This window comes from Lineus longissimus, chromosome 8 (genome assembly GCF_910592395.1).
Source record: "Lineus longissimus chromosome 8, tnLinLong1.2, whole genome shotgun sequence".
Lineage (NCBI taxonomy): Eukaryota > Metazoa > Nemertea > Pilidiophora > Heteronemertea > Lineidae > Lineus > Lineus longissimus.
In genome coordinates this window covers 14,839,839-14,984,017 of record NC_088315.1, presented here as the reverse complement: position 1 = coordinate 14,984,017, position 144,179 = coordinate 14,839,839, and the positions used below count along the sequence as shown (strand labels likewise).

At 42.2% G+C, this 144,179-nt stretch overlaps 2 protein-coding genes across 3 annotated transcripts in view; one reads left to right on the top strand and one right to left on the bottom strand.

Annotated features, from left to right (window-relative positions):
* Nucleotides 1-5,930, top strand: part of LOC135492956 (blastula protease 10-like) — a 21,260-nt gene extending 15,330 nt beyond the window's left edge. Inside the window, exons 13-17 of the mRNA XM_064779704.1 lie at nt 911-1,032; nt 1,472-1,602; nt 2,787-2,922; nt 4,308-4,417; nt 5,719-5,930. Coding sequence (XP_064635774.1) covers nt 911-1,032; nt 1,472-1,602; nt 2,787-2,922; nt 4,308-4,417; nt 5,719-5,744 — 525 coding nt within the window. The 3' untranslated portion in view covers nt 5,745-5,930. The remainder of the gene's footprint in view (nt 1-910; nt 1,033-1,471; nt 1,603-2,786; nt 2,923-4,307; nt 4,418-5,718) is intronic.
* Nucleotides 5,931-40,493: 34,563 nt separating this feature from the next.
* Nucleotides 40,494-127,766, bottom strand: LOC135492327 (uncharacterized). Of its 2 annotated transcripts, none has more exons than XM_064778726.1 (13): nt 127,346-127,766; nt 56,438-56,511; nt 55,754-55,894; nt 54,690-54,845; nt 53,673-53,975; nt 52,161-52,322; nt 49,599-49,766; nt 48,664-48,899; nt 46,166-46,308; nt 45,761-46,003; nt 45,355-45,526; nt 43,323-43,509; nt 40,494-41,232 (listed from the first exon to the last, which is right to left on the bottom strand). In XM_064778726.1, exons 1-13 carry the CDS (start codon nt 127,477-127,479, stop codon nt 41,054-41,056), a joined length of 2,298 nt encoding a protein of 765 aa, XP_064634796.1. In that variant the 5' UTR covers nt 127,480-127,766; the 3' UTR covers nt 40,494-41,053. The 2 variants fall into 2 exon arrangements, with proteins under 2 accessions (XP_064634796.1, XP_064634797.1); XM_064778727.1 differs by lacking the exon at nt 127,346-127,766 and adding an exon at nt 60,188-60,339.
* Nucleotides 127,767-144,179: the final 16,413 nt, after the last annotated feature.

Genomic DNA, 144,179 nt, shown 5'->3' with positions numbered 1-144,179 from the left:
GTGCATAAATTCAAAACAAATTCCCTAATGAGACCATAGTCGCTCTGCCACAGTTTGATCGTCCACACACTAATCCAATGTGTATAGTGCACTGCTTGTATCATGGAATGAAAAGCCTTCTTGTTGATTACGGCACCATTTCGTCTCTTTTCAAACAGGATTTGTCTATTTATACAGGTTTCTCGCATAAACCTATTATATTAGGCATGTGACCTTCCTCGGTGTCGCTCATGCAATGAAAAACCTCTTTTTGATTTGTTTTTAGTTTTATGACTGGATCGTATTTTGGCAAAATTCGTGGACAGAGAGCCGTTTTACGATGCCTCGTCCTCCATTTTGAAAAAATAGAACGCGCAATGATATTGTATCCAACCTTAGATACGCCCCATTATGACCATTGTTGGCCCTCGATTGTTCTTATTGTTGAAAGGTGGCTGGGAACCAACTGTGGCAGAGACAGTAGGTCGAGTGAGACTTGGCAATGATGATCACCATTGACGACGCTTGGAGAATGAAATTTGCCCAGCCATTTTGATGAGGATTTTTTCTGTACAGCGCCATTTTCTCATCAAATAGACTATACATGTATAGCATACATGCAGCTTCTGTCAATCACATTGCCATCGTCATCCAAAGTCCACCAGACTTGAAAATGTTTTTTAAAAAGAAAAATGTTGGATTAATTAGTCTGTTCTTTAAGGAGGTTTCAGGTATTACGTCGGTTAACCACCACTCCCATTTTATCTATAGTTTGAATTTTCATTACAAGTCCTTTCGGGCATTAGAAATAAACCAGTGCACTACAAAGGAACGTCAAACATGTGTACCACCAGGTCTTGCAGCAACATAAAAATGACTTCGAAAACAAATGTACGTAAAGTAGTTAGAGCTAATAATCATTTTGTTCCAGGGCCCCCAAAACTCCTTCCTCCAGCTTGACTTGTCAGAGTTTAACCTCCTGCCGGAAAGTAATGGTGAATGCAAAGATGCACTGGAGGTCAGGAAGCATCTGTTTGGTCAGCGTGGGGTCAGGTAGGCAGACGACATGAGATTTGATGGGGTCACGTTCAATTCGTCTATACATGTTGATCAACCAATGTATGATGAGCGGTTGATTTTTGCAATGGATAGTTGAAGATGAAGCTTGCCACATTTGAAGAAGTGCATGATTAGAAAAAAAAATCTTTGTGCAGAAAAATTTTCCTCGAGGAATTAACATTGTCAAAACGTGTAGTCATGTAGATGTAAATGTACATGAATGACAATGATAAAATATCAGGTCCATGAATAGATATATCAGCTGCCTTATTTCGAATTAAATCTGACTCACACATTAAGGAGGTATGTTGATATGGATCATCCGGCCCCTCAAGGGTACCACGAAAGTCATCCGGTAATCCTGATATATCGGATATATCGGATATATCTGATGAAAAGGCAGAACTCCCGTTCTTCATTGATTGTTTCGCAGGTATTGCGGCAACTCCTTGGCAGGCCGCGTCATCGTCACGCAGCACAACCATCTGATCCTAACCATGACGACGAATCTTCCTAACGACATGAAGAGTCAAGGTTTCAAAGCCAAGGTCCAGGTCATCAGAGGTAGGTTGCTGCGATGGCAGCCTAATACAATTAGACCCCGCGTGTGGTACCGATTGAATTTCTTATTTGCACGAGATTTTCCACACGTACTCTTGGCTTCAACCAATCAGCTTCTTGTTCTTAGTCGATTCTAATCGATGTTCATGTCATCAACTGTGAACATTGTCACAAATCATTGGAAAATAGAGTCAACCTCGGTGATAATAGTTGATAATAACAAAGTGAAGCATACCAATTCAATATCACAGACACAGTGAATATTACATCAGAGTTAAAAACACATGTTTTATGTACTATTCCGATTTTTATTTTACAAACTGAGATAAGTACCTCAAGCGAGTTTCGCTTTCACATGTTTAAAGACATTCAACACAACACGCAAGTCCGTCTTGGCTTATCGTATGTACGAAAAGAAAAAATATTTTATTTGACAAAGACCTGACTATTGATCGTTTTATCAGATGTCTGTTTCATTCACATATTACACAATTTGATCATTAGTGTGCTGGCAGGTTTCTTAGCCAAATAATTTTATAAAAATCAACGCCCATCTCTGGTATATTCGTTTGATTCTAAAAGTCCCGATAGGTGACCAGTGCCTAGCTACTACTTGTATTTCCCAGTTTCTCGGCCGTCTTAGTAATGTTATGCATGAGTCGGCACGTGGCGGACGACCATGGCTATGGCTACTGAGGAACCACAAGGGTTAATGTTAGAAATTTGTCTTTGATTTCTACATAAGTAGTTCATCATGTTTCGTAAACCCATCCACGGCTAAATGTGGTCATGTTAGTTAGTAAAACACAACCGTGACAACAGTCGTCGTGACTGTGAAAACAAGCATAATGCTGTATGCTCACAATTTGATGTCTATTTTTTGAAACGGTTGCTAAGAGCTGAAAAGGCGTTTAAAAGATGAAATGATAATGACACATAGTATTAGATTATTCATATTTTGCTAAATAGCAAAAACAAATGAACGAGAGAAATGATTTTTGGGTATCCTCGATCTTGTAGGGTAATTTGAGAAATATGAATTGTGGTAATTTCGATCGTTACACTTTTTGCTACACCCACATTTCAAGGCAAAACAGTTGGAAGCACATTCAAGCACACCATTCATCTTGAAAATCGTGGTCTATTTTACTTATCATTCATAACAAAATGGTTCCTAATTCTTTCAGCTGCCGACATGTGTTATAACGTCACTAACAATGGTGCAACTTATGCCGGCGACGTGAATTATACTCAGAAGAATGATCCCTGTATCCCGTGGGAAGAAGTCCCAACATCTTGCTTCGATGAGGAGACGAATCTCCAGTAAGTTGTTACTAGTGGCCAACGGGGTGGTCGACCGGTGAATTAGGCGAAACAGACGACCAAACCAGGGTTCGAATAAACGACCCTTGGATTGAGAGTCCGACACTTTAAAACATTTGTGACTGGTGTTCCAGTGAAAAATGTCATCAGCTGAAAGTAATCCAGGCTACTCATTCCTGGAGGTCAAAGAATGAGGTTCTCCTCGTACTAGGAATGCAAGTCCGGCAGACACCCAGTCCCTGGTCAATGGACAATAACAGGCAGAAACGTGTCCAACGTTGACACTGGTCCCATGCAACTGATAGTCCAATTAAAAAGTTTGCGATGTAGAAACAAAATTAATTCCAGTAGAACCTTTCCTTGCGGACACCGCTGCCAGGCGGACATCTTCTCTTTAGAGGCATATCCGTTCATGCAGTCCAGATTTTTAAAAATCATCCAATCACCTACACCGCCAAAATGTTTCAAACTTTTCCTTCGCAGTAAACCAACGCACTCAAGAAGGTTGCCAGGCTCTAAAACAAACTGAATACGAAAATGTTTCTGTCCGAACGCATAATTATTTTGAGCCCACTACCTCGTTTTGAAGCCTCAATCAGCGTTTGTTCCATTATCTTAAGGCCGCTTTAAACACATTTTTTTTCTTCAATGAAACATAAATCAAGAGTGCAAACATGGACCAGACAGAAGCAGGTTGTGTGGTTGCTACCCTGCAGATACTATCACTGAATAAAAAACAAAAAGGAGGGATATGATGCAGAGAGAGTTGGTGAGACAGTGGATTGCCAGGAGGCAGAAATTAGGTGCATATCATACTCTCCTAAGGGTACTGGCTCTTGAAGATAATTCAAAGTACAGGAGCTCCCTCTGTCTGAATGCTACAACTTTTGAAGAACTTATGCAAAAGGTTGCCCCACTCGTACTCATGACATGTACACCTCGTATTTTTTATATACAGACAGACATGTTTTTCAAGATTGTTCATAAGGATATTTTCTCCCAGAAAGTCCACTTAAACTCTGACTTGTCACTTTCAGCCATTTTGGATATGGAGTAAAAACCACATTACTTTTTATCACATTATGATTGGCCACAGAGTCCAAATGAAATCGATACTTGTAAAAACTTGCAGTAACTTGGCTGGAATTTACGAGCATGTTCGTTTTTCATGTTTCTCCTAGTTGCATAAAGTTTTCAAGAAGGATGTTTCTTCATGTTTCTTGACCAGTTCACACATGCTAATTCAAGAAACTTTTAGGTTGCAATTTCAAATTACATAGCCTGTCACTCAAGTTTCATATACAGTGTAGTGTTTAGGGGTTTCTCCTAAAAAGTTTCATGTGTAAACTGGCCGTTATACTTTCCTCAATTGCCCTTTTCTTCAGGGAGAATATGAAAGGCAACAACTACTGCCGTAATCCTAATGGTCTCACCAAACCCTGGTGCTTCAAGAAGATGGACTGTCAACAAGACATGTGCGATGTCTGCCATCTAGGTGAGCGTGATGTGGTGGGGTCCAACAAATGTGACCCGCTCTACCAAAACTAGGCGCTTGTCGCATCTGAACTTGACAGGTTGATACGGACTTGTTGTTCATTTCCCTATTGTAGACCTTTTGTGAAATGTGACCAAATCAGTTTGTAATAGATTTCACAAAAGGTCTACAATAGGGAAATGAACAACAAGTCCGTATCAACCTGTCGAGTTCAGATGCGACAAGCGCCTAGTTTTGGTAGAGCGAGTCACAAATAGGCACGTGTGGTGTAGTCTACCATCTAACGTGTTTTTATCAGATACCCTATGTGCACTGATCCGGCAGACAAGACATCGGAAGGCCAAACAAATTTCCCGAAAGATTCATTTAAACTTCACCAAAAACAAGAATAGTGCACGAAAGACCGATTTTTAGAAGATAACACTGTATACTCTCCTCACCTGATGACATTGAAGAGAATATTTTGAGAAAGATTTGCGAAAGATGCTCGAAAGAAATATCGCATGGCTGAGAGTGCAGTCCGCGAGCATAGGCTGGTTACATCGAAAATGATATTATTTCTGTCAAGACAGTGGCAAGGGCGCGTGATTTAAGGAATTAATACCGAGCTGGCGGTCATTGGTTGTATAATCAAGACCGCAGTCCAAAACCCGAGGCGCTTCTGCGGTCGTAATTTGAGGTCTACCCGAGCGGTCTTGATTATACAACCAATGACCGACAGCGAGGTATTAATTTCTATTCTAAAAGGTTTCAAAATTAAACAAATTAAATACGATTTGAAAGGTATATATGTTCCGTTTTCGTCAAAGAATGATCCAGCCTGGTGTCCGGAACTCCGCCATATTGTTGCTTGTGAAGATGACGTCACGCAGCAAGGCGGTCATTGGTTACGATACCAAGACCGCTCCGATCAAAACGAGGCGTAATGTATTTTGTATTAGAAACAATGATATACTGTGACTAAGGCCTTTTAGAATTTATCAGAATCAACAGGTCAGTTTGCGGTATAGATCAGTCGCTGCGAAACCTACAGAAAGCACGCGTTAAGCCTAGACATGTAGATACGTTTGTAAGAGTAACTTGTGTAGAGTTTATCAAAATCACTATCTTTGTGAAAACTATGAATATTAATGAATTCGGTTCTCCATTCAAAAAGCCGCTCTTCGGTAAGCCGGGCTTGCCAAATAGTCGGCACTCTCTTATCAAAATAATTTTGGACTGATTGATAGCTGCGCTTGTTGTAACTTCACGGACATGTCATCAGGAGTCCACCTGACACGTTGTTTTACATTTCATTTCAGAAACTCGGAAAGAAGCGACCAAGTAATCAATCAATAACGTCACTTTCACCGCCTGCATGATCTGAATGACTACGACAATACAGAAAGGAATCCTGCTATTCATATTTCTCTAGCGATAGAGAGTTTTGGCGATTTTTTTTCATGGAATAAATCAGAACAATTTTTCGTGTCATGATGTTATGTGAACAGTACGATTAAATGACGATTGCCAAAAGGAAAAAAAAGATCTTTGCTATTATATTTCTTTCGTATCCATTTTGCAACCACACGTGTGGTCAAAAAATCGCATTTTTAGTTCATGTGCCTTTTCCAAAAAATCACATAAGCCCATAAATGGTGCTTATGACCATCATGTTTGGCATGTGCAATCATAGAATATGTTCAGTAGTGACAAATGCACATTTTTGCCTCGAATTTTTTATGTCATGATTTTAATCTCTTCCGTGACCTGCAATTACAGTCAATGGGTTTCTAAGCAAACACTTCCTGCTTCTGTGTGGCAATCCAAAATTTTAATCCAGTTGGATCATAGGTTCGAAAGGCTGATGCAGGCCTGGTGAGGTAACCCTTTTACTAGATTAGGTGTGACATGTCATGTATCGTTATTACATGAACCTTTGATAAAAAAATTGGCGATGATCGGGAGATACAGCACTTTTGGTGATTGGGTTCTAGCCACCTGGTGGCCAAATGAGGAATCGGACGGGACCGAAATTTAGTCTCCCAGCTGTAATTACACAGGGAAACATATGTACTAAGTTTCAAGTCGATAGCTCCAGCAGTTACAAAACGTGCCCTGCTAACGTTCGACGACGGACGAAGGACGCTTCGCCATAAGATGAGCTCACCTCTCCAAAAAGTTAATTTTTGGACGTTTTTAAAGTTTCCTGTTACATAATGAAGAGACAGGATAAGCTGGGCCCAAATATGACATATATATGACCAACTAAATATAACATTTTCCGCTGAAAACCGCGTTCAGTTATCTCAATTTATCTCTGAGATTTTTTAAAAAGAACGGTGGACACTTACTTTCTGGATGGACTGTACCTGAAACTAAGGACAACTGATGCATGGTTCTGTTCATGTTGTGTGTAGGCCTGTATAGAGGGAAGGCAATTTTCCTGCGGCTCGGAGGCATAGTCGATTAATATTCATCTACGTTGATATTCATCATGTTTAAGGCTGGGGTTGCCGCTTGTCCAAGTGCTTGCTGAATGTGAACCCCAACCTTAATTAGGAAGTTCCTGCTCATTTCTTCATTTTGAAGGTTATTTTTTAGCACGCTTAAGACATGCTGGTGACCAACTCCCCTCCTGGTCAGCAATGCAGTCGGGGTCTATTTAAATGAGCCTTTCAACACAATTGCAAAAGTGTCTACATACTTTGTCATGCAAATCAACTATCCCAGATAGAAAAATACCAATTGTTGCGATAATATCAAAATTAAAGGGAAAAAAACACAATTGAAATTGAATCAAAACAGAATTTGAAATGGGATTAGATTTTCAACTTGGAATTGGAATTAACAAAACCAGTGTGGGGATTCGGACAGTGTCAGCAAGGCACTGTCCACTATGGTTACAACTGCGCTAGCCGTCGACAAACTCAGTCAGATTCAATAGCGAGTAATTCATGTTCTATGGCACTCGGTATGGATTTGCTTGTAGATATTTCTAGATGATAACTTGAACACATATGTTAATACGTTGGTATTGGTGTAGCTGCCCTGAATAAATAACGAAAGCAGTGTTGTGTAGCCCTAAGCCTAATTTAGGGTAAATCTCTACTATATCTGCCTAAGTTGTAAAGATTATTGCATGTGTATGTCTACTCCATTTCATGTGAAAATAACATTCTCTGAATCTGGTATTAATGGCATTTACGCTCGCAATCTCATCAGCATTCCAGTGGGAAAGTTGCCAAGTCGCCAAGCGAGAGGAGCTAAGCTGTCGATATACATGCCCTCTCAGTACAGAGGACCATAGTCCTACGCCCTAAGACTGTATTCTTAGAACAGGAGGTAGTTCATGCCCGCCAGAAGGAGCGATGTTTGGAGTGCCAATATCGAAGGACCAGGCTTACCGTTCATAGCGATATATGGAAGACGAGGTCTGTTGATGGTACGATCGATCAGGCCAAGGTTAAACACTACAGCACTGGCCCTGCTTTTGCGGTGTCTGTGTCAAGATCAACACAGATTGTCGGAAAATTATTGTTATGCAACGTGCAATCTCCGCTTCTTAGCCACGATGATGATGGTGAACTAGCGGAGCGATTTAACAGTACTTTGTTGATAAATTTGCTGCCATCAAACAAAGACTTCCCGAAGTTGACATTGATAAGGCCTGTAGTGAACAATACAACGTGCAGAGTTCTCTCTCGATGTTCACGGAGGTGGACGAACAACAAGTTGCCAAGGTGATCAAGGTGATCAAGGTGATCAAGGCACTGCAGTCTTGATCCAGCACCGACTTAAGTGTCATTGCATGAGTGGACCATGCAAAAACCAAAAGGAGGTGATAACCCACTGGATCACGGATCTGGCTTATATTTGCCCCAAAGTTTGGTCTTAGGGTAGGGTGTGGGCAGGTAAAGCCTTTCGGCAAAAAAACACACTGGTCCGGTTTTAGGGGTCAAATTCTGTTTTGTTCATTTCCCCTTTAAAAAAGTGAGATTTTTTAATCAAAAATCGACCACATTTCTCAATTTTTTGCACCTGCCCCAGCTAATTTACCACATATTGTTTTCAGGGGTTTTGAAGTATAGGTCATTTGCCTGATTCTGAAAAAAAATGGGCTTCATATCATTTTGGGATAAAGGGTATCATGGCCCTTAACGTTGCCCTGTCCCTTAGGGCCCAAAAAATTAGTTGAACATATTTTGGGTTTTCTCAACTGCTACAGGGTTTGGGAAAATAATCTTTTATCATAAGTGACATGAAGTGTTAATCTTTCAATTAGAACAATCAAAACTTTGTGCGGTACTTTCCTTTCTTTTACTGAGGGTCATGAACACCCCTGGTTTTTCAGTTACACAGGAAATGGGCATAAACCCCTGTGATACGAGCAAGTGCCGTCATTCCCTCAGTTAAAGTCATCAAAAGACATATTTTTACCCCCAGATACCCCCTACCCACCCTCAACAACCCTTCTACTTAGGGTAGGCCCTATACTCGTTTTTTATAGTTCAACCAGACCTGTACGGCAGCTCCGGAACTGGTCTTTACAAGTTTACTTGTAAATGCAAAAGAAAGAAAAAAGTGCATGTGCATGAATGAAGAGTTTTGACAGTTCTGTTAGAAATGACTGAAAAACAGGGCCCAAAGCCCATTAACTGCGGGTTTTCAGGCATCTTCCCTGCATTGAGATGTGGCTTGATACGGAATTATCCAGGCGAGGCTAGTTGTGTTGTTCTGAAGAAGTGTAAGAAGGATATACACAGACGTCTTCTCGGACTGAAAGTTTCCCTTCTCAGACATGTGCAAGGTAGCATTGGCCCAAAGGCCGAATGGGAGCTGATCGCCCTGCGTGCAGGTTTGTTTGGTGATGTCGACCAGGACTTGACAATCTGCCCTACCCACCGATATAAACTGGGCCTTGACTGGAAGCCATCCCGTAAATGCCAGCACCCCCTCCATTCGGTATCTTCGAAACGCGTGCCATGTAAAGACCGTGCCATTCCAGCGCTGGTCTCGAAGGAGATAAACCAGATTTGGAATGTTTTGCTGCCAATTGGATCAGGTAGGTTGGCTCCCATCTCTGATTATTTCATTTCAACAATCAAACTTAGCGTGACTGATACTACATACATGTAGGCCTAGGTCTCCCCTACTAAAAATAATCGCTAAAACACCTCAGAAAACACCCTTCAAAACACCTCTGAAACACCACAGAAAACCTCAGACAAGTTGAAGGATGTTTATGTGGTGTTCATGAAGTGGTCTGTGGGTTCTTTTGAAACGAAATACCCCACAAATCTGTGAGATACTCTGAGGTGTTTATGGGTTCTTATTGGACACTTTAGCCCACAATCACAACACAGCTGCTCCTGAAACACCTAACAGATCCAAGGGATGTCTCTGAGGTGTTTTATGGGGTGTTTATGGGCTCCTAAATTAAAGAACCACACACAGCCCCTGTGTGGTGCTGAATGATGTTTTGTGTGGTATCTCTTAAAGGCTGTCTTGATGGGTGATCCTGAGGTGCTTTCTGTGGTACTGCCAGGCTGGAGTACACTGCACAACTGCTTGCCTGCAGTCAAACCAGATTTTAATGATTCACAATGAAAAGCTGGCTGATACCTCCCTAATTAAGTGGTGATGAAAGATCAGGTCCCTTGAGAATCATTATGACCAGGTTTGACCATGTGTCCTTTTGACCTGACCATTCTGATAACAACAACAATGGATCATATGAACTTGTATCTTGAACTTTTATTCAATAAATTCAAATAAGATATAAAAAATAAATAATAACAATAAAAACCTGATAAAAAAAATAATAACAATAAAAACCTGATAAAAAAAAAATAATAACAATAAAAACCTGATATTGCAACAAGAATATATAAAATCGAACAGTATCTTCACTAGATCAAGTTCCGTTTTACTGAGAAATATGTACAGAGTCACCATTGTCCATAGCCTAATGGCTTCTTTAGGACTGCCGTTGTTGTCGTCGCCCGATATCAACTTATCAAATGCTAGATCGACAAATATTCTTCTGCTCTACTGCATAGAATACTAGTAATATCTGTCTTTTTCAGTATTTAATCGTCCAAACATCGAGTCCTTTTGCCATGTCTACTCCCTATTTTTTGTTTTCAATTTCAGACCAGTATTCAGTCCTGTGGCTGTGACACATCACTCCGCACATCTTTTCCCACATTTGTGTCTTCCTCCTCCGAGTCTGATTTATCTGCAGATAATAGACACATTGATTAGTGGTAGGCTTATCAAGGAGAATTGCCATGTGTATGTCAACCTTGGCCCTAAAAATTGTTGCTCTTACGGTCCTGGATTGAGGTCGTCGACAATAATCCCTAGCATAGTTGGCTCTCCACCATCTTGAACCACTTCACGAATGCACGCAAAACGTCATTTTGTAAATCAGTCCGATGCATACGCGCACAAAGTAGCTCGGTAAATATCGTTACAAAATCAGTTGTACGAACTATTTCTGGTCAACCTTTCTTCATTATCAGGGCGTTTTGGGAGAAATCTGAACAGGAGTGATTGATTAACTAGATCTCACCAGCAGTTAAGGGGAGTGATCCAACAGTAATTCATTTATGAAATGGTCCACGACCATGTGCTCACCTCAGATAGTGTTAATGCACGTCATCTGAACTGAAGGGAATTCTGGTATCTTAGGGGAATTTGTGGTGGTGCAGGTTTTATGCAGATTTTACATTGCCAACGGGAGATGTATTGAGGGAGATAGGGGTAATGCTGCATAAATCATCTTATGATCTGACCATTGTAATTGTCGATGTGTCAACACAAGACTAATAATTAGGGTTTTATTTACCTTCAGCAGTACCCGTTTCAACCAATGCTGCTGCCAGCACACATGTACCCAAGTTCTCTTTGGCTTGTTCCTTGCGTTTCTCGAGGCGCTTTTGTTTTGCTTCCATTGTTGCCTCTTGGGAATTCTTCACCTTTGTGTTTCACCAAGTGTTGAAGTCAGTATTTTTCATTTCCGGATAACGCTTTTTGACGTATTCTGAAAGCAATAATCGAAGATGTGCATTCCTACCAGTTTATAGTGGGTATAGTGTATAGCTTGGAGTAGTCAACGACCGTTACTTAAAAGTGAAAACATCTGGCCCTTCAGGACACAATGTCGCCAACGCGAATGGCACTTCTACGTCTACTGATATCGTCGACTGTTTTTAATAGTTTTTGAAAATCCGCAAAAAATAACCAGCTGCAAATATTTTCCGGGTTACACTTGGCTTAACAGGTAACTAGAATTTTCAAATTGTAATACCTTGAATAGCATTGACCTTGTCCTGATCCAGGGATGGATTTGTGGTACCTGATTTGTTTGCATTATAGGTGCCACCCCTGAACGACCTCTTTTGCAGGCCATCCCTGCCAAATGCCGATAGAATTAGGTCATTTGTTAGCTTTCTCGCGCTTGAATGGTTGGCTAATTTCAGCTTCTTCGGCGATAGGAATTGGTACTGATCATTATCATCATCCAGGGCGGCCTGAAAGAAAGAGATAAAGTAGACAGCTGCATAAAATAACAGGATTTTATATATTTTTTCCGACTTCTGAAAAAGAATCTGTAATGAAATGCACGCGAAACAAGGCATAAAAAATATTTGGCAAGGGACCATCTCCAAATAAACGTGAAGCCCAAAAAACTAAATTTTTTAGTTTCTCTGTGACCCCCCCCCCCCCCCCTTCAAAAGACAAAAGATTGTGGGTTTTCTGGCTTCAACATTGTGTATGGTGAAGCCCCAAGGTGACCAAAGAAACAAAATTTTGGTCTTTGGATCGATGACCCCCTCCCCCCCAAACTAAAAATTTAGTTTTTTGGCTTCTCATTATTCTGAGATGGTCCCCAACCACCTACCACCAACAAGTTCAGTTTTGAATGGATTCATCATAGTACTACAGCTCCGCTCAGGAATCACACAGCTCTTACAGAGAGTATGCAGGAAGAAGTTGTTTTGAGCCCTTGTCGTAATTGTTCTCGATAGCCAATTACCTAACACAGCGTATTTCCGCTGCACATAAAATCGATGTGGAAATATCGACTGTAGGGGTCAATTTTGCACAAAGATTCTATTCTATGTGACGTGTAGTGTTCTAAATTTGCTTTTGAATACTGATTCATCTGATATGGAGTATTTGAGTACTCGCTCCAAATATTTCATATACAGTACTTGCGAAGAAGCCTCGAAATCCTGTATTGCTAACTTGGGAAAGGCGATATCACATGCCACTCACCTGTTTTTTCTGCTTTACAACTTCACCTGTAGTTGTGCTTGGCTTTACTGGTGTGACTATGTTTTTAAGGCTTCCGCTTAGTTTTTCGGTCAGAACTTTGACCTCCTTGAGGCATTTTGGCAGAGCCGAAAAATGGATAAAAAGGATGCAATTCATTCATTTGCTTTCTCTCACTTTCTTTGTTAAAATGTTGCTCGTTGTAGGTAAGTCAGCAAATCTTTCTTTGAATCATTCTTTGATTCTTCACAGGTGAGCCAAAACCCCAGAAAGTAAGTAATGATTACCATCGGAGAGGGTCAACGCAGCCCTCAGATTAACATTCTCTCTCTCCAATTCACCCATCTCTTTTTTCATCTCTTTCATTCGTTGTCTATATGCGTTGACCCTCCGCTCTGCCGCATCTAGTTCCGACTCAGAGTCGGAGGATTGGAATGACTGAAATTAAATCAATGGTGATTGAGTTAATAATGCATTAGTGGTGAACAGGGACTTGGCGAGTTGAACATCTTCATCTTCCTGGCGGATCCAGGAATCTGGATTTTGGAAAAAAGCTGGCGCCATCCGCCGAAGGAGGGTGAAAGGAAGCGAGGGTCGTAGGCCCAAAGCCCTGGCGGGGGGGGGTCTGCTGGGGGGTTTCCCCCAGGAAAATTTGGATTTCAGAGGCCCTTAGATGCGATTTCCTGACATCTGATGATATATTTTAACCTCTCAGCTCCAATTGGAAGGAAAGACTTTCATGAGAATTTTGCTGTTGTTCCCCTGGCTGTCCTTATAGGCCGATTTGTGAATTAGCATACATTGATTTGAGAAGATTTCCCCAGACATTTATTGAAAAGGATTCTTTTATGAAATGGTTGCTAAGCCATGAAAAGGGATGGCGCGTGCCCAAGGCGCCACCCCCTGGATCCGCCACTGAAGTGACTGATCTTCTATACACAGCGCCTCCATAATGCACTCCTCATCTCGCACCGCTGTGTGGAGTGAAATGACCTGAATTCACAGGATGGACGAAGTGGGCACAATGAGACTCTGTCCAACTTTTACTTATGGAGACATGTTTTGTGTCGGAGATGAGTAATATCAAAAATATATAAGCCAGCCTTATTTTATTTTTGGTAATATCCTTTCTTTTAGCTAGCATCACTATACATGTACAATTCCAAAATGTTACTTTACTCACAGATTTGCTGTGCTTTGATGTGGTATACTGTTTCTGGAAAGAAAAGAACATTACATTCATTTGAATAACTGACATGACTGACCAACAAACAGCCCACTGGCACATTTTACTTTTAGGGATAAATTTGCCCAGACCCAGTGGTTACCAGAAAATCTTCCTCCAGGAGTGAAACCATGGGAAACCCGACTGGAGCAGCAACAATTTTTTCCAAACAGAAGAATGCTAAAATGCAGCATTGTGCACAGAATTATCATAATTTCGTGTACAGGGTTGAAAACTCTGTTGTGTGTGCATGTTTTATTGTTAAGCTTGAGAATATTGTCCCTTTGTCTTCAGATTTGAGTCGGACACAGAAAACCACAGATTTGGCTTAATTTGGATGAAAGGAAGTCAGGGTTTTTTTCGGTCAGAAACAACTGGAATTGCATTAGAAATTTGCATTTATTATTTTTCTGAATTACGTATTGTCTTTCCTCCTGTGAGCAGTACTTAAGCGGGGTGTCCTAGCAGAATAGCTTAATTAGAGGTCCTCATTCCATTGCATTTTCATGCCCTAATCAAGATTGAAAGAACTTGCCTTTTGTAGAACAAGTTCTTTAACAATTGAAGATGCCGCCAATTTGTCGGCGGCCAACTCTTTCTTTGATTGTTCCTGGAAGAAAATGTATTTCACCAGGCAATTTTCACTCAGGAAGCCTGGCATGAGCAGTACATAATAGTGTAGGGAGGGCGGTGGCCTACCACTTGCAATGACTACAATAATGGCTTGGCTTAAATTAAAAGCTTGAAAAACAACATTCTGAACAAAATTTTAAAATCTCCATGCGACGGGAAAATCACATGCGCGCATTAATGATCAACAGGTTATTTTTTATTCATTTCCTAATAGCCTACAAACCTTTCTCTCCAAAGCAAGACGCTTTTTTGCCTGCTTGAGGGCGGTTCATCATCAGATTCACTTGACGATGAATGATTTCTCTTAGGTGGTCTTCTTTCACGATGTCCACGTCCCAATGGCTCTAGTTCTTTACCCAAATCGTTAGTCAAGTCCTGTAATTTTTTTATGCGGCTACTTTTATCTATTGCCCGTTGTCGTACTGGCTTTAGCTCATCGTAAGTATCTGAAAAAGATACTTTAAGATTACTGTTAGGCCTACAGTTGGTACATTACATGAGCTGAGACTTCTGCATGCTGTCAAGCCACTTCCAAGCAATTTTTAGGAGAATAATTAGGAGGTTTTTCAACCATTTTTTTAGGAATTCTGTTGTTGGCTAATTAAATTATTTAGGAAAAAAGAGTGTTTTTTACTTACGGTAAATTATATTGAATGACCCCTGGGTAAAGAGGTTGCATGGCCTGGCTTGCAAGTGCTTTGGATTGCACATGCACTTACCATGCTAACACTTGCACATGTTGCACTGCAGTGGCCAGTGCATTTGCGAGTGCAACATCTGTAGGCCTATGTGCATGATGGTCCACATGATGCACACTTGACCAGTGCGAAAAGTAAAGAGAGTGTACTCCGAACTATGGCCTACCTCCGAATCGCAGAACTCGTGCAACAAAAGGCCCAACCATCTGTTCTGGATCTACCTCTGGTGCCGGTTGCTTATTCTTTTTTGATGGTGGTGATTCATAATGCTCAATCCAGTGTGCATAGTCTTTTTCATCTGGACACTTCACTGACACATCAGTAACTCCCAGCTGAAAACATTTCTCGTCAACATCATCAGTGGTCCAACTGGATAGACCTATGTCTATTTCGTGGGTCTCCGTAAAATAAAACACAGCGAAAGTCTTCATTTTTAATCAAAATCATGAACAGAAATCCAAAACACTGACATGAACAAAGATGGCAGACGACACTGGCTGCTCCCGCTCCCGCCGGTGTAACGCCCGGGAAATGGGGTTGTAACTTGTATAGAGCCTGAAAATTATAGATAGAGGAGAAAATAGTAACTTAAAGCGTCGAATTTCCCCAGACCTCTTTTATTGGAAACGCAATATGGCAGACCTCACAGAGGAACATGACAAATACTAAAAATAGTACATGTACAACACAAAACAATACATCGGCTTAGTATCTAGAACTAGGGTTAAAATTACCAACTTATTCAGGACTGTCTTGACCACAGGGGGTCAATCCAACCAAAACCCTGTCAAAACTCAAATTGTACAAATCAATATTCTTGTGCAATATTCTACCCAACACGAAATGTATATCCCTGTGACTCATCTACAGTCACACAAAAGATTCATAACGTCAAGAGCCACAAATATTGCTGGGGTGGGGCCAACTGCAGGTGGTCTTTCACTCTTTGCCTTTAAAACCACTAGCAGTTGACACCCAGTATCAATACTGAACTGCTTCCCGAGAATCTCTGGATTGACCAAATTATTTAAAACAAACCAATTATTAACATATTTACGGCACACATCTTGAGAGATTTCTCTCAGCAAAGCATGTTCTGGCCTTTGGTCAATGCACTACTGCCATCTATCGGCAAAAACCGTGAACTTGCTGAGCAAGCACCTGTGGCGATTTCTGCTTCAAAAATACCCTAATTCTCTACTCATTGCACACAAACACATCGGATCTGTAATCTAGATGGTCCATACCCTTAAATGAACAACCTTAGTACACAACTATTGCCACGCAAATCGACCCATCTGTGTCAAACCTCATAGCACTGCACAAGTCAACAGTGCGCGAAATTCGAATGCATGCTTTCAGATCTGCCAGGTTTTAAAGTTTACTTTCTCGCTACAAGTCAAGTTTACTACAAAAAGATATGTACCAGTGCATACTACATGCATTCATGCATCGTTATTGAGCAGGGCTTGACGCAAGGGCCCAACGCGCCGCGTAGCGGCAAAAAAGCGAAGCTGGCGAAACATTTATAACGGGTCACCGTCACTTATTATTGGACTTATAGCGCATTTACGGGGTTGCAACTATTTTGCTTTATAGTGTCACCAGGAAAGAAAAGCATGCGACCTAACGCCGATCTATTTGTATAAAGTGATAATTTGAAGGTATATAGTAGGAAATATCAATAAAATAATCATTCCATGTCGTCTTTTGAGGGCATTTTTGATTGTAAAAAATATATGTGTACGTCACCGTAGTCTCTGCAATGATAATTTTATCAGAGCAGTCTCGCGCAAGTAGAAGTTCTTTACCTATTAGTTCTTCACTTATTAGTCTCAACGTCTGGCGCAAAGCCAGACGTTTTCCATTACGATTTCACTACGATGTTTGACAAGAAGGAGCAGTGCGCGAGATATGCTAATGAGCAGACTTCCCTCGCTTGAGTTTCTGAAGAATGTTCCATATCGCGCTAAGCTCATCACTGCTGATTTTGACAGGCGTGCAACGGTAGGTATTTGCTCCCCAACTTCCACCCTAATACGGTACAATAAGTTACCATTTGATGGGAATGGGACAATGCCCTCACTGTGTATGGAGTCATAGGGATAAGAAGACATTATTCATTAGTGTTGGTACAAGTGATTTTGCCCAAAAAGCATGTGCATTCAAAAAACAAAATATGCAAGGTATCACGTACATGACCATGACGACGTGCAGAAAGTGCACTGGCCAGTGCATACCCTATGGCTATGTACTAATATGAGGAAGGCTCAGGCCTTGATAGGGAGCTCTTCGTTAATAGGGATGGTGAGCGAGAAGACTCGGTGGGGGGGGGGGTTATATAGTTAGGATGATGCCATCATGGCAGTTTACCGAAGAAGCAGTTGGCTAGCACACAATGTCAATGATTGATGGCGAGTAGTTGGTGGGAGGGAGAGGGGGGATATAGTTAGGATGATGCCATCATGGCAGTTGATCCAATAGACGCTGTCGCAGTATAGAAAATAAGTGGGGAGAATGTGGGAAACTAAACACAACAGGAGAAGGATAGGTATTTTTGCCCGGAGATAAGCATAATGATCCCAAGACCCAAGTGTAATTAAGATTTATATTCTAATTCAAAAAGACCAACGTCGCCTAGACATACAGTCATGCATAGACTGATGTAGCACAATGCATGAGACACCCTGTATAACGCAAATTTGAAAAAATTTCACCTCTATGCCTTATAACTTCAAGATTAACACCTGATCACTTGGTCAAACTTGGTCAGATGTATTCTACAATACAAGAGACATGCTATTCAGAAATGTATTGGTTTGTGTGAGAGTAACGTACTGCCAAGTCTACAGCCGCTAGAACAGGGGTATGCATGAAATGACGTCGCGTCATTTTTGGAGGCAGGTAGGCCTGGCCTCCGCACCGGCTTGTGAGACCTGAGGGTAGCGCGTGCGTTTGAGTTAAGTGCGCATGCGCTTTCTACGGAAAATTAAAATGGCCAGTGTTGTGGACGAGTGGTTTCAGGTTTCACGGTAGGATTTTGACATGGAAACGGGGAAATAGACATTGAGACCAATGTACTTTCAAGATTATTGCATTATTAATGGAACCAGACCGTTGACATATTGTCACACCCCATGATATTGACGAAATTGTCGTCGAAACGGGCAGCCCGGACCGATCATTTTGGTGCGCTTGAAACTACGGAAAAGTTAGCAGACGGAAAATCTTTTGCGGAATTTTGCCAGTTCAAAGCACGATTTCGTCGCGGAAAGAGAAAAATAATCTCTGGCAGCGATGCAGCTTGTTGTTTAATGCATTTCGATTCGCCCCAGGATATCGTTACACTTTGATTCGGCCCTGTTTTGACGAAATCTTCAACCGAACAGCGGCTTCTCTGCGTAAACATCGTAGCGTCCCGCTGAATTGTTTGGAAAAAGAAAATCTCTCCCCAGGTAAATTGCTGTGCATTAGCGTATACGATTCGCGTGCAAAAATGTCACCTGGTTGCAGAGGTTTTCTGGTTCCGGTCAAGCGGGTCAAGTTTTTTTCGTTGACGGTATACACACACACATTCGACCCTTAACCATAAAGGTCGCTTAAGAGCTCCCTAGTAAACATGGTAAACATGAACAACATCATTATGCAGTTCATTTTACTCCGAGCTTTTCCTGAAACATATAGCCATGATGATTAGGCCTACCATGTACCATGACATGACCAATAACAGCACTAGATCATGTAGATGTCAACAAGTTCACATGAACCGTATAATCCCGCATGGCGCATGTGGGGCATGCGTCTAAACCAAAGCCCCAAAATCACTTGTTTTGGTCTATTTCACTTGTGTTTCCCCCGTCTCCCAGTCCATAATACATTTACAGTTTACAATCCCCGATCATGGCCCAACAAAAGGTCATCGGTTGACTAAAGGAACACAACTGTTCAATGGATTTATAGTTGAATGCGATCAAACTACGTCTTTTCAATCGTGGATTGTAAATTTAACCCCATGGGCCTAGGGAAGGCCCTATAACAATACTTTCGACACAGTTATTATCTCCGCTGCCTCCACCATGTTACACGCAGTGCTCACTGCTGATTTTAAAAAATGCACCACCTAGTCAAAACAGGACATATGTTCTTCTAGGAATAGATCTCTTTCCAATATTTCGTCATTCCACTATCGTCATCACCTCATGATACTTTCATTGACATTACAGGCACACATCCACAGAGCACTCTTCAAATCATCTACACAGTGGTTATCCAACTAGGATTATAAAGGTAATTTCTAAGCCCCGCACAGTGGGTTTCACTCTTGATAAAGGGGCACTATTGCTAGCAGCTAGGTAGGCAAGATAAAGTTAGACGAAGTAGCCGATAGGGGTCTCTCACCCCTCAAAGTCCGTCACAACTATTCAAGCTTGTACAAGGAATACATGCAGCGCTGACTCTCACAAGACCCAATGGGAATGTCGCACAGTCATCTGTCAAAAACAAGACCTATGTTGTAGTATGATCTCTTGCCAATATTTAATAATTGCACTATCGTCATCACCTCATCATACTTCATTGACATTGCAGGCACACATTGACATAGACCACTGTTGCAATGAACGACACAGTCGCTATCCAAGTAGCATTATAGAGGTAATTATCATTATCATACCTCATTAGCATGTGAACCAATCGCGTCGCGTCCTTTGCGATCACGGCAAAGCCTCATGGAATAATGTCTTTCACCGTTCAGTGTTTCTGCCAGAAATAAATTCAAGGGGGGGCAAAACCATAATTTTGCAGAAAATCCTGGTCAAAACAACAAATTTTGCCTGTTTTTGGACAATTTAGGGGGGGCAACTGCCCCCCTTGCCCCCCCTCTGGAGGAAACCCTGCCGTTGAATAATTTTTCATATTCCATGCCTACAACTTCAATTACTACAATCAAGATGTACAGACCGGGGGAGCTGGCTGTACGTACCCATAAGTCTTTGCGGTAGTCTCGCGCGTACCGGATATAACCCATCAGGCTTTTCTCCTTCAGAGAAATACTGCGTTGCGCTCAAGTGCCTTATAAGGCTGTGAACAAAATTAACGTTCGACCAATGAGAAAGCCACATTACCCTGCATACGAGGTTGGACGCGTGATCACTAAATGACAAGTAAAAATAGAATCAGACCACATGTTTCTATATGTCAGAATGCTGCCGTTTGCGCTGTAGTACACGTGTGTTGTCCAAATTTTCGATTTCAAGCAAGTTTAAGGCCAACCTCGTGTCCACCAGACTAATGCATGTTGAGCGCAACGCAGTATTTCTCTGAAGGAGAAAAGCTTGATAGGTTATATCCGGTACGCGCGAGACTACCGCAAAGACTTATGGGTACGTACAGCCAGCTCCCCCGGTCTGTACATCTTGATTGTCGTATTTCTTCATATTCCATGGCTAGAAGTTCAATACTAATATAATATCCAAGATAAAGTTACAAGAAGTAGTCAATAGGGGTCTCTCACCTCTCACTGTATGTCCACACTATTCACGCTTGTACGAGGAAAACATTCAATGCTGAATCTAACAACACCCAGTGCCCTTACTCTGTATATTATAGTCACTGGAAGATGGCCCATTTCACTCCTTGCTTCTACTTCACCTATAGTCTCATTGCATACGCCTCAGTTCTATGATATCACATTCACTTTCAGCTGTCATGCAACGCAACAACTGTGCTATCTGCCATCGCACATCAACGAAGAAGTGCAGCCGCCCACATTCCACCTCACATCTGTCCGACCAGCTGCAATCCTCGAGGACGCCCCACTGTACCACGATTTCACTACGATGTTTGACAAGAAGGAGCAGTGCGCGAGATAGGCTAATGAGCAGACTTCCCTCGCTTGAGTTTCGGAAGAATGTTCCATATCGCGCTAAGCTGACCACTGCTGACCATGACAGGCGTGCATTGGACTGGTACAGGTTGGAACTGAACATTGAATATGCTGGTGGGGACGCTTTCTGATGAGAAGTTGGTCGTGACTGATGCAGTATTGTTGGACTTGTCCACAGCATCGTTCAATCATTGCTCTCTGAGCTGCCTTGATTCTGTACTTACCCAAATACTAAGACCAAATGCCTGTTGACTGTGCTTTAAGAGAGACTGGCGCCATGCCTAGAGATATGACTGACCCCTATTGGCAAATTTGTATGACTTTATCTTGCCTACCTAGCTGCTGCCTATAGTCTCCCTTTAACTGCGGAACACTTCAAAGTCGATAAAATGCCATGTTCCACCTTTTAATGTGTTCAGACCGCCATTTTCAAAATAATCAAGTCAGGACACTGCCTTCTAGTCTCATAATAAATTTTGCTTTCCTCAATAATAACATTTCTTCTTCTTCAATGCTTTCATCATTCCAAACTTCTCCTCCTCTGACTTTTACAGGGGTACAGTCATGGCAATCAAAACCCAAATACTGAGACCAAATGCCTGTTGACTGTGCTTTAAGAGAGACTGGCGCCATGCCTAGTCTCTCTTAAAGCACAGTCAACAGACACCAACCCCCTCAGACTCAGAAACCACAAACGCCCAACCCTTCCTGCTACCTTAATACTTCTGGATGCTTACCTGAAAATTATAGAGGAGAAAATAGTAACTTAAAGCGGCGAATTTCCCCAGACCTCTTTTTATTGGAAACGCAATATGGCAGACGAAGAAAACGCGATACTATCCCAGACTCCCCGGAGGCGTCCCTAACAACCGCGCGACTCCCTCACAACCCGCCATCTGTACTACAGCATGTCCCCCAATAAAGGCATTCCTGAAAATTGAAAAGGTCCCCCCTTATTTTACCGTCCGTCGTCACACCGGCAGCAAAGTCAACAGGTCAAAGTTTAAAATAACAACTAGATAAAAATGTTAAATTCAGTTAGGCCAAGGTCATGAGGAACTCTAAAATAATTAACAAAAAGTGGTGGTCAGTAGTTGGTGAAATTTTTCTAAGTCCAAAGGGTGTTCTGAGGTGTTCCTGTGGTGGTCAATATTCAGTTAAATTTTTCTAAGTCTAAAGGGTGTTATGAGGTGGTCAATATTCAGTGATGTAGGCCCCCTACCTCAATTGGATATAATCAGCCCTATATCGATTTGACATCGAATTACGAATTACGAAACTTTATTCATCCTTATAAAACAAAATACATCGGTGAATAGAATGAAGTGGACATAAAAGAGAAGTAGGCCCTACAGGACACAGTGTATAAGTACAATTACAGGACAAGTTTGACACATGATCATAATACTATTAAAAAAACCTATTGTTTTCCAATCCGTTCGACATCAGATAGACATCCAACTTGGATATAGAATGGATATAAGTTAATCATGTTAATCTGAACATCCAATGCCATGGATATATTGTACATTCAGTCATATATCAAATGGATATCGGGTCCCAGGATGTCCAATGGATATACAGCATTTTGGATATACGTCAGATATAACAGTAGGCCTAGTCTTATATCCGATGGATTGGATATCACGAAAATGTCCCTGTGTACAGCCCACAGAACAACCTAGATGCAGCACACAGAACACCCTTCAAAATATCCCTCATAACATTTAACTCTGGACACAACATGGCAGCCTTTGTATACCACACAGTCCACCACAGCACACTCCATGTGGGATTATGTGCACCACAGGACAGCCTTTGTGCACCACACGAGCAATCTGGTCCACTACAGGACACCCTTTGGCCCAGCACATAACACCATAGAATACCCTAGAACACCCTTCAGTCACCACTTAGATATTTTTAGTAGGGTCGGAGGCCTTTCCAGTTCTATTTATCGCATCAGTCTAGCCTAGGGTAGTTCTTGACATCTTGATCTTTTACATTGCAGCAATTTGTAAAGACTGCGATTCAGGCCACAAGGAGGCGGTGGAGGCGGAAAAAGTGCGGCATCAACAACAGCAGGTAGGCCTACCGTAAGGCTACTCCTAGTCCTAGCCTACCCAGTCATTGTTTTTCATAAGACGACATTATAGCATACCAGTGTATGATATTCTCTCTGCTGTTTACTTTCAGCCAAGAAGATAAAGGGCCGCTTTCCACAAGATGAGTGGTTAACAACACAGCAGGTCTCAAGCTATTTCTCCCGGCTTGCTTGCCAACAGAAATGTGGTCATTTGAGCAGAGATAGAGTTGACAGCCATTCCGATGCCCAGCATCAACTTGCTGACAGCATAATGACAAGATCAAGACTGCGAGCTCAGGTGATTGAACAGGTTGATTTGTAATGTAATGATACATAATGTACATGTATTACAGGACTTAGTGTGACTAGTATGTCTCCCTGTTTTAAAATAGAGGCCAATGAGGTTTTGTATTACTAAGGACTAGTATGTCTGTTTTGTTGTTCAGTATGTGCTTTGAATCAAAACTCAATGGCATATTACAGGACTAAAGTTGAGTGGTCTATTACTAAGTGTGCATTTGCCTTGACCAAGATAACCAATCATCGGGGTTCACTGTGTAATGATCATAATAGTCTGAATATTACTCTTAGTTCTACATATAATAAAAATCTGAGAAACACATGACTGCTTCTCTCTACTATTGACCTTGTTGTTCATTTCTTCCTTAATTCTAGCGGTATCCTCCTGGAGAACATGGCGGCATAATGAGAGGAATATGCGGTTATATTCACATGATGGTTGAGAGTACATGTGCAAAGGCCTGTTGATGGTAGGGGCCTACTGTAACTCATTCTCTAAGCCGTCCCAACAACCCAATAGAAGAGGTTCTCAGATGAACATTGCCTTGCTATTTGTATTTTACTGTCATGAACAGCCTGGAATGGACTTGTGCAAGGAGCCAAGTACAAGCAACTCCCCCTACAACCATGCAAATTGGCCTCTCTGGGATGCATGGATTAGAAAAGATGTTTCAATAGGTGTTCAGAGCCCTCCTGCTAAGTATTCAACATTTGAAGACTGCATTCCATGTTTTAGGTGTAACCGGTGTAATAGGGAAAAGCAGTCCAGACGTGAAAAATCATGTAAATCATGATGGTTATCGACGACTGTTATTCAAAGACTACACTAGCGCACGAAGTTTTGATTGCTGATTATGAAAGATGGTGTAAGTGGCCATACATCCACAAAGTTTTATTACCCAAATCCCTGTGGCAGTTGAGATTTTCGCCTTTGAAGTTGCCGACACAAAGGCCGTGTTGAGGGTGGAAGGGCTATACTTTGGCCCCTATCTCCAGAATTTCAGGATATATATTATTGGTTTTCTGGAATTAAGCAGGCCATATGATGGGAAAGCTTGTTTCAAAGGGGCAATATTGCAGCATTTGTCGTATTTGTTGAGGACCAATTGTAATAACCGATTGAAAATCCTTTGAAGATAACCTCGTCGACCCCGAAATTTACAAATTGTTAGTTTACTCGATAAATAACAAATAGTTTTTTCTCATATCCTACATTCTTTCATAAGTTGGTCAAGTGTACCTGTCCACCAAATTTCATTGAAATCGGTGAACCACCAGGTTATCACTTTTTGCATGGCCTATCCATGCAATGACACTTAATTGGTCAAACACTCCCTAACCACTCTGCTGCTAATCATTCTCAAGATCATCAACCTTTCTCTTGTGAGAAGGTTGGATAAAGTTGTTTTAAGGTTATAATTTCAGTTCACCTTAAAGCTAAAATCACACAGCGGTCTGTTCAAAGGAATGAAATGATTTTTTAAGGTATGTGTTAGAACATGGAAGTCAACAACAGTGTTGTTCAAGGGAATAAAGTGATTACTTAAAATGCATGTTTCCAAATTAAAGATAAACAATTTAAGAGAAACTTGGCCGAAGTGTTGTGGTGACCAAACTAAAGTAAACCACTGGTCGAACTAAACCAACACATTGTATACTTTTTAGCTTGGAATTATTTATGAAACGTGAAGTTATTAAGTTGGGCCTTTTCATCCAGAGGGAGGCGATGTTGATTCACACGCCAAATGATGCAAGATGACGGGGCATACACCAAACTAAACCCCGTATCATGGGACCGCTTCGTCACTCGTATCAGGTGGTAAATGTCACCATCGCCTTAGTAACATGTGACAAACATAGCAATGTATAAAAGCTGGGAGATCCTTTCCCTCAAGGAGAACCCAGAGAGTGAGAGTAGAAGGCTGTATCGATATAGAATTTGAAGGATAAATAAAGAACAGGAATTGGGAATAAGAAGTCGTTATTCCTTGAAGTCACCCAAGACGGAGCCTGACCACAACTGGTGGAGTACAACCTGGGTAGAGATCATCAATAAATGATTACACGATCCCGTGCCAAAATGGATACAAGAACAGATTGATGGAGAGCTCCACAAGATTGCCCAAGAGATAAAGGCGCAACAAGCACAAAAAGACAAACGCTTAACAGATGCCCAGGATTGTGCCAAATGGGCACAGGGAGCCATGGAGAAAGTAAAGGAGAAGATGCCGTCCACAGCTAACTACGAGAAGCAGCCTGATGAATTGGAGAAACTCCGAAAGGGATTAACCAAAAACAATGAGGAAGTCTGGCATGAATGTATTGAAGCAGACGGTAGAGCAGGAAAAGGTGATGCGACCAATGTGGGCCTGCCTTCTGTTGTTGCTGATGCTGTCTCTTGGTGATGCCACGGAGCACAATATATTGCGTGTTCCCTATGGGGTCATGTGCCAATCCATTGGCAGTACGGCTTTGACGGATAGCTATTGGACGCTCAGTTATCCGAAGGCCCACAGACGAAAATGGTGACGTGTGTCTCCTACCTGGAGGGTTTAATGCGGGAGCAGGCCAAAACTGACCCACAGAGGGTGCGCATATTGCACATGCTGCCCGCGCCAGAGTTTGCTGTGGTCAGCACAGAAACGGCCAGACGCGTGCTGACGGCGTCGATAGTGAACTCAACCGTCGGTAAGGACGGCCGGCTTCCCACTACCATCAGCACCGCTGAGGAAACAAAAGAATTTCTCCAATGCCTAATAGCCAGCGGACTTCTGCGGCTGGACACCGAGAGGGAAGGGGAGGACATGGGGGATGCGGACATATTCGCATACTATTATACACACATTTCAAAAGGCACTTACAGGTTTACGAAAGAGTGCTGGGTGTATATTAGGATGAAATCGAAACATCCCAGACCTTATGGACGGCATTTCAGCTATGGGGTCCTGGAGCTGGTGTGCATGTCGAAATTCGCATGAACTCCGCCCCGAATAGACCTGTATTATATGTGTGTAAGTAGGTGTTAATAAAATGTGTGTAGTGGTTTATGTGGTTTATGTGTAAATATCATATAATGGATACCTGCCCTTCTCATGGAATAATACACGAAGATAGCAAGCGGAGGATTACACACATAAAAGCTGTGAACGTGAGGATAACAAATATAAATAAAAGATAGCCGTAGGATAACAATGTCACGTTGAGTTTGAACCATGGTGGTCTGAGGATTACAAGTTCGACATTCGCTGAAAACCATCCACTCATGTTTGGCAAATCAAGACTTAATGCAAGTATATTTCAATTAGCTGTCATCAATAACACAAATATATGAAACTCTCATTAGTGTCACTCTTAACCTAACGACCGATTGGCACCAACCCGTTCCTATATGATTTTAGGTCCAAGGCGCCGGGCCCAAGATCACTGGAAGGAACAAGAGCAAACAAAAACTGTCCATAACTGTCATTTGTGATGCCACTTGCAGAACAATAGCTATACATGTACATGTATATAGATAGGATCTAAAAGAACGCGCCAGCTGAAACGTTTTGACCAGCTACCTTTCTGAGCACATCACTACATGCAATATAATAATACAAAATTTAGTTCAAACAACACCAAACTCTACAATTTACAGCCTGACTTGAGGATTCATGTCATGATGTGCACCACAGAATAGTTCCTAAAGAATGTGTCAACGCTGTTGATAGACACATGAATCAAACCTCCCCTTGACATTTGTCTGAACACTGCAAAATGGACAACCACCCCCATGAAAATACGTGTACAATGCAAATAATAACTAACCATAATGACGATCATATGAGATAAGAGACTAAAGTTTATAAAATATTTGGCTCTACACACTTTGGCTTCCATTTTGACCAGCAACAGAAAACCCAAAATATGTGATTTAGACAAGACTAATCCACTCAATAATATCCTAAACGGGGCAGCCGTCAGTATCTGGTTCGCAAATACATCACTATATACACGCCACACTCGTTTGATTTGTTTTGTTTTGTTGTTTGTTTTGTTTCAATCACACAGAGAACAACCGTTCTACTACTACTAGGGGGAGTCCGTGTGGGGTGGCCTGTCGTTTATTTGTACTGGCTCGACAGTCTCTCAACCATGATGTCGATAACAGCTTAGGTGGAACCACAAAACTGTTGCCCATTTGACGCGAGCAGAGTTCATGTGCATCTGTATCAGTTCCCCAACCGCATTGCGACCGTGAAATCTTAAATTTGTTCAAAAGTGAATTTTGTGTTTTGTGTTTGTTTTTATCATATGGTTGAATGCGAATGGCAGACATATAGAGATGCACCTACTGGCCGACGCGTAATTAATCCCTGCAGAATTCGGATTAATCAACCAGTAGTTCGGCAACTCGACTTGTCTACATGGTCAAGGTGACATTAGTGGCGTGTAGGCCGGAGCCGGGGACCTGTCCCGCGGCCCGTCCGTGGGAGAGGCAGGTCTGATTTGATCAACCTCCGGAATGATGCTGACGGCCTGCATAACCCCCGCTATCTGGAAAACGATCTGATACGTGAGATCAGTTGGCGGGAGAGAAGCAAGGATACGAGCCTCATGATTTTGAAAGGCAAGCATCCAAAATTTATCGCAAAGATGAGCCGTCAAGCATGACTCCTTGTAAGCCACAAGAACGTGAACAAATCCGCGCGTGTACCGAAGCGTGACAACTGTCAACTGTGCCATTTGTTGCGCTTCATTATAATAAAGGAACGGAAGACGTCCCAGTGGAATAGTGAAACACCTCGAACCAGATTTGATAGATAACAACATACGTACAGTATTATCAATGGTTCGAAAACCCAACCTTCGGGTCAGAACGTTAACAACTGCCAAACCATCACAAAGGAAACATCGCACCCCATAATACACTAATAATACCAGAATCATCGTAGGGAGAACATCATTCCAATTCCATCCATTTTCAACCTTGATATCAGAATTGCCTAGTACTTTCGCCTGGCCTGTCAAATCCATTGTAATAGTTTTGTTGACCACTTCCCAGTGAAGGGACGATGACGCAACCTGTGGAACACGCGTCATCAGAACCAAAAGAGCTAACTTCCTTACTCATACGCATAGGTATATGACGATCCCAAATTGGACCAAACTGACAAATAATATCACCGGTGGGAATATGGGGGAAGACAGGAAACCTTTGCCACTGAAGTTATCATCCACCCAGTCAGCCGTAGAGTCATACATCTTTGTCTTAGTCGCGATAGATGCTGCAATAGCACGAAAATCACGAGCGCAATCCTTCTGCAGTGTCATGATGTTACTCCAGTTACCCTCATGCAAGTCAATACCAGGGAGCTTTATATGAACCTGGCCATTGTAAATATGCCTAGTATCAAGCGGTTTGAGCTGCAAGGCCCCGGATAGTAACATATACACCGGAGCATTAATGGTATTGTATGTGACCAATCCATTAATAGATGCATTGCAATTAGTTAACTGTGGTGGCAGAAAGTTGGATGATGATTTCAGGGCACAACCGCACTGAGGAACGACAATAAATGTTCTGCAGGACCGGGTGCGAAAAACAGACTTACCTTCACACTCAACTTCCCAATATTCATCAATACTGCTGGCGAAATATGAATTGTCACCTAGGGCATGAAAAACATTTGCAAGAGCCCGTGGTTGATAAACAATCTGACACAATTTCATTATTTCATCATCGTAACCGAAAAACAGTGCTGCCACAGAGCATGCTCCGCACAAAACAGTGAACTCTTCACTGTCTCCATTTTCCGCTTACACAGTGGACAGTTCACAGTTGGCCAGATGCTTTCGCCATCTATTATCCGCTTCTTGAACTTACAATGAGTGGGCCCATACGTGAGACAAAAAGTTACCAGATTGTGACTCGTGGCTGTGAATGATAGGACCCTGACCCCTGATCACTGCCAAACTTTATATATGAGACAAAAAGTTACCTGATTGTGACTTACGGCTGGGAATGATGGGACCCCGACCCATGACCACTGCCAAACTTTATATGTGAGACAAAAAGTTACCAGATTGTGACTCGTGGCTGTGAATGATAGGACCCCGACCCATGATCACTGCCAAACTTCATACGTGAGACAAAAAGTTACCAGATGGTGACTCGTGGCTGGGAATGATAGGACCCTGAACCATGATCACTGCCAAACTTCATATGTGAGACAAAAAGTTACCAGATTGTGACTCGTGGCTGTGAATGATAGAACCCCGACCCATGATCACTACCAAACTTCATACGTGAGACAAAAAGTTACCAGATTGTGACTCGTGGCTGTTAATGATAGAACCCCGACCCATGATCACTGCCAAACTTCATACGTGAGGCAAAAAGTTACCAGATTGTGACTCGTGGCTGGGAACGATAGGACCCCGACCCATGATCACTGCCAAACTTTATATGTGAGCAAAAAGTTACCAGATTGTGACTCGTGGCTGTGAATGATAGGACCCTGACCCCTGATCACTGCCAAACTTTATATGTGAGACAAAAAGTTACCTGATTGTGACTTACGGCTGGGAATGATGGGACCCCGACCCATGACCACTGCCAATCTTTATATGTGAGACAAAAAGTTACCAGATTGTGACTTGTGGCTGTGAATGATAGGACCCCGACCCATGATCACTGCCAAACTTTATATGTGAGACAAAAAGTTACCAGATTGTGACTCGTGGCTGTGAATGATAGGACCCCGACCCATGATCACTGCCAAATTTCATACGTGAGACAAAAAGTTACCAGATTGTGACTCGTGGCTGTGAATGATAGGACCCTGACCCCTGATCACTGCCAAACTTTATATGTGAGACAAAAAGTTACCTGATTGTGACTTACGGCTGGGAATGATGGGACCCCGACCCATGACCACTGCCAAACTTTATATGTGAGACAAAAAGTTACCAGAATGTGACTCGTGGCTGTGAATGATAGGACCCCGACCCATGATCACTGCCAAACTTCATACGTGAGACAAAAAGTTACCAGATGGTGACTCGTGGCTGGGAATGATAGGACCCTGAACCATGATCACTGCCAAACTTCATATGTGAGACAAAAAGTTACCAGATTGTGACTCGTGGCTGTTAATGATAGAACCCCGACCCATGATCACTGCCAAACTTCATACGTGAGGCAAAAAGTTACCAGATTGTGACTCGTGGCTGGGAACGATAGGACCCCGACCCATGATCACTGCCAAACTTTATATGTGAGCAAAAAGTTACCAGATTGTGACTCGTGGCTGTGAATGATAGGACCCTGACCCCTGATCACTGCCAAACTTTATATGTGAGACAAAAAGTTACCTGATTGTGACTTACGGCTGGGAATGATGGGACCCCGACCCATGACCACTGCCAATCTTTATATGTGAGACAAAAAGTTACCAGATTGTGACTTGTGGCTGTGAATGATAGGACCCCGACCCATGATCACTGCAAAACTTTATATGTGAGACAAAAAGTTACCAGATTGTGACTCGTGGCTGTGAATGATAGGACCCCGACCCATGATCACTGCCAAATTTCATACGTGAGACAAAAAGTTACCAGATTGTGACTCGTGGCTGTGAATGATAGGACCCTGACCCCTGATCACTGCCAAACTTTATATGTGAGACAAAAAGTTACCTGATTGTGACTTACGGCTGGGAATGATGGGACCCCGACCCATGACCACTGCCAAACTTTATATGTGAGACAAAAAGTTACCAGAATGTGACTCGTGGCTGTGAATGATAGGACCCCGACCCATGATCACTGCCAAACTTCATACGTGAGACAAAAAGTTACCAGATGGTGACTCGTGGCTGGGAATGATAGGACCCTGAACCATGATCACTGCCAAACTTCATATGTGAGACAAAAAGTTACCAGATTGTGACTCGTGGCTGTGAATGATAGGACCCCGACCCATGATCACTGCCAAACTTCATACGTGAGACAAAAAGTTACCAGATTGTGACTCGTGGCTGTTAATGATAGGACCCCGACCCATGATCACTGCCAAACTTCATACGTGAGGCAAAAAGGTACCAGATTGTGACTCGTGGCTGGGAACGATAGGACCCCGACCCATGATCACTGCCAAACTTTATATGTGAGCAAAAAGTTACCAGATTGTGACTCGTGGCTGTGAATGATAGGACCCTGACCCCTGATCACTGCCAAACTTTATATGTGAGACAAAAAGTTACCTGATTGTGACTTACGGCTGGGAATGATGGGACCCCGACCCATGACCACTGCCAATCTTTATATGTGAGACAAAAAGTTACCAGATTGTGACTTGTGGCTGTGAATGATAGGACCCCGACCCATGATCACTGCCAAACTTTATATGTGAGACAAAAAGTTACCAGATTGTGACTCGTGGCTGTGAATGATAGGACCCCGACCCATGATCACTGCCAAATTTCATACGTGAGACAAAAAGTTACCAGATTGTGACTCGTGGCTGTGAATGATAGGACCCTGACCCCTGATCACTGCCAAACTTTATATGTGAGACAAAAAGTTACCTGATTGTGACTTACGGCTGGGAATGATGGGACCCCGACCCATGACCACTGCCAAACTTTATATGTGAGACAAAAAGTTACCAGAATGTGACTCGTGGCTGTGAATGATAGGACCCCGACCCATGATCACTGCCAAACTTCATACGTGAGACAAAAAGTTACCAGATGGTGACTCGTGGCTGGGAATGATAGGACCCTGAACCATGATCACTGCCAAACTTCATATGTGAGACAAAAAGTTACCAGATTGTGACTCGTGGCTGTTAATGATAGAACCCCGACCCATGATCACTGCCAAACTTCATACGTGAGGCAAAAAGTTACCAGATTGTGACTCGTGGCTGGGAACGATAGGACCCCGACCCATGATCACTGCCAAACTTTATATGTGAGCAAAAAGTTACCAGATTGTGACTCGTGGCTGTGAATGATAGGACCCTGACCCCTGATCACTGCCAAACTTTATATGTGAGACAAAAAGTTACCTGATTGTGACTTACGGCTGGGAATGATGGGACCCCGACCCATGACCACTGCCAATCTTTATATGTGAGACAAAAAGTTACCAGATTGTGACTTGTGGCTGTGAATGATAGGACCCCGACCCATGATCACTGCCAAACTTTATATGTGAGACAAAAAGTTACCAGATTGTGACTCGTGGCTGTGAATGATAGGACCCCGACCCATGATCACTGCGAAATTTCATACGTGAGACAAAAAGTTACCAGATTGTGACTCGTGGCTGTGAATGATAGGACCCTGACCCCTGATCACTGCCAAACTTTATATGTGAGACAAAAAGTTACCTGATTGTGACTTACGGCTGGGAATGATGGGACCCCGACCCATGACCACTGCCAAACTTTATATGTGAGACAAAAAGTTACCAGAATGTGACTCGTGGCTGTGAATGATAGGACCCCGACCCATGATCACTGCCAAACTTCATACGTGAGACAAAAAGTTACCAGATGGTGACTCGTGGCTGGGAATGATAGGACCCTGAACCATGATCACTGCCAAACTTCATATGTGAGACAAAAAGTTACCAGATTGTGACTCGTGGCTGTGAATGATAGGACCCCGACCCATGATCACTGCCAAACTTCATACGTGAGACAAAAAGTTACCAGATTGTGACTCGTGGCTGTTAATGATAGGACCCCGACCCATGATCACTGCCAAACTTCATACGTGAGGCAAAAAGGTACCAGATTGTGACTCGTGGCTGGGAACGATAGGACCCCGACCCATGATCACTGCCAGACTTTATATGTGAGACAAAAAGTTACCAGATTGTGACTCGTGGCTGTGAATGATAGGACCCTGACCCCTGATCACTGCCAAACTTTATATGTGAGACAAAAAGTTACCTGAGTGTGACTCACGGCTGGGAATGATGGGACCCCGACCCATGACCACTGCCAATCTTAATATGTGAGACAAAAAGTTACCAGATTGTGACTTGTGGCTGTGAATGATAGGACCCCGACCCATGATCACTGCCAAACTTTATATGTGAGACAAAAAGTTACCAGATTGTGACACGTGGCTGTGAATGATAGGACCCTGACCCCTGATCACTGCCAAACTTTATATGTGAGACAAAAAGTTACCTGATTGTGACTTACGGCTGGGAATGATGGGACCCCGACCCATGACCACTGCCAAACTTTATATGTGAGACAAAAAGTTACCAGAATGTGACTCGTGGCTGTGAATGATAGGACCCCGACCCATGATCACTGCCAAACTTCATACGTGAGACAAAAAGTTACCAGATGGTGACTCGTGGCTGGGAATGATAGGACCCTGAACCATGATCACTGCCAAACTTCATATGTGAGACAAAAAGTTACCAGATTGTGACTCGTGGCTGTTAATGATAGAACCCCGACCCATGATCACTGCCAAACTTCATACGTGAGGCAAAAAGTTACCAGATTGTGACTCGTGGCTGTGAATGATAGGACCCCGACCCATGATCACTACCAAACTTTATATGTGAGACAAAAAGTTACCAGATTGTGACTCGTGGCTGTGAATGATAGGACCCTGACCCCTGATCACTGCCAAACTTTATATGTGAGACAAAAAGTTACCTGATTGTGACTTACGGCTGGGAATGATGGGACCCCGACCCATGACCACTGCCAAACTTTATATGTCAGACAAAAAGTTACCAGAATGTGACTCGTGGCTGTGAATGATAGGACCCCGACCAATGATCACTGCAATACTTCATACGTGAGACGAAAAGTTACCAGATGGTGACTCGTGGCTGGGAATGATAGGACCCTGAACCATGATCACTGCCAAACTTCATATGTGAGACAAAAAGTTACCAGATTGTGACTCGTGGCTGTTAATGATAGAACCCCGACCCATGATCACTGCCAAACTTCATACGTGAGGCAAAAAGTTACCAGATTGTGACTCGTGGCTGGGAACGATAGGACCCCGACCCATGATCACTGCCAAACTTTATATGTGAGCAAAAAGTTACCAGATTGTGACTCGTGGCTGTGAATGATAGGACCCTGACCCCTGATCACTGCCAAACTTTATATGTGAGACAAAAAGTTACCTGAGTGTGACTTACGGCTGGGAATGATGGGACCCCGACCCATGACCACTGCCAATCTTTATATGTGAGACAAAAAGTTACCAGATTGTGACTTGTGGCTGTGAATGATAGGACCCCGACCCATGATCACTGCCAAACTTTATATGTGAGACAAAAAGTTACCAGATTGTGACTCGTGGCTGTGAATGATAGGACCCCGACCCATGATCACTGCCAAATTTCATACGTGAGACAAAAAGTTACCAGATTGTGACTCGTGGCTGTGAATGATAGGACCCTGACCCCTGATCACTGCCAAACTTTATATGTGAGACAAAAAGTTACCTGATTGTGACTTACGGCTGGGAATGATGGGACCCCGACCCATGACCACTGCCAAACTTTATATGTGAGACAAAAAGTTACCAGAATGTGACTCGTGGCTGTGAATGATAGGACCCCGACCCATGATCACTGCCAAACTTGATACGTGAGACAAAAAGTTACCAGATGGTGACTCGTGGCTGGGAATGATAGGACCCTGAACCATGATCACTGCCAAACTTCATATGTGAGACAAAAAGTTACCAGATTGTGGCTCGTGGCTGTTAATGATAGGACCCCGACCCATGATCACTGCCAAACTTTATATGTGAGCAAAAAGTTACCAGATTGTGACTCGTGGCTGTGAATGATAGGACCCTGACCCCTGATCACTGCCAAACTTTATATGTGAGACAAAAAGTTACCAGATTGTGACTTGTGGCTGTGAATGATAGGACCCCGACCCATGATCACTGCCAAACTTTATATGTGAGACAAAAGTTACCAGATTGTGACTCGTGGCTGTGAATGATAGGACCCCGACCCATGATCACTGCCAAATTTTATACGTGAGACAGAAAGTTACCAGATTGTGACTCGCAGCTGGGAATGATAGGACCCCGACCCATAATCATTGCCAAAATTCATACTTGAGACAAAAATTTACCAGATTGTGACTGGCGGCTGGGAATGACAGGACCTAACCGCCCCAACCCCTCATACTCCTGGCACATAGGGGAAAAAGGTATCTTATTGTGACATGTTGTTGGAAATGATACCGCCTGTAGCCGCCCATCCTCACTGCTAAAATGAAATAAAAGAGTCAAAATTTCAAGTTCAAATTGTCTATTCGGCTACAGTCAAAAACTATATATAGAACAAATTAAAAACACGTGGTCATTCAACAATATTCCAGATTATCATACCTCATTAGTATGTGAGCCAATCACGTCGCGTCATTCACGACCACGTGCCATGCGATAATTTTGACTATTCCACGGCATTATTCCACGGCTGACGTCATCGATGACGCGATATTGCAAATGGCGGCCATTAAGATTTCGACGAAATCGGCGATAAAAAACAGCATATTTACGGCGTTTTAAGCCAGGAAGTTGCACAGTGATACTGTCAGGGTTTTGAATTACACCCACAAAGTAGGTAGGTTGCATTGGGTGGGACTGTTACATCCACGAACAGAAAGTACAAGGGATTCAAGTTGGGCCTGGACTCGCTTCAAACAAACATCGTCTGCTAATGTAAACACACACTGTCTACAGTACATAATGTACACGTCTTGGCTCCATACATGATTTGCGTATCCGCCGATTAAAAATCACTTTGACAGTGGTTTGGGTCGCTGTGCAAAACCTGCTGGGCCGATTTCTTCAAGGTTTGGTTTAAAGTATGAGGTATGATAAAATGACATGCAATATTTATATAATATTCAATGGTATTCTTCGTTGCGCAGAGAATGTGCGCAAAAGCAAACACACAGTAGAATGTTCACTGTTTAATGCGATATCGACAACAGTGAAATGCTCTACTGTTGTATAGTAGAGAGTACTTTGGCTGCCAGGCATGACTTTTGGGAACGAGGTACTATGGCCATCTTGGCGGCACAAACAAGGATTCCTTCACCCACACTCGATTGAAAAGTTTGTTGAGAAATGGAGACATAGTGCTCCTTATCAGCAGTTATACCAAAATACGGGTCAATACCCGTGATCTGAGTAGAGTTGGTCACCGTACCATTCATAGCCACCGGCAAGGATATCACAGAGTATAACAGAAAATGTGAGCGATTTTTTTCAATTGGAAGTTGAATGGTAATTAAAATATAGGAAGCCGTTTGTGCGAAGACAACATTTCTGACCTGATAATAATAATTCGCCTTAGGGTGGGTAAGGACGTATCCCGGATGATGTTTATCAGCCCCGTTTTCTCCTGCGGCTGGTGTTCGCTTCATCTGTAGTCCGTACTGGTGGCGGTAGTAATTCCTTTACCAGTTGTTGCATGTGCCTAATCCGTTTGACTGTAGTCTCTCGTTCCTCCCGAATTGTTTGAATAGTCTTTGCGATGACAGAGCAGTAACCATATCTGCCATCACCACAATCCGGTTTCCGCATGCGATAATCCAAATCATCGAATGACAAGTAATTTATAACTGTGCGTCCAATAGCTATCCGTCAAAGCCGTACTGCCAATGGATTGGCACATGACCCCATAGTGAACACGCAATATATTGTGCTCCGTGGCATCACCAAGATACAGCATCAGCAACAACAGAAGGCAGGCCCACATTGGTCGCATCACCTTTTCCTGCTCTGCCGTCTGCTTCAATACAGTCGTGACAGACTTCCTCATTGTTTTTGGTTAATCCCTTTCGGAGTTTCTCCAATTCATCAGGCTGCTTCTCGTAGTTAGCTGTGGACGGCATCTTCTCCTTTACTTTCTCCATGGCTCCCTGTGCCCATTTGGCACAATCCTGGGCATCTGTTAAGCGTTTGTCTTTTTGTGCTTGTTGCGCCTTTATCTCTTGGGCAATCTTGTGGAGCTCTCCTTCAATCTGTTCTTGTATCCATTTTGGCACGGGATCGTGTAATCATTTATTGATGATCTCCACCCAGGTTGTACTCCACCAGTTGTGGTCAGGCTCCGTCTTGGGGGACTTCAAGGAATAACGACTTCTTATTCCCAATTCCTGTTCTTTATTTATCCTTCCAATTCTATATCGATACAGCCTTCTACTCTCACTCTCTGGGTTCTCCTTGAGGGAAAGGATCTCCCAGCTTTTATACATTGCTATGTTTGTTACATGTTACTAAGGCGATGGTGACATTTACCACCTGATACGAGTTACGAAGCGGTCCCATGATACGGGGTTTAGTTTGGTATATGCCCCGTCATCTTGCATCATTTGGCGAGTGAATCAACATCGCCTCCCTCTGGATGAAAAGGCCCAACTTGATAACCTCATCACGTTTCATAAATAATTCCAAGCTAAAAAGTATACAATGTGTTGGTTTAGTTCGACCAGTGGTTTACTTTAGTTTGGTCACCAAAACACTTCGGCAAAGTTTCTCCTAATTTGTTTCTCTTTAATTTTGAAACATGCATTTTAAGTAATCACTTTATTCCCTTGAACAACACTGTTGTTGCCTTCCAAGTTGTAACAATACCTTATAAAATCATGTCATTCCTTTGAACAGACCGCTGTGTGATTTTAGCTTTAAGGTGAACTGAAATTATAACCTTAAAACAACTTTATCCAACCTTCTCACACTCTGTCATCAGGGATCTTCCCTGATGAGTGGAAGGAGGCGATTGTTAGGCCACTTCTCAAGAAGGCATCCTTAAATGCCGAGGTGTTGAAGAACTTTAGACCAGTCTATGGTCCTGGAAAAGGTAGTCTCGCAGCAGCTTATGGAACATATACAAGCAAATGGGTTGCCGACAAGGTATCAGTCGGCCTTCAGGGAGAGGCGCAGTGTCGAAACCGCTTTTTTGCGTGTACATAACGACATTGTCCGGGCACTGGGGTCGAAGACATGTGTACTTTTAGCACTCCTTAATCTCAGCGCTGCCTTTCACACTGTCAATCATGAGATAGTCATACGTCGTCTCCAAGCAATGGCTGTAGAGGTGACTGTGCCGTCTTGGATACGTGCCTGTCTGTCAAACATGTCACAACGTGTACGTATTGCTACCGATGCATCGAGTCCGATGGGTTTGAACTGTGTTGTGTTCCACAGGGCTCCGTTCTCGGACCGGTTCTCCTCCGAATGCTGTGACAGGTCTGCACGCAGCATTCGGCATGTTGCTCTCCACGGCGACCCCATACCATTATCCTCCCATCAATGTGACGAAGGCAGGCTCGAACTTCATCGCTGAACATTACTGTGGCCCACTGCACTCTGGTCCATCTTTCATGACGCCGGGCCCATGCAAGACGGGCTTGTTTGTGACGTACGAGCAACAACGCTTTTTTGACAAGACGTCGGGCACGAAGTCCAGCAGTATAAAGTCGTCTTCCGACCGTCTGACAGCTGATCCTTTGTCGATTAACAAGAAACATCTGGTCCCGGATTGTGATAGCTGTCACCAATCTGTTCCTAAGGCTCGAAATTCTAATACGGCGATCGATTCCTTGGGTAGTGACTTTGGGTCTCCTAGTCCAGGGTAATTCCTTCACAGAAGCAGTCTTGTTGAATTTGTCACGCAATTTCCTTATGGCATTCGGACTTATTGTCATTCTTCCGGCAACTTCCCTCACTGGAGTATTCGCCTGAAGGAGACCAATGGCAATATCCCTGTTCATCTCCAACATTCGTGGCATGTTTCAGCGAGTGTCAAACCAAAACTGAAAGCATGACCAACACTGCCAGTCAATTTCAGTGTTGAAACCTTGGTGGAACAGTTTTGTATTTTTGAAACGGCACTTTTTTTCTAAATTGAGATTCATTCATGCGTAGCAACAGGTATGGCGCTGTCATTTTTACCCATTATGTCAAATTATGTTATCATGATGTCCTGCAATTTTCATTGCATTGACGTTGATACTTCACGTACAGCAAAGTTCAATAGTTAACGATTGATCGAACGACTAACGACGTAAATGCTCTAACTTGACACTGCTATTGTACGATTTTCTTTTCATAGGGGGGGGGGGGGGGTCTTTGAAATGTTCTCCAAATATTTTATTTGGGGAAGGGTGTACATTATATGAAGCTGTGATGCGAGGTTTACAGATAGTTGAGATTTCTCAACATATCAGTCACACTAACACCAACACAAACAGACGTAAAACAAGTCAGTTCATATGTAAAACAAGTCAGTTCATATGTATAATTAGTGTAACATATCTGCTACAAATCTGTTACACCAACACCTACCTAAAACCAGGTTTAATCAGCAATGTGGACGCGCTCACTGTGTGCATCATCAGTTTCTTATCAGGATTTCCAATCACCTGTTGGGCATGCGTTGGATTAGGTGATGGCCATTGGATTATGTGATGGCCATATCTGTGGAGAGTTTTCTCACTGGAAAACTGACAAGTCTTCCAGAAGTCACATCAGTCACTCCACGATATACTAGACGTTTTAGTTAGTCCTATATGCTCGAATGCAACCGAACTTGGTCTCCAATTGCCTGGGGAGAAAACCTCGTTTGGCATTGAACTGCCGTTCATCCAGGCGCAACAGGCCAACGAATGAGCCAAGACCAAGTAGTCATATCCCGAAATTTTCATAGCATTGCTGTGAATATCAAACATTAAGGGGAACCTACTTTTGTCGAGGTGCTTAGTAAGGGCTCGAGATTCTATGGTTCTAATGAGGCAAACATCTCTTGTTCATAACCCGGCAACATCTTGTGCAGTGCAACAAGAAGAAAAATATCAAACTGCAGCCTGGTTTGCCTTGCCCTGAACAGTACAATTTGGAGAAGTCCAAATTAGCACAAGCATTGTAGCTGTATCCAACAGTCAAGTAGACGTACATACAAAAATCCGAATACGATGATAGGTTTGGTAGCGTTTATTTAACCAGCAAAGATTAGGTGTCGCAAAAACAGCCAAATAATAAAAATGTAGTTAGAGAACATGGAAAAGGAACGATACATTACAAATAAACATAAAATACATTATAAACATACAATACGTTACATGTATAAAAAAGAACTAAATCTGAACTGTCGCGAAATCAATTGGTTTTTCGGAGCCGAGTATTTTTGGCCAAATAGCCAACTCGCAGCACAATTAACACTGAACACTGAATAATTAAAACAAGTTAAACAGCAGTAAAAAAAACTCAAATGATCGGTACACAACATTGAATGACCGGTACACAACATTGAATAACGAACAAAACAAGTTACTTCTAATCATTAAAACAGACCGGTAGTTTTATAATAATGGCGAATTCGAGCAAACAACTTTTTAACAAAATTATAAATCCTCATGTAAACATCGTCCTCGATCTATTCTGAAGTTTCTTGCCTTGCATAGAACTCTAGGTTGATTGGGCATTCTACGCAGTCTCAGTCCGGACGGCGTTAGAAATGTAAAGAGCCAGAACGAACTTTACATATGGGTTTCGTAGCGCATGACCGATACTGCAGATTCTGGGATTAATTTCCTTGGGGCTCTCCTCCGCCTGCGTGATCTCATCGTGACTAAAATTGCAGCGGCAACTGCTATCACGAGAATCATGGCTACTCCGCCAATGCTGATCAGAAAAAGATATTTGCGAGGTAGGGCAGCTGGAATAGAAAATGGAACATGTGAGATATTGAATGAAGGTGTTGTACAAACTAGCACCAATTGCAATGCGGTTTTCAGGATATTATCTGAAATCTTGTTTTCTATAAATACTTTATGGCAGGAATGCGAATGCATGAGTCTCATTATGTAATCAGCCAATTAAGAAACCCTTACAAAAAACTTTATTTTATAACTTTTGAAATATTTTTCGCTAGAACGATGTACACAAAATTCTTATACCGACAAAAAATCATTAAAATCGAACGAGTAAAAATGAAGACGGAGCCATTGAACTTTGTTAAATTTAGGGGTTTCACTGCCAAAAGCATGTTGGCAGTGGCCGCGCTGTTGAAAAACAGCTCTATCTTCATTATTACTCGTTCGATTTTGATGATATTTTGTCGGCATTCTTAGAATTTTGGCTGCAAAACCAGGCGCATGTCGCACAGAAGACGAGCATAAATGACGCCAGGAGATATTGGAAGAAATTGATGTGCTCATATTTCACAAAAGGCAGACAATGGAGAAATGAACAAACAATCCGTCTCAACCTGCCTAGCTCAGAGCGGCATGCGCCTGGTTTTGCTGTGACGGGTCACAATTGAGCAGCCAACGATATTCGAAACGCTCACGAATTACGATGTTATTCTGGAAGAGTGTGGTCAAGCATTCTGATTGATCACAGCGGGTATTAAGAAAACGTATAGAAGCTGATGAAAGATATATTAAGCCGCGTTCTCACTAGGGGTTTATACCGAATCGAAACCGGAATAAGGCGCTATTCCACTTCGGTGCGTCACTTGATTCGGTATAAATTACCTTTATATCGCTCTAGCGAAACCGGTGATTTGTATCGACATCGATGCGCTACAACCAAAGCGATACAGCTACGCCGCAATATAATTGCAGTGTGACCTCTTTATTAGTTTATTCCGCAACAAGGTGGATGACTTATCAAGCCGCGCAGGCGCAGTAGCTAATGTCACCTCTATTTCCGTTTTAGCGTATGGAGAAAACGTGTTGAATATTTTGTCATTTCTACCACTTATTTTGGTGTAATGGCGGCGAGAGGTGAAACTTGGGGTATTCCAGAGAGGCTGCTGCTCCTGCAGATCTGGCGTGATGAGGATGTTGAGGGCCAACTGACTGGTGTGCACCACAACACGCCAGTTTACGATCAGGTGAATGAATGACCTTCACCCTGCAGGGCAGTTTTCTTATCTAACGTATAGGTGGCGTATGTCTATTGCGGATTGAGTGTGACGCGGTTTGTTTCGCATCGATGTCGGTTTCAAGTGCAGTGTGACCCGAACCGATACAGTGAAATCGGTTTCGGTATTTTGGAATAGGGAAGTCGGCATGAATGCGAAACAAGTGTGAACGCAGCTTTAGAAGCTGATGAAAGATATATTAGGAAAATGTGAACGAAGCTTAAATAAATTCACGTGATGCCCATGCCAATTTCCTTACTAAGGTTAGGTGTCAGTGAAATCGGTTTCGGTATTTTGGAATAGGGAAGTCGGCATGAATGCGAAACAAGTGTGAACGCAGCTTTAGAAGCTGATGAAAGATATATTAGGAAAATGTGAACGAAGCTTAAATAAATTCACGTGATGCCCATGCCAATTTCCTTACTAAGGTTAGGTGTCGTATTATCACCTCCACATTTTGGCGATTACATCCCTCAATCCGCTCAATATCAGGGGGACCAAATCAAAATGACGCATTCCCATACATGCTTATCATGTTATGTGGCACGAAAACCGCTATAAGCACTGGTCAGATTGTCAGTCTCCCGATTGTGGAATAAAAAGGTATTTCTGTTCCTGGTATTGGTCAGTGAACAGAAACCAAATGCCGAGCAGGCCATTTCCGCTGGGAGATGTTACGAGGAAAAAAACACATTCAAAAACGTACCAGCGAGAGGTTTGAATGTTGAATTGGAGTTTAAATTAATCATCTGATCCGCTCGGCTCCAACACTACATCCAGATCTCATAGCTCTGTAAAGTAAGCGGTTGTCTGGTGTTTAAATTGATAGTTGCAGCAATTGTCGCACAGACTGCACAACTCGCAATGATTTTACTTACTATCAGATTTCTCAGTTTTCTCGGAAAGACTTCCGCTGGATTTCGAATCTGCAATAATCTGCACGGGTCCAGTGTTAAGAGCCTCCAATCTAGTCGACCCCGATTGCAGTTCCCGTACTTCACGCTGCAGGATAACGTCGCCTTCCAATGATGCAATGGCTCTTTTAATTCTACCGGAACAGTCAACCTGCAATGCATTATTTCAAACATTTTAAAGCTTTCACTCGGTTCTGTATCCGACGCGATACCTCATGACACGCAATACCAATGTACATTCGGATTGATCGATTCGAAAATTAAACTTTTATTATCATCCAGGCAATTGCTAATTTTGAAACTGCGACCCTTCATCCACAATCCAAACAGTCATAATATATTTTCTTAAATCGCCACACCGACGTATGTAACTTAGAAACCTGGCTACGACCGTGTTGGGGATTCCATCTGCACAGCACGGCAAGTGTCATTGCCGTTGGTTTTCGGAGGAGCACGTCTGTAAAGCGTCCTCGTGACTTAATGGAGACTATGAGATACGCAACTTGTAGCAAAACTTGTCTACTTATAGTCATCCGTGTACGTTACGTTGGAATGTATAGAAAGTTGGAATGTATAGAAAGTGTATTCATAACAATAATGTAACATGAATGCTGATTCGATTCCACCAGTGCCTTGTGACCAATTTACAGCTCGTCATACAAACGCGCGATATTTTGGCAAATGGCCGTCTCCGTTGAAGACCAACCTCTCCATCTGGGGACTACTTGATTAGCAATTCAAGATGGCTGCTTCGTAGCCTCTGGTAACCCCCCCCCCCCCTACGTCACCTCCAGAATCTGGGGGTGACGTAGTATGTCGGACATCAGACCCGTCTACTTGGTCGTTATGTCTTACTACTGTTTCTGCACGACAAACACAAAATGAGTTTTAAATTGAGAACACAAGACATAAATAAAGACACCAGACACGAAACATACAAAAATAAATTCTTTGACGCTACTTTCAATATAAGGTTTTGCCACGTGTTAAAACTAGTACCACCATATAAACAAATCCACGTTGCTGTCATTTAATCCTGACGACACGTTTTTGTTACAGCTAATTCACAATCATGCAACAAATGGTAAAAACTAGTATTTGTTATTGATATACTAGTGTCGTATAAAATATTTTAATGCAATTTATTGCTTATTTGCCGCATTGTGGAAATTTGTATTTTTAATCACAGTAATATATGAGCAGGATCAAAAGCGAGAATTCATAGGAGGCTTCGGTTAATGTTCATATGATACATGTATTCAGAAGCAAAATCTTACTTTCCATATGTGCCAAGGATTAAATGAGTGATATCGAGTGACGTCATCGATTTGTCAATTGTCATTAACTTATCACAAAGCTTTTATTTTTAGGCGTTTCCAGGGGTCGATAAGCAGTTGCGATTTGACCCCCGGGATTCGAGGTTGGTTGATGACTGACCAGGCTTATGCAGTTGATGGTGGTAGACCGGAAAAAATCTGAAACGAATTGGTGTACTGCTTGACGATCTTGCCCGTTAAAGGCAATATGTCTGTTTTGTAGTAAGGCTGAACCCGCGACTGAGCATTTCACGGTCCAATGCCAAACACAGAAGATACACCTTCACCATACATGACATACAAGCCATGCACATAATCCAGTTTCGCCGATCTAAACAGTGATGTGAATGATTTTGAATGATTTTGAATCGGAATGGAATAAACAAAAGAAACGTTTTTTTGGTGGCAGTTCGTTTCATTTCCCTCAAAATCTACTTGCGTTGTATTTGTAGTCTCCGCGTTCAGAAACGCGATAATGCACAGCTTCTGATGGAGAAAAAAATCAGACCAAAATTTGATGACGTATTTGGCAAAAACTATAGTACAAGTATACGTACAGGTTTTGCTATAAGTTTCGGATCTCAAACTCTTATAACTGCAGACTGCAATGAGAATGCAACTGGAGGCGAAAAGGGTCATGGAAGCCAAAACTATAACCTCGACAAAGCAAAACAACTTACCGGGTCACAGTCTTCGTCATTCCTGCAAACCTTGACGGCACAGTGAAAGAACATAAATTGCGTATTCTCTAATTGAAACATTGGGAAGTAACCAGTCCTCGATACCTCTGCATCAGCTGGATCGGGATAGAACGTGTTCTTCGCGTTCAGGTAGGAGTCCACGACTGGGCAACTGAAAGAGAAGAGTTTCCTGAACAAACTTTTTTCTGTAGTTGGTATGTTACTTTTTACCAAATCCCAAATCATGTAAATCGAAGCTATCCGTAACTTCTAACATCTTAGGAAGGTGTAACAGGTAATGTGGAAAAGGTATCAACTGGGTTGTTCAGTCATATGCTATCAAATCCATATTATCTGCCTTGCTCCACCCCCAAACATTCAGAATTTATCCGAACTAAATGCATACCCTTCATAAAGCAGCAGAAGGGAGGATGTAGCCGGGTTGGACAATTCTGGCCGGTTTGAGGCAATGCAAACTTCTGGCCTGATGGAGTGGTACACGCTCTTGTCTTCCGTCATCTCTATGATGAGCATTGTTGGCTGGCCTTGTCTGATGCCCTGCACGGTTGCGTCCCGGCCGAATTCATCATGAACATCCATTGTTAAGACAGGGTGCACTTCATCTCCCTCGGACGCCATAGAGGCAAACCTGAAAAGGATAGAATGTCATTGTAACGTTTAAAGAGCAAAGTCTTGCTGCCTTTACAAAGGCATCACGGGAGAAATAAAATCCGGCATTTCCCCGTTATATTACAGGATTCTCTAATATACATATTCCCTCCATGCCTGTAGTCTTTGGTAGAATACTAACCCGACAACTTTCGTTCCGGTTTCGGTGAACACATGCGAGATAGTATCGTATTGACAGTAAAGATGGACGCTCTCATCCGACCTGGTCCTTCCAATGGCAGTAGTTTGAAGGACCATCCAGTTGTTGTAAGTGATGTGGCGCTTCTGCAATACAAACAAGCTTTAAACAATAGGAAATGGTCAACAGGTATCGACACATCCTTTTTATACGAATAGGTGTCGATATACGAACAGTTTTACCAAGAAGACAATTTATAGCCTGTTCGATTTTTAGCGCCGCGCTTAGGTAAGCACCAGTGTAATGTTTTTGAGTGTTTCTGTTTTTGAGTGTTTCCCCTCATTGTTTGGGAACGCTCAAAAATAGATTTGACAAGTTTTTCTGTGTATCCCCCCTCCCCTATTGAAAAGTCGTGGTCTCTCTAGCTGCCTATTGTTTGGAAACACTGACACATGGGAAACAACCACAGATGTTACACCGGATCTCGCTTCTTGAAGCGGATGTCCAGTATGAATTGAGCCCGAAAGCTCACGCACCAGGCTCTAATCTAGTAACTTTAGGGTAAAGAAGCGTAAAGAAGGATGACCAGATACCAGACCGGGTGTGCGTCAACATCAAGAACTACTCGCGAACCTTATTGACCAATTTCTTTTTGCCAAAGAACTGCAGTTTGATGCAACAACGCACATTTGTGTACATTGCAAAGCCGGCATTTACAAGATCGTCCACCATTTTTTCTCAAAAGTCACATGGGGCGGCCATTTTATGCCGGAATATACCGACGTAGAGGGGAAGAGACTAGAGAAGCAGGTCCAGGACAGATTGCCGCGAAAATTTATAAATAGTTCGGGAAACTTATAACATCCTCTTGCAGCATCCTCTTGCAAACAGGGCCTACTCCATACACATCTTTCTGATTGAGGGAGTAAACATATCGAGGCCACATATCGAGTGATCGATGGCCGGATTTGTCAGGATGTCAAGCCAGCTTCCCAAACTATTTATAAATTTTCGCGGCAATCTGTCCTGGACCTGCTTCTCTAGCCTCTTCCACGTAGAGGTTCGCTCACTTATGCCTGGCGCGAGATGATGCGCCAGTACCAAAAAGAACGCACTGGCGCTGACTCGCGTAGGCGCCGCGCCAGTAATCAAACATGCTATCAAGGCTCCGCTGAATCAATGAGTTACGAATCTGCTAAACACCCATTTTTCAAAATGCACGTTTTGTATACATGATCTATCAGCCGAACACCTTCCGCAGCAGTAAAGCAGGCTCTAAGCTCTCGATTAATTACCTGTTCGTAAAATATACCACGATATTAGAACACATTCCAGTTCTGCGACAGTTTTAATAAAATTATTCTAATGTCGATATTGGAAGGACATCTTCTTGTAATGACCTTCACATAATCATGTAGTGTAAAGGGACGAGAATAAAAATAATGACCAATTGTTTAGGGGGGACTTACTTTTGTTGAGGTGTACATGCAAAAAAAATTATACCCACCTTTAATCATCGATTATAATACGTCAACTACTAATTCTTATTTTAATTGTAGTATGTCATTAGAAAGAGCTGGATTTACTCATTTAAAGGATACACTAAACATGCATCTGGTTTCACGGGCGAGTCCGTAACACTGCATTTGTTTGAATGGCACCCCGATCCGTACTGCGAGTGTTCTGTGCTTCGTAACTGTGGGAAAGTGAAAATCACAAACAAAAAGACTGATGAAGATTAATCATGGATTCAAATTGATTCAAATGTTACAGTGTGAAATTAATGGCACTGGTCCCTCCACGTGACCACCCCCCCCCCCCCCCCCCATCCCATTCAATGCACAGGCGACATGGTAAGCAAGAGACATGGTCAGCAAGAGACATGGTCAGACTATGTCTCTTGTTGATTTGCCAGTGTGGACTTAAACTGCTGGCAATCATTAAATTGCTACCGATTGAAAATAAATGCATGTTTAGGGATCATATGAAAGAGTAAATCCAGCTCTTTCCAATGACATACTGCACTTAAAATTTAAATTGATGATTCAAGGTGGGTCTACTTTTTTCGAGACCCTGATATTTACAGCTGCAGAGGGATATCTAACTTAAAGCGAACTGGAACCGCCGAGCCAGTTCGTATGACCTCGTTTTCATTTCCCGCGTATCGGGTGATCAGAACGAGGCATGAATGAAACATGGCGCCTAGCTGTCAATCATTGAGTGACGTCACTACTATGGAATTTACTACAAAAACTCATGAATGAAAGATCGCATGACTCACGTGATTCTCACATGATTCTCAATGATAACAAATTGAACTGCGCATGCTCGGGCACTGGGGGCGGAGCTACAAATTTGAACTCGAATATGAAGTTGGAAGTTCGACTTTCTCGGGCGGTGAAAGTCGAAAAGTTGAATAAATCGCTCGGCGGTTCCAGTTCGCTTTAAAGCAATCGGATTAAACACTGGCAAAATCCTATTGCTTTGCAGCATTTTCCTACCGTTGGAAAGGAAACACGGGTACCACAAGTATCAGTCTGGTCGGAAGCAAGGTCGAGGCCCACACACCAGTCACTACTTCCATCGTATTCAAATCGACAAGGATCTTTTCCAAGGTGGCCACCTATGTAAACGTACGCATCCCCATTGGTTAGTTTGGTTGCCATGCCAGGGAGGCGAGTAGTGTCGTGGGGAGTGTAGCATATGTTCATTCTACTTGCAGAACAGGAAACTGCCACTGAAACAAAAGATTACAAGTGTGTACTAAGGCTCAGCAGTTAATGAGGCATTACCACGTGCTTTCCGGCATCACCACGTGCTTTCTGGTATAGAAGTTTAAAATGTCCTAGGATAAAATGTCCGGGAACAAAGGATTCTATTTTGCGCTTCAATCTGAGCTATTGACGGTCATGGTCTCTATAGAACCATATTGCAGAATACAATAGGGCCGGACACTTTTTCCAGGGGGGACACTTTTTACTTTTACACCGGCATCACCACGTGCTTTCCGTCAGTTAGAGAAGTCCAAGTAGAGAAGTCCAAGTAATGCACCTTTTTTTGCGTTAATCCGTTTGATAATACGTATTGAAAAAAGAAGTTTCTTTTCACGAAACAATAGAAACGCTTCATGACCTAGAGTCATTTCCTCTAAAGAAAGTGTCCTCACGACTTGGTTCTTCTATTTATAATAAAGCGTGGTTCGATAAAAACATCTCAATGTAAGCATCGCTGTTGTCTACATATCGGAGAAGTAAAGCTTTAATGGCACCCATGATTAAATTCTCAAGTTCAATGCAAGGTCGGATCACAACCAAGGTTCCGATATATTACTAAAATGGCCGAGTCTAAAAAGAAAATAACAGGAAAAGATTTGGAGGTGAAAAATCTAGTGGTCACGGGTGTAGCACAATGCCAGTTGGGGCACAAACGTGTTTACCGTGGTTTACGTCACAATCAGTGCTGGTATCATGAGGATCTGAGGTACTCCTAGTTGCTGGGCACATACACCCATCACGAACACCATCATCGTCAATGTCATAACATATGCCACCGCGTGACTGGCACCACCTGCAGTTACCATCAGTTTCTTTGGAAATTGAGCGATCTGAAATCAAGACAGAAATGAAAAGTGCAATGAAAAATGCCACGAACTAAAATGACCCGCCAATTCAACCAGAGAAGCCTACTTAACCAGAGATGCCATTTGCAATCATTCGCCAAAACTCCAAAAATCGTCATATCACAAAGGGGATGGTCACTTAGCAAGTTGGTTTACATACGTTGGTTTACATACGTTTTACCAAGTCATATCGTTATTTCAAACTGTGTAAAATTTAATGCTCGTTTCAAAAAGTTAAGTTAGATTGTAGGTCCTAGTACAATATGGGTAGGTGCGAGAGAAAATGTCTTTAGAATTGATGATTTTATTTAGAATTGATGATTTTATTTAGAATTGATGATTTTATTTAGAATTGATGATTTTATTTAGAATTGATGATTTTATTAGACAAATGTGAAAAAGTAAAGTTTCTTAAAAAGGCAAGAAATGTGATGCCACAGCCAAACAAAAAGATATCATAATGGTTGATCCTATCACTGACTAACATTGACATGATAAAAAGCATCGTTATTTACCAACATCAATGTAAAATTAGGGAAAATGTATTAACTTGGCCAGAAAGCAGCTATTTGAACAAGGGAAAACACTTGTTGGAACATCCACCATTTGTGGTCAATTATGAATTCAACTTCGAGCTCTTTATTATGGCTCATGCTTTGGTAGTTTCTTAAACATGTGAATGAAAAAGGGTCTGAATTACTAGTATTGACCCTTGGACTGGGTTCTACAGGAATCTAGTACTATTCATGGAGCAAGATGTGATGAGATTGTTATGCAAATTATATCACAAAGGGAAGCCATTCTATGTGTGGTAGATGATGGGTCCCATTCAAATAAAATCTGCCATTTCGCCAAATAGCAAGAAACACGCATTTATCACACATCTCTCACAAGTTGTAATTTATCCATCACAGATATGAAACTTGTGTAATCCACAATAGTGCGATTATTCCTTGCCTTTTCCATGTAACATGGTACCTTGCATTCTTTGATGCCTCACCAGCGTGTATGACATTGCTGGCCAATGACAGATAACAGCCACTACGGTTTAACTAGGGAAAACTGCATCTCTGGGTGGTAGAACTTTTGTCATTGCCTTCTGCGAGTCTATAGCCAGTCGTCTGTTCAAGAACCGGGACATGCCCCTGGACACAAAATGGGCCACCCTCCACCTTCTGCATTGTAAACAGACTTGTGCATCAAAATCATGTGTCGGTCAAACACATGAAGCCAATAGCTGCATTTCCAAGTGGCAATGGTCAAATCATATGCTCATAGGCTACACAATTTTTTGTGGCCATCCAAAATTTAAATCCGGTTGAATCATTGGCTTGTTTGGTAATGAGTAATGGTAATGAGTAATGTAAAGCTGCAACAGACAGCCACTGAACAATTGCAATGTCATGGTTCAATTAATTACAATCGTGTGGCTGCATTACCGACCACGAGGGGAGTTCTCAAAGGTCACCAGCTGTCTGAAAAAAAACAGTTGCTTGCAGCGAACTACATGTACTTGATCTTCAAATTGGAGAATTGAGCAGGAATTTCCTAATCAAAGCTAAAAATGCTTTTTTGCATCATAGTTCACCCATACATTGTGAAAAAGAAACGATCCATGTGACCTTGAAAATAAGGTCAAATCAATAATCTGGATGATATATGTAATGTATCATTGCTTGGAGAACCTACCATACATTTTTTTATCGAAAACGAGTTACTCCGAGACACTTTTTAGGTTTCCACTTCTGGCCCCCTGGTGGCCTAGTAAGGAACCAGATCGGACCGAAATTAATCGTAAGAGGTCACCCGACCTGGGGGTCCTGTGTACAAAGTTTAAGTTCATAGCCCTAGCGTTTAAGAAACGCGCCACTGCTTTTGAAACAGGATTCGGACGACGGACGACCGACATTGCGGTGTTATAGACTCCCCTACGGCGAGCCAAAAACCGATGGACATTGACTTTTTGGTAGGACTTTACTTTGTTCAAACTTATGGTACTGTATATATGGTTCTAGAAAGACCACGGCAGCCAATTCCGACTTTCCACGGCATTTAAAATTTACGGGGCAACAAACGAACCTATTATGAACGTTCATCTCCGAGAGCCATTGGCGGTATTCATGGCCTCTACACAACGATATGATAACACAACTGTCTGAATACTTCAGGGCAGTTCACGTTTTCCAGGGGACATTTTGTACATCCGGATGTGCACAGACTGGAACTTCATTATTGGCAATTGTCCCGGGGCTACACAATAGACTCTTGCCAGTTTGCCAAAGTAGTCTTTACGAATGTTAATATCAGAAAACCGAATTGAGCTTACGGTAGTTAATACAAACTTACCGATACTTTTTTTATACTACAACTGTTACTTACAGCATTCGCGTTCTTCTCCAAATAAAGTTATGGCGTGATACCCAGGGTCACATTGACAGGTGAAGCGACGATTAAGTTCGCCTGCGTGAACACAACTCGAGTGGCCCAATTCACAATTCACTGCAGGTGTTCCAGTTGGATCGCAATAGTCGCCAATCGGAGCTAAAAAAGATTGTAATTAAAACCAGAAGTATTAAGGTAGCAGGAAGGGTTGAGCGTTTGTGGTTTCCGAGTCTGAGGGGGTTGGTGTCTGTTGACTGTGCTTTAAGAGAGACTAGGCATGGTGCAAGTCTCTCTTAAAGCACAGTCAACAGGCATTTGGTCTCAGTATTTGGGTAAGTACAGAATCAAGCCAGCTCAGAGAGCAATGATTGAACGATGCTGTGGACAAATCCAAGGATACTGCACGAGTCACGACCAACTTCTCATCAGAAAGCGTCACCACCAGCATATTCAATGTTCAGTTCCAACCTGTACCAGTCCAATGCACGCCTGTCATGGTCAGCAGTGGTCAGCTTAGCGCGATATGGAACATTCTTCCGAAACTCAAACGAGGGAAGTCTGCTCATTAGCATATCTCGCGCACTGCTCCTTCTGGTCAAACATCGTAGTGAAATCGTAATGGAAAACGTCTGGCGCAAAGCCAGACTAATAAGTGAAGAACTAATAGGTAAAGAACTTCTACTTGCGCGAGACTGCTGTGATGAAATTATCATTGCAGAGACTCCGGTGACGTACACATATATTTTTTAGAATCAAAAATGCCCTCAAAAGACGACATGGAATGATTATTTTATTGATATTTCCTACTATAAACCTTCCAATTATCACTTTATACACATATATCGGCGTTAGGTCGCATGCTTTTCTTTCCTGGTGACACTATAAAGCAAAATAGTTGCAACCCCGTAAATGCGCTACAAGTCCAATAATAAGTGACGGTGACCCGTATGTTTCGCCAGCTTCGCTTTTTTGCAGCTACGCGGCACTTTTGGCTCTTGCGTCTAGCTGTGGATAAAGGTCATTCAGTTTACTTGCCGTCAATATTATTTCTACTTCTGTGGAGACGCTTTAACTGGTTGAAGGGTTCCTGTACAAAAGGCCTACACAGTTTAGTTACGCATGTAACACGCAGCCCTATTACACGTACATATACCTTTTGTACAGGAGCACCTCGATCGGCAGCGTCACAGTATATCCGTCACAGCAAGTGACGAGTTCGGGAAGGAGTTAATTATTTTCTTCATAGCTGTTCATGAAAGCTACGAGTTTTCTTTGGCACAGCATCATTGTGTAAGCAATATCGGTGTGGTTTGCCATTGCCATTGCACTACCAAAACTTCGATGGGCATCTACTTTTAGAATCGTCGGTAGACATGTCTACCAAAACTTCGATTATGCTATTAGCCCCAGACCGATCGCAAAATAAAAGTTATGCCGTTTATGGAATCGATCTTGTTTTTCACCGAAGTCCTGCTACCCTCCAGAGTGCTAGGTGAGTCAATATCTTACCGATGCCAAGGTCACATCCTACTGTAAGGGCCACGCCACTGCTATCCTTAGATGGAGGACAGACACATCCAGTGGGGGAATCGTCATCCTCAATGTCATAACAATGTCCGCCAGTTTGTCTGCACGTTGCGCATGTGGCATGGAAACTTTCAATATGGCAGAGATCAAGGGACGGTACATAGGTCTTTCCACTGGGACATTCACATGTTTGCGTTATGACGATGCATTCAGAATCTGCAGGAAGGCCCGTTCGACAGAAAGCATCACCACCAGCCGAGGAGTCGCATGGCGTTCCGACTGCGACTGTAAAAGTGATTGCTATTTGAAGAAACCAGCAAAGACAATACTTTGGCCTCATGGATTTGATAGAGACGAGCATGACGTATTGCCAAAGTATCATATCAATATTTTTTAAACTTCAAGCCCCCGATACACGGTGGGTAAAGGTATTGGTTTACCTTGTTTCAATTGTTTTGCAAAGGTAAACCAAGGCCCTCCCATTAGTGTTGAGGGATACAATCAGATAGAAATATTAAATGCGGGCCTCGATCACACCCCTCAAAATTAACTGACCTGTTGTAAGTTTCTTTTGTGTCGTCATTTCTCTCCAGCTCTCAAGATAAGCACGTATTTTTCTAAGGTAATCCGATACCTTCAGCCACCGTGGGATAGCACGACAATGGTCTTTATTTTAGCGCAGTCAACAGTTAAGGGTGTGACCTATCTTATATTAGTTTCTGGCCGTCAGACACAATAAGATAGTTACCCCGCACTATGTTGCGTTCAATTAATTTTTTTGAAAACCGTCTATATATGTATAGATATACATATGTTTGTTAAAATGTTCGCTGGCTACTAATTCAAGACCTGTTGAACACCTCACTTCTGTTTGCCATTAACCCGAAAGGTTTCTGATGACTTGTAAAACCGTGCCGGATCATGTCAAACTCGGCAATAGTACATGCATTGTTTAGTGTAAAGCCTTTCAAACCTTGCGAGTATCAGTTCTTCACTTACTTTCAGAGCAATGCGTGGTTCCATCAACTAAACTTTTGGTTTCGTAGAATCCGGCACTGCAGGCACAGACGTCGCTGGCACACTCTGCATCAGGGTCACTTGTTGCACAAAACGCAGCAGCGTCCGTTTTGCCAGCACAATTATCGCCGAGTGAAGCTGCCATAAAGAAAGTTCATTAGACACACACACACACACACCAGATACCCAGTTGTAAGGTCATGGAGGTAAGCAGGGGTAATATTATAGCTCCTCCCACCTTGCAATAATTTCCAGTGGGTAAACATGTAGTACATGAGACGTCAATTAACCGGTTTTATTGTGGGCAATGCCCTTTCCCTTATGTATGTCAAAAGAGGGATTGTTGCTCGTCCTGGGGTCGCGAGACCATGATAGCCATTATTAGGCAACAAAAGTGCCAATACAGGGTGCGTTCAATTTCTTAAAGGGGAAGCTCCAATAACTAAGAAACAATTGGTATTATTGGTCATGGGTTTAATTTGAGGTCTTAAATGGAGGGTGGTGAAGCGGTACCGATGGACCGTGCAGAACTCCGAGGATGAAGTGGAGGGTTACAACGATGTAGTGTTGTTTCTTGACATGCCAGACCTCGGCGCTGATGAGACAGATATCAGCGAGGATGAGGACTGATTTTGAACTAAATGTGAATGACTTTCTTACTGGATCATGAGTTCATGTAGCCGACATTATAGAACTGCACTGAGTTACGATAAGCTGTTAACAATAATCCAAAAGCTGTTAACAATAATCCAACCTATGAAACAGTGTTGCCGTTGTCTATTTTATTTGGTTCCAGAAGCCTCGAGGTGTTAACGGTACCACTGTTCATAGATTAGGTACCACTGTTTCATAGATAAGACCTGTTTTATCTTGTTCCTGAAGCCTTGAGGGAGTTGTTAACAATGTTTTATCCGGTTAGGGGTGTTAACATCGGCAAAGAATACATTGTATACACATTTCACCCCCCCCCCCCCCCGGATAATAATAATATAATAATAATAACCCACTGAAAATTCTAATTTTTTAACGACTGTTTAGATACTTGCCTTGAACACAGTTCGTATCGCCAGCTTCTCCGTAATACAAGCTGGTACATACACACGCCGAACTGTCACATTTCGTGTGATCTATTGGAGAGTCGCCTTCATAGTTGCAAAACGTGTCCGTCGAACAGGAGTCGCCAACAGCTGAAAAAACCAGTACAGTAAGTTACACACAGGCTCTTTACATAGTTTTGGTCCCTTACTTTGCAGCTCAAGAGTTCAAGCATGGCCCAATAAACTCTTGTCTACTACGCTACGTACCAAAGCCCAAATATCCCTTGGTCCGATGGCTTATCAATGTGTCATCTGACCCACCCAACAACCCTACAAGACATCTTTAAAGGGCGTCGATAGGCCGAAACCGGCAAGACATAACTTAATAATTTGCTTGGCCAAATATAACACATTTCAAAGCGCAAAATATTCGCTTATTTTGCGATTCGAAACTTTCGGGAAAAATCCATTAATATTTGAGGATGAATAATTTTTGCGAGTCGCCTTTTAATATCGGGCATAAAAGCTGGACCTCTTTGAAGACACGGTATCATCGCTGCACCACATTCGAAAACGTTTTGTTCAGCATGGAAAATGCTACAGCGGTTTTGCCTACAGCCTTTCAAAAGGAATTCAGGAAAATCTTGTCCAGTCATAACATTACGACATGGCTCGACTAGACATTGGACTCACCGCCCATGCCCGAAGTTGCGCCAACGGTGCACAGCATGGCAGCACCGACGATTGCAGCTAGTAACAGCATTTTACTGAAAAAAAACAAACATGAAAGATTCAAACAGAATAAACACCAACAAAAATTCACTTCCTAAAGTACCAACAGCAATGCAATGAAAAATTGAGGACATCACCACTATGGACACAAATATCATTTGGTGAAAAGAAACGGGGCATTCCAATTATTTCCAAAACTGGCATGTCTGACCTGAATTATCTGGACGATTGGACAGTTTTCCGGGGGAGGGCGGGGGGATTGATAGGATATTTTCCACTTTCATGCATGGCCGACATAAAATCCGCTGCATGCCAACTAGGTGCCGTTATCGGATTTTGGGAGATCGCATCTTGGCAACAATTTTGCCAATCTTTTGTTTTTGCATGGCAATTCCTCGAACCACTAGAAAAATGTGAACAAAACGAGCTATTGAGCAATAAATCGCTTTCGAATGGAGTTGCAAAGTGTCTGCACTTGGCAATATCCAGCATGGTCGAAAAAAGCTAAATTTTACTCCAAATGTATGCATACCTCCCATGCTCTCCACTCGAGAGTATCGGGGTACTAAAAGTCAAATGCAAGAGGAGAAATTATTAGCAATATTCTTCCTGGTACTCAAGTTTGTACCGGAAATGATGTGGTCATTAAATCCTTCAGCAAAAAATGCTGACAACAGGTTTCGAGATTTGGCTGAAATTTGCCAAGAATGGCCAGATGCCAGATATTCGCAAAATAAGTTCCTAAATCTTTGCATTTTTTCATTTACTGGCGATTCATTCAATCGCAACAGGTATTACCAGTCCTTCTTACCAAAAAAGCCTCCCAACTATAGTGGTTAGATCTGCATCGCTGTGGATTAGGTATTAAGTCTTCCACAAAAAGAATGTCGGGGAAGGAGATGGAGCTTGTCGGGGAAGGAGATGGAGCTTCTCATAAAAGTTAAGACAAGGAGAGGGCAGAGGAAATCCACTAGTCAAAATAAATATGAGAGGCGTGCAGGATTATACCAATAAACAAGAGGCCCAAGGACCTGGCGCTCAGCTGCGTAATATCATTAATATCTTCCCGGTGTTTAGTCCCGCGTTTAGTTCATTATGCATGAAAATGGCATGCTGCATGGTATTTGATATCCTTTTGCGTTCACTACGGTACCAATGTTTTTGGTTGACATAATTATGCCACTGTTCATTCCTCATAATTCGGGTGAAATCATCGTATGAAAATATTTACCGAAACATGAAGTTTATGCCATGAATGAGGATACTAATCGTCATAGCCTCGTTTACAAGTACGAAGTATTTTCCCGCGAATATTCAAAACTGCTTGGCTCCTTGCCAGTTAAATAACATGTGACTAGACACAAAATAGAAAACTTTGATGGAAATTGTGAATCATTTTTTATCTATCAGGGGAAACAAGCTGATGATGATCAAATAAATCATTCATGAGAAATCGTTTTGTTGCTGAAGCTTGCATGACGAAGTTAATGCTAAACCACTGCGCCACCGTAGTTTTCTATTTAGACCAGCGATGACGTCATTTCTGGTGATTCCCTGTCCAATGAGCGCTATTTGGTATTGTACAGTATGCAATGTATTTTTTCAGCGCTGCCAGTTGCCGAACAGAATGCCGTAGCTCCCTCAATTTCCAATCAATTTTTATGGGAGTGACATTATTGTATTGCTTAGAATGTCTACTTTTTACTCATGAAAGAATCGTAGAACTAAAACTTAATAGGCGAACAGAATCATGCCGATTCACTGCACATACTGTGGGAATTCTCCACTTCAAAATACATCGGCGATGTCATCGCGAACAGAGCATGCACTTCCGATATCGTTTTCACAGAAATGTGGCCAAATTTTCAAGAACTAATTTCTGAAAGTAGTCCCTAAAGACCTTATGACTACCACTGAAACGAACTAGTGATAATATCGCCTACCAGACTACTTTTTGAGCAGAAAATTGGGTACTTGATTGTCATTGAGCTCCAAGATGATTGCACATGGCGTAAACAACATGCCGCCATTTTGTCTCCGCTTCGGTATTTCGTACGCCGCTTATAATGCACCTTCTCAATTAAAACCAACATAATAAGGCCTTACATCGTTGATTGAATAGGAACACCACACAAAACACAATAAAGTGGGGGTACAATCGATTACGAAGCTGAAGCGAACAGTGATTTATTCCTGGAGCTACTGCTTTTGTTGTGTAGCTGCCATGTTTTGAGAACTGGCAAATAGGAGACTTCATTGATGGCCGACGTCATTGCGCGGGAATTTGAATAGGCAGAAATAATTAAAAGGCAGGTAGCGCCCTCTGTTAAAATATTGAACTTTTTCTCAATAAAATAGATTTTCAAGAATTTTATCTTAATATTAGAGCATATTTTGACTAATTCTGCTGCTCCTAGGCCGATATAGGCCAGTTTCCTTCATGCACTCTCGCTCGCAGGAAGTAGGTCGAATGGCGACAAATTTTGTTTTGAAAGTAGGAGTTTGACCAGAAGTATCCAGAAATGCAAAATCGAAGTCTCTAGGTCTTACGGTTGCAAAATGTGCACCATGGGTTTAACGGATGGACGGACGGATGGATGGATGGATGGATGGACAGACGGACGCCACTGAACAACTTATTTGACAAGCTTGGCTGACTTAGTCAGCTGAGCTAAAAAAGACAATGAGTTTTGGACGAGAGTTAAAAAGGCACTGACGACGAAGCTGGGGAAACCGAGATGAAGGCGGGAACACGAAGCATCATTAATGAGCTCAAATTGCCCGGATGAACAACTGGCACGTTAGGCCTGCAGTAATATTATGAATGAAAAGCCAGCCAAAAAAAGGTCGGAATTCTGCACTAAGCGGTTGACTGGCATCCTGGCCTTAAACCAAAGATTTGAGGCGGGGGGGGGGGGGGCAAATATACTCAAAAACAAAAAATAAGCATACGTTATGGTAGAAAAACGCGTACTGGGTCAAGTACAAAAAAACCCGTTCATGATGGACTCGGGACTGCTGCCGCTTCTCGTGAAAGTAAATTTAGATGGCCAAGGGTTTTGGAATATGCAGCAATTTTGGTCGATATCGCCACTAATTTCTCTTCCATTGTTTTTGCACCCCGATGCTCCCATGCAAAGACCATGAGAGGCATTCAAAACACATCTTGGGGTGAAATTTTGCTTCGAGCATGCTGCATATTGTTTAGTCTAGACGCTTTGCAACAGCTATCGAATACAAAATTCGTCCAAAATTCAAAACATGCACGTGCTGTACACATTATGTTAGTGGGTTAAAAATACGGGAGAAAGAAATTTTTGGCAAAAATGTTTCTAATGGGACCTCCAAAAACCCAATATGGCGTCTATCCAAATACATTTCGAGTCGAGACCAATCGAAACGCCAACAATGCAGATCAATCTCCCCGGACCGGCTGAGCGAATCAAGTCCTACGGAAGCATTTGAACAGACAGCCCGGGCCCAAGGTCTCAAGGCTTCATTCTAGCCGAACAAGCGCTGCAAAAAAGAGGACGGCGGACAACCGTCGTCCAGAAAGAACGGTGAGAAATAGGGGACTAGCACTTCCTTAGAACAAAGCCACCCAACCCAAGAAACGGTGTTTGGGGAACGAGATGGCCTTCGACAAGAACGGGAAGCAATGCAAACCATATAGTACTTCGATTGCAAAAATCCGAAATAAATAAATCTTACCCGCAGTGGTCTTCCTTGGTCCGATGAGGTATATGCCCAGACGCTAGAGCACAGATTTCCGTAATGATGAAGAACCGATTCCACGGCGCCTTTTATACAAACTTTTCACCTGCCTAATGAAGTAATTCAGCCGCAAACATGTCAACCAACCACAGCAAATTCCATTCTCAACAACCAATAGCAGTCGTCCCCTCATATCAGATAGCGCGCTTTTCCTTGCTGATCTATTTCCGACTGGGCAGATAAGATGTCCTGGTAGAATTTTTCGATGTAATTAAAATAAAATTGTATTGTATATGGTGCAAGTCAGGCCAAACCTTATCATCGTAAGCGTAAGGGGTACAGAGGGGTGTTCAAAGCACACACTACTGCAAGGAATATTATGACACGATCAGGGCAGATTGTCCTGTCGTTGGATAATGTTTAATTCATGTCATTTGAAAATGACATGAGTAAGCCAGAGTTTGAAGAAAGCATTGATGCATTCTGATTTGAATGATCACTTAACTTTGAATGGGCCTAGATCAATAGATGACTGACCAAAACTAAAGCTGACCTGTCCGAAATTACACTTTATTTCTTATTATGAAAAATTCAGTACATTCGATTTTTGAAAATGTCCTTTTCTAAATCAATTCTCATTACTTTTAGGGAACATTCCGATTTCTGACCATAGGAACTGTGGAATTACAAGGCATCACCTGGACGCAAAAACCCAACGCGCCGCGTAGCGGCAAAATAGCGAAGCTGGCGAAACATTTATAACGGGTCACCGTGATCTCATTATGGACTTAAAACATAATCATTCCTTATCGTCTTTTGAGAGCATTTTTAATTGTAAAAAGTATATGCCTACGTCACTGCAATGGTCATCTTTATCACAGTAGTCTCGCGCAGCCAGACCTTCTCCACTTATTAGTCTGGCGCAAGCAAGGCGTTCTTTGTACTAGACGTTTTCCACAACAATATATCTGGGCCGAAGAAACACTGCGCAAGATTACCTCGAGCTGGAGTTAAGACTAGATTATGCTAATGACTCGAGGAGCATACTTCCTCATTGAATTTTCCCAGAATGGTGCATTTCACGCGAAGCTACTTAGCCTAATACCATGAGGCCCCGCGTGGTGGCGCTGAGGCGGCCGCTGTAATCACAGTTTATACCAAAAGAATTTCTTACAAAACCTAATACTGTAAAATTTGAAAGGATCATTAATACAAAAAATAAGACTCATAGGTACAAGTTAGCAAAATTCATCTCACTAGGAATGAAACTTTATTGTGATAATAAGTAAACCCTGAATTTAGCTAGTAATTATTTTCTGTTTGAACGTATTTTATATAGAACGCTATCAATCAATTACTTTGTAATTTAAATATGTATATTGACCTCCTGTATACCACAAATGTGGTCGATGGAGTGAATAAACTTACTTACTTACTTACTTACTCAAGAGGGTGGTCGAGTCACTCTAGAAGCTACTTGGTGATAACAAATGACGGACCTAACCAAAATTGCTTACATTTTCGCATTGCTACAATGAAAGACCTAATACTGAAACCACATGTCTGTTGACTGTGATTTAAGAGAGACAGGCATCATGCCTAGTCTCTCTTATGCACAGTCAACAGACACCACTATACCCCCTCACACTCAGAAACCACCAACGCCCACCCCTTCCTGCTACCTTAATACTTCTGGATCATCATTCTCAAAGTCATCAAAATCAATCTCATTGTCCTCAGCATCTTCATCTTCAAGAAGATCATTAGCAATATTTCTGTACTCCCCGTTTTCATTCGGGACGAGTCGATCTACCTGAAAGGCACGTGCTGTGGATTGAGGAGGGACGTCATCCCAAGCTCGGCTAATGATTTGTAGAACAGATGCAAGAGGTTTTCTAGGACAGGTGCCATCGGCTGCAGTATTTGCATGCTTCCAGTCTTTCCAGCGGCGCCTAACGTGAGCCTTAAATGCCCGCATAATGGTCAAGTCCTAATGTTGACTCATAAATGTGCACCGCACGGGAATGTTATCAAGGAGCACACCAGCTTCTACAATAGGGGCACTGAATTCATCAGCCAAGTGAGGTCTAAACTGATCTAAGACTAAAAGCCTTGTATTTGGTTCAAATTCACCAATGAATGGAAAAAATACTTCATCAAGCCAATGTTGGAGTGTGTCATGATTCTCCCACCCTGACCGTGATGAAGTGACACGGACATTTTCAGGAATGTTTTCTAGTCCACGAATTTCTTGAATGAACCCTGGTTCTCTGAATACAACATGGGCTGGCATTTTTTCCCCATTAGATCCAATTGTCAACCCAACGGTGCATCCTGATTTAGAATTGCCCTTGAACTTTTAACATCGACATCCCACTGTCCCCGAGTAGCTGCCGTACACATGGGCGGAAAGTCAAACTGACAAAAGGTTTCATTAATATTGTAAATTGCATGTACGACATGTTGCCTCACTGTGTCCCTGACGTATCCTTGAAATCGGCGGACGCGCTCATTTGCGTCAGCTGGAATCGAAGTCGTGTTTCTTGTCTTGCGACGAAATACAATACGTTTCCGTTTTATGAAATCGCTGATCCATCCTGGAGAGCACTGAAAGAGGGACCGTTCCGGCCGGTTCAAAAGGTAGTCGTCTCTTTCATCACCTGGAAGGTCATCCCACCAGCGGTGGAATTCCAGCTCGGCAGCATGGATCAGATCACGTCTGGAGACGGGGAGGGCAAGACGACGTAGTTCGAGAAATCAGATGTGAACCTGCTCCTCTACTTGTGGCCACCATCTGTCGTGGTCGCTTCTGCCCTTCCTACTTTGAGCATTGTTCTCGGCCTGCTCCATTAACGCTCCCCGATTTTCTATCCATCTTTGCAATGACGTAACTGCCAACCTGAAGCGACTGGCCTACTCTGCAACAATTAGCAGCCAACCATGTTCAATCGCATGTTCGCAATCGAGGAAGTGGCGCAACCTTGCAGTTACACTATATCCGTGACGTCTTGGTAGTCTAGGATTATGAACTTCATCATCCTCATCAGGGTCCATACCAATGGCAGTTGAGAGTATGAACACAATATACAACAAATTTAGAATTTTTCGAATTTTCGCATTGGGCATTATCTCCAGCTGAAAAAGGTCCGTCCTGAAGCTCACCGGCCTGCATGTACCATAGGCCTACCTGTACATAATACATCACGGCAATAATCGAGTCAAACAGACTACAATCATGGGGAGATCAAGCCTGGTTGAAAATTAATTAGGCCAAGTTGACACTACTGCCTACCCCAGGACCTAATGCTTACCTGATTTCTCCCATTGGTATTGACTGTAAACCAGAGTTTTCGGAACAAGCTGGGTTTGGTTATTTGAGCTTATTTAGTAAGGAGCAGTGAGTTTGGCCATATGGAGGGTGTTCTCGACTTGTAGGGTTGTATTTGTGGGTTTGGGGTGGCAATGGTGGATGGTTTATCTCCTGTGGTGATCATAGGGCTTTAACGATGTGGAAGCTCTCACACGATACTGCACATGTAAAGTGATTTAAGGTTATATGAGTTGATTAGGAGCTGTTTATACTGACATTCAGTTTTGTTGTAGAGTTTGTAAAAAGGGAAAGTTTTATTTGGACAGTTTGAGGTTTGGAGGTGAAAGGTGAGAGGATGCATTGCTTATGAAGGCAATGCGTCCTCTCACATTGTGCTGCAGATGTTAAATGGATGAAGCGGATACAAGTTGATTGGTTCTGTTTGTACTCACATTCAGATAGAAATGTCGTGGTACATCGGACAGTTGTGGTTGACGAGAAGAAGGATGCATTGATGTGATTTTGTCCCTGCTGCATTTGGGCACTGGAATGTGCTGTATGCACTGACGTCATAATTGCAAGAAGTTTGGTGCATGTCATGTTGTGGAACTTTCTGGCATGAAACATTGCACTTGTGAATGTTTTTGGGTATGATACGACTGCTTCAAATCGTTGACCAAATCATGAAATGAGCAGAGTGGATGCCGGTCGGGCCTAGGCCCACACTAGTACTACTTACTTGACTTCAAGCTCGGTGTCATTAATTACTACAAGCCGCCCAAAGAATACACACGCATTCCTAATGGCTTATGTCACTTGAAACATGGCTCTTTCCACAAACTTACCAGTTACAAGGCGCAAACACCGAAAGTACCGGCAGCCGTGGCTGTCATATTTTACCGCACGATGACATGAGCATACACGTGCATACGTCATAAAATCGTGTGTGGTGCAACGTCACAAAATTGTGCAATGTCTGCGTCGTCATCGGATCTTGCTAAAAATTATCAGTTCACAGTTTCGGACGCGTCATCAGTTTTGATATTCACCGATAAAATCCTTTTTTTCTTCTAAGTCAAATTTCGTCCGCGCTCCTTTTCACCGTAAACTACCTTGAAAATTATTTTGATAACTATTCCATGCGGTTAAACCGATTGGAGCGGGTTCTATCATAGATAACTGGAGGTCGAAATCCACAACCAGGAATATGACTTATGAAACCATTTGAAGCGGTCCGCAAAAGCCTTCGTCGTGAGGTGGTGCCGCCTGTCGGCGGTTCCGGGACCATTGCGTCTAGGCCCGAGACCGATAAAATCCGAACTTACTGTATAACCAATAGTACCGAGTTCACCCTTGCAGTTTTCACAAGTTTGTAGGTTATTTCTCTGCATTTTTTACATGTCGGAAATGTTATACATAAGGAAAATTAATAATTATGTTTGCTAATGTAACTTATATCAGATATATATTAGGGTAGTAACAAATACTAAAGAAATAAAACTGACTTTCAGGTTTCACTTATCTTCCAAGAAAAAACATCGAATTTTTAGTTAAAGGACCTAAACCCTGCATGCTTGTTTTTCTCGGCGAAACTCCTAACTATGAATGCGTTAAAGAAAATATAGTTCGTGAGTAAATGGTGATTTTACATGCAGCTTTTAAATGCTTTTCAAGGTTTTGAAAGGTACCAGTTTTGAACCCACCTTGGACTGAATGTCAATGTATAGACATGGGCATAAGCCTACATTTTGGTACGCTAAGCATATGAAAAATTTATGGCCTTTCAAGGAATGTCGTTAGATAATCCTAAATTAGGGTAACTTTACCGCCAGCATTGCCAGAAATTAGCGGCAAGAACTTGCTGAAATTATATGTACTTGTTATTCATATTACATGACTTTTTCATTCATTATTGATTTGTCTTACTCGGGAATGTATAGGTGAGCCCTGAAATTATTGATTCGGTCTAACTCGGGAATGTATAGGTGAGCCGTCAGCTTTGAGCAAAATGACCAAGTGCTTGGTTTTTCATAACAGCTTCTCTTACAGTTAATCAGCGTTAGAGACAAACACCAGGGTTAGCTCAACTGAGCGGTTTCTCCTTCACGAGGCTCTACAATAGTAATCACTTTTTACTTAACGTAATGGGGCTTACGCCAACAGACGAAGCAACAGGCCCCAGCCTATTTGGACAAAATATTGGAATGTACATGATGTAATTTCAGCAAGCCCTTGCCGCTAATTTCTGGCAATGCATTTTTCGTATTGAAATTGCATGGCCTATGCCCATGTCTAGAGCCCTACCAGTCAATCTCGATGCTGACTTTCGAACCGGATCGCAGGTATGAGAGACGAACATGGCTGGAGCGTCTCAGGTTGAAAAGCCCAGTGGCCTTGTCACTCTTAAAATTAAGTAGTCAATTTTAACTAATGTGAGTGGTAAAGCCAAAATAACCAGTTTTAAGGTTAATCAGTTATTCTGAGTTAAAAGTAGTAAAAACAATTAGTTAAAAAGCCGAACCAATCAGATGCGCGCAATTTGAGAAATAACTATGTTATTGGTAAAACCATCCACCAATCAGGAGCGCTAAAAATTAGGCAGACGATGAACGTTTTCAGCCGCCATTATTTTCTCGCTTCGTTTGCTCACGATACTCGAACCGATAAATGCAAGCTTTACAGATAGAGGGATGTAACAAAGCTTTCAGCGTCAATGGTTGGTCACATAGCACCGCTATAGATCGTCCTTTTACATTTAGAATGGTAATTTAGGCCGTTTTCTGGTAAGCTTTTTCTGTTGTCACAGCCGGCTGCCAGGCGGTCACCGTATACAGTGTATTACTGGGTTTCTTGCACAGCACAGCACGGCATGTCGGCGAATTCACCTTTGTTTAAATATTCGTAATTCGCGCCCTGTAACTTGATTTATTGCTCAAAGGTGGTGCACCTTTTGTTTCAATAGCTCAACACAACGTTTGCATGAACAAGTGGTTAGTGTACCGATTTTGCGTGCTCTTCATGTACCCGGTTAGGCCTACTGTTGTTTTCCGACGACTCTCCTGTGGGCTAGTAAAATAAAAAGAGTGGATTTCGAACGTTTGGCTCTGTCTGAAAAATATTGGGAGACGACTATGAAGTCTTTCGATGTCAGACCATCGGTCGTCAGCTCATTATCATCAATACCGTACGGTAGCACTGCTATGCATACAGTTGAGTAACACTAAATGTGTGTTTTATGTATGCAGTAATACATTGTCATTCGAATAATTCAGAATAGTACTGTAGAGCCGCATGCGCGGACTTTTTTTGACAAGAGCCAGGCTGCTTCGTTGACCAGCTGGCTGTTCGGTGTCGGGTTACTATAAACAAATGTCTACATTAATATGTGTCATTATTAGTCATATACAATCATAAGAATGACTATGCCATTTTTGTTGCAGTTCCCCGGTATAAGCCCCCCGACAAAGTATTTTTTAGCCGAAATGGTGGCAGATCAGTATGTGAAGAGATACATGAGATTGGCTTTGAATCCAACCACTTGTGAAAATGGCAAACGGGTTTTTGTTGCAGAAATGTTTGAAATTGTAAGTATCCATAAAAATATATCAGAAGATGTATTTTTTTCCTAGCTTTGTCTGATTAGTTATTGTGTATTGATATAGAACATATAATGCAAAATAGTATCAGATCAAGGCTTTGTTGAGGCGAATAAAATATAATGTTCATATCATTCAAGGTGAACTAGGCCAGGTGCCATCTATTGTACATGTTTTGACACAATGCATTAACTATTGGTTACATATTCTCGAATCTCCTGTGAATAGTTTTCTTTATGATTCTTACCTATGCAGCTATAAAGACTTTTATGGTGGGGCACAAAATAAATGGTTTCAGCTTATTAAATATATATCTCATACCTACCCCATACTGACTAAATTCTGGGAGAACCAACACATTCCCAAAACAAACCCAAAAACTACAATTAACATTTTAAAGAGGTTGAAATTTGAATTGACTGGGAATTTCGAATTATTTTGGAGAGATGAAATTTCAAAGACTACTTCAAAAACAGCTTCTGGGGGACGTTTATCTATATTCAAACATATTAAAACTTCATTGTACTTGGAGGACTATCTTTCTATTATTAACAACACTAAACAAAGACATCTATTTACAAAATTAAGAACCGGCTCTCACCAACTCGCAGTCGAGTCTGGGCGACATAACAATATCCCAAGGGAACAAAGAAAATGCCAATTTTGCAAAGGAGATGACGTCGAAGATGAATTTCATTTTTTAATTGTTTGCACACAGCACTCCGTCACTCGGGAAGCAATGTTTAAATATATTTCTACAGTTTATACAAGCTTTGTAAATCTACCCGACATCGACAAATTTAAATATCTCTTAACCTGTATTTCCACCCCTGCCTTTGTTCGCATTGCCGCTTATATTTATGATATGTACCCCTATTAATTTGTATATACCTTTCACTGCTTTGTATCATTGCATGTCTTCTGTTCATATATATCTGTAACAGCCCCATGGGTATTAACAAGATGAAATAAATTGATTGAAAATTGATTGCCATGAGCACACTTAGACGTTATATTTTTGCAGGGCGACCACTCACCATATCTGCATGTAGTTGTAGACATGGTTTTCGAGGTGGTTTTTCCTGTGTATCCCAACTCATCGCAACAGCAGCAGATCACTTTGGCTACCACGACCTAAACCTCCAGGCAGACATGGCAATCCTTGACTTCTCCAGAGCGTTTGACGTTGTGTCCCATAGCAAACTCCTCGGAAAACAGGACCATTACTGCGTCCGTGGCCAGGTAGGAGGTGGATCAAGGGATTCCTGTCCAGCCGGACCGAACGAGTGGTGGTGAACGGAGCCCAGTCCAAGGCTGCTAAGGTCGAGTCGGGGGCGCCACAGGGAACCTGCCTAGGCCCCATCCTATTCCTCTGTAGCACCAATGACATCGTTGAAGGAATATAATTTCAAATCCGCCTTTTTGCTTATGACTTGCTGATCTACTTGCCAATCAGAAGCATGGCTGACTGTCATACCCTGCAGGCAGACTTATTGAAGTTGGAAAAAGTGGCCGTAAGATAGGACATGTACTTCAACGCCAAAACATGTTGCATTCTATCCATTGATTGAAGTTGGAGAAGTTGGCTGTAATATAGGGGAACCTGCCTGGGCCCCATCCTATTCCTCTGCTGCATCAATGACATCGTTAAGAGAATATAATACCCTGCAGGCAGACTTATTGAAGTTGGAGAAGTTGGCTGTAAGATAGGACATGTACTTCAACGCCAAAACATGTTGCATTCTATCCATTGATTGAAGTTGGAGAAGTTGGCTGTAAGATAGGGGAACCTGCCTAGGCCCCATCCTATTCCTCTGTTGCATCAATGACATCGTTAAGAGAATATAATTTCAAATCCGCCGTTTTGCTGATGACTTGCTGATCTACTTGCCAATCAGAAGCATGGCTGACCATCATACCCTACAGGCAGACTTATTGAAGTTGGAGAAGTTGGCTGTAAGATAGGACATGTACTTCAACGCCAAAACATGTTGCATTCTATCCATTGATTGAAGTTGGAGAAGTTGGCTGTAAGATAGGGGAACCTGCCTAGGCCCCATCCTATTCCTCTGTTGCATCAATGACATCGTTAAGAGAATATAATTTCAAATCCGCCGTTTTGCTGATGACTTGCTGATCTACTTGCCAATCAGAAGCATGGCTGACCATCATACCCTACAGGCAGACTTATTGAAGTTGGAGAAGTTGGCTGTAAGATAGGACATGTACTTCAACGCCAAAACATGTTGCATTCTATCCATTGGTTCGGGGTAGTTGTAGCCCCTATAAAAAGCTCAATACATCCTGTCATAAATCATGAAAATGCTAGTTTTTTTTAATTCTTATACTTCAAGTACATGTATATTATTTGATCATCTATCCGATTTAGATACAATGCTAACCCTTGATGTACCAACAATGATACATTTGAGGTTTCTATAGCTTATCTAACATTATTTGGGAATAATGTTTATATTTTCAAAGTTACTGGTGTCTCTAGTTAAAGTCACACTATTGACTAGATAGCAGCATTTCTTATCGTACATTGCATTACCATTAAGTGGTTCCAGCTATAGTTGGAGTTGATACATGACCCATACCTGAAACTACAGTTTTTAATGGAGCACGACGAGACCGTCGGGTAATTCAGAATATCACAAAATGTTGTCTGACACAAGGTGTAATGTACGACAGAGGTGATAAATACAACTTTGTGTTTAAAGTCAGTCTGATATGCAACGATATTCTTTAAACTGTTGGTAAGTGATTGCACCGAACATCCCTTAATGTGTTCAATAAATACCGTTTGATGCCAACAACATCTCGTCGTCAACCTCGATTGGAATACTATGGACAGTTTTATTACCACTAAATACCATAAACTTGTGAAAAAAATGTTCCCATACATAAAAAAACATACAACTTTAAATTTTTGTTAAGGGCTAGAAATACCCCTTGGCTTTAGGGTATTTGAAGCGGTCTTGTATTGTTTTTATAGGCATTGTTTTTGATTGCATGCTGTAAAGTTGGAAGAAGTGTCAATACAAGAAGCAAGCCGGTTTTAGTTAATCTGCCTGGAAATCTCTTGCGTTATCAAAGTTATAGCTGAAAAGGGGCTACAATTACCCCATTTTACCGAATAGTAATAACATTTATTCACTCAGCTGAGGACAAAGAACAACTGGGTGTGGCCATTATTGGAGTGCTAGCTACCTATCAATGAATAACATGTCTAAAGGACCCACAAGAACAGGCCTTCGTAAGTACGACAATTATTGCTTTATTGAGTGAAAAAAGCACAACCAAACAAATCTTCAACACATGATAAAATAGCACCTGGGTCATCACTGGTCTAAGTAGTATATTATTAGCAAAGGAAGAGAAGGGTCGGTGTGATTGCTTAGGTATCACAACATACTTTACACCCCTAAAGAAGACAGTTCTTGGAAGCATAGGAAACTACACAAACAATTTGCCAAATGTCCAGGTGCACATACTCGGACCACGAAAGCATTGGTATTGTTTCCCCTTCTTTCCAAGCAACTTAATTATTCTTGCTTTTGAAACCTTTTTAATTTAATTGTCCTGTTTCAGGTTGAAATTTATCAAAAGGCTCAATTGACCGGCTATGGGTGAATGATCGAATCTACAACGGCATAAAAAGGAGGTCATTCATGGCTTTTTGTTTTGATAACCTTTGACCTGTGATCAATGCAGAGAGCCTCGGTTGACGGAAACATAACCAGACGTACATGTCTGGATGCACCAGGCACCAGTCTTGCAAAGACACATGAGATATTGTTAAGGACGATGAATGACTATCCTTTGGACTCTGCGGCTATCCTGTGCAAAGTACCCTCAAACATTCCCACTTAAGAATAGCAAGTGTACGTTTTCTTTTGATTGAGACTGTACATCTACAACAAGCCGTTCTGGGTAATTTTGGAACTCCCTTTGTTCTGTTGGTGAGGACGGTTGTTGTGAGGTGCAGCAATGGTCTTGAGGTTTATATGGGGAAGTGTTCAGACTAAAATTTCTTCATCATGTTGAATTTGCCTATTGCATGTATAGAATGTGCCATGCTAACACTTCTTACATGTTATTCATTTTCTTACCATGCACTGTGACATATGCAGGAAGTCCAACGCAGATTTTCTTTCTGAGAAATAAAGTTTTCAATTTGCGAATATATTTTTTTATTTTTTTTTATTTATTTATTCGTGTAAAATACATGTACAATATTTGATATAACATGACAAGACATTGGATTATGAACAAAATAAAACGTACATGCATTACACTGGTAACCATGTAGGTCGAGACCTATTATATGGCACCAGATAATATGGGTTGTGTCGTCGGGGTGCCGGCGACATGCGCACTAAGTGGGCCGACAGTTTGCACAACGGCAGAAAGTGACGAAAGTGCACATGTCGTCGACATCCAAACGATCCAACCTGTCAAAATAATAAACATTAAGGGACGATTTAAAATGCATTTTTTTCAAATTATGTAATTGGACCGGGAGGCTGTTCCACAGCTTCGGTGTCCTCACCCAGTATGAGGCACCGAACGTCTCCGAGTGGAATCTCGGCTGCGCCAGTCGTAAACCGTCGCCCCTTACAGCCGGGGTTATATAAAAACGTGCATTAAAATCCAGGACATTATAATAAGAATCGTGCATAAAAACTAGATCCTTGATTTCCCGACGGTACGACAGGGGCAGCAGAGACAACGCTCGCAGACGCTCCACATATGGCATATCAGGGCCTAAAATGTGACGAGTCACCCTCCGCTGGACACGCTCTAAAGTTTCAAGATCACGTCGCACATGTGTGTCGAATACCACCGTACCATATTCAAGGCGACTACGCACAAGTGATTTATACAACATGATATTCAAATTAACGTCTGCAGTACGCCCGCATACACGCCTGATCATACCCCACATTCTACTTGCACTGCTTGCAATACCATTGACATGAGATGACCATGACAGGTCCGAAGAAAAGACAATACCAAGATCCTTGAATTTATCAACCCGACACAATGCAAAACCATTGATATTGTAAAAGAAGTGTGTCGGATTTAACTTCCTAGTAACACTCATGACCATGCATTTGCTTGGGCTAAATGTCATGCCCCACCGTTTACTCCAAGCGTACAATTTATCAAGGTCGGTCTGAAGTAGCAGACAGTCGGTTACAGACTCTATCTCCCTACACATTTTGGAATCATCAGCAAAAAGATCCATGGCAGTACCGTCACTAACGACCTCAGCAATATCATTTACGTACAATAAGAATAAAAGAGGGCCTAAAATTGACCCTTGCGGCACACCAGACAGTACATCTAAAAGTGATGACTCCGAGCCATTAATCACAACTCTCTGCTTCCTATTTGTAAGATACGACGTTAACCAACTCAGAAGACGTCCACAGATTCCAAAGGAACGAATCTTATGTAATAAGAGGCAATGGGGAACGGAATCGAAAGCTTTAGCAAAATCCAAATATATAACATCAGTTTGACCCCCACTATCTAAGACCTGGCCCAGTCTATGCTGGAACTGAACAAGCTGAGTGGCCGTTGACCGCCTGTTACAGAAGCCATGCTGGCCTTTATAGACTGACGGACTTAAGACTGGATAGATACTGTTATAAATGCAACGTTCCATTACTTTAGAAACCACAGATAGGAGAGACACGGGTCTATAATTTGAAATCAAATGCTTGTCTCCCTTCTTGTACACTGGCACAACGTTAGCGATTTTCCAATCGTTTGGTAAAACACCTGTCTGCATTGAAACGTTGAATAAAAATGCGAGTGAAGAACACAGTGTAGAGGCACACTCCCTCAGAACACGATTAGAGACCCTGTCAGGCCCACAGGCCTTAGTCTTGTCCAGCCTGTTTAATACCGATTTCACCTCAACTGCTGTAAAGTTAACAGAATCAAGGTTATAATTATCATACATGGTAACATCAGGTTTTCTCAAGTCGTTGTGATGAGAAAAATTGGAATAAAAATAACCATTGAAGGCTTTTGCCTTGCGCAGAGGAGTCACAAAAGACTCATTGCCCAGCTTCGCTGTCTCTGGTACAGAGTTTGATTTGGTTTTTGCGTGATAGAAGTTCCAAAAACGTTTTGGGTTTCTACGCACTTCTGATCCAAGATTGTTTACATTCGCTTTGTATTTGTCACGGGTCAAATTTCTGAGTTCATTGCGCAGGCGCCGGTATTTCCTCCAACAAGAGTCACTGTTCCTGTTTTTTGCGCAGCGGCGGGCAGCATTCACTTTTGTTGACATGCGTCTCACTTCGCGGTCAATCCATGGCGGATAGCTTTTGTCACGAATAGTTTTCCGCGGAATAAAGCGGTCTAATCCAGTGTTATACACACCTAGCCACTCTGACCACAAATTGTCAATGCCGTCCTGGCCATTTTGCAAACAGAAATCAGAGTTGGGACCAAGCTCGTCACAAAGGAATGACCTTAGACCTGTGTAGTCCGCACGCGTAAAGTCATAAACAACGCGCGAAATTCCAACACGACGGGGCATTCTAGTACGGAAATTCGACACTACGGGAAAATGATCAGAATCGTACATTCCTGGCCATGTTTCCGTGTCACTGAATCGCTCTGGTTGATTTGTCAGGATTAAGTCGAGTATGTTTCCATGCTTATGAGTAGGGTTGAGGACGAGCTGTGTTAACGAGAAATCGTTCACGATATTACAAAACTCCCCAGACACATGAGAGCCATTGACACTAGACACAGTGTCCCAATTGATGTTCGGAATGTTTAGGTCGCCTGAGAGACAAATATTGCTGAATTCTCCTTCACAACTTTTGAGAACGTCCCTGAGGTCCCCCAGGAACGCCATCTGCTCATCGACATTATCCGGTGGATTATAGCACACAATAAGAGCAAAAGGCTCGTCAGAATCTGGTTTGACCTCGCACACAAGAATCTCGGAGTTTTCTTTTTCCAGGTCAGTTCTACGGTACGACGGCCTATATTGCCTACATCAATTATTTCTCATTGGTTTGATCATTGGATTTGAAAGGCGTAGCAGAATCTGATCAATGGACATGAAATGGAATCGAGATATTGACAAAACTACTGCTTTGTTATCATCATCGTTGCCACCACAAATAAATAGCGGAAAATACAGTGGAACCAAAACATATTCAGCTTACTACGAAAAATAGTTATTTTGGCTGATTTACTAACTTTAGTAGTTAAATGAAATGGTCCAGGGACCATGTGCTCACCTCAGGTATTGTAATGCATGTAATTTGCATTGGAAATGGGGAGAACAGTTTCTGGCTAGTTTCACCAGTTTTGATTGAATAATATTATTCTTCTCGGCTCAATGGCACAAAAGAAAATTACCGGTACCATCTAAAGGGAGCATTTTGTTTATAAAGTTGGCTGAATTTCAGGGTTATTGAAGAATGCACATGTCACATGGAAATGGGTTGACATCTGTTCAACAGTTTAGGAGTAATAGGACTTCGTTGGATATTTGTCATGCAATTTGACTAAAAATTTGGGATATTGATATGAGTACATCAATGCATAAATCACATGAAGTTTGGTTGCAATCCTATTATTATTAGTTTCGGAGTAATAGGACTTTGTATAATTTTCAAGATGGCCGCCTGGCTGCCATATTGGTGGATGGATTTGACTGAAAATCGGGGATGTTGTAGAGAGTACATAGATACACAATCACATGAAATTTGGTTGTAATCCGACTTTGTTTAATTTTTTAAGATGGCCGCCTGGTGGCCATATTTGAAGTCTGAGTGAAACGAATTTTCGGGGTAGAATAGAGGGTCCCTAGATACATGTCCTCACAAGTTTAGAACCTTCTAGCTCAAATAGAAACGAAACGTGCCACCTATCGGTGATTTAGGGAACTTAGACCTGTGTGACCTTGAAAAGTACGTCAAATAAAAAACCCGGGTGATATGTCATTGAGCCTTATTAGATACACCCACCGTAAAAGTTTCGTCACTCTACTTACAACCATTAGCTTCAAAAAGGCAAAAAAACAATTTCCAAGATGGCCGCCTGGAGGCCAAAAAGTAGGTCATATCGCGAAAAAGAAAAACAATCTCGGCATATTGCCCAAAGCTACCATCACACCAAGTTTTAGCCATCTCGCCCTAGTGGTGACGAAACGTGCATCCCCTGACGGACGACGCCGGACGCCGGATGCCACGGTATCGTATAGGCTCCCTAGAGGTGAGCTAAAAAGTAGTAAAAAAAAACAAATTATTGGTTAAGATTTTACTATTTTTCTTCGCTGTTATATAACTGTTTTTTTTAGTGGATACAATAGCGACCACCAACATTAGTTAAAATTTCCTAATAAATAGTTATTTTTACCACTTAATTTTAAAACTGTATTCTTCAAGTTGGTGGGAATCAAGGTAATCTGAACTTTATCTGGCGGCTCCTATCAGACTCATCGCAACGTAACGATGACAAAATGATTGCAGTTGTTAATCAAATTCAGAAGGAGAAACCACTTTACTCAACAAGGGCCATAAGGAAACTGTTTGTTGACCGCTGTTAGGGCCGGGCACTTTTTCCAGGGGGAGATATTCTACTTCTACACATGTATTTTATTCAGGTCTGGACCTAGTTTGGACAGAATCTGGTCGACAAGCCAGTGCATGTGATGCCTGTTCGACTCGAACATGCCAGATGTCTACTGGGAGTACACAATTTCATTCATGGCCTAGACTCCCGGGCAGTACATTTCGTCATCCTGATCCTCCTCATGGCTTGCCACATATAACCAATTGGAATAGCTACTCTCCGCTGTACATCGAGCCTGTGTGCGGCCTCGGAAAACGCTTGAATTTCAGTCCTGTGTCCCGGGTATAGCAAGGCATTGCACCCCTAAACGTTAATGAGGAAGACGACAAGATTGTTTAATACAGGAATTCTATTATCTAAAGCGCCTAGCTGTTACAAAAGCTCGGTTTCCACTGCAGCAGTGGTAAATCGTGCGACTTTGACAGGCGATGGATTTATTCTAATGTGAATTCGACGTATTTGACTCGGCAATGGAAAATGACCACTGGCATTTATCAAATACTGTGACTGGACTGTTTAACTTACGACCACTTTTTAAAAACGCCCGACCCGACGAGTCAACCTCAAATCCGGTCATCTACCAAGTGTCACGGTAAGACCAGTGCTCACATACAAACCAAAAAAGCCAGCCAATGCAGTTGAGCATAGAACAAACGCATCGTTTGCTGGAATGTTCTTGTATGATCAAGAGAAAGAATCAATCTGTTTCCCTTTCTAAACTATTTTGCCTCTTTCCAGTCAAACAAAAATTCTCCTTTCTTACACTTTCACATCAGCAGCAACCACGAGGACACGGACAGTGGTAAACATATCATCAAACTCATCACATCGGCCTGTCTCAATAAATGGCAACGAAAGAATTCTGCGCAATTATAAATTCTTACCAACTACTCAACTATAAACTTCTACTAAAACTGACTCGGATATACTAGTACATGTATATATAATACTATCATTGTACCCGTGGCGCAGGCAGGTTCAAATGAGCTATACCTTGAATAGATTGAATTGCAATGAAAATCTAATGCAATATCAAAGGAGCCATATCGAAGAGACAAATTAAACCAACCATTTCTCCACAGACTCGGACCTATAGCTGTGGCGTGCTGTATGCGTGCATATAAAAGTATATCAGTTGGTCCGATAGAGATGATGAGGCAATGCCTCGTTTCTTAGTCAGCAATGCCCCTTTTTATACGGAGAAGAAGGAGTACCCAGATAGGCCTTCACATGTCGGCCTCCAAATGGCTCGAACCAATTGCACTATCACTACTATAACTTTTAAATGCGTGCTCCTCCTATATGTAGCCAGGTCTCGGACAAGGCACTTAGTCGACAGGCAAGCTAGAAGTTCAGCACCGTGAGCAGCTCCTTGATAAGGCCATTTCAGGTTCAGCGCGCCTCTTCAGATCAAGTATTGAAAGCTGTGGTGAGCACATAAACATACCATGGTAACCTTCATTATCAAGGGCTAGCTCTGTCTAACACAGCACCCATAAACAATAGACCACCAATTTGACCCCAGCTCCTTACTGCGGGAAAACCCAAGTCCAGCAACCGAAAGTACCAAAAATACATTTTTGTTTACATTTGAACTGCACACATACGTTTGTTAACAATTTCTTTCCCCGCGAAATCTCGAACATCATGTGACCTGCAATCGTGGATTGAAAATAACATTAACCTTAGTTCAGCAGGTCAACAGGTACAGGCTGTTCCAATCATCCCCCTACAGCCAGCTGTTCAACAGGTAATGTTAGCCACCCCACAGGGAGTGCAGGTGATTGATTACGCCCCTGCATAACTAAACAGCAATGACTTGGCTTCTGTGAGTGGTAAGGAGAATTGACAGTGTCCGATTAAAAATCCCTCATTACTGCTCCGCTGAAGTAAATTTCCGAAAATAAACATGACGTTGCATCAGGGTAACATATCACCTGCAAACGTGCAAAATTTCGAGACGAAACACTACCCCCAAATGGCACTTTATCGAGCCGCCTTATAGTATTATGATATAGATTCCATTGTTGTTGCTATTTACTGCCCCTGCATCTCTCCGCCAAATTTACCAGTTTTCTATTGCTGGAACGTTTCCTGTAAAGTCAGGAATGAATCGATCTGTTTTTTTCCTTAAATAATCTTTCACATAATTCAAGTCTCTTAACAAAGAGCACAAGTTCTCTTTTCTGATGACATTCTACTCAAATTTAATATACTCAATTACTAACTACTCAATTATTCAACAAAAACTTAAAGGGACTCAATATGCAATAGTTCGGTAGGCAAAAATAAAGATACACGAAGTTTTACAAAGTTACGCCAATAGGGGTCTCCCTGTGTCACAGTGCATCAAAAGTGTTCACGCTAATACGAGGATATTTAGTGCCGAATCTAACATGACCCAATGCCTCCTTACTGTATATAAGTCATCTGAAGATGGAAATTTAACCTCCCTGCGTCTGCCTATAGTCCTCTTTAACTGACTGGGATACATGAAGATATACATGTACTAAATTGCTATTGTATTGCTACGAGGGGTCAGGTGATCATAAAAGTTTTGCTGCCGTGGTAGAACCGGATGCCGCATATGCTGAAACTTCGGTATTTTGTATATTGTTGATACAACTTTCAAAACAGAGACAGATAAAAACGTGTCAATCTGTGTTGCAGCGTTACCCAGGCCAACCAATGAGGGATAACACTCTCAAACAGACACACTCAAAAACGTTACATCGGTATCTTTACAGAAGTACATGTGATGATAATCTATTAATACTTAAACAATATATGGGCAGCAGAGCAGCCAGTCGTGTGTTCAAAAGCTAGTGACGAAATCAAGCACTAAAATATGTGTACATCACTGTTATAAATTAGCTACACCAACCTAAGACCGCGGTTCTGAATATGCAATTCTGACCTCATTTATGCACATGATCGTCACACAAGGAGGATACCGCGGTGACGTCACATCACGTGATCCCGACCCATATTAGCGATCGCTATGGCCAATCAGATTCAGTCTACTGACAGCACCAGCACTGAACACATCTCCACGTTTCACTGTCTGGTGCGCTCCTGTACACAAAAACACCAATAGCCATGAAATATTGCAATACCTAGTATGGATTCTTCCTGTGTAAAATAAAATTTACAGAGCAGATTAACTTCCACGAATAAAAAAGACGTTTGGCGTGGCCTGGTGCGGAAATAATGTCTCCGCTAAAATACACTACGAAATACACTAGGCAATGCACTACGCAATTTACAGTAGAGATGCAGTTGAGTTTGTTATTGTTTTGACTTAGAAGCCCGCCCATATCATAATATATTCATGTATTCATGAAGTATGAACTCATTTCTGTCCCATACAACTCTAAGAACAGTCAATTTCTCCTTAAATCATCACCGAAACCGCGATATCCACAGGAAGATTTCGTTCTAGTGTCCGAAAATGCATGATCTTACAGGGGCGCTAACTCGACAAATAGAGGGGATCTATGGGGATCTATGCGAGTTTTAGGTATTACAGGTCTCGAACTTGTAAAATCTGTAAACATGACTCCAAATCCCATTATGATAATGAAGAGATTGCCCCATATCTGGGAGACTGTTTTGAAACCATCGCTAATTTTGGAAGATCGGTGCCCGGCTATTTGGTTTAAAAACCCTATTTTTCCCCATCAAAACAGCACTTTTCATGGTGTATCCCCATTTCGCCTACACCCATTTCGCCTACACCCATTTCGCCTACACCCATTTCGCCTATTACCCATTTCGCCTACCCCCATTTCGCCTACCCCCATTTCGCCTACACCCATTTCGCCTACTCACCATTTCGCCTACACCCACTTCGCCTATTCACCATTTCGCCTACACACCATTTCGCCTACTCACCATTTCGCCTACTCACCATTTCGCCTACTAAAAAGGAAAAGAGTGGTGTGCGCTGGACATTTGAACAATTTTACGAATTGTTGAGCTTGGTTTTTTTCCTTTATATTATGGTATATTTCCCAGTTAAACTTTACCATACTTTATCATTCCAACCCGGCCTCTTGAGACAAGACCACCATTGATTTTTTAAGCCTTTTTGCAGTTAAATTGTCACAGTTCGACCGCCTCGCAATGCTTCGGGTTGTGAATCTGAAATTTGGATATGACATTCCAGACAGTCAGGCGAGTAAATGGTGAAATTTTATTAAAACTGGTGGTTGTCCACGAATTTTTTTCTTCAAATTGGACAAATGATATTTCCACTGTTTTCAGCCAAATCTCAAAACACGCCCCTTATTGTCAAATTACCAAATATCAAAATTTATTTTTTCATCAAAAAATTTATTTTTATCTGTAGACTTGCCATACCAAATATCTTTCCAATACCTCTCCAAATAAGCACTCGACAGTTGAAAACACACTCGCGTCTAATTGATAGGTCTGGAACCTCCAACCTATAAATATTCTATGGTGGTCTTGTCTCTCTTCACTTCACTTAATTGGGGGTGGGGGGAGGGAAGGTCACTCTTCAACATGTAGATATTGATGTGTTCGGGTCAATTGCCGACATACTAGTACTTCCATTTTCAAGGGGTTATAAAGGCGAGGGGGGGGGGCTTTTCATCATTTCAATTATGAATATTTGTAAGTGAAGAACCCAAGAGTCTTGGTCTGTTTTTTTACATCTTGGTACAACCAAGCGCTGCCCTACAGGGTATCTTCATTGTGGAGCTTGGCTTTACAAATGGTCATTACAGGGTCGTGATCAAGAAAGAAAACAAATTATTAGTATGATCTATCTCAAGTTTATTATTTGGTCCAATGCTCAAACAGTCTACACACAGGTCCATGACACAATGTCTTGTTCATATGATATGCCTAACAGCATCGACGTAACCCATGATGTCTCGTTGGCGGTTTTCAAGCTGCATTTTAAGCCTCTGGAGCCTCTGATCAAGACGGATATATGTCAGTCTCCTTGGATTAGGACGGCCACCAGCTTCTAGCCTGTGAAGTTCGGAGCGCTGATAAAGTTCCTCCTTCTTCAGAAATTGCAAAAGTTCAAAAAGATTTGGGTGGGCCTTGCCTACATATTGGTTCAGTTTGTGATGCCACCCCTCAACAGCGTTGTTTGTTCTCGCCTCGTCTAGGCGATCATATTGGTTCCAAATATTCCGGCTGTACCTTGCGTCAGCGTTCATCCAGTTCCTATTGACGTAATCGCGGAATTCGTTCGCTTGTGGAATGTTCGGGGCATTGTTCATTGTTTCATTCCATACATCATTGACTCGGTCAATTGGAACAAGTGGGAGGGTTGCAGTCCTTCGAATCCATTTTTTCAGTCTGTCGTCAGGCTGGGCATCATGGTATTCTGCTTGCAAACCGATCCGCTGAACGCATCTGTTGATTGCCTGTCCGTAATGAAATAGACAACCCTTTACTTGTGTGTTTGGAAGGACAGATTCAACTGCTCGAATAGCTCCCATCTCGTAATCAACCATGACTGTTTGCGGATCGAAGTCGAGATTGTTCTGAACTGCTGCATCACCGATTAAACGAAGAAATCGCTCATAAGTGCCTTGCCTCCTGTCTGGGAACAATCCATATGCGAGCGGGAACATTTGTCCATAAGATTTAGCGTGCACAGTGTACAATTGGGCAAACAAGTTTGGAGACGAGTAAAAGGTACCATCCATGTACAAAGTGCCGGCATGGGCGATTTTAGAAAGTCCTTCTATAGATCCAAAGATCAACAGTTTATCGGCTGCTCCGTCATTAGCAAGCACAAAGTCTCTGCCATCTGCAGTTTCAGCCCACTCCCCTTCGAGTACTATATCTTCTCGTGACTGTGGTAGCAAAGGCAGACGTTTCCTTCTGGAGCGGTATGCGGACGACTGGATCCCCTTCAAGTTCGGCAAATGGGCATACGTGGCATCATTGAGTTCCCCATCATTTGCAGCATTGAACACTACATCCTGGTATATGCGTGGGACTGGGTCGACGCCCTCTGCTGCCCTTCGTTTTATACCACGGCAAATTTTTTCAGCGGCTAGTTTTCCTGGTATTGGAGCATGATTGTGAGCAGTGACTTTGGTTAACCTGAAATTATAGAAATTGATGGTTGGGTGAGCAAAATTATTAACAAATTATTAATGTAAATGTGAAACATTTCTTTTAATTGTATTATTGATGTAAAAGTGAGAGACAGCAAATCAGATATTTAAATCCGAACACCTCTGAAATTGCCTTACCTATCATTTTCATCTGTAGCTGCTTTTGCTGGACAATTTTCCAATGTACATTTCCAATATCGCTTTCCTTCAGGTGAGCGTCTGTTCAATCGGAATTTGAAATTTTGGTGTACAAGATGTTGTCCACCCCTATTTGTTGGAACAAAAGTAATTTCCTGGTCTTCCATTGTCTCTATACCGTGTACACTGCAAAGGTTTTGCTGGAAATGAGCAGCCCTGGCCCTGAGCTAATTTATACACTCCATGAAGAAGCCATGAATACAGACAAATCCCATCTCAAAATGCTCAAATATTCTGCAAGAATCAGTTGCAAGAAGCCATCGAGTCCATTCAATGACAAGATTGTTCCTGAAGCCACGTTACTGTGTTCACCCACAACTGAGTTCACTTCAGGCTGAGACAATACATCAAACTTAATGAATTCCTTAAAAACACATGCAAGTGAATCCTATTATATGCAATGTTTAATACTTGAACTATTTATGAAAGCTGTGAGGAAGAGATACCTGTATATTCAGCTAAATCACTTTGTAATCACTTTGTAATTTAATAATTAACATTAAACCAATTAGTAGTAAACCAATTAATCTAACCAATAAACATGCATAATTGATTATTATACACTGAGTGTGTTTCTTTGTGATGTTTTGCTCAAACTAACACTTACCGTAACTCAATGCTGGCAAGTGTTCTTACAATACACAAAATGCATCCAGAATATGAAAGCCATTTTCATCGCTGTCAGATTATCAAGCTCATGACCCTACTCATGGCCCGACTCAGTTCGTCTGATAGTATTTAGTTGGTATTTAGTTGGATAAACTGCATCTTTCTAAAAGCATTACAAAATTCTGGCACCAATAGACATTTCAAATTAGACTAGAAGGCTGAAACATCTTTTGAATTTGAAGTCACTATCATAAAACATTTGAAATGATGTAGGCGAAATGGGTAATAGGCGAAATGGTGAATAGGCGAAATGGGTGTTGGCGAAATGGTGAGTAGGCGAAATGGTGAGTAGGCGAAATGGGTAATATGCGAAATGGTGAATAGGCGAAATGGGTGTAGGCGAAATGGGTGTAGGCGAAATGGTGAGTAGGCGAAATGGTGAGTAGGCGAAATGGGTAAATTTTGTAGGCGAAATGGGTGTAGGCGAAACGGGTGTAGGCGAAATGGGGATGAACCCTTTTCATTATTCAAATGATAGCTTATTGTCTGAAGACTTTAATATTTCATAGCAGAAAAGTACTGATAACTCTGATTTGATGCGAAAAATCTAACTTTTTTGATGACTTGATTTTCCCTTGGCCGTGGATCGAGTTTGTTTACAATATGCAGCGCCATCTTGGAAAAGCCGTGACGTCACCGCGGTATCCTCCTTGATCGTCACATGCCATTCGACCTGTCCAATTTGGATAGACAATGGGTTGGTCGATTATCATCAGTTTGGCTTAGGATCCCCGTTTTGTGAGTTACCAATTCGGAAAGTGTCGCCATTTACATCCGCAGAAACTCCCAATATGCTCTGAACTGGTCAAACCCACTTGACAATCGGTAAGATTCAGCGACATATCTTGCAATATTTACTGTGTCTAAAATGTACATTCGGCCACGTGTCAACAAAGCTGGATCTAGCTATTTCAGTGAAACTTCCCGATCCAGCTACGCCCATCGTGGTATATCCATGACATAGTCGAATCGAGGAGTTTCGAGAGGGTTTGTCGCCTGGATTGACGACAACTCGCAAAACGGAGATCCTTTGCTGATTGTTCATGAGGTCATGTTTCGCTTTGACCTTTGTTTCGATTTCTCGACCAGTCTTAAATCGTTGAAACTATATAGAGTATAAACAGGAGGCAATACTAGTAACTGGGGAATACATTTTGTAGTTTAAATCGAAAAAGCTTTCAAGGAAATTCATACCATAATGCTTGTTCAAATCCACTCAGTCCTTGGATAGCTAAAAGTATTACACCGGTACTTGAGTACATGAGATAATATACAGACAATACTGAACAACGTGGCAGCAGATATAGAGCAGCCAACTAAACCATGCATTTTAGATAATTTTAACGAACCTAAACAAATCTAAACGAAATCAAGTTCTAACATTTATCACCCAAAGTAGAAAATGACATTTACATCACTGTTAATACTCTAGATACACCAATCTAAGACCGGTGTGACAGATGATATTGTCCACCTGGAGTCATGGTCCGGAGGACCATGATCCCTAGGGATAGCAGTCTTAACCGGACTTCTATCCCTAACCTTCCTATAAGTAGATTACTATAATAATAATAGTATAAGTAACGGACTATAATCCCTAGCGGACTATATACACTTTTACAACCATGACAGAAATCATAGTCCGCATGTCCTTTCATAATCAATACTTATTACGCTATGGTTCATTCATGCTCGCAATAACAAATAGGTTAAAAATTAGGAGGTGACCGTCAACCGCTCCGTGGTGTAGTGGTAAAGGTGAAGTTCTTGTAAGTACCATGAACCGAGTTCGACTCCGGGCGCTCCCACCTTTTTTTATGTAATATTTTCCTATATCATGGGTGTGTCGCATTTGATTCATTTTTGTTTCAAAGGGCCAGACAGGAGTTGAACAAATTCTGCGGGCCTGCGCCCAATTTCTTTTTAAATGTCTTAGAGGATTGATGTAATGACATTCAAATTGCCTAGTATAAAAAACGTTGCAAAGGTTGACCCTACCTCATATGCCTGCAAGTTTGATTGGACCAGGTAGGAAGAATGGTGAAACCTTCAGCAACAATTACTACTCGCAATACCCGACAAACTGTCGACCTCGATGAAGTGTTTCTTTACCTTACTGAAAGGAAGTACGGCGCAGACGCTACCGCTAACCACAAACGTAGTATTCGTAGAGTTGCAGCCAGGAATTACAAGGTAAACCTATGATATTATTCTCCCGATATCATGATTGCAACTATTACTTACGTAGGGATGATTGTCCTCCGGACTTTATTACCTAGTGACTGTGGTCCACTGGACTATAATCTCAAGCAATTATAGTCCGGTTGACTATAACCCCGGGGAATTACAGTCCATGGATCACCAGTACTAGAGAAGATAGTCCAATGGACTACCACTCATATATATGTTATAGTCCAGCGGACCATTGCCCCTAACAACCCCTTTGATATAAGGACATATTATAATTGCTAACTGCAGTTTCATGTAGCTGGACCTAATTAACGCAAATTAGATATTTCTTTTGGTGAGAATTAGACCGAAACCGCGCATTATGAAATATTTCCGAGCTGATAGGTAAAATCCTAAGATAATCTAAACTGTGTCAATTTTAGTTGCAGGATGGCAGCCTTTGGTACAAAGTGGTAACAACACCGAAACCAGATATTGAGGGGACCTCGGGGTCAGATGATCATGAGGCTCCAAATCAGAATGGTGACTGGCGTAAGGTCTTGCGCGAAGAAAATGAGAGAAACAACATTTTACATGGACTTCACGGCGGCAAATATGGTAATTACTCGGAAAACTTGTTACTCTTTCACTGGTAGCTTCTTATTCTCTTGCTTCAGTTTTCCAGGTAGAGGCCTCTATTGAGATTTTTTTGTTCTTGTGCCTAAATGACCGCATCGACTGCATTGGTCCAGTGCCATCTTCAAAACTTTGTTAAAGCAACTTGTTAGTCTACGCATCCGCGCATGCGCAGATCGTCACTGACGAAGTAGCTGGATTGCTACGAAAGCTCTGATTTGTAAGCTGAACAATATATGCTATCAAAAAGTTCCACTTTTGGATTATATTCGATTTGTCAGCATAGATGAGTTATCATAAAACTTGTTAGTCATTCGTGCAGGTCAAGTTACCAGGTTGCATTTCAATAACAGTAATACCATAAATGATCTTATCTCCATAGGTGGTCACTTCGGGCGTGATAAGACTGTCGCCCCAGTTCAAAAGCGCTACTGGTGGCCAACCCTCTACGAAGACGTAGTGTCATTCATAAAAAAAAGTGACAGGTGCCAGAGAGTCAACCAGAAGACACCGAATGTTGGTTATCCACTTCATCCAATTCCTGTCAAGACCCCGAAGTCATCTAATTGCCCTGATATACTCACTTAGTTATGCAGACTGTATTATTTTAGGGGGAGACTTTAACGAGAGGATCGGAAACTTAAATGACGATTTTTGACGAGTTTTAGACATGAGCATTAATGCAGATACTTTAGGGCAAAGTGGAGGTAGAGCCCTTGGGAGTGTTATTCACAAGTTCAGAGAGTTCAGAGATATTGGCTACAGTACATACACCAAGCTCTTTGAGTCGGGGGTGGCACCGATTCTCGATTATGGATCTGAAGTTTGGGGGTACGATGCATTTGACAAAATTGAGGCAGTACAAAACCGGGCCATTCGGTACTTTCTTGGGCTGCCACCCCGGGCACCTATTGTTGGATACCAGGGAGATTTCGGATGGTTGCCAGCCCGGTAAAGGAGATGGGTTAACATTGTTCGGTATTGGAATCGGTTATGTAAGCTAAACAGAAACGGAATTCTAAAGCATGTTTTTTTGTATGACATGCGAGGGAGCCGTATGAATAATAACTGGTGCTCGAATGTCCGTTCTATCCTTCAACACATTGGGAGGGCGGACCTGATGGATGGGGCCAACCCCGGGGCCTGCAACCTTGAGGCTGTACGGGGAGAGATTTTGCGGGTTTGCTCCAATTCTTGGACGCAGATGATTGCCATAAAGCCTAAGCTCAGGACGTATGTTAAGTTTAAGAAAACATACCAAGTTGAGAATTACGTTACATGTTTTCTAATTCCGTTGCGGCGTACTGCCACTAGAAATAGAAACAGGTCGTTTCACTGGCACGCCACCTGAACTCCGCACTTGTAAACTCTGTAATTTAAATGTCTGTGAAGACGAAATGCACTTTTTATGTCATTGTCCACGTTACAACGCATCACGTCAAGCTTTTTATAACTCTGTTATAAACATTCACCCTAATTTTGTTAATCTTAGTACAGAAGATAAGTTTATTTACTGTTGCACGTATAGCCATACCCTTACTTCTAAGTTTATTTCCGTGGCTTCGAGGACTCGTTATAACACTTTGTTTTACACGCGTTGACCTTTATTCGATATATTTAACGTATAAATCTATGTATTCTTCATCCCATTACACTGCGGGATCCCTTTTGTCCCACACCTACTGCACCAGTCTAGGAAAAACCATGGCTCACCCACCCTGTGCAGTAGGGGGGGGGGGGGGGGGGGGCAGAAGGGGTGCTGCAGCGTAATGACGTTAATTAAATTGTAATCGAAGTGACTGATAAGCCCAGGAGGGCTGGGTGTAACAAATTATTTTGTATATGTATATATGTTATATTTTTTTATGTAAACACTGGTCACTATAATAAATAAATAAACTCAAACTCATGACAAGCGGCGATGTCGCCAAGATGTACAACAGGTACGAAAAAGAAAAGAGACGCTTGGGGCAGGGGCGATTATGCTTTGCATAAATTAGTGCACTGTAGAGTGTTAATTATTAACCATCCTTAAATGTCTGTAATGCAAAGCTCGGCTGTCGATATTTCATTGCCATTATATCAAGATATTCTGTACGTGATACATGGTTATATCTTTTCAGCTCTTCCAAGTTGGGACTTTGGTGCTTAAAAAGAACAATAGGAGGGCAGACAGAAAGGGAGGGGGGGGGAAGCAGGGTGAACCTTGGCTGGGCCCATATACAGTCGAAAAAAGGAACGAAAGTGGAACTTACATAATATCAAAAGGAGGAAAAACTAGCAAAGTAGGCGTAAACGCATGCCAGCTTAAAGTTTACAACGTTTAAATATAATGTGAATTCTTTGAAAATAAACACTGTTCATTGAGAAAATTCGCCTCCATCTTTATTATTGTATTTGAAAAACTTCTCTCCTCTTGGCATCAAGGCGGACTATCACCCCCGTTAACCCCAGGGCTCATAGTCCAGGTCGGACATTAATCCCTGGTGCTAAGACCATGATACCTAGTGGGGATAGTCCGCCGGACTATGGTCCCTATAGTGTACGATGACCCCGGACTATGGTCCCTAGGACTTATAGTCTCTGGACTATACCTCCAGGGGACTATGACCACTTCTATACCGGTTCTGAATATGCAATTCAAAGCTTGCTGATGCACATGAGCGTCAAATGCCATTCAACCTATCCTATTTGGATCATAGACGGTTGGCAACTCCAGGCTGCCCGATGGACATGACGATTTGTTCCAGCTTGGACTTGGTTTCGATTTCGTTTGATTTATCAGTTGGTCTTAGAATGGTGAAACGAGTATTTACATGAGACATTAACTGAAGAGTACGTTTTTTTCGTTCATGGTTTTAAAAATAGGAAAATGAGGAAAGAAATTATCGTATACCATAAAGTTTCTGCAGATCCATGGTATATTTTCAAACCTAAATCATTACTCGAAGTCATTGCAAACCTAAATCATTACTCGAAGTCATGGCATCAAACAGTTTATGAAGACAATTCCACTTTCCAGCAATTCATCGATTCAAACCATGAGAGCCATTCTCCCAGTGTGGGTGGCATAACGGGGTTTACAGTATATTGATGTTTCAGATGGTGAAATTTGTTACATCGGCGGCGTAACTTGCTGTCGGATAATTTGCCTTGGAAGCAGCAGCAAGTTACGAGAGCGATAGAAGCAGGAAATCGGGAATTTTCTACCTAAATTGTATCTCCGTTAACTTGTGTTGTGATTAAACAAGGAAAGGAACATGCATTGTTCATTTGTGTGTTATTGTCCGATCATTTGGTAACTTGCTGAGTCTTAATTTGGATGGTTTTGACAGTGTCGGAAAAGCCCGCGAAAATGAGTGTCTATTAATACTAGTCCCTAGGATTTATGTGTACAGCAAAGGGTGTACTCGGCGTCTCGCACAGAGTTCTTATAACCTCGTCCCCAGGACAGCAACTGATTCGGGATATTGGTAGCTGATGTAACAAGTTTGGTCCAGTTTTTTGATGATACGGATTTTTTAAATAAGGACTGCAGTTTCTTCATTTCCGTTCGTGACATCATAAATATGATGAGCATAGCAACATAGGATTTTGCTGCAATGATCAACGTTAATAGGTTTGCGTGAGTTTTAAAGGGACACTTTGGTGGTATTTGACAACTTGGGACTTTGCTTAAGGCATACATAAATTTTGAATATTGCAGATCAGCATGGTATTGGGAACCAGTCTTTGAGGCCTAGGATCAGGAGGCCTAGCTCGTTACTCGATTGGGATGCGATCGCTGCGGAGAAACGTGTGTCCTTTAAGAGATCATTGGGTCAGTTATCAGCAATAGTGTTGAGGAAGGTTGGTAAATTGGAGGGAGGGCTCACAGGAATGTCCGTAGAGGAAATTGAGGATGCTGAGGAGGACATCTGTTTATCGTCGGAGAAATACAGGAAACAGCTGGATAATTTTAGTGCTGTGGCGTTACAGCCCGAGGCACGCGTTGCATGGGACAGATATTATGAAATAGGACGCCAGATAAAGCATATTTTGTTAGCGGCACGGAATCAAATTTGTTACCTGGCTCAAAGGCAGGGCAAGGATAGTTCTACGTCGCTTATGGGATGGCACCACTGTCGGATGATACTCATAGCAGTGGAGCTTTGCATAAAGCTCAGAATTGTGAATCTCAGGGGACCACTGCTCAGAAACAGCATAGATATAATTTAGAAAATGAGATTCACGTTATGGAAGAGGAATGCAAGAAGCTGGGATTACTTTTGGAGTATGAGATGGGAAAACGCCAGGCTGGTATAAGGGGAGCACAGCAGTCTGTTATAACCAAGGAGATTGGTGATAATAATACATGTAGCAAACAGTAGAGTACCGGTACGCAAAATTGCACGGCACACAGTGCATAGTCAAAATGAAGTAAGCCCTGGGATGGGGCTCAACCCGGGTGCAGTGCGGTTCACACCCATGGGATCAGGAGCTATTGGCAATTCGCCAAGAGTGATTAGATTAAAGCCTGAACCGGGAGTCAGTGATAGGCCTATAGATAGGGAAAGTGACACTAAAAACTTTTACGACCAGTCTAGGCAAATGATACAGGAGGAAACCTACACAGGATTGTATCAGGATATAAATCATCAGAATTATGAACCCGTTCAGTATTTACTGGACTGTGCGAGCCAAGCACAGTACTCAGGCCGGGTAAATGGTGAAGGCAGATTTCAAAGGGGAAATCAAGTTCACAGTGCAGGTCTTAGCTACACGGATCTAGGTGACTATATGGATAATGGACCTAGGAGCAGTGCCGTTCATCAGGACCTATGCTACAGAGATCGGATGGCAAATGACATTTGTAATACCGGTATTAAGCCAATGTGTGCATACACTAGTTCCATGACAAACTATCAGCCCCAAGCCGAAATGGAAGTTAGTCAAATGCCTCCTAGCATATCTCAGAGACTATTAGGAGTCAAATCCCCTCAAATGTTGTGCATCATAGCAGTGATGATAGCAGGCAACACTATCATGGCAGGGGACAATAGCATTTTCCAGCTGCAGGGACACAGGTTGATTACTATCAAGGAAGAGCAGGGGCGGGTCAAATGCCTCGAAGCTCATATCAAGGAGGAACAGGGGCGGGTCAAATGCCTCAAACCTCATATCAAGTGCAACCGGGTGCAGGGTCAATGGAGCTCAACCCAGCTGGTTATAGTCAAGTCGATCGTCAGCTTCCTGATGGGGGGAGGAGCCAGGGTGCATCGAGTGACGCAACATTGGCATTAGTATTGGAGAAATTAGCGCTGTAGACTGAGTTGCCTACTCCTCCACCTATGTCTTTTGATGGTACTCCTTCAGAATACACCAAGTTTCGTCGATTATTTGATTTGAGAGTTGGGACTAAGCCTTTTACAGATAGCTTCAAACTGTCACAGTTGCTGATGCTCACAACGGGAGATGCACATAAGGCAATTCTGCATTTCGACGGGACCAAGGATTGTTATACTCAAGCGTTAAACGTATTGAAAGACAGATTTGGTAGACCATATCAGATTGTGAAATCTTGCATCGAGAGAATCACCAGCGGCAAGAGGATTACCCAGCAGGATAGCAAAGGATTGCTTGAATTCTCTGACCAGTTGAATGCTGCGTATAAGACTCTGTCGGATCTTGATCTGCTGAGGGAAGCCGACACTCAGGCGACGCTAAGGGCTGTGTTCGATTGTTTGCCAGCAGGAGTACAAGCCAGATGGGTGAAAGAGGTGTCGAGGTTAGAAGATCAGGATAGATTTCCACACTTGTTTGATATGGTTGACTTCGTAAAGTGCCTGGCCAAGGTTGTGAACCATGTAGTGTTTGAGGTGAAATCAGCATCGTATTCTACCAGTAGTTCATTTGCCACGAAGAAAGATAAGCCTAAGCAGACAGCCTTAGCACCCAATCCGCAGTTCAAGGTTACGACTCTGTCTACACAAGCTGCTAGCGAGGACAACCAGCAGAAGCAGGATAGCACTAAGCCACAGTGCCGATTTTGCAAAAAGGGTCATTTCATCGGGGACTGCTTCAAGTTCAAGAAAGAGGATCCTCAGGCTAGGAGAAAATTTGCACGGGCAAATCTTTTGTGCTATGGATGTCTTGGAAGGCACAGGATCAAAGACTGTAGGAGGAAGAAGCCGTGTGAGACCTGTGGTGGTGACCACCACTCACTGTTACACAATGCCAAACGCAAGGAGGGATTGCCTGGAGAGTCTTGGTCAACACCTGCTGTGGATAAGGACAGAGAAAGGAGTCAGACAGGTTCCACTTCCCAGACGGTTGGGGCCATGTCAACATCTAGGCCAGGTCATGGGGATGTTTTGCTGAAGGTTGTGCCAGTGCGGGTGCTAGCAGAAAATGGAAGGTCAGCCACAACATTAGGACTGCTAGACACGGGTTAGAGCACTACACTGATGACAAAGAAATTGGCAAAGATATTGGAGTTGAAGGGGAAACAGGAATCAATTCTGGTGAATACAGTTCTTGTCCAAGGACAACCCCAAGATGTCACAGTGTGTACATGTAGTTTACAGCCTATTGATGGAGACCAGCCTGTCATCCCAGTAGCAAAGGCATATGTTGTTGGTGAACTGCACATTGACAGTCGGCATCATCGAGAAGCCATGGACTTGGCTGCATATGATCATCTCAAGGGGATTCAACCTTCGGCGAAGGTCGACATTGATGCAGTATCGGTACTCATCGGTGAGAGTGTGCCTATAGCACATGCGGTATTGGAAAGCTGCTATGGTAAAGACCCTAACAATTAGGACTCCACTTGGATGGTGTGTGGCTGGCCCAATACAAGATGGTGCAACCTCAGAAGTAGATGTCAACCACATCGTTACACACCAAGGTGCAACTTCAGAAACCCAGAGTACAGGTGAAGATGCCAACCAAAGCAAAGCGGTTGAGAAGTTATGGGAAGTGGAGAAGCATGGATTTGAGGATTGCAATGTAAAGATGATGTCAGTTGGTGATCGCCGTTGTTTGGTTTTGTTGGAGAATACAACCCATCAAACAGAAGGAGGCTATTATGAGAATGGACTACTCTGGAGGAGTAGCAACCCAGAGCTTCCAGATAACAAGCTAATGGCAGAGAAACGATTGGCCAGCCTGAAAAGACGCTTTGACAAGGATCCAGAGTATGCTGCGATGTATCAACAAGCGATGGATGCGAATTTTCAAGAGGGGTATGCAAGGGTTCTTACACCGGAGGAGGCAGATTTTTCAAATGGCAAAGTATGGTATTTGCCGCACCACGGGGTGAAGAATGTGAACAAATCCGGATGTGTAAGAGTAGTATTTGATGCTGCAGCTGAGTTCAAGAACACCTCACTTAACAAGGAATTGGGACAGGGACCCGACCTCAACAATAATCTTTTGGGCGTGCTCATGAGGTTCAGGGAGCATAAGGTGGCTGATACAGCAGACATCAAAGCCATGTTTTCCCAGTTCAAGGTATCGAGAGCAGACTGTGAGGCGTTGCGGTTTCTGTGGTGGCGAGATGGACTTGAAAGGGACCCAGCTGTTTGTCAATTTAAGAGACGCATCTTTGGTGCTACAGATAGTCCCTGTGCATGCACGTTTGGACTGAGAAAATGTGCTGAAGATCATGGCAGGAAGTACGATCCAGGTGTAGCAGCAGCAGTACGTCGAAGTTTCTATGTTGATGATTTCCTGAAGAGTGTCGCCAAGGTCGGAGTTGCAATCTTGCTATCGCTAGGCCTGATTGCACTGTTAGCTGAAGGAAGGATGCAGTTGACAAAGTTTGTGTCAAATTCCACTGAGGTCCTGAAATCCTTGCCTGGAGAAGTACGTGCTACCGGATCTGTAGACCTCGGCCTGGATACACCAACAGTAGAAAGACCACTTGGAGTCAAATGGAACGTGGAGGAAGATAGCATTGGATTACAGGTCTCGGGGCTAGAGAAAAGTGGAGTCCAGAGTAACACTAGAAGGGAGTGTCTTGCTGCAGTTAGCGCCATCTATGATCCAATGGGTATGGTTGGACCGGTGACCCTGGTGGCCAAACGGATCCTACAACTGAGTTGCAAGTATGGATGGGATGAGCAACTTCCGGAAAATCTGTTGGCAGCATGGGAGACTTGGAAGAAGGATTTGCCTGGTTTACAGAGCGTCGCTATACCACGTTGGTATTTCACAGCTGAGACAAAGGGCAGGATACAGTTACATCATTTTTGCGATGCAAGTGAGACCGGTTATGGAAGTGTGGCATACCTGAGAAAAATATATGATGACGGGAGAATAGAGTGTGCCTTCCTGAATGCGAAGTCGAGAACAGCTCCTGCTAAGTTTGCGAGTTGGATCTACTGGTGGAGGACACATATTTTTAGACGGACTCCAAAATCACGTTGCAGTATATCAGGAGTGAAAATCGCCGGTTCAAGACTTACGTTGCCAACAGGGTTGGTGAAATTCGTGATGGGTCAAAAATAGATCAGTGGCAGCACATTCCTGGATGCATGAATCCAGCAGACTTAGCATCGAGAGGACAGTCAGTCAAGAGCTTTCTCAAAGCAAGCCATTGGTTTAGAGGACCAGAATTTCTCTGGGGATCAGAGGAGAACTGGCCAAATGTAGAAGTTCCGCCACTGCCCAATGAAGACCCTGAGATCAAGGAAGAAAGGATGATTGGAGCTATTGGTGTAGAGGAGAAGCCAGTTGTATCAAAGCTACTGGAAAGGTATTCGAACTGGACTCGATTGGAGTTTCAGGAAGACATAGAGAGTCTCGAGAATATTGGCCGTGTCAAGACCAAGAGCAAGCTGAAATGTTTGAGTTCTGTACTGATTGATGGCCTGTTACGAGTGGGAGGACGGATCGCCGGAGCCCCAGTGTCGTTCGATTGTGTTTATCCTATGATTTTGCCTAAGCACCATCACGTCTCAAGTTTGCTGATTGAGCATTTCCACTTGGCAACCAAACATGCTGGTCAAGAACATGTGTTGGCAAAAATGCGAGAGAGTTTTTGGATTCCGCAGGCCAGGTTTGCAGTACGAAGGATACTAAAAAAATGCATCGGATGCAGGAAGAGATTGGCTCAGAAGATGACCCAGAGGATGGCAAACTTGCCAGATATGCGATTGATTGCGTGTGATCCACCCTTTACGAGGACAGGAGTTGATTATTACGTGCCGATGTTAGTCAAGCGTGGAAGATCGACGGTCAAGAGATGGGGAGTATTGTTCGAGTGCATGAACGTGAGGGCAGTACATCTCTAAATAGCAGAGTCAATGGACACCAGTTCATTTGTGAATGCCCTGCGGCGATTCATTGGACGCAGAGGATGCCCCTCAGACATGTGGTCTGACAACGGAACCAATTTTGTCGGCGGAGAGAGAGAATTGCGAGAGGCAATGGAACAGTGGAATCAAGGGCAGATTGAAGCTGAGCTGAGTCAGAAAGGGATTAGATGGCATTTCCAGCCACCTGGTGCACCACACATGTCTGGAGTGTGGGAGAGACTGGTACGGTCAACAAAGCGGACTTTGAAGGCTATCCTGGGAGAAGGCCTAGTATCAGACGAAACTCTTCACACCGCTCATGTTGAGGCTGAAGCCATACTTAATAGTAGGCCTCTCTGTAAGGCGAGCGAGGACCCTAAGGATGAAGAGGCACTCACTCCTGGTCACTTTCTATTGCAGAGGAGGGCCATTCGGCTACCGCCAGGGAAATTTGTTGAGAACGATCAGTACCACAGGAGCAAATGGAGACGTGCTCAGGTGCTCGCTGATCATTTCTGGAAGAGATTCCTCAAGGAGTATTTGACACTCTTGCATGAAAGAACAAAGTGGCAGTTGGAGCAACGGCAATGGCAATGGCCAATGGCCAATGGCCATCGTCACTCAGACATTTCCGGGAGCAGATGGCTGCGTGAGAGTGGTAGAAGTAAGAAAGGGAGGAGGAGCATTGTACAAGCGCCCAGTTCACAGATTATGTCTCCTTGAAGAAAGCAGCTAAGTGGAATCTTGGGATTGTTGCTCAAGTTCCACCTTATATTTAGCATTTGGAATCTTTGGATTGTTTTGCCAGAGTTCCAATTTCACGTAGATGTACTAAGTATGCTGATAATGAGACATTCCGATTATCATGATTATGAGACATTTAGAAATCTTTGCGTCGTTCGATAGAGGATGGTTGATTGGGACTTATGCGTGCTTGTGTTCGTTGATTTGGACAATAATCAGTGGTTATGAGTACGATATAGTGGATTTAGTAATTCGCGTTGTATTTGCGATGCGTTTAAAAAAAGGTGAATCATAATGATTATGGACATTCCGTGTCATTGTGAATGTGGACACTTTGAGCGGCCGCGGTAATTTCGATGATTTTCTTTAGCATAGATCATAAGGCTAAATGCACAAGATTTTGTGCTACATGTGTGTGCGTGCGATATTCTTAAGTAATCTTAGTATAAGATAGGACACTTGGAATCGTGTGGACTGAATTCTTTGGACTGTTCTGTGGATTATGGCACGTGTTTGTTTGGATGGTTCCTCGTTTTCTTCGACTCGCCATCGGAGGGAGTATATATACTGTCTTCTCCCACTTAACCGAGCGCGGCTGAATCGTAAAATGACTAAGTCCAAATGAATAGGCCGATTTTACTGGTGGCAGGCGAACATTAGAAAGAACAGCCACAGCTGATAATTGACTCCCTTTTCGTGGGCAATGCCAATGCCTTCCACGTAAGTGGATAAAAGACATGAACATTGACATGGGGTAGTCCTGTACTGAATGAATGAATACAATACAACTAGCGTCCTCATTTTATGCCTATAGTGTTCGTTGACCAGAAATTTCTAATCTAGGGTCTATAATAAATCCAGCTTCATGGGTCTGCAGAATGTCCCAATAAAGAAGTCTTGCTGTTAACGAATAAATTAAAGAAAAGATTTACTTATCAATTTACCAATCAATTTTATTATCCAAACGGGATTTACACGCCATCATCAAAAACATCATCATCCTCTGCTCCTTCCGAAAACTCAATCCCCTCAACAAACTGCTCAAGCTCATCATTTACCATCTCTACCCCCTCCCCGACTTCGTCATCGTCCTCAGGAACTAGGCCACTGGCTCTCCAACAGTTCATAATCGTCTGTTGTGTGACCCTTTCCCAGCCGAGGCCGATCATCCTGACCACATCCCGCCTGGTGATCCGCTCACAATGTCCTTGATCATCAGTGTGGCCGATTTTCCACACTTTCCAAATGGTCCTCAGGTGACACTTGAAGCTCCTGTTTACGGTCAAGTCCAAGGGCTGCAGCAGCGAAGTACATCGTCCTGGAATGAAAGTGTCTGTCCCATTCTCTGCGGTGATTGCATCACGAAATTACTGATTTCGATGCGCCGGATACCTGTCTAAAAGTAACAGGAACGTGGCCCCTGCTACAAATGGCACAACCAGGGCCTGCAACCACTCGATTAGCGATTGGTGTCGGGCCCAACCCTGTGGACTACCAGTTACCTGGAAAAATAAACAACAAGTATGAACATTTACATTACTTTTCTGAACAGTCAGACACGCACAATGTTTTGGTTCCATCCATGACAAACCTATAATAATTTTAGTCATAGAAGTTCTGATTTTCCTAAAAAATACTACCATTAACTAGAATAACCGTCAATGACAACACTGATGACGTCAGGTACATGTCCTGTACTACAAGCACGGACTTGTATTCTATGCCAATACTCACTCGCACTTTGGCTGATATGAATAAAGTCTAGCAAATGCTTTTACTTCAGTTTTGTACAGAAATGCCTGGTGTAAATGTACATTACATGAAGTTTTAGATAAAAGCATTTGCTAGTCTTTATTCATATCACCCTTTGTCTGGAGCATTCGCCTGAAGCTGCCGAATGACGTCACCATCTGGTGCCAAGCCTCTGAAGTTGACCTCGGCTCGTCCTTTTCGTCCGTCTGTCGTAACTACTAGAGTCACCGGGCATCCAAGTTTCGGGTTGCCTTGGGATGATCTAATGTCAACATTCTGATACCCAGTCGCTTCCATTGTTGATCTTGGCACCATATCTAACAACACGAACGTCTCATTCATGTTCATGATGACATCAAAATCAGCGTCTCTGATGAGGTCGGCAAAATCTCCCCGGTAGTCGGCAACCAAAGCCTGGGCGTTGTCAGGTAACCCCCTTGAATCTTTGGTCTTCCTTCGATAGCTGATTTGTTTCCTTAAATGGAATTTGCATATTGTTAAAATTCACCGCATACAATCCATTAAGGCCGATCCATGCAACAGCGGAATGAAACTCACCTTTCCATAAAGTTGCTAAGCCAATGTGCAGATGCATGGAAAAGGTATCGCAGGGGTCTCTGTTCTTGTCTTTCGGCCTTCGTTTCGTTCGGAAGCTCTGCCCACCATTGCCGAAATTCTCTTCCAGCTTGCCCTTTAATATCCTCACCGGAAACAGGGAAACCAAGTCTTCGGCCCTCAAGGAACCAGGTGTTCAAATTGTTTTCCATTTCGGGCCAGTATGCTGAAATAAAAAAGCTAACACGTTTAACATATTTGGAAATATTGATTGCCGATAACCACAGGTATGAACGAAATGTTAGTCCTAGGAATGAAGGTCCCAGGAACAATAATACTGATATTGTTAAAGGCAATGGTCAGGGTCAGTCGCTTTGATGTATAGTGCGACTTATTCTTCCGTCCATGACACAGAAGCGGACTAATTCCGGTCGGTATAGGCCAACAAGGAAGGAAATTCATTTAGCGAGGAATATAATGCTTGTAGAAACACTACCTTGTGCATCAGTGCCGTGTTGCCGTTGTCTCCCCCGTCTTCTATGGTCTTGAGTTGATCTATCTCGGAGGGCAAACAAGTCATCCTGTGTGCTTAATCAACGTCTAAATGTCTGCGGTGCTATGCGGTGGTGTCTAGCAAAGGATGTCGCAGTTTCAGCATGACGTTATCCTATAGCATGCTCCAATTGGTATGTCTCGATAAGGTCAATCTTCTGATTGAGACTGTACTTTTCTGGTGCCTACATGCACCAGGTACAGCCTGGTTAGCATCATCGTCCATCGTCGTCCATTGTCGTCCATCGTCGTCCATCGTCGTCCATCGTCGTCCATCGTCGTCCATCGTCGTCCATCGTCGTCCATCGTCGTCCATCGTCGTCCATCGTCGTCCATCGTCGTCCATCGTCGTCCATCGTCGTCCATCGTCGTCCATCGTCGTCCATCGTCGTCCATCGTCGTCCATCGTCGTCCATCGTCGTCCATCGTCGTCCATCGTCGTCCATCGTCGTCCATCGACGTCCATCGACGTCCATCGTCGTCCATCGTCGTCCATCGTCGTCCATCGTCGTCCATCGTCGTCCATCGTCCATCGTCCATCGTCCATCGTCCATCGTCCATCGTCCATCGTCCATCGTCCATCGTCCATCGTCCATCGTCCATCATCCATCATCCATCAATCAAGATTTCCACCGGACTTTATTCCTACAAGATGTCCACTGCACCACAGTGTACACGGTTTCCGCCGGACATTGTTTATAATAGCGAGTTCTCGCAACTGGCCGGTAAAAAGGCAAGCGACTACATGTCGTGTAGGGTGATCTTTTGTGTGCGCATGGCCGCACAATAGTGTTCGGGCCATATAATGTATGATCCACCGAACACCGTTGACCGACCACCAATCATGTGGGAGATGAAAGAGGAATTGTAATGAATATAGTCTCACTTCACACTATACTCGGGGAACAACATAGTTGTGACAAAACGGAACCCAACTCTAGCTGTTTTGTTTCAACAGAATCTTGCAATGAATTCTGAATCGACCGACAATGGTTTCAACCATCGACAGATTGGTCCCTGCTTTGCGGGTAAACCAGGGTCCGTATTCATAAACGTTCCTAAGTTAAGTCACTGAAATCCTTAAGCGTTACACTGGTGTAAGACTTATGTCACTATTCATAAACGATCCTAAGTGTGACACATTGATTAGTCTTACACATAAGTTAGGCCTAACTCCTAAATCATATTTCCCAATGTTGCTAAGGTATAATGATCACATTTCCTTACACGTTGAATCATTTTCTGTTGATTGGGCGGGTTTAGATGAATGAATAGATATATAGTTGTGACTGTATTGCGAGGGCGTATTGGCCTATGCATTTTCTGGTAGGTCATAGATCATGATGGCGGGCAAAAGAAAGGCCAACTTTACTGAGGCTGAAAAATGTCATCTCTGTGATGAATATGAATCTCAGTTTAGTATAATACGTGCCAAATTCTCAGGGCCCATATCAAACCAGAAAAAACACAACGCATGGACCAATATTACGGACGCAATGATCAAAGTGAACCCGTTAGTAAAACGAACAGAGAAAGATTTACAAAAAAAGTGGCAGAACATGTGTACTGTTATGAAAGAAGAATATCGGAGATACCGGAAGGAGCTTGGGAAAACAGGTAAAAATTGTTTTAATTAACGGTTAGTCCAATTTAATTCCCTACATTTGCCTACTACCCTTTTACTAACTGTGAAAGATAATTCTATAATCCTAACAAAATGTTATTTACAGGAGGAGGGCCAACGCCACAGAAGCCATCACTTGTTTCAGAGAGGGTGGCCACAGTTCTCGGAGAGGATGACCCCACCATATAAGGGATCGAAGGAGGAGTCGACATTTGAATATCATGTGATTTTGAAAGTACATCGCAGAATTTATATAAATCATTGGTGATGCTGTGGAAGTGGGCAATGCAATGATGTTTTTACTGTTCTAGATACCCGCATCATGCTACTGAAAGTGCATCGTTGAATTTTGCGTTTCAGACCAACCTCAAACAGTCAATCCTCTCTGACACGTCTCACAGCATTGAAAAGCAGACGACCAACTGTAACACTGCCAAATCTATGGCCACCATTGCTTGATGAGGAACCTGAAAAGACACCGAAGCGTAAAGCGGATGATGATGCAGCAGAGATTTCAAAGATGCACTAAGAACTGTTGTCACTTGAAAAGAATCGCTCTACATTGGTGATTGAAAAACTTCAATTGGGAAAAAGCAAACTACAATTGGAGAAAACCAAGCTCGCAATGGAGATCGAGATATTGCACATAAAGAAACAAAATCTCACCTGTACTGAGAACTTCATGCCTGCGACCTATGGAGGAAACGATCAACCGCATGACTACACTTATGCAGACCTTTGATTTGTTTGCAAGGTTAAAACATGAATAAAGATTATTGCAATTTAATTAGCTTTGTGTTTTTCATTTACTTACATAATTTATCGGAAGTGAGCATCAACTATCGTCTCACCGCACCCGTGTTTCTGTCCGGGACGTTTACAACTTTTTCTGGATCCACATCAGGTTGCGGCCTCCGTTCTATCGGCACTTCATTAAAATCGGGTAATGCCCTCTCAATGGCAATGTTGTGAAGAAGCGCGCACACGACTATAATTTCACAACATTTTTGTGGCGAGTATCTCAACATTCCATGAAGACAATGAAAGCGTCTTTTCCACATTCCGATACCTCTTTCCACCAAACACCTTGTTTTCTTGTGTGCCCTATTGTATCTGCGTTGCTGTACCCCGTTTGGATTCAGATATGGCGTCATCAACCACGGACGTACTGGGTACCCGCTGTCCCCTAACAACACTTCATCACCATTACGTTCCTCAAATATTGTTGCAAGTCCACTTTCTCTTAGAATGACTGAATCGTGTGTACTCCCCGGCCACTTTGCCTCAACATTGATGAAACGATATCTAGCGTCCATTACTACTTGTGTGTTAATTGAATAATAGTTTTTTCGGTTAACATATCACCACTCGTGTTGGGTGGGGCCTAAAATCCATACATGTGTCCCGTCAACTAGGCCAACAACACCGGGAAAATTGGCAATTTCGTGAAACTCCTTCACGATATTGGGGATGTCTTCAGCCTCTGGAAATACCACGACGTTTAGGAGTAAAGTAAGCAATACCTGGGTTACTTGACAGATGATACGGCTCATCGTCGGTTGTGATATGTGTACTGTATCTCCCGCAGTCAGTTGAAATGATCCAGTTGCGAAGAAACGTAAAGCTGTCATGACTTTTAGTTCCTTTGGCAATGCATGGTTTCGCAATGTCAAGGGTTCCAGGTTGTCTCCGACCGCATCAATCAAATCCAGAATTGTTTGTCCGATCAGTCGATATCGTTGATACAATCCGATGTCATTATATTCATCAAGTGGATGAATTCTGTCCCGAAATACACGTCCTCGACGTATGGCACGCCGTCTAGCCAGATGTTCATGTGCTATCAAAATCAGTGCCATTCCCCTACGCTGTCTGTTCCAAAGTGGACAAAATATGAAGTGAGCAGCCAATATGATTGAACTTAAGACACCCCTGGAGGTGTCTCAAATATAAGCACCAAATTAAGCGTAAGACTTGACATAAGTAGCATATTGAATCCCACTTATTCCTTTCACTTATCTTACGTGTTGCTTAGGTGTAAGACTTAGATTTAAGTATGTTTATGAATACGGACCCAGTGGGCCCATATTCATAAAAGTTCTTAACTTAAGTGCCATAAAATCCTAAGTGGTCAACTTCCCAAAGGTCCCCACCTAAAATGGGATTCATAAAACGACTCAGCGCCCCACTTGGCCAGGTTAACCGCTTAAGTTTTTAGTGTAACACTTATCTTTCTACAAAAGACACATCAGGTACCCGTGTCATATTCCTTGTGGATTAATAGTGCAAATTACAAATAACTTTCTGTACACAATTGTATCATCGTTGCCCGGGGACGTTAGGGTTCAAAAATGGCGTCATAAGCTAAGGTCGCAATGGATACCCCTAAGGATGTCCTCATCCCCTTCCCAACGTCTCATGATATCTCCAAGCATGAAACGAAGGTCTTAGAATCCAAATACTGCATGCATTCGATCGACCACACTTGATAAAACCGTGAAATCGAAGAATCTTATTTTTATTCTTGTTTCAGAAATTTGGTTCAGTGAGGTTGTTACCTCCGCAATTACTCAACTCATGGTTGATTGGGAAATGTTGACAGTACACCAGTATAACCTGTTGGAATGATCCGCAAGCGTAAAAATTGTAAACCAGAGAGTCGCAAGCAGTTTTAACTCAGGTGGCAGCCTGTAATTCCTCCTAGTTTCCGATTCGAGGTCATCCCTCACAAGAATAATGTTTGCCCATCAAACCGATATCGCTGATATAATTATAAGTCGTTTTAGAAGTCCAGTGGATGGAGGCGATCATGAAAACCCTTTCCAGCGAATTGCACGCCTGTGTGCAATTTCATGTTGCCAAGCCAATATCAACAAAATCATATCCAATGAGCGCCGTGCTAAAAATGAACTTTTAAGTTCTTTAAAAAGAACCAGTCCACTTAGAGTTAAGACTGCCCCGTAGTGTGTCAAATCTAAGATTCGATTCGAGTGGGCCACCTGACTTAAGCATGTGGTCTGTCCACAGTGAGATGATATCTATGACGTCTTAGAGAATGGTAATAAAGTGTTAAAACTTGGTCGGCTCGACTCTAGAATGGTTAAATTTGAGCGACTTCAACAGGCAGATAATGCATGCAAAAATTCAAAAAAACTATTCTATACAGTGCTACTTGTTACGCTCCAACTCTATAATAGTGCCAACTCTGATGGACATGATTCCAACTTTAATATGCCAGCTCTGATGGCGATAGATAAGTACTCAGCCGCAAGATGTCTCTACCCGGTGAACGGTTTGTTCCAACTCTAATATGCCAACTTTGAAAGCGGAACTTTGTATACAGTTTCGATACACATGCGAGTCAAGATATCCGATTCCGATGCGGTACGTACATGCATTGGTTCACTGAGTAATCTCATGCGTCTGTTCTGAGAAGTTCGTTGACTTAGTTACACAAATGAGTTGCTGATGATACCCTCAGTGGCCACATTGATATGCTTGGGTCGGTGACATACATTGATCTGCACCTGTAACCGGATAAAGTGTACTCTACACAGTCTCTGTGCTCGTGCAAGGTGGCACAAAATACACGCTTTTTCATAGCAGATAGGGCCGAAGGTAAATGTGCTATCCCATGCTAGGTTGGATAGGCAGTGTTGGAGCAGTCCAAGCCCCGGCCTAGGCCTACTGCTAGAGGTTGATGTTAATAAATGGACGTTCGGCCTCCTGGAAAAAAAGATAGACATCTTCAAACACTTGTCACGGAAAGGGTACATAGGCTTACATGTATTTTCAAAAATTCTATCAAAGAAGTCGGCCTGGAAGGGGGAGGGCTGAAATTCACCTGAAAAAATTCGTCGGTTTACCCGATCCATGATGACGTTTACAACTAGGAGTTGTATCGTTTTCTGTCGGAAGACGTACGATGGCGGGAACTTTCAACGCCTGCGGAAATGAAAGCATACCAGAAGAAGATTTCTGGCAGGTACCGAATCATGAGAAAAACCAATCCGCTAAATGGGAACGACGAGGAAAGAATTGTGGAAGTCGGTGGACATAGGATATTTCCGAGGATATCAGAAATTGAGCCTATAGTCAGGTATTTCTTTGGCAAATATAAAGGACTCGCTGCCAAGAAACTATCCGCCGTTATATCCAGGCAATACTGTGCGATGGGAGAAAAGCTTGTGCGTCGATATCTTGCAAAAATGAAAGAGAGTCAGAGCCGAAAACCTCTCTTCTCCAACAAAGCTTCGGCCTGTTCTGGCAAAATCAGTGATGGCCCGGATCCAAATGGACCTTGTGAACTTCTTAAACATGCCCGTAGAAATAGACGACATGAAGTACTGTTACGTTCTCTCAGTGCTCGACATCTTCTCAAGATATCTTTGGCTGAGGCCACTTTGCGACAAAGGGTCGCCTAGGGTGGCTGAAAAGATGGAACACGGCTGACCCAAAATAATCCATTGCGATAACGGCGGAGAACTCAAGAAGATGGTTAGCAGACTAGCAGAGAGGTTATACGTAAAAATCATCAAGGGTCGGCCGTCATCCTATTTAGCGTCCAGTGGCGACCAGTGGCGTCCAACGCGAAATAATAGGGTGTATATGGTTAAAAATGTTTTCAAGCTCCTAAAACACTTTCACGATCTTAGTATGCGTCCAGCAAAAATACTGAACGCCATGTTTGTTTTAGCTGCCGTTCCTTGGGTTTATAGAAAACGCGGAATCGGGATCTGGCATCAGGTTGGCATACTAAGATCGTTTTCTGGTGATGATTATTCAAAAACTAGGTTTGCAAACTCCACCAAACTTCTAAATCTTGTTTATTGAAAGTGTTTTAGGAGCTTGAAAACATTTTTAACCATATACACCAAGGAGGATACCGCGGTGACGTCACGGCTTTTCCAAGATGGCGCTGCATATTGTAAACAAACTCGATCCACGGCCAAGGAAAAATCAAGTCATCAAAAAAGTTAGATTTTTCGCATCAAATCAGAGTTATCAGTACTTTTCTGCTATGAAATAAGTCTTCAGACAATAAGCTATCATTTGAATAATGAAAAGTGCTGTTTTGATGGGGAAAAATAGGGTTTTTTAAACCAAATAGCCGGCACCGATCTTCCAAAATTAGCGATGGTTTCAAAACAGTCTCCCAGATATGGGGCAATCTCTTCATTATCATAATGGGATTTGGAGGCATGTTTTCAGATTTTACAAGTTCGAGACCTGTAATACCTAAAACTCGCATAGATCCCCATAGATCCCCTCTATTTGTCGAGTTAGCGCCCCTGTAAGATCATGCATTTTCGGACACTAGAACGAAATCTTCCTGCGGATATCGCGGTTTCGGTGATGATTTAAGGAGAAATTGACTGTTCTTAGAGTTGTATGGGATAGAAATGAGTTCATACTTCATGAATACATGAATATATTATGATATGGGCGGGCTTCTAAGTCAAAACAATAACAAACTCAACTTCATCTCTACCGTGTATCGCGTAGTGCATTGCCTAGTGTATTTCGTAGTGTATTTTAGCGGAGACATTATTTCCCATTATTTCCGCACTTTGGCCACGGCAAACGTCTTTTTTATTCGTGGAAGTTAATCTGCTCTGTAAATTTTATTATACACAGGAAGAATCCATACTAGGTATTGCAATATTTCATGTCTATTGGTGTTTTTGTGTACAGGAGCGCACCAGACAGTGAGACGTGGAGATGTGTTCAGTGCTGGTGCTGTCAGTAGACTGAATCTGATTGGCCATAGCGATCACTAATATGGGTCGGGATCACGTGATGTGACGTCACCGCGGTATCCTCCTTGCATATACACCCTATTATTTCGCGTTGGACGCGACTGGTCGCCACTGGACGCTAAATAGGATGACCCGTCTCGAGCGCCACCCAACGTCTGTTTTGATATACGACCGCGTTCTTCGACGTCCTCTTTCACAAAAACATGCAAGACAAGTTTGCGCGAGCGACGACCGCTTACAAAAACATGTACATATTTTTTGCGGTTTTCACGGCCCATACAACTCCTTGAGACACAAAAGGATGTCGTGTCTTTTTCACAAGCTAGCTTGCCAAATTAAAGTGCAATTAGACCTTAATTACTTATTTCTGTCCAAAGTTAGGCCTCTTTTTGTCTAAAAGGTTTAGAAATGCAAAACCTGCCTCATTTGGTAATATTAGTGGTGATGGGTGTCCCCACGACTCGATCATCTGACTAGTCACGGGTAGCTGGACCTAAGATCTTTGGATCTCAATGCCAATTGTCAACTGAGATATCCTTCATCTACGATTGTTTTATCCTTACTAATATCTGTCACAATAACCTATATCTAAAGATGATGAGCAAATGTCAATAGACATGAATAAGCAGGGACAAGTCCTGATGCAGGGTGGTCAAACAATCTTTGGAGGACACCATGTACTTTTTCTACACTGAAAAAATCAACATGAAAATCACACAGCCGACGCAGAGGCATGTCAAATGCCTGTGCCGTCATTTTACAACCCGCATTCATTAAGCACCAAAATACCAATGGCTACAATCAAATTGTTGCTCTTTTTGTGCCCAATATCTTCAGGATGTTCAGGAAGTCAGCTGAATGGACCATGGGAGATATTTGCGTCCTTGCGGATAAGAAGACGAACGATCATCTTGCCTTACTTAGGCGTTTTTAAATCATTCAGACTGATTGCAAACTCTCGAAAAGTTGGCATATTAGAGTTGGAACAAACCGTTCACCGGGTAGAGACATCTTGCGGCTGAGTACTTATCTATCTCCATTGGAGTTGGCATATCAAAGTTGGAATCATGTCCATCAGAGTTGGCACTATTATAGAGTTGGAGCGTAACACTACTTACCCTCAAATTACTCCTCATGTATCCATTGTACTCTAAATCAAATAGTCATTAATAGCGCACAAAAAACCCAACCACCCAAGGAGCACCAGTGATGTGACAAAATGGCGAAAAGCTGTATCATCATTTAGCACGGCCTGCTATGACGTCACAATAAACCAAAAATAGATATGGCACGCTCCCTTTCGGTACTTCTACTTAACTCCAAACCGGCGGGACATTTCGAACCCGGTCAACATCTATTGTTGCAACAAGTTTCTTGTTTGGCCGTTAGGGGCGTTAGGGTGTTGGGTGTCTAAATTTGGTTTATTGTGACGTCATAGCAGGCTGTGTTCACGTCGGATCTTACAGGATGATATACATGCTTCCCGAAATTGGTGGCTTGCATTGGAACCAACTTTTCCCCGCTTGTCCGTCATTAAAGGCATTCAAGTGTGTTGGTCAACCATGACTATATCCTTTGTCCCTCCACCACAAGGCCCAGTTTCCCCTTATGACAACACTATTTCGGACACTCAGCCCCCCATTTCTGGAAAGGTGTATAGCTTTCCACCATTTTGTCACATCACTGGTGCTCGTTAGGTTTTCTTGTGCGCTTTAAATGACTATATTTTGTGATCCGATTTTGAGAACACTAGATACATGAGCAGTAATTTGAGAGTAGGTAGCTCGGTATATAATAGTTTTTGGAGTTTTTGCATGCTGTGTCTGACTGTTGCTCAAATTTCACCATTCCAGAGTCGAGCCGACCAAGTTCCAACACTTTATTATCATTCTCTGAGACGACATAGATATGAACACACTGTGGTCTGTCTACACTCTAAAAACTGGGAACACATTTAGCTGAATTTGACGGCAAAATGACGCCAAGGTATGTTCAGTTTGTGTTCAAACAATTTTCTGCGTTCTCGGGACGTTTAGAATAATGTTCAAGACGTTCGGACAACACTTCGTCGAATACTTGTTGAACGGTAGTGGAATATGCCAAAGCTCCTGAACGCCTCTTATACAGCTGAACGCCAAAACATTCACAAGGGCGTTTCCTTCAGCTTTCAACTGTTCAACGGAAATGTTCCCGCCTAGCACGTGCCGCGAATCATGTTCTGTTGACGTTCAGTTCCGCCCAACATTGAGGACTGTCTGGTGCGTTGAAAACCTTTCGTTTTTTCTGTTTTACATCCGATTTTGAGGCATATTCTGCTGAGATTTAGATACTATAATCCTTATAGATTCACCAGGATGCCATACAAATGACAATAGTCTCCGGTAAAAGGAGAGGTGATGGGGGAAAGAATAGTCGTCGTCTGCACGGCAGTTTGTATACACAGCATGTACAATGGGTGATTTCAAAGTTGGTTTTGGTTTTAGTGTTGGGTGTTAGTGTCAGTTTTATTCTTAATTTCTACTCCTAAAAACCTATGTCTGGATAAGACTAATTCGAGGTTTTAGTTTAACACCAACACCTGGTTTTATCTAAACACCTAAAACCTGGGCTGAAACTAAGAAGAGGTTTTATTCTGCAGGTAAAACTAACACCAAGATGGACAGTACGGCAGCAGATTAGTGCCATAAAAAATAAAATATCATCTCGTTATTACGAGATCTTTTCTCGTTATTACGCGATGTTATCTCGTTATTACGAGATCTTTTCTCGTTATTACGCGATCTTTTCTCGTTATTACGAGATGTTATGTCGTTACTACACGATCTTTTCTCGTTATTACGAGATGTTATCTCGTTATTACGCGATGATGATATATGGGTCTATAAAGTACGGACCTTTCCCGCGCTTGATCCTGAGCTTTAATCCTCGATGTTGCGTGCACTTTCGCATCTCGTAATAACGAGAAAAGATCTCGTAATAACGAGAAAAGATCTCGTAATAACGAGAAAAGATCTCGTAATAACGAGATAATATTTTATTTTTTATGGCACTAATCTGCTGCCGTAGGACAGAGATAAAACCTTGGAAAAACCAAACCTGCATGTTGTTGTTGTTGTTACTGTTGTTTCCCTATTGTAACCGCTTCGGATCTTGCCTGACAAGAATTGTAGCAGACGCCTCAAATAAAAATTGTAAAAACATTGAAAACATTTGTCAGAAATACAAAGGAGATTTTTAAGGTGTGTTCTAATTTATTGTTGTCATACATTCCTATAGCCATAATATGATTGGATTGTGGCCTGATTATATGGGGTGTTTTGACAAAATGGGCCACTTTTTGCCAGCAACATTTCAAACTCATGGCATGATTACTACTGCTAGGCCTATGGCAATGTCATCACGGAGTATCATGTCATTCATGAGTATAGAGGACCAGGTGGCCGGTGGGGGCATGTCTAGCCAGGGATCTAGTAGGCCAAGAGGCCCCTGAACATGTCCAGGAATAGGATGGGACGAGGATACTCACAGGGCCGTAGGTTTAGGAACATCCTGGATGGAGGTGGGGGGGGGGGGGGGGAGGTTTCTGACATTTGAGGGTCAATTTTTGGGGACTTTAAGGCCGTCAAGTGCCGAGTGCCGAGATTGCTCATTTGAAGGCATCTCGGTGGTCGATTCTGCCTCTCATGTTCACAACACGCAGTCAATATTTTATGTTTGATATGCGAAGCCAAATATTGGGGGGAGGGGATTCAAATGTTTGGCCTGATTATTGTCCGGGTGGGGGCAATGTCCAATTATGGTGTCCCCTTTGTACTGGAAGGTTGGTTAGGTCTAGGCCTAATCCTGCCATGATAATGCAGACAATAGGTTCACGTAGGAATAATTACAATTAATTACTATAGATTGTTTATGTTTGTGTTTGGATTAGCCTGCATATGTGGATGTCAAGGATGAGGAGAGAGACCAATTTGTTATTGGCTTAAGGGCCTGAAGTTGAGGGGGTTGGCCTATCAATTGATACCAATAACTTACCATGCATTTTGGCACCTGACACTTTGAAAGGTATTTTTGTTTTTGGCCTAAATATCTGTTTTCCATTTCACTTCAGAATGTCAGGATTGAAACCGAAGATGTTCACGTGGACCCAAGAATCAAGGGAGCGTGCACTGAATCTGCTGATTGAAAAACACAGAACATACTCTAATCTCCCACTTACCTGTCCCATTCCTGAACCCGGAAAATCATCAGAAAATCCTAAGTCCAATAAAATGGGGTGGGGTATGGTCGGAAACAGAATGCCCTGGATCAATATTATAATTGTTCTGTCGACTTCCTTGTCACACCCCAGAGCCTGGCAAAGAATTACACTAGGCCTAATCGGGTGAGGTTACGGATGACCTCAGTGACATAACAATTACGTATTCTCCAAAACAGTATAAGAGAAGTTGGACAGTTCTTGTGTACTCATTGATGTTTTTGTCAGAGGTTCGATTTGTTAATCGACGAGATGCGTTTGTTTTGGATTTTTTGCTTTGCCATTGGATTTTGGGTCGTGAATTCGATGGATAACGGTGACGACGGTGATGGTGGCGGTAATGGTGGGCATGGTGATGGTGGTGACGACGGAGGTAATAATGGTGCGGCTAACGAAGGCCAAGAAAGGAGACATCTACATGGCTACAGCTTGAATCAGCGTTTGGACTACGTGGATACTTTTAGGCTGCACCATGCGATGGGCATTGCGCATGCCCGGTCTTGTCGTTCTTTTGCCGTACATCACCGCATCCATCCAAGGACATTCTCAAGATGGCTAGACCAGTATGAAGAGATGTCGGAACGCCGCGACAGGTGCACCCAAATTGAGAGGAGACGGCGGAGGATTCGGCAGCATGGCAATGATGAACAAGGTAACTCATTTTTGTCAGGAATTTACGAAAGATGTACAATTTTAAGTGAAGTAGGCCCATAAGATTAAGGCCTGTACTCACTGACGCGTTTTTCCGCCGCATTTTCACCGCCGGGCGGGGAATCCTTTGTTCACCTAATGAATAACAATTGATTTCCGCGCCTCGGTGAAAACGCGGCGCAAACGCGCGAGAGTGAGTTCAGGCTTTCACTGTGAAATGAGGTTTTATCCATAGTTCGACATTATTCAGGGACTCTTCTTAGATTTCAGGCATACTCTACTCTTCTCCCCCTCCGATTCATCCCTTCACCGTCTGCTTGATAGGCCTACCGTTTGTCCTTTTCAGCGTTTTGGGCAGACATGGAAAATCAGCTCAACGACTGGTTTATTCAACGCCGCCAGCATGGAATTCCAGTATCCGGGATCGATCTCCAGTCACAAGCAGCCAGAGAATACAGACAATGGTGGACTAATCTGACGGAGGAACAAAGGCAGCAGACGAGAGCGCAAAGGCCTCGCAATCAGGATTTCCGAGCGTCAGATCACTGGCTGACCCGATTCAAAGAAAGGTAAAAACAACGAAGCCATTTCGTAAATTGGTATCTCACTTGGGTTGGGTTCTCTCACAACTTTTGTTCTGCCATAATGGAATAATGGGCCCAATGACCAAGAAATGGACAGTAATGGGGGAGTAAGCTACGTTTTTCAAAGCTAAAAGTGGTCTCCTTTTCCTTTCAGAAAAAGAATAAGCCATCGAAGAAAGAATAAGGACACGCGAACCCTCCCCGACAACGCTATGGAAATAGCGGCCGTCTATCGTAGGGAAACGTCTCAAATCATCCAAAATGGAAAATTCCATGTGATCATCAACATGGATGAAACATTTGTCAACTTTGACATGGTGCCGAAAACCACAATGGCTACAACAGGATCACATTCGATCGACATCAGATCCTCAAGAGGGAACGGGAAGATTGGATGCACGGTAACCTTGGCCACGGTAACCTTGACCGTCTCCAGCGATGGACGAAAACTACCAGCTGAGGTCAACTTTAGGGGCTTGGATACTGAAGGCGAAGTTATTGCAGAACTGCGAGCCCATGCTCCCCAGAACGTGCGAGTAAGTAAACCTTTTCATTAACTAATCCTGGTTTATTAGCTGTTAGATGACCATATCATCTTCAACTGCCAATGGAGCTAGCTCTATGATCTGCCTGCTCCTCGTGTTTAATGGTCTTTTTACGAATCCTGTTCTATTTTTAGAATCATTGCAGTACGTTGATCTTTGAAACCATTTCCCAAAGCTATCAGCTGGCTGAGCAACAATACAATCGGAGAATGAGTCATACATTTTCATGAATTGCACCGATTTATTCTTTATTTCTAAACGAAACGTTTTAATCTTAGGTTACATGTACTCCGAATGGCTGGGCAAGACATCAGTCATTGATCGAATGGTTGCAAGCCATTGTTGTGCCATTTATTGCCGGAGCAACCTTTCTCCTCATCTTGGATCGCTACCCTGCCCATAGACATCATCTGTTTACGGAGGAAATTCCGCGGCAAAATGGACAGGATTCGTTCATTCCTGGACGATGCACTTCAATTTTGCAACCTTTGGACTTAACTGTAAATCGCAGTTTTAAATGTCATCTCAGATTGGTGTGGAAAGCCTGGAAGATTGGACATACCGAAGATGATGGACACTGTGATCAGATTTCCCGCCAGGAAGTAGTACGTATGGTCAGTCTCGCCTGGGAAAGAGTGGCATTCCAAGTGATAGTCAGTGGGTGGAGACTAAGTGGACTTCTTCCGGACGGGAATGACGACCCAGTGATCCCGCATCCAGCAGATGGGGAACTTGAAGAGGTTAATGATGAGCTTGAGTTTGACCCTGATGACGCTGATGTTGACTTTCATGATGAATAAAACCTTATCAGAATGTTAATCTTCTGTTCAATTTTTTCTTTAATGCCCATTATCAGGCAGTAGATCACCCTGTTCTTTCGTCCCAGTTCCAATCTAGTGACTTTACCCTTCCATGTCAAAGACGAGGCCACTCTTTTTAACTACAGGTGATGAAATCAACAATCAGGCCCGATCACAGTTTAAAGACTCCTTGTGGGTGTTCCTAGACCACTTCACTGCTTAACTGCAGAATAGCCAGGACTCTTCTATAATCACCCTTATTCCATTGGGCAATTGATCGGTTGTAGTAACTCCCATTGTGTAAATACAGTGTGTTAAATGGTGAACGAATCGCCACAGTGATCTTGAGCTGTTACGAAACCGTGACCCTAATTGCCCCGGTCGCCCAGCCGCAGTACACGTAAACGACTACGTGACTAGGCAAGATTGTCGTAAAGCCTTACAGTGTCCATTGTCATGTCACTACTCCAGGCTGTTCCATAAATTGAGCTCTGCCCCAACCAAAATTAGCAATATTCGGACTTAGTCACTTGCGATAGGGTTTGGAAATGGGACAGGTAAGTGGGAGATTAGAGTATTTATCAATGAAGAAACAGGGGAAGACGGTAGAATTTTATGACATACTAGGGAGGTTTCGCAGCCAAACGACAAACGTTAACTTAACCGATAACGCAAAGATATGACGTCATATGCAAATTTCCAACCGTTCGAACGCAGTATCTCGACCGACGGGAAAATAGATCATCTTTGTTCTGAGTGAGTAAAATGTTTTGTAATCATTTCAAACGGTCAGCCCCCAGAGCCAGAAAAATGCTTGATTGTCCAGTGATGGTTTATCTTTAAAGACCACTGAGCTGAGGAGGAAAGAGGGTGGTGTGCGAAGGAGACATTCGTCAGAAGGACAGTCATACCCTGCATGCCATCGGGGAGAGCTACTCGAAGAGGTGGGTGGGTGTGTGCGTGCGTGGTTGTGGGGGGATACGACCTGGCATAATCGATTCGAATTATCTAAACTTTAAATGTGTTCTCTTCAGGTCGGGCGTGGATGAAGATTACTATGAACTGCTGCAGCTTCTACAGGAATTGGTGGATGTATTGAGGGAGGTGGACATGACTGCCGAGACAAAGAAGACAGCGGTAGCTGAGAAGAAAGACAGCACGAAAGCCAAAGCCGCAAAGATACGGGAGAACGCCCTAAGGGGTTTAGCGGCGCTCCAATCAGACAAAGGTAAGATTTGACCAGTAGGAAAGTAGAGGCAAACAAATGGCCAATATGACATCTATCAAACCTTGGTTTGGCAGTGTGTCCGTGTCAATTGGGGGCACCAGCATCCGGCCATTGCTAAAACATTCCAGATAGCCTAATGGAGCTGTCCTCCTAAGATAACTGTTCCAAATACCGACTGTGCCAAACCAATGAGGTGAAAGTAGCCTGGCTTTGAAGATCACTTGTTTTGAATTGTTTTGCACGTACATTTTATCATTTCAATGATGTGCATTCCATATATTTTCAGGTGCAGATTCCAAAGCTGACCATCTATTTAAAAAAGCTAACACGCTTAACATCTTAGGAAATATGGATTGGCGATGACCACGAAATTATAGTCCTAGGAATAAAGTTCCCAGGAACAATAACACTGATATTGTTAAAGGCATGGTCAGGGTCAGTCACGTTGATGTATCATGCGACTTATTCTTACGTCCATGACACAGAAGCGGACTTATTCCAGTCGGTATAGGCCAACAAAGAAGGAAATTCATTTAGCGAGGAATATAATGCTTGAAGAAATACTACCTTGTGTATCAGTGCCGCGTTGCTGTTGTCTCCTCCGTCGTCTATGGTCTGGAGTTGATATATCTCGGAGGGCAACAAGTCATCCTGTGTGCTTATCCAACGTCTAAATAGCCCGTTCTACACGAGGACAGTTGGAACCGGCTTCGAGCCAGCTCGAGGCGGGTCAGGATAATTTTTAACGTGTAGAACGAAATCAGAACCGTCTCCAAGTGACCTGACCCGAGGCACTGCAGTCTCGAGTCACTTGAGGCGGGTTGGAGCCACTTCAAGACGCTTAATCTCTAGTGTAGAACCAATCTGGCCTCGAGTCACTTTGCGCACGGGAGACAAGACCACAATTGATTTTTTAAGCCTTTTAGCAGTTAAATTGTCAATGTTTGACCGCGACGCATCAAATACTGCGTGCGGTTGTGAATCTGAAATTTAGATTATGTTATTCCGGACAGTCGGGCAAGTTAATGGTGAAAAATAAAACTGGTGATTGACCACGGAAATTTTTTGATAATCGACAAATTAGACAGACTTTGATATTTCCACTCTTTTCAGCCAACTGACAGAAAAACTCAAAACACGCCCCCTATTACCAAATTAGCAAAATTCGAAATTAATTTTTTCATCAAATAATTTCTTTATATCTGTAGACTTGCCACAGCAAATATTTTTTCAATACCTCTCCAAATATGTACTTGAGAGTTGAAAACATGCACTCGTCTAATTGATAGGCCTCGACCCTCCAACCTATGAATATTCATTAGTGGTCTTGTCTCACGGTACTAAAATCGAGTAGTGCGGTATATAGCAATTCATGAAAACACGCGGCAGAATCATATAGATTGCGCGCATAGATGACAGGAGTGTTTTGCTTGATTGATCTCGATTTTGTGCCCGTTATTTACTTCCAATGGCTGCTGGTGCGGTTGAAGTTGGTCGCGGTTTGAGCTGGAGCGACTCAGAGACTGAAGATCTGATCGAAATTTGGCCTGGGGGGGGGGGGGGGGGGTACCAAATACAGCGGCAGTTAGAGGGGACTCGTCATATCAGCAAAGTTTTCAAGAAAATATCCGATGCAATGACCCGAAGAGGGTATGACGGGGACGCTGAGGCGTGTCAGTCGAAGGTTAAACGCCTAAAGGAGCGATACCGCTCAGAAAAGAAAAAGTTCAATACGTCCGGCGGTGGAGGGCGCCTTATTAACCCTTGGCGGTTTTTTGAGAAAGTCGATCAGGTGATCGGTAAGAGGCCTAATTCGGTACCGCCAGTCCTCCACCACACAACGGGAGGGGATGACGATCAGGATCAACAACATGAACAAGACATGCTGGACATCCCAGATGGTGAGTCAAATGAAATAAAAGGTACTGGTCCCTCATGAGGTGCCTTAACTTCAACAATCTGCATTTGATTAGGCCTAGTGCATGTAATTAGGGCCTATGATATAAAGTCATTGCGTTACAATTATTTTTTATTCGCTGCCCTGGAAGTCTACAGTAGCTTTGCGTTCATTTTATACCCAAGGGCGTGTAACTGTGCTCGTCTTGGTTGGGGTAGGCGCTACACCTTCATTATTAATTCTTGGTATTGCCTGATGCAGTTACAACTTTCATTTGACTGTTGATTGAACGACCAAGCCGCCAGCTACTTTTCAATTTTCCAAACATGCCAAAACTTTAAAGTTATTTGTGACACAAGTGATTTCATTCCTTTACAGACACAGAAACAGAAACTGCGAGTGACCGTGACATGCATGATGATGACGAAATAGATACACTGCCAGATCTAGATTTTTCAGCGGTCTCGGAAACCTCGGGGATACAGGTTTGTATCTATGCAAATTACCCTGATTACTGAAAAATGTACATCACTCTCAGATAAAATTTCAGATTTCAAATTAGTTTATTGTACCAATAGTAAAAATATACATTACGTACATCAAACTCTTGTCGGAGTAGAATATAACAATGGCAAAGAATGAAGTAGATCAAGATCTGTATGGGGATATGTATACCAGCATCAAAACAAAACTTACTTCTGAAAATAATATTCAATACACTGAAATCATGGCCGTTTTAAATACATTTTGCTTCCAAATTTTCAGACGATGATGATGGTAGCTCAATTACAGAACGCAGAGTTGTTCATAAAGCCAAGGGTACCGGTACACCAAAACCTGCAGCTGTAGGCGCACCCCCAAAAACTCAGGCTGGCAAACGCAAAGACACTCAGGGTGGAAATGAGAGGACGAAGAAGAGTCGGGTCGAAAAGCAGGCCAACCAGTTCATCGAGGCTTTCTCAAGAAGTCAGATCGAAAGTGATAATAAATTCTTGGCACTCGAGGAAAAACGGATGCAGGCCGAAAAGACATTTGAGGAGAGACGTATGGAGGTATAATAAAAACAACAAACATTCCAGTTTCAGTAAACCACATCTTTTAATTTAGAACTTGGTCAATACTAGTGCAAACAGTTCTGGGTCTGTTTACCCTGGGCCCTTGACTGGTTCATGTAGGAATAGTAATTACATGCTACCAAAAATCTATAACATGCATACGTCTTTAATTCAAAGACCACTCTAATGCTAAATCAGTATCATCTCAAATAAAAATCAACTGAATACTGTAAGCATTGCATTACATTAGCTGGTCACCACCAGGATATAAAAATAGGCCTGTATATATTTTTGCCTATATCCATCAATATACATGTTCTAGAATGACTGGGGAAATAGACGCAATCAGGCCCATAGGCATTTGGCCTAAAATGTTGCAGAATCATTTTGGAATGCGGTGGTGTCTAGCAAAGGATGTCGCAGTTTCAGCAGGACGTAATCCTATAGCATGCTCAAATTGGTATGTCTCGATAAGGTCAATCTTCTTGATCGGTCAACCATTTACATGGATTTGTAATAGACTTATGTAACTTCAATGATCATCACCCTGACTACAGGGATTACTGGCCCTGGCCGCGACCAGGCGTTATTGAATTGACAACATTTACAAGGTTGTCTTCCTATAACCATTGATCACTATAATTGGCTGCCATATTAAATGTTTGCAACGCACCGATAAAAAACTGCAGACTGCCATGTTTCTGGACTTATTTATTTTCGAGAAATTTTCCTGGCGCTCGGTTAAGTGGGAGAAGACAGTAATTGGTCGTGTCCTGGGAACAGAAGGCTCCTCGATCTCAGTCCCAGTGTTCTTGAGGAAGTTTGACTTTCGTACAATAACGAGGAAGAATGACATTTCTGGCATCGGAGCCGACAGTGAATCAGAACTGAAAGGCTCAACATTTTGTAAGCTATGTGAAGAATTCAATGTGTTGTATTTTCCTCCGGAGGGGCAATAAAACCAAACTGCATTGTTACACCATCAAACATCATTCGTTTGAAGTCCAAAACGTCTGATGGGCCTGCAGCCCTTGGCAGGCTTATGTTTGAAGACGATGACAATGATGATTTTGGGGCAGCAGGATACTTTGATTATGAACAGGTTGATTTCAAACATAGTCCCGATCACAGGGATGATGCAAGTGTTCAAAGCGCTAACCCTCCTAAGCCTTCAACTTCAACAACATGTAGCTCAAAACGTAAAGCCAGCGCACAGCAGGCGGCACCAGGCACGATGAAGCAGCAGAAAGTTGAGCAGGAGTTTCTCAACACCGCATCTACGTTCCAGCCGAAGTATCTTAAGCTTGTGGAACAGCAGAACGCTATCCTGACGGGTATTGCAGAGGAGCTCTCACTATTCCGCAAGGGATACTATGTTGCAGAGAGTATAGTCGCCCGCGTAGTTGGAGAGGAATCCGCCGAGGAAAAGCCTACTAGTAATGATCAGCAGCCTCCATCGGCATAAACTACATAGTCTCATAAAGGATGAAAAGATAGAACTAAGCGGAGTCATAGCAATATCAAACGTTTTTATTAGTTGAGTTTACATGAAGGCATTTCATAACATAATAACTCACAACCCTACAATTACCTGAATCACAGGGATTTGAGGCAATTATTGGGCTATTTAATTCATTAAAAAATATCCCTATCTCTTTAGAGAGATAATTATATAGATTTTGAAAAAATTAATGTGCTAATCTAATCTAATGATCAGCAGCCTCCATCGGCATAAACTACATAGACTCATAAAGGATGAAAAGATAGAACTAAGCGGAGTCATAGTAATATTATACGTTTTTATTAGTTGAGTTTACATGAAGGCATTTCATAACATAATGTTATGTGTCACAACCCTACAATTACCTGAAACATTGAAAGCCCTGTCGCACATCATAAACAATCCAGGGCGACTCTCAAAATAATCGCTGATTTGTGAAGATATCATTGATGATCTGTGACGAAATATTTCGCTCCATCAGCATCCCGAGGATATCTATCTAGCATTGATTGAAGTTGCTGGATTGGGCAAACAGGTTTTATTTAAATGGAGATTCTCTGGTATTTTTGGTTGGGTGTATATGGCGTGCTCAATGAAAGTATGGGTCTCCTTGGTACATTACATAGGAGGTGATCAGTACTGCCACATGCTCTGCGACTTAAGCATCAGTTGATACTAAGACTGACTAAAATGGTTAACGCTCAGTTGGACTGGAAACAAACTTTACGGTCGCCTGGTATTTATGTACCAGTACTCTAATACAATGTCATCTGCATGTACCATACCGGAACCAAAATTCTCAGTCGAAATCTGCATTGACATTAATTTGGACGTTGAAGATGGCTTAACCAATGGTGCTTCTTGCATTCTGCAGTACATTGAATATAACAACAACTCATTGATACCAGCTATCTTGTGGGTACAGTTTGATAATCCAAAAATTGGTTTAATGTGGAGTTCAAAATACAACATTTTCTACCACAGCGGTATAAAAAGTACCTGGACCCCAATATTTTCAGTGACAAGAACATTTCTCTGTTATCGCTCAGCAACAGTTCCCACTATGCCCTTCAGCTGCCAGAACTATACATAAAAGTCAAGGGTATACTGTTCCAACAGCAGTGATAGATTTTGGCCCCCAGAAATGTGCTCATATCCATTACACTGCCCTTAGTCGAGTAACAAAACTTGAGAATCTGTTCCTATTACACTTAGACGAGTCCAAAATATCTCTGGACGAAAAGGTTGTAATGTGAAATGAAAAGGTTACAAAATGAGAAACAACTGCAGCTATGTTACACTCCTGTTGGGCAAATACCCTCAACATACCATCGGATCATTTTCATAATGTTCGCTCTCTTCATCTTCATTTTCAAGACATACAGTTTGATGCCAATTACACTTCTGCTGATGTCATAGCATTGGCTGAATCACGTCTCACCAATACTGACAACAATCACTGATGTATATTGCTAAGCCATGGGGAGGACAAACATGCCCCGTTTTGGGTTGGTCATTCCTGATAAGAGTGACGTTTGGCAAGTTGTATTGCTAACGAGTATTGCATTCAAAATACAAACCATTTCAATAGTCCTGAAATAGAATACACTATTGTAACAACTGCCACCCCAGCTAAAGATAGTATTCAGATAGTTATTCTATATCGAGCATCTTTGTCTTCAAATGCAGTACTTATGACTACTCTACAAATAATAATGCAGCACATCAACACTGACATTCCATATGTTTTATTAGGTGATTTCAACATTGATGCTTTGAAAGACAACAATGATCACATACTACATCAAATAGAGCATATCGTACAAAACAATCAACTGGTCACTCAGCCTACTACCATCTACCATACCCTAATAGATTGGGCATTCAGCAATACTAAAATTAAAAATGATGTGCATGTCATCACATCCGTCATTTCTGATCATAACATTTTACTGTTGCAGTGTTAAATGCACTTAATGATATACAATGTAAGATACTAATATATAATCCATCATACAGCCAAATGGCAGCTAAACTTGACTGTGAAGAACGGAAGTATAAGTACTTACTATCTTTTTTTGCACCAAAGTAGGCCTACTGTAAAGTACCATAAGAGATAGCACTTCTTTCCAGATTGCAGCACACAGCCCTGGGAAAGAACAAACTTTTCTATCCCCCCCCCCCCCCCCAACCATTATTGAATTCACAGTGGTGGGAAACTTCTTTCATTTTACTTGGGTACTGAGGTAAACCACAATAAATTTAATGGAACACATCACGAGTCAAACTAAAGATTTTGCAGTGTTTGTCCACACAACTCACTGCCATGCCAAAGTAACAAAACTTGGCTATCATTCCAAAATTTGGTTCTCATGCTTTATATCAGCCTAGTCTTTGCAATATTTCATGGCAGTAAGGCAGAGAAGTAATAGGGTTTAGAATGAAGCAAAAAACAACCTTAGTCTGACTCCTGACCAAGTGACTTAGATTGTACCCTTCTTTTCTCCAGTTTCTTTCTCCCCCAAGCATTTCTGGTTGCCCCAAGGACTCGAACTACTGCTAACTTCAATTCCTGCACATTTTTATATCATTCTTCTTACCTTTCTCCCTTTTTATCCTTTCAGCCTAACTCAGTAAGAAAATGGCATCCGGCCAACCTGAAAAAAGTCCGGACCAAAAACAACCTGATCAAACAGGTAAGAATGAAACCCAGACTTGGACACATGACAACCAGAACACACATGTGATATCTCTGCCCAAGTATACATAATGATTTTAAAGCAGTTGCAATCAGGATGTCTTAACAAATAGCTTGTTCTCCATCCTTCTTCAATGCCGGATAGCACAAGTTCTGAATAAAAACTGAGGAATATCACTCCTTCTCCACAAAACAGCTGGCACACACACATCACTAAAGTTATTCATTCGGAAAAAGATAACTCCTGTCACAAACTCTGCCACTGTTTCACTTTCAGATATCAAAAACCAACGGAAATGTGTGAATTCTTCACCTTCGAAACGTCCAAAGATGGATGCATATCCCTCCACTCCCACCAAGAAGAAATGTAAAAAAATATCTGTCCAGCCTGATCAAAACCGCAAACCACCAGATGAAACAGGTAAAAATGAAATTTCAATCTTGGAGATATGACATCTTCGTTGACATGTAGATTTTGAGGACTTTTTAATCAGTTGCTGTCAAGATGATGTTGACTAAACTATGAATCAATTTACTGGAATAACTTGCATTAAATTATTGTAGGACAATCCCTGCATGAATGAAAGCATTCACAAGCCTGTCAGAATTATTCTTAAAAGATAGCTATTTGTCCAACCTTATTCAATGATTGCATAAGTTCTGAATAGAATCTGAAGAATCACTCCTTTCCACAGAACAGCTGGAACTCACACTTCCCTAATTTGTCCCAGAAATTAACTCACAGATTCCGTCACTGTTTCAGCGACCAAGAGCCAACACAGACGTACGAAATCTTCACCTCCAAGATCTCCTGCAACTGACACATCTCCCACCAAAAGGCAATTTGAAAAGGGAACATTAGGTAATTAATATGCAAATTATCTCACTAGATCTATCTTTATGCACCTTTATCACACCCTGTACTAGTTCCTCTCCTCACATATTTCCTCCACGAATGATAATGGAAAATAATGCAATCTCCAACTCATCTTTTTTTTGAAACACCATCTTTGACTATTAAAGTTGTAGACTACGTGCTACACAGAGAACCATGGCCACAATTAGTGAAAAGAACATGTAAAAAGTGCTAGTGATCTTTTAGAGTATAGAACTCAAAGGAAGTACATTGTCAGCACTCCTCCGACTTGAAAACAATAAAATTACCTCAACACACTTCAAGTCATGCACTATTAAATTTCAACCTGAACATACCAAACTCATTTTATTTATATAGCTTTTTCATTTATGCATGCCATAATTAAACACACTTTCCCTTGCTTCAGCCTCTCCTAAATCCAACAAGACAACTTCATCGCTTATGTTCAGCCCCGAAAAGTTCAAACCAGGTAAGTGCAAAATATCTGACTTTAACTTTACTAGCAATACTTAAAAGATTTTACTCACAGTTAGCTAATATGTTTGCCTATTTAGCTATTTCTGATATGTAACAAGTCACCATGCCTACTAGAATGCCATAGTTGAGTGGTAAATTTGTTAACTAGACGAATGCTGATAAATCTACGCTATGAAACCATCCATCCTATCAGACATGTATGACTACCTAACTTCAAAATCTTGCAGACAAGTAGTTACAAAATGAAATGGCCAGGGCCATTGTGCTCACCTCTTGTGAAGGGAAGATGGATGAAGCATTAGCATGGTTTTAAATGTAAGAAAGAAATGAAGTAATGTTTTACAATGAAATTACATGAGAGATAAAATAATGCGCAAGTTGAATTTAATTGAGGTGACTACAGGTATGACAAAGCAGAGTAGACAATTTTGTGATCTGACCAGTAATCGTTAAAACAGCAGCAGAACAAAAGCTTGAAGCAGCATAACATGCAAGGCATGCCTAACAAAAGAACAAACAAGCAATTCCATGCAACAAGTTATCAGCATTAACACACCTTTTTTAAAAAAGTCCTTTGGTTTACAGATGACCCATTATGGAAATGCTTAGGAATAGGATAATTATGTTGTTTGCTTGTGTCTAGTACAAGAAACAACCATCATCTGAAATTCCTAGGGCTCTGTAGAGGTTAATTAATCCTGCATTTACCTAGGCTTAGACTATGACATCCCACTTAGCAGCATTTCAAGGCACCCTTAGGGGAGAGTCCACTATTAACATTTGGGGCCCTGCTGGCCAAACTGAGAATCAGAAAAAGACTGCAGTTTAGTCTAAGAGTATAGGGGTACATTCGTACCAAGTTAGGGATCTGTAGCTAAAGCAGTGACAAAACGTGCCGTCATTGTAAAATGGCGGTGCCATAGGAAAACGTTGACCTCTGTGACCTTGAGAAGTAGGTCAAATCAAAAACCCACATTTATGAAATGTATCCTTGCTAGGAGTACCTACCATAAAAATGTTATGAAAATCAGACCACTATTAAACGAGCAATCCGGGTGGCCAAACTGAGAATTTTTCAAGATGCCCGCCTGGCACCCATATTGGCTATCACATTTGATAAAAAATCAAGGATTTAGTAGAGAGTACATAGATATACATCCAGATCAAATTTGGTTGCAATCCGATCATTAGTTTCGGAGTAATAGTACTGTGTTTATTTTTCAAGATGGCTCCCTGGCGGCCATATTTGATGTCCGAACGGCCGAAATTTTAGGGGTGGAATAGAGAATCCCCATATACATGTCCACACTGGTTTAAAACCTTCTAGCTAAAATAGATAGGAAACATGCTACTGTTCAGTGAATCAGCAAACTTTGACCTCTGTGACCTTGAAAAGGAGGTCAAATCAAAAACCCAGAGGATATATGATGCACCTTTGCTAGAAGTAACTACCATATTTTTTTCAAAATTTCCCGACAACTATTAAGGGAGATATTGCATATTTTCACTTTTAACGTTTGGCCCCCTGGTGGCCAAACCATGAAACGAATCGGACCGAAACTTGGTCTCCAAGGTGTCATTACATAAGGGTACATGTGTACCAAGTTTCAACTCAATAGCCCTCACAGTTACGAAACGTGCCCTGCTAACGGACGACGGACGACGACGACGACGACGACGACGACGACGACGACGACGGACGACGGACGCCACGTTATGGGATAAGCTCACCTCTGCTAAGAGGTGAGCTAAAAATGATCCAACTTCAGAATAACTGACCAGCATTTAAAAAGTCTGGTCAATTCCCCATACATATAGCCAAGAGTTCCAAACTTCCTAAGCCAAATGCTCAAACAGCTGGTAAGCTACTCAGAGACCAACTCCCGACCTCATATAATTCATGGTTTACCCACCAGAGGGCCAAAGGTCAGAAGTACCCAACATCATATCATTTTTCCTGTCTCAAGAACCCAAGTCGAGCACATGGTCGATGGACCATTTCATAAAATATACATATCTACTCACAATTCCCCTTCTATTTCAGCAACACCTACAAAAAGCTCTCCTTTGACAAACCGCGAAAGCCCTGTTGCAAGCACATCAGCCAAGTCTGCATTATTCAGTCCACTAAAAATGGCAGCAGGTAATTATATGACATTCTTCACAGTTCAGCAAAGAAACCTCTGCTTAAGAACAGCATTTCTATCCTTTGAACTTCCCTTCTACTTGCTAAACACAGGCACTGTCTCCTATGCCTTATCATATTAGTAATTGCTTTATCCATCATAATTTCAGCCTTTGATTTCATTACGACTTTCACACTATTTTTCAAACATAGATCAATAATCTACACCATCCAACTGACGTTTATAAATTGTCATCAGTAGACATGTATTGTCATGCTTAGAAAAATTCACAACCTTATATTCAGGATTTCTCACCATAATTTCATCCTGAAAACATGTACTAGTATCCCACAAGAGAGTACGTGGTGCTCTTCCTTTGCAAGGGTCGCCAATGGCAAAATCAAAGGCTTCATCGAATTCAAATCACCTTCTTAGCTTTCTAAATGGACTTGGGTAGAGTGTTACAGGATTGATCTCCCTGCGAACAAACTGTAGCCCTTGTTATCAATTTACACATGTCAGCAAATCGCATACTCTCCCACGAGATCTCAGGGTATACCTCAAGTAATATCTTTGTCACCTCTGAATATATAACAGAACAAAATTGACATCTCTTTCCTTACTTTCAGACAATCCAACAATCCATCAAAGTTAGAAGGGTACATCCACGACATAGGGGGCAACAATTGTACAACATTCGAAATGCAAGTAGGACCTGGGATGAACATTGTGTATCTTTCCACGACGATCAACGTGAACGCCTACAAGCTTTTCAAAAAGCCGAGACTCCAATCTCCATTATCAACCATAGTACTTGTACTTCAAAGAACAATCCTGAGAAAAAAGATGTAAAGTTGACGGCGAAAACAAAGATTCAAGCCATAGAAAGTGTTCAATTTGAACACGTTCCACCAGCAATCATCACCACCCCTCTCAACCTCGTTAGTACTCTCAAGGAAAGTGACGTCATAAACGTCACCATTAAAGTTCAAGCAGAAAATGAACTTATTGAAAACAAAATAACACGCTCCGGCTACATTCCCCTACATATAAAATACATAGCAGATGCTGATACGATTATCGAACTTGCGGCGTGGAACACGCACATAAAAGAAATAATCCCAAATCATTCAAACATACTGCAAAACGTATCAGTAAAAACCTATGGTAGTTTGCATCTCTCAACAACAATTTCGACAAAGATAAAGGAAATAGACCCAATTGATGCCAAGGAAATGGCAACCACTCATGTAATAGGAGATCTAATCACTAGTCAATTCAATGCCTCATACAAGTGCTCCTCATGTAACGACCTCAACCCCTTTGTAGAAGCGCCACAAGAATCATGCCACAAGTGTGGTTTCGCAGCAAAAAATCACACAAAATATGAAAGTGTTTGATAGCACCGCCACAATTCATGACGGAAAAAAAGCTCATCATATTATTTTCACCAATAATGCTCTTGAGTCTTGTATTTAGGGTGTCTATGAAGAACTTGAAGACACCAATCCTTCACTTCAGAAAATGCAAACCTTCCTCCTGGATTATCAAAGTAAATTTGAAGTGAAATACTATCAGGCAAATAAAGGAACTCTATCATTCTCACCTGTACCAGAACCAGAAGAGGATTAACTGTGACCCTATCATCTGCTCATTTCACTTCAGAGACAATCATCAATATGATTTCACTTGGTCACTTTTACAACCATTCTTGTTGTACTAGCTTAGTTATACATGTATGCCTCACAGTAGAGTGCTGAGATGGTTGTAGATTAGAATCTCTTCATTTGGGTAAATTAGTTTTGTTACCAATATCTTGTATGATCGATCGACATTTCAGTTCAAAAACTATGAGCTACATTGTATGTGATACATGGCGTACTGAGATGGTTGTAATTGTACAATGTAGATTATAACCCCATCTCTTAATTTTGGTAATTTTTTTGTCACCAAAATATTGTATGATCAAAGGGCATTTCAATTCAGAAACTATAATCAATGTGATTACCTAACAGTACCCTACTAAGTTGGTTGTAGGTCATAACCCAACTTCTACACCATACATAAAAATAATGATTCATAGACCTGCATTTTGTATAATGTTCACATCATTCCCATCCCACTTCTGTAATTGGGAAATGATACTGGTTGTGATCGTTAAAATTCTAAGTCAATTAATCAAAACTCTTGGTACTACTATGACTTCTAGCACTGAATTCCTACCTCTGGAATTACCTGCTATAACAGTTATCAATGCTCTCCTTTTTAAGAGCTCTCAGTTTTTTTAACTACATGTACAGAAAGGCAAGATTTATAATGATATAATTTATAAGAAAATGGCATAATTTTCTAGCCAGCTTTCAGATTCAGACTATTTTCATTGTCCATTTCTTCATATCACTGACAATCTATTTCCTTGACAAACTCAACAACTGACATCTTTACCTTTGCCCCCTTCATAAATAGAGTTCTACTAGTTGTAACTAGAAACCTTGATTTGTCAAAATATCTACTGTATATCTATTGTTGCAACTGTCAAATTTACCTGGTAATTCTAAATCACTGTAAATAACACATTTCTTGCTGGACCAAGAATAAATGCACTAGTATACATGTACAAAAAATGTATAACAAACAAGAGGCCCAAGGGCCTGGCGCTCTGCTGAAATGGATAGGTGAAGGCAAGGGTCAAGTGTGTGTCGGTACCGTTATTATGAGGCAACGAAGAAGATAAGGAGTTGGTTAACAAAATGAACTTTATTGGTGCGGCAGATATTTGATGCCTTTCGGCAGATATTGAAGCGCCTTGCGGCAGATATTTGTTGCCTTGCGGCAGATATTTGATAACGCTCTCCAGGAATGGAAAGCAGTAAAACGAGTAAGCACACCTTACTCTGAATGTGGGAACAGCAAGTGCTTTCCTGGACTTGAAATGTGCCAACGACTCCTCTTGCAATAACCAACAACAGTTAATCTGTAAAAAAAGAGAAGAGAAATTAACACTGACTGAATAAAAAAGGGTGACATAGATGGGGAAATGTACACCACCGGATACAGTCTGTGCTTGATCAGGCATCGGTCAGATGATATCCTGAACAAGGCATCTATGGAAGCAAATCCAGAAAGAGAATTAACCTTCGAAGGGCACACTTATCACTCAGTGAAAAGTCAGTCCTGGGGGTTGTTTTCCAATTCAAAATAAAAGTGTAACCTCTTTAAATTAGTCTCACAGACTGAACCATAACACTCAACAGCCAACCGTGCCCACATGATGTGAGCCGTGAGCGAGTGGTGTACTACATTTTGAAAATTGTCTATCGTCTACGACATGTGACAGAACTGGATCTAGTGGACTTAATGATGAGGTACTATCAAATAAGGTGTCCATCAAATGAATCATGAGGGCCTGTTGAGTTATACTCTAAGCCTGCACAGCGCAGTGAACAGACAGTACAGGATTGCCAACCAAAAACATGAGCATTGCTGCGTAAGGAAACTGCAGTGGAATTCATACTACGATGTCATAATGTGACTTTCAAAATAATTGTAAACAAACAGTTTTTGTACCGGTATATCTAGCCGAGTGGCCGGCTTGACTTAGCGCCAGCTCAGCTCATATTTACCTGGGCCCGGTTGTTCAAAAGAAGTTAAATTTCATTGATGTTAAGTTAAATATCAACGTTAAATTCCTTAACTTGGCGTTAGCTAACTTGGCGTTAAATTTGGGTTGTTCAAAACAACGTTACGGTAAACTAACGCTAATGTTAGCAAATATTGCATCTTGGTTCACTGATGTTAGTTGCCATGGTAGGTATAGGTAATCACCCACAATTCATTGGGATCACTGCAAATCCAATATGGCTTCCATCAGTCCAGCAGAAATTCTTGCTCAAGTGCAAAACATAAAAAAAGATAGAAAGACAAGGGGACCGAACTTTTCTACTCAAGAGAAAACCGTATTGGCTGACTTGGTGCTATGTGAGATTGGCCTGCTTCGCGCCAGGTTCAGCCAGGACGTAACAAAGAGGATCAAAGATGCTAAGTGGGTCGAGATTGCAGCTACCATCTCTGCAATTGGTGTTTGTGCAAGAAGCCCCAAAGCATGTCGGGAAAAATGGAATACAATGCTGAGCGATGCGAGGAAGGCCTACTCAAAGCAGACGAGGCACCAGTCTGGAACCGGAGGGGGAGGACGGCTCTTCATTGATCCTGTTTTAGAGCTGATCATCAGTAAATTCGAAAAGGATGTCAGCTTTCAGGGAGTTGGTGGGGGGTTCGAGACTGCCATCACCAGTGCAGGCAATGATGATGATCATGATGCCATCCGGGGCATCCCCAACAGTCTAGTTGAAGTTGACACCTTTGAGGACGAATCCCAGGAAACTTTTGATTTGGGAGCATTTATATCAATTTCTCCGAGCCCTTCATCAAAATATTGTATTGTAGGCCTAATTTCTGTCGTCTGCTAGACTGGAGCAGCCACTGGCACTGCACTGCAGTCTATACAGTGCAGTACAAGAGGAGATAAATCACTACACTTAGTTTCATCATTTGGTAAGAACACTTTAGCCCCCACCCCTTAAAATATTGGCAAGATCTGTCTCTGGCATATCGTCTGTTTGACATTTGGATGGCAGACATTTGTTTCTGGAAGCCTGCCAAGAAATAAAACAAACAAACTAGGACCAAAACCAGTGTCCTTTTAGAGAGGGTGTCCTCAATAGGAAGGTGTCTGCTAAGAGTGAGTTCCACTGTATGTGTATCTCTGTTGCTGACCATAGTTACGTTATTATTTCAGCTGTAACTGCTACAGAGCTATCTAAACCTGCCCAATCTGCTGCCAAAAAGAAGAAACCAAGTCGTCTTTGCAAATCCACCGGTGAGTATTAAACATGTGTGCCAATTATTACCTAGCAGAATCCTTTGATTAGGTTTTATCCTGCTGATGTGTTGAGTCAGTGTCATAATAATTAACAAATGAAATTGTCTTAGATTGGTCAAACTAGAGTATATCATCAGCACTGAGACATGAATGATGATCAAAATCTGATTTAACTGATGTAGACTGGTATAATTTATGCAAATTAAAACATCATGCACTGAATATTTTTCAGGCTCGAGAAAATCACAGGCGAGGCAGTTAATTAAAGATGGTGTAAGGACCAACAAGACGCAGCAAAACATCATGAATTTGCATTTCAATGTGTTGCAAGCTACTCTGGCTACACAGAACGGTATACAAAAGGAGACGGAGTTGAAGATTGAAAAACTGAAGCTTGAGATAGAATTGTTGAAGACCAAGACCTCCAGCAGTGCTCCACTATTGTAAATTCTGTAAAAGCAGTGAAGAGTACATTGTAAATAGTGATATTTTAAATAGTTTCTAAAAGTACATTTACAATAAATACAAGTTTAGTCATGGAAATTTATCACACACTATATTTGTTTATCTGTTTATTCAGTGTTTTCTAGGCAGTGTTTCTTGATTGAAACATAGTTTATTTGAAGTACCTATTGGCAATGAGATTTCTGTACACACGACCAGGCTGCTCGCGATCAGCAAACTCCCGTTCTCGTCGCATTCGGACTTCGTCATGTAAAACGTGAAATCTTCTTTTGAGCACTCCAAATGCGTGTTCAATGCGCACTCGTGTTCCACAAAGTGCACTATTGAATTTTTCTTGACTAGCTGTAGTAGGATTTTGATACGGTACCATGAAGTAAGGGAGGCAGGGATACCCACTGTCGCCAAGGAGACACCCTCTTCACCATGGGCATTCTCTCTGTCGAGGTGCTCCTTCAGATTTGAATTCCGCCAGATGTATGCATCATGTGTTGCCCCTGGCCACTTGGCCACAATGTTGAGGAACTTGCCTTAAAAATAAAGAAGAAGGTCTATAGAATATACTTCCTGCATGTAATTTCTTAGTAGCTTCAATCATAGCATGACAAAGCACAAGTGTAGGCCGTGTCAAGGGGTAGGTAGGCCCAGGACTTTTTAAAGCAGGCAAGAAAGACACCCTCATTAATAAAACAAAGCAGGTGCTTTAAATGATAGACAAACCCTTGTGATTAGTTAGATTTGTAATGAGACACTTACTTCTGTTGTGTGGGACACCCTGTCATTTTTAAGTTGTGAATTATTTCCACACCTGGCATACCATATAAACATGACCATGACTGGGAAGGTGCAAACTGCTGATGAATTTGCTGATGAAAATGCTGATGGATACTCTAATCGCCTTCAGCCGCCATCTTGGATCAGCAAAATCTAACGATTTGGGCCTGAGAGCGGTCCAATTATTTTGGCCTGAAACTCGATGATATTGTCATTGGCATTCCAATAAAAAATTATTTTGTAGAAGAATATGACTTTGACTTGTTAGAAATATACATTTTCATCAGCAAATTCATCAGCAGTTTACACCTACCCACTATGACCTGATGACCCAGTTATGAAAGTGAGGCTGTTTCCAGGAATTTCAACTGTCATGAATTGTCATCTCCAATTCAAGACTTATTGCAGGGAAAATATTGTTTTTCTTTGATTAAAATGCACATCATAATGCCATTAATGGAGATCTAGGAAGCCTAACACAGAGTAAGTTCTAGTAGTTACCTTCAAAGTCACAAACAGCTTGTACATTCAATGAATGGTAACCTTTCCTGTTCACGAAAGAAGCCTCATAGTTCAGTACTGGTTCAGCTGCATGTCCTGCCCTGCCTGCTTCTTCCTCTACCGGTTCTGCATCATTTTCTGTGGCATTCTTCTCCGCAAGCTGTTCACCTGTTGGTGGTGGCAGGGGGAGTAGCTGGAGATCCGCATTCTCTGGGGCACTTTTGGAAAATGGGCAATCTAAAAAAAAAACCTCTTTATACGCTTCATTTCCTCATGGTCAGGCCACCTGATGAAGTCAGCAGACATGTTGTGGAGAAGATCAGCCACATGATGAACCACCCTTGAAACTGTTGCCTTGTCAACACCAAATGTATCTCCTATAACCATTAGGAAGGCACCCGAAGCAAAGAAGCACAGTGCTATTAAAACTTGAATTTCTACACTCAGGCTGTGAGACCGCTTGGTCGATCTCTCCAGCTCTTCTCTCTTTAAATCGCAAATCAAAATCATTGTTTCTCTTGTGTATCTGTATCTCTTAAATAACTTCTTGTCGCTGAAAGTCTCTAAAAGATTCGTGTGCGGCAAATAATATACGTTTTTTTCGAAAAACTCCCTCAACAGGAAAAAGTGCCAAGTTGGCAGACGCCATCTTGAATTGGCTGCTAACGCCAAGTTAAAGATAACGTTAGATTTAACTTAGGGTTTTAGGTAAGTTAAATCTAACGTTAAAGATAAGGCCAATGTTAGGCTAATATTGTTTGAACAACTCAAAATAAAACTTGACGTTATCTTAACGCCAAGTTAGGAATTTTAACATTAAGTTATCTTTAAAAATGTATTTCTTCTTTTGAACAACCGGGCCCTGAAAGTATTTACACATGCTTTCGGCCTGTATGACATATAGTAAGGTGGAGAAGATAGACCCCCTAAGGACAAAACTTCATATTGTGGGAACACAGCTGAGAGTAGCTGATTCTTTTTAATTTTATTTAATTACTCAAACATGTACATGTATGTTGGTTAGATAATGCAAAGTGCGAAAAAAAATAATAACAATTATAAGGGGTCTAAAAAAAAAATTTTCCAAACAAACTGAAACTGTCAGTCTTGCCTCACCTATGGGGCAAGTTGGACCCTCCCCCAAATTGGTTTCCCACACTTGAAATTGATTTTTTTAGGCAAGTTTCAAATATTTATCATCATTGAAATGATTCCTCAATACGGCAATTGTGACAAATTATGCTTTATATGTACAGTATATAAATAGCTTGACTAGGCTGGCCCCTCACTGTATCATGCTATACATTTAAATTATGGTACTTCTAATAGGCAAGAATCTCAAGTATAATGTCTCTCTCCACAAACGAGGAATATAGTCTAGACTGTCAACATGTAATGGCGGTGTCTTCGATTTCTGAGCTCCGACAAAAAAGGGCAAAAACTGAGGTATATATAGACGATATAGTTCTACAATCGTTGGAATAGGTGTATCAATAGACGATCTTGATTTGTTAAATGGGAAAAAGGGTTTCATTCCCTCCTATACGCACTTATCAGTGTTTTTCTTTGCATGTGAGAATCAAACTGTTAGACTGCTGTGAATGAAGTCATAGGCAGTGCATGTATGTAGGACTGAAACATATGTACATACATAAACGAACCCTTGCCGTTCACTGCCGTCACGCTTGACCAGCGACTCAATCTGATCATGTCACAATCCGAATTGGATTCGCTTCGGACGCCGAAGGACAATACCGAAAAGAATAAACGTACCCGGGACGCGATCACGCCGGATTTAGGGATCAGTCCTGAACTCAAACATTCCAGGTCAGATCTTGCTGGTCAGGACAGCACTAGTATCGATGGAGGAAGAGCCGATTACCATAAATGAGCCGCTGTTAGCGTACACGGCCTTGGCACTTCAGTCAGGCACCGCTGATAATGCCAAACGGGCGGTGCTAGGTTATTTCACGCCTGATGCGGTACTGGCGGCAAAGAACACTCTATGGAAGAGTGTGGGTAACTCAGTCATTGGCAAAAATGTCAATAGAAAGAGCACCAATGTACGCTCTGATGATGAGGCAAATATTGGTGACATTATATCGGCTATACAAAAGCTTGATAGGTTAGGAAAAATGCCAGATTTCGTGATCTCTTCGATGTCGCTTTGGAGCATCCCATGCGCTGTACCGGAAGAGCTAAACTCCATATCTATAGTCGAACGTTTGGCAAGGCTGGAGGACAAATTTAAACAAATGGAACAATCAGTAGTAAATAATGCATACAGTATTCATGCCGTGAGGTCAGCAAATGGACCTGCAGCTGAGCAAAAGCCTGAAACTATTTCTGCGCAGCCAAGCGGCTGGGAACCTTTGAAAGTCGATAAGTGGGATGATTTTGCTTGGCCAACAAAGTAGACTGATTCGTTTGCGGATGTGTTAAAATACAAACACCCGAACACCCGCTCTACATCCCCGTCTTTGGGGCATGGTTCTAATGGAAGAGGTAGTAGGGGTAGTCGAGGCCGCGGCACCGCCCGTGGTGCCAACCCTTCCAACCTGCTGGCGCAACTTGCAGTATTACATCTGAGAGGTAGTAACACGTCACTGGATACCAACCACAGTAAGGATTCTTGAGGATTCACCCTGGTGAAAAATAAGACTAAGATACGGCGTAAACGACACGTCGTGTACGGACAGTCGGATTCCGATAAATGTCTGAAAAAGGGAGCTCCTGAACCTGGCAGGGATCTTTTCGTGTTTAGACTTGATAAAGATACTACCTGCGGAGAAAGACATTCGTGGCAGATCATGGGTTCTCTGTGATGGGCGTGGAGTGCCTATCTCATGAAGAGGCTAAGTTCAAATCATTTAAAATGAAAGTTCCGAAAGATCAGTTCGCGGACCTGTTTAAGGACTCTCTGTGGCCACGAGGTGTTGGGGTCAGAAAGTACGTACCCCCTCCAAAGGAGGGTAGAAAATCTGAAATATCACAATGAGGGGTCTGATCACAATATTGAAGATGGACTATTTCTTTCTAGCTTTACTGATCATGAACTTGACTATAACGAGTTTTAATTCAAATGGACTCGGGGCGGACAGGATCCAATATATCGGGAAATTAATGTGTATCTCAGATTTTGTGATGGTGCAAGAGCATTGGCAATTCTGCGATGGGATGCACCGACTCGAAAGGGAAATAGATGATTGCTGCTGTCATGGAGTATCGGGAATGAATGAAACAGAATTACTAGTCGGGAGACCGCATGGTGGCGTGGCAATTCTATGGAAAAATAGTATGAATGTTAAGGTGTCACCAATTATGGCGAACTGCAAACGAGTCTGCGCAGTTATAGCCGAACATGCCAATCACAAATATCTATTGATTAACGTATACATGCCTGGAGAAGATAAGGTGGACGAGTTCATAGAGACACTACAAAGTGTTGGTGCATTATGCGCTTCAGAGGTATTTGATAGTATTATCCTTGGAGGTGATTTTAATGTGGACAGGGTGCATAACTGGGTGAGGAACACTCAGATTCTAGCAGATTTCATTGCTAATGAATCACTCCGATTGGTAAGCGGCGAAGTGGATTATACATTTGAAAGCAAGGCTAATTTAAAATTATACTAGGAGGGGACTTTAATTTTGCAACTTCGGGGAAGGATCGGGGGACAGGTACTTTATCACAAGGGGACACTTTGTACAGGCAACTAATACAGGAAGTTTTGAATACACATAATATCAAAGACAGTTTTAGGGAGAAAAACCCCAGGTTAGAGAGCTACACGTATTATAATGGTAAAACCAAGTCAAGAATAGATAGAATTTTTAAGAATTTAGAGGTAAATAGAGTAGAACATGTTCCGTTAGCCTTTACGGATCATTATGGTGTGTTGGCGACAATAGGGATGCAGGGGAAGGTCAAAATGGGGAAGGGATTCTGGAAATTAAACAATAGTTTACTGCAGGATGAGGGGACAGTTAGGGACGTATCAGAGTTTTGGGGTGAGTGGCAGAAAAGAAAAGGGGATTTTGGATGTCCAATAGAGTGGGGGGAAAAGGGGAAACAAAAGCTACAGGGTATCTTCAAAAAGCATGGAAAGAGGGTGAAGAAAGAGAGGGAGGAACGAATTTTAAGGGTAGAAAAAGAGTTGAACGTACTGGCGAGGGAGAGGGAAAGAGGGGTGGAAAACAGGGAAAGGTGGGGTGAACTGAGACGGGAACTTAATATTTTGGAGAGTATGGATCTGGAGGGGGCAAAAGTAAGGGCGGGAGCGAAATTTATAGAAGAGAGGGAGGCGCCAACCACCGAGTTTTTTAAAATGGAAATACACCAAAGAACAGAGATAAGTCAGTTGATGAATAGCAATGGTAAAATTTTGAAGGAACAGAAAGAGATTTTAAATGAAGTAAAAGGTTTTTATCAGGAATTGTATAGTAAAAAAGAAACAGATTAAGTGTACAGGGATAGGTTTGCACGGTTAATGAAATTGTCAAAAAATTATTGTAAAGGGTTTGATAAACTGATTTTTAAATTTTTATGGTCGAATAAGACCGAATTCATCAAAAGAAGCACTATGGTGCAGTCGTTTATCGATGGAGGGGTAGGGATGCCGCATGTAGCCAGTAAATGTCGGGCCCTGTTCATGGAAAGGTTGAAACAATTTTGTTTAGAACGAAAAGATGGCCAAACATAAATTTTCAGCACACATCTACCCGGATTTTGCAACTTGCAAGGGAATAGACAAAATTGTGGGTGCATTGGGAATTTATATACATGTCATTTGGGGGGGGGGGATGAGCCAGCATTTGGCGGAGGAATCAAGATAATAGCCTGAACAAGTTTGTAAAACGAATTCAAAACAGACTGTAAGGTCAGGGTCGCAATAGTGGGGATTCCCCACTTTAAGTTAATTTGAATATTTTTACAAAAACGTGCGAACTCCTGCGGAAGCGTGGTGGCCGCCTCGGATTGTCAGGGTCTGCAGATCTGAAGACCCGGGTTCGAGTGCGCCACTGGGAGGTACTTTTTTCTTTCCTTTTTTTGCAATTCTCCCATTTTTCTTTTTAGTTTTTGATTATTGTATCTTGGTTTGACTGGGGTAGCTATCTCATACGTACTGTAAATATGTAAATAGTGAGAGCACCAGCACCGACAGAGAATTTTATATGAATATTATTGGCAAGTAAATTAGCTTGGTACACAATCAGGGGTCAAAATGAGACCACGAGGTGGCTCGACCCCTGAACTGGGTAAACAAAATTGTAAATATCGGCCATTGAGCACATAATGCACAATGTTTTACTTTTTTAGTTAATTTATTGATTTAACGAAGTTACTATAATATAAGCACAGTTTTTCACTTCTACTTAAATTTAGTTATGCATGTATACAATTATCCATTGGTGCTAGAACAAAAACAGAACGTTTATATACATTAAAATATGAAAACTAGTCTACAATGGTGCTCCCACATATATATTAAAACACTCACTTAAATTAAGGTGCGTCATTCATATTGTGCAATTGTAGTACTGTACTGCGAAATCGACGGGGCCGTCGCGGTGCCGAGTGCGGTCTCGCTAATCAAGCTGTCAACAGTGGCGACGGGACGGTACCGGACGATTTCGCAGTAGAACGATGTCAAATTTATGTATAGAATGTAGATTCGCAGATTCAAGTTATTGTACATTTTTTGGAACAATAAATGACACCCACTGCGGGTTTAAGCTCAAAAAAAAAAGAAGCAGAATATCCATGGATAAATTCAAGGGTGGTAATGAGCACATCAAAATTGTGAATTTTGACCCTTGCAGCTTCAAGATGTTGACGGGTTGTATGAATAATTTTGAAATAATATAATGGTTCCATTAGGCCCTACCTATTGATAAATACAGACATACCATCATCAAGACATGACTTATGATACAAGTAATCATCGAGATTTCAAATTATCTATTTCCCTTTATTTGATATCGGGAATAAAAAGTATTTTCTCCTGAAGCTAGGAGCCTGATCTGCAGCAGTCATGCCAAGATGATAATTCTAAAGTTTTCAATATCATTTTTTTCTCTTCAGGATGAGAGGTTTCATGGTGTTAGTGTAATAGATGATGATGTTTACGACATGATCCTGGATGCCCTACGTACAGGAGACGTTATAACATGGAGCCAGTCATTAAAATCAGAGACTGCCACTTAAGCCTACCGCCGCATGAAATCAGGAACACTGGATTGTCAGTTTAAACATAGTCCATTATCTGGCAAGGATGATTGGTTCCTTGTTGAACGATGCACGGGCCTTATCATTCCTAGAAAAACACAGATCAGGGATATCGTGCAGGCACTATAAAACGAACACAAGGGAGTTGCTGCCAGAACTTGAAATTAATTGCGAAATTACATGCTGGTCTGGGAGAAAAACGAGTTCGAAAAGAATTGGACGAGATCGGGACGCACCACAGGCGAAAGCCACTCTTTAAGAACAAAGCTCCTCTTCGACCCATTGAAGCGAAAAGACCGATGGAGAGGTGCCAAGTTGATCTTGTCGATCTGTCCAATATTCCAGTGACAATTGAGGAAAATACCTATACATATGTGATATCTTTAATTGATATTTTCACAAGATTCATCTGGATCCGCCCACTGGCGTCAAAATCAGCCCGAGATGTTGCCGAAGTGCTGTATTCGATATTTATGGAGCATGGCCCACCAAAAATTCTTCAAAGTGACCAAGGCGGCGAATTCAAAGGCATCGTTACAAAGTTGTGTAAGCTGTTGAATGTGAAGGTCATCCACAGTAGGGCCTACAATCCGCAGGCTCAGGGTAAGGTAGGTAATAAATTAGTATTTTCACGAGATTCATCTGGATCCGCCCACTGGCGTCAAAATCAGCCCGAGATATTGCCGAAGTGCTGTATTCGATATTTATGGAGCATGGCCCACCAAAAATTCTTCAAAGTGACCAAGGCGGCGAATTCAAAGGCATCGTTACAAAGTTGTGTAAGCTGCTGAATGTGAAGGTCATCCACAGTAGGGCCTATAATCCGCAGGCTCAGGGTAAGGTAGGTAATAAATTAGTATTCAAAAAGAACTAAATGCAATGCAGTTTGTTTAATTAGTGTTGGCTGAATGGTTAGAAACTTGGAATGTGCTGGACCTCGGAACACCAATTATATTAACCAGTCCCCAAACTTCTTGATTAAATTATTATTGGAAACATCATACAGCTTTCGTGCGATCCACCTCCCTTTGGGCTACCAATAATATTTGTAGGATAAACGAGTAAATACACGAAAACACAGAGTTGATATCAGTACTTTTCAGTCATGGATCGAGAGTGACAAAGATCCCACCGCTGTCACCACTGAAAAGTACTGATATCAACTCGGAGTTTTCGTGTATTTACTCGTTCATTCTCTGCACATATATTTCTGACAGCTCAGCTTTACAAATCAGGTCTACCTTCTGCACATGCGCAGAATCCACAACAACTATCTACGGTGGCTCGTCAGCCTCACCGTGAACTACAAACACACTACGATGTACTGGGAGGGACAGGCAAATACCGCCCCGTCGCACATCTACTAAACTGGTTTGTCACAAACTACACTTAAAAAGAGTTGACATAGGGTTAGATTCGCATACGTGTACTGGTTTCCCCTAGGTTTTTACATGCTGAGAGCCCAAGAAACCAACATAACTAGAAAGATGCCCCTATTGTAACAATATTGAACTGTCTTGGAAAAATGTAGCGTATATATAATGACTTTCAAGAATAGATAACAATCAAAGTTGCAATTGGAATCATTTTGATACTTTCAGTCTTCGGAGAATGAAGAAAACGTTGATGGATTTTTAAAGTTCGCAGAAATGCTGCGAAAAAAAGTTGGAACCAATTCGTCGTGGGCAGCGAAGAAGATGATTCAGCGTGAGTTGGCAAAGCACCCCCCTTCGGAGTACGACGTTGGTGAAGAGATTCTTGTTCGATACATAGGCAAGGACACGCGTGTCACAAGAGGAGGACGAAAGATAAATGCCCCCGTTGCGTCTGAAGGAGTTATCCTTGAGGCTGACCCAGAACAGTTCCGATATAAAGTACAGTATTCTTTAGCGGAAGGTGAAACCCTTTCCGGGTGGGTTAAAGTAGATCAAATTACATCAAGGACTAAGGAAACCGAGAACAAAAAGTAAAAGACGGCGAAGGTGAATCCTCCTAGTTATATTCTGAGCAAAAAGAGGTGTGGGTGTGATGATCATCAGTGCGCGCGAAAGCCATCGCCAAAGTGTACTCACGGCATGCATCGGATATGCTGCCTTAAACTGAAGCGGCCATTCGCGTACGAGTGCGATATTCATAAACATTAAAAATGTTCGGAAGACAATTCGGGTCAAACTGCAAGATCAAGTCCAATAGATAAGGAGTTATTGATGCTGGAAATTCTTCAACTTCAGGCGGCTATCGAGGCATCGAAACAATCATATAAAAATGAAACCGATTCGTTGTTGGGGCTGATTCACAACTCACGACAACTTGGATATTGGATACGAGATGAAATGGCGAAAGATGGAAATTGCATGTTTGCTGCAATTGCCGACCAGCTTGAACGTTTGGGGATTAAGGATTTCAACGCGGAAAAACTAAGGGCTGCTGCTGTTAGATTTATGAGGCAGAATCCTGAGCTGAGCGATAGGACTCCGCTTTCCTCATTTACAACGGAACCGAATTGGAACAGGTACCTCAGACAGATGGCAAGAGACGGGACGTGGGGGGACCATGTCTGTCTTCTAGTATTAGCAGATATACTAAATCGGCCAATAATAGTGGTCCCTAGTGTCGGCGACAATACTATAACGATATCACCAAACAGGGTCATGCCAGAAGGTGAACAAGAGACTGAGTTATCCCAATCCGCACTCGTTATTGGTCATATCACTGAGCTCCATTATGTAAGTTTGGAGCCAATGGAGTTGCCCTCTTCGCCAACTATTTCATTCGGAAAGCCCCATATTGCAACGGCTAACGACTCATCATCCACCATTGCAGAAGACGTATCAGACGTACCTTTAATCAATGATTCCTTGATTGAAATGGCCAAGATGCAGGATTCACATTATCTTTCTACTTTGGACATTGGTGAATCTGGAAATTCTGTGAATCTTGGGATAAACAATTCCAGCAAGCAATGGGCCCGCGAGTTGGAAAAGACCGGTGTATTTCTTAAGACAAATTTAGGACATCATGTGATTTCCCCTGACCAACTTGGCGAGTTCTTAGATTTCCGTGATTGTCTTAGCTCAAATGACCTGAACAAGCGATCAAAGTGTACTGTGCCCTTATCCGACTCACCGCACATGATGGCAAAACCACACGGACATCCCGCCCCAGAAACCCCCAACACCACCTCGCTAACTGTCTGTAGCTTATGTGCCGCATCCTCTTCTCATACGGCCCATCATATGCTGCCCGACCATGCTGCTGTCTGTATTGAAGCCAGGCCACCTGCAGGACATGATGGTCCAGGCAAACTGGGTGTTGGATGATACATGTCGTCCCCTCGGCCTCTATCTCTGCCATCTTGTCTTGGACCCTTTGGATCTCGTGGCAGCACGTACATTTATCCTCTTTTTGCTGGATCTGACAGTTGTCCCAGTGACACCTGAAATGATAGCAATATAGGCCTGTATTTATCATATCAGTGACAGTGACATTGTAGTCATGAGATTAATAAGCAGTGTCATGGTAGTAGTACTTGGTCGACTTTATTCACGAAGTAAGTCCACGCAACGTTAATAAGAGTACACAAATCTTTTGTGAGTTGGGATTGAACAAAAGGACACCCGCAAACGGACAATAGCTCATGCACTGCGGAAAGTCATGAAGCCTTTGTGAATATGGTATACGGTACCGGTAGGCTATAGATAGTTGGCGATGGTACTGGTAGGTAGGTAGGCTCTTCATTTATAGTGTTCAGTGGGTGACAGTGCTTGAAAATAATGGCCTCCGTCTCCAACATGCTGGGCACGGGTGTCTAGATAAAACAATAAAACTGTAATATTCCATACCAGTCAAGATTATCTCGCCTCGTTGGCCGCTGTTCTTCTTCTGCTACTACAGTACAGCTGCCTGCGCCTGTACATGCTCATGCTGATGCTGTACTTCATCTTGTTCAGGACAGGTACGGGTTCAAACATGTAGGGTTCTATCGGTCCAGGAACTGGCTCTGGATCCCCAACATCGTCGAATAACTCATCAGCATCACCACTATCGTAATCGGTAGCAAGAAATTGGCTGAGAGCAGACGATGAAGTACTGCAATCGCTACAAATTGATGAAGAATCGCTTTCGCTGTATGCATTCGCCATGTTTTGTTTGGTTCTGATATTCCTGAGATGCCTGAGATGACGTCACTTCCTGTCTGGCCGACGAGTGATTTTCGTTTTCGAAGGTGGCGGGATTTACAATTTACAAAAGCTGATTATGCTGAACCTGCTAAATCAATCATGTTGGGATATCAGTGTATACCTTATTTAGTTAGTAAACTTGCCATTGTATAAAAAGAATGGTTTAGAGAAATCAAAAGCCGTTATACCTTTAACTCTTTGGATGAAACATTTTAAGAAGGGCATATCCTTTAAAGAAGATGACGAATTTGTGTTTCTTGATTCAGCCTCTGCCAATGAATTTGAACTCTGGAAAAGTGCAATTAGTAAGCTTGGCTAACTCCTATGCAAGAAAAACAAATGCTGCAATTAACATTAGAAATAGGTACTTACTACATGTAAATGTTGTATATAAGTATTCTTACCGAAATTTCCACTAAGATTTACAATCACTGTAAATCACGATATAATAACAATATACATTTATATTCTTACTGTTTTTTATACCAGTATTTGTAATAAAGATATGCCTATAAATGAGCATGCAATATATTAATCTTTTTCTGCTCTTAATATTTCGAATTGTTGTCCGGATGCAGGTTGTGTTATATTAGGTACTTCTTGCCAGTTGCCATTGAAACACAGACACTGCGATTTTGTCCAATTCTAAGAATAAACGAATAACAACACAATCTAGGGTACTCGACCCGTGGCATCCAGTCGACAGTTCCCGTTGGGAAGGAAGGGACCTTTATCAAAATCATCGAGCTATCTTATGACCACCAGAGCTCACAAATTCTGAAGCTGAATTTTGACGTTGATTCATTGAAGCTAGTCTATAAAATAACCGCGTAAATTAAGGTTTGGCACAGAACTTGAAAAGCTGACCAATATCGACATAACAGACAATATGATAATATTTACTGTTGGCAACTTCCTAGTCTTAGACAGTAAGATGAGAGAGGTGAGCCAAGTAAGACGTTGTGTTTCTGGGAAACACATGCACATCGAAGCTTAACCGCCACTTAACCGCAGGTTTGGCCACAAGAAAAGACCGAAGTTTTAGCAACTCTGCCGTAGGTTTGGCAACGGCGAAAACCGAAGTTTTAGCCACTCCGTAGCTTTTGGCACGTCACAAATGTCCAGCCCAAGACTGTTTTAGGTGGTTAAGACTGGTGTTAAACTTTTTGGATTCAGAGGCGGAGAAATTCTCATGTGCGGCCACGGGATTCGCGTTTAGAGTTTTACCGCATGCTGTGAGTTTGGACGCAGTGGAATATATTTTCTCTGCTAAAACGTGGGACCGGGCTTGTTTTTATCTACTGACCGTAAAGGATATTGCCAGTTTAGTCCTGGAAACTGATTCTCCCGCCCAATTGTGCTTTGCAAGTATGGGTCAACCCTTGTCGCCAGTTGTGGACCGATTAATTCTTGATAGTCGCTGTGCAACACCGGTGAAGGACAAACACGATATATCAACGATCGAGAATCCACTGCTGAAACTCCTGACTGAACTGAAGGCCCTGTCAACAGTCGAAGAGCCGAAACAACACATTAATCGTACTAACAACAACGGAGGTTACTTGCTGAACGAGGGCTCGAGTCAAACTGCAGAGATTCCGCTTCCAGAGGTTGTCTCGAATGATGTCTTAGAGGAAATCCTTGCAAAGCAAACCAGGCCGTTGATGTGTCTGTCACCCATAGCAAAAACAACTGTTTTGCATAGGGAAGAAGAGGATAATTATGAGGTACAGTAAAGATATTTATTTATTTCACTAGTGAACAATAGGAAAATTGTGAAGATCCAACGCTCATTGTTTTTTGCTCGCCAGGATGCTTATTGTTGACATATAAAATCTGATTATCTGTTTCTGAGATGGTAAGCTTAGTCTCTGAAATTAGGCGTGTGCGTATCTATATATATGCATCGTTGTCCTTCTCGCCACTTCGTTTCAGCCAGCACCCTTATCAGGGGATTATAGAAAGGACTAACATCGAGTGTGACGGCCCTCGATATATTATCTCTGAAATAAATTTGTTCTAGTTTCTGCTGGCCACTACAAAAAAGAGAAAGAAAAAGAGGAAAAAGAATCATGAAGGAAGAGATTCCCATGAGCGTGCGAGACGCGAGGAGCACCATCCTGAACGTCATCCTCTGCTTGCCGAACAGGTCTATGATGCAGACAATTCTCACACAGCCCCGCAGACAGTTCTTCCAGATTCGCCTACACCTCACCGGGAAGAAGGAGAAGATAATCATGAGGTACCGTTGATACATTTTGCAATTCAATTCATTGAGCAGGTGAACAACGGAAAGATCCATCGCTTGTCTTTTGCACCGTCCGGAGTGATGTACAAGTCGGATTATACTTCTCAGATGAACAGCTCCGTCTCATTTTTTTTTTTCAAATATTCTTCGTCTTGTGCATTTTAATTTTGATTTAAATTTTTCAGCAAACAGCCCTATACAATTTATCGGGCGATAATAGAAAGGAACTTCGAGTGCGATGGCTCTCGATATATTATCTCTGAAATATATATATGATATTGTTTCAGCTGGCCACTACAAAAAAGAGGAAGAAAAAGAGGAAAAAGAATCATGAAGGAGACCATTTTGTGGGGAACATACGCGCGGCGTCTGAAGGTGTTGAAGTCGATCCTCCTGAACGTCATCTCCTGCTTGCCGAAGAGGTCGATGATGCAGACAATGATCACGCAG

Coding starts and splice junctions, on each gene's coding strand:
- LOC135492327 (XM_064778726.1), bottom strand. CDS start 127,479: ATGTCACCCTTTTTTATTCAGTCAGTGTTAATTTCTCTTCTCTTTTTT. Junction 46,309..48,663: donor CCCGTGTTTCCTTTCCAACG/GTAGGAAAATGC, acceptor TTTGTATTGCAG/AAGCGCCACATCACTTACAA. Junction 43,510..45,354: donor ATGACGAAGACTGTGACCCG/GTAAGTTGTTTT, acceptor AATGCATTGCAG/GTTGACTGTTCCGGTAGAAT.